Genomic DNA, 136150 nt, shown 5'->3' on the forward strand with positions numbered 1-136150 from the left:
TAAGCAAGCAAAGTGCTGGATTGGAAGTGGCACAGCTGGGACACGAACCGCTCAAATTACAGGAGATCTAGAACTCTCACTAGTCCTTTCCAATCACTTTACAACACTTGTTGCAAAATTTTGGTGTCAGAAATAATCCTCTTTGCCCGCAGCTTCTTGTTAGAATACCACCGGGTGTCACATGTTCCACAGATGATTAATTCAATGGCGTGAAACAGGTTTGGACAAGTACTTCCTATATTACAGCTTTCTGCCTCCATCAGGGATTTTCTGTACCTGAAATTGTGCAGCATCAAGGCTTCCCCACCACCACCACATACTTCCCTTGCCATCCCAGCATCAAGGCTTCCCCCCACCACCACCACATACTTCCCATGCCATCCCCTGCCGCTGGCCAAGGTTTGTTAGCAACGATATTCCTTAATAGCAGTCATGCTCTCTGTGCTCAGATCTTATTTGGACAAATACAGCAAGACCCCATGTCTGGTCCATGTAGGCAACTACTAAGGATCCATCCCAGGCAATCACTTTCCATAAGAAGTAGTGGATTTCTGCCTCCTCACAGCCTTCACAGTCCATGCGTACATGTGCCCAGGGAAGAGCTCAGAGAAGCTCCCAGCAGGCAAAAATTTACTAGTTTCAAAATATGTATATACAGAAACAGAGGTAATAGCCTTACAGGTTTAAAAAAAAAAAAAACTGTAAGGTTTTTATTTATTTTCTTTTCTTTTTTTTTTTTTTTTTTGACAGGCAGAGTGGACAGTGAGAGAGAGAGAGAGACACAGAGAGAAAGGTCTTCCTTTGCCGTTGGTTCACCCTCCAATGGCCGCCGCGGCCGGCGCGCTGCGGCCGGCGCACCACGCTGATCCGATGGCAGGAGCCAGGTGCTTCTCCTGGTCTCCCATGGGGTGCAGGGCCCAAGCACCTGGGCCATCCTCCACTGCACTCCCTGGCCACAGCAGAGAGCTGGCCTGGAAGAGGGGCAACCGGGACAGAATCCGGCGCCCTGACCGGGACTAGAACCCCGTGTGCTGGCGCCGCTAGGCGGAGGATTAGCCTAGTGAGCCGCGGCGCCGGCCCGAAAACAGTACTTCTAACAAGAGCTATGTAGAACCTGTAGAATTTCCTTCCAATCTTTCTCTAGGCATTTTGGTACATGCAAAAATGGTTTCAACACACCTAAAATCACAGGAACAGCCTCAATATTCATAAAAGAAACTTCACTCTCTCAGTTCTATCAATAGCTGTGAACACCTGGACACTTCAGCTTTAACTGACTCCGTTGCTCTCCCCCTTGTTCTTCTCACTTCTAATTATGAACTCCAAGTGGGAAAGATGAGTGGGCATCAGTCAGGGAAAATCATGTTTGGGGTGGAACCTGTAGGAGCCTTTCCAGCTCCCACTACGTCCATTCCAACCCTCGCACCTCCCCCCCCTTCTCCTTCCCTCCCTCCCTCCCACCCTTCCTTCCTTCCTTCCTTCTTTCTTAAAATTTTTTTTTAATATTTATTTACTTTTGGGGCCAGTGCAATATTGGGTAAAGCCGCCCCCTGCAGTGCTGGCATCCCATATTGGTGCCAGTTGGAGTCCCAGCTGCTCCACTTCTGATCCAGCTCCCTGCTAATGTGCCTGGAAAGGCAGCTGAAGATGGCCCAAATCCTTGGGCCTCTGAACCCACGTGGGAGACTTGGAAGAAAATCCTGGCTCCTGACCTATTTAGGGAGTGAACCAGTGGATGGAAGACCTCTCTCTCTCTCTTTCTTGCTTCTCTCTCTCTCTCTGTCACTCTGCCTTTCAAATAAATAAATAAATCTAAGGGCCAGCGCCATGGCGCAGTAGGTTAATCCTCCGCCTGCAATGCTGGCATCCCATATGGGCGCTGGTTCTAGTCCCGGCTGCTCCTCTTCCAATCCAGCTCTCTGCTGTGGCCTGGAAAAACAGTGGAAGATGGCCCAAGTCCTTGGACCCCTGCACCCGCATGGGAGACCAGGAAGAAGCTCATGGCTCCTGGCTTCAGATTGGCACAGCTCCAGCTGTTGCAGCCGCTTGGAAAGTAAACCAACAGATGAAGGACCTCTCTCTGCCTCTGCCTCTCACTGTCTGTAACTCTACCTGTCAAAATAAATAAATAAAAATCTTAAAATAAATAAATAAATAAATCTAAAAAAGAGAGCTTTATTTGCTCTTAAAAACATTGAAGTTTTTAAGAAAGATTTATTTATTTATTTGAAAGAGTTACAGAGAGGCAGAGAGAGAGAGAGAGAGAGAGAGAGAGAGGTCTTCCATCCCCTAGTTCACTCCCCAAGTGGCTGCAATGGATGGAGCTGAACTTATCTGAAGCCAGGAGCCAGGAGCTTCTTCCTAGTCTCCCACATGTGCAGGGGCCCAAGGACTTGAGCCACCTTCTACTGCTTTCCCAGGCCATAGCAGAGGGCTGGATCAGAAGTGGAGCAGCCGGGTCCTGAACTGGTGCCCATATAGGATGCCAACACCACAGGCAGTGGCTTTATCTGCTACACCACAGCACTGGCTCTTGCAGTTTTTTTTAATAATAGCAAGTGTACATATTTGTGGGGCACAGTGTGTTGCTTCTGTATGTGTAGACAACGTGCACTGAGCTAACCAGGGTGAACAGCATCCCTCCTCTTTATCACTACTTTGTGAGTGGAGCCCTGGTGCTCCTCTCTTGTATCTGCTCAGAAAACACATAATAGCTTATTGTGACCGACAGTCATCCTCTCTGCTGTGCAACACTTGGAAAATATTCCTTCTGTCCAACTCTCATTTGACACCTGTTATTCAACCCCCAGTGCCCCGACCCTGCTCTCAGACTCTTACAGAAAGATTTATTTTGTTTGTCTGAAAGGCAGATTGACAGAGAAGGAGAGCCAGAGAGAGAGAGAGAGAGAGAGAGAGAGAGAGAAACCTTCCATCCATTGGTTAGCTACCCAAATGCTGCAAATGTTGGGGCTGGGCCAGGCTAAAGCCAGGAGCTGGAAATTACATCCGGTTCTCCCACGTGGGTGGTAGGGAACCAGGTACTTGGCCCACTTTCCACTGCCTTCCCTGATACGTGTAAGGGCACCAGATCAGAAGCAGAGTGGCTGGGACTCACACCAGGGCTCCGATAGGGGATGCCAGTGTCACAGGTGGTGGCTTAACCCGCTGTGCCGCAATGTCGGTCCCTCGGCCTCTTTTATTTACTTACTTAAATATTTATTTATTTGAAAAGCAGAGTTATATAGAGCAGAGAGAAAAAGAGATCATCTCTCTCTCGGTTCACTCTCCAAATTGCCACAACTTCCAGGGCTGAGCCAGACCAAAGCCAGGAGCCAAGAACTCCATCCAGGTCCCCCATGTGGGTGGCAGGGGCCTTGGCTTGGGCCGTCTTCCACTGTCTTCTCAGGAGCATTAGCAGGGAGCTGGATCAGAAGCAGAGCAGCCAGGACTTGAGCCGGTTCTCTTAGGAGATGCCAGCGACTTAACCCACTGAGGCACAAGACTGGCCCTAGTGTCTTCTTTTAACTGACACGTGAAAATTGTATATTTGTGTATTTTATAAAAATTGCATGTTTATTATACTATGTGTTGTGTAGTGTTAGGTTACTAGAGCTTTATGCACCAATAAGGCCAAGAGGTCACTGGTTGAGGCAGGAGAGTTTTATGGAAAACAGGATAGCAGAGAAAAGAGGGGGATAAAAAGTTCAGCAGACAGTGAGCAGGGGTCTGAAAAGAAATTCATCCCCAGGGCCTATTTATGCAGTTTGTTGGGAGGAGGCCATGTAGACGTGCAGAGACCCATGTATCCACAATAAGGGGGATTTGAACGGGCAGAAGGCCCCTGATTCACAGAGACTGAGCTTGTCAATTGGTTATGTCCAGGGCAAGTGGGCAGCTCTAAGAGCCAAAGCCAGCAGAATCTTAGATGGTAAAATACCATCGTGACATCTTCAGGGTTGTTTTTAATTGGTGCCCAGTGTGCCAGGTATGAAGTTAACCCTGGGGCTGGTGCTATGGCGCAGTGGGTTCAAGCCCCAGCCTGCAGCACCAGCATCCCATATGGGCACCGGTTGAGTCTTGGCTGCTCCTCTTCCGATCCAGCTCTCTGCTATGGCCTGGGAAAGCAGCAGAAGATGGCCCAAGTCCTTGGGCCCCTGTACCCGTGTGGGAGACCTGGAAGAAGCTCCTGGTTTCTGGCTTTGGATCAGCTCAACTCTGGCCATTGCGGTCATTTGGAGAGTGAACCAGCGGAATGGAAGACCTCTCTTTCTTGGCTCTACTTCTCTCTGTAACTCCTCTGTCTTTCAAATAAATAAAATCCTTAAAAAAAAAAAAAAAAGTTAACCCTTTGTGTCCCATGGCCTAGCAAGTCCTACATGTAGATTCACACGCACCCTGGTAACGTACCTGAACCCTCTGGTGCACTCTGGGTCACGTGCCCCTTCAGTGCTGGCTGTACAGGATGGACAGTCTTCCCTTCCCGCTCCCTGCTGGGAGCTGCAGGGGCTCCACCTGTACTCAGCACTGGAGCAGTTCCTCTCCGGGTCTCAGTCCCGTCTCCCTCCTCTGGAGGCCCTGGTCCCTGAGAGCAGCTGTGAACGTGTCCAGGCCCACCTCGCCACACCTTGACAAGACTGCATCTGGTGACTGCAGCTGATGCGGCCGACGTCCCGCAGGCCCTCAGCCCAGGCTGAGACCCCCGCAGTTACAGCTGGCAGTGCCCAAGGTGCCAGTAGCATCCCACGCTCACTCCACGCCTATGTCTTCTCCCTCATTTCTCTCCCTGCTTCTCAAGCCTGAGTCTTCACCATTTTCAGGTTTTTGGAAAAGAGTCTTAGCATGTATGAGAGTCTATTGCTGTGCAGAGCAGCAACCCCCGGAAGGGGACGGAGGGCTGGTGCAGGTGGAAAGACATTGGGGTGAGATTCCTAATGTGGATAAGCTAAGGCAGCTAGGTAGATACTAGCCTGTGCGTGTAAGAGGGGCCAAAGCAAATGAGGATTATTTTTTTAAAGAAATAAAATTACGCACAGTGGGAGGAAGAAAGAAGCCCTGGAAGCAGAACCGAGCCCCTTGTCTGTTTCCATCTCCGTTAGCCCAAGGTGTCCTTGCCCTTCCTGTATCTAAGAATTCACCGACTTGAGGGAGTGATCCAGCTGACCTGATAGTTCTAATCACTGGACTAAAGCAATCATTTGCTTCTCTGATAGATAAGAACCTTGTTGGCCAACAGTGGCCAGAGAGATTTGTTTAGGGGAACTCCATTCCTAAAGTAATTGCCTTGCAACCGTGTTAGATGAGTCTCAGCCCCTCCCTGGGGCAGCTGAGGGCAGTCCCACCTGCCCTTCACCAAGGGGACTGTTGAGATGTCCTGGGAGGGGTTCCCTGCCCCAGAAAGCCCAGAGCCTGGGAAGGGTGTAGGGGGAACAGCAACAAAGATCCACACTCTGCGCCATGAAAACCTCAGTCCCAGTGCACACTGGGCTCTCGGTCTCCCCTGAGACGCCTACCTGCTCTATCAGGTGTAGGAGTTTGTCTCTTTACTGTTTCAATAAAACTTTGCCAAAGTTGCCTTCTGGTCTGCTTGGTCATCCACCTCATACTTTGTCACCCATGGGACAAGTTTTGGGTGCTAGTAGTAACGGATACTTCGTAAGTGTGTGTCCTCTGTATTTTAGGTATTGGGTCCAGGTTTCTACTCCTACGTTTGTACCTTGTGAGCATGTGACTCTGTGTGTGTTTAAATCAACTCTTTTCTGAATTTAAAAGATACACACCTATGGTTAAAAAAATAAGCATATCAAACACAGACCCTTAACCTCCTTCCCCAGAAGCAACAACCGTTGCCAAATTTCTGTTGTATTCTCCCACAAACATTCTAGGCATGCACGAACTTGACATCTAATGAAGATATCCCTGCTGACAAAGGAGGCGCCTTATCTATGTAATGTGTGTACCGGAGGTCACCACTCCACTCCACCTGCATCCCTTTAATAGGTGTGGCCTTGCTAGGAAATCCCAAAACACACACAGGCTCCCCCTTTTCAACAGCCAGTTTGGTTGTTTAACTCATCTACCGTCACAAAAATTCTGCCTTGAGCATACACACATGTCTGCACACATGCACAACTATACTTTTTTTTTTTTTAAGATTATTTATTTGAAAGACAGAGTTACAGAAAGGCAGAGGAGGGGGCAGAGAGAGAAAAAAAAAGAGATGTCTTCCATCTGCTGATTCACTCCTCAAATGACCACAACAGCTGGAGCTGGGCTGATCTGAAGCCAGGAGCCATGACCTTCTGCGTCTCCCACATGGTTGCAGGAGCCTAAGCAATTGGGCCATCCTCTACTGCTTTCCCAGGCCATAGCAGAGAGCTGGATCAGAAGTGGAGCAACTGGAAATGGAACCGGTGCCCATATGGGATGCCAGCACTGCAGGCAGCAACTTTACCCACTACACCACAGCACCGGCCCCACAACCAATACTTTCAATACAAGGTAGAATCAATGTTTTACAATTTGTTAATTGTAGATGCCAAATAATATTCTTTATTTTTATTTGCATTTCTTTCTCTTTTTTAAAAGATTTACTTATTTATTTGAAAATCAGAGTTACAGTGAGAGAGGGAGAGACAGAGAGAGCTCTTCCATCCCCTGGTTCACTCCCTAAATGGTTGCAATGGCTGGGGCTGAGCCAGGCCAAAGCCAGGAACTAGGAGCTTCTTCCAGGTCTCCCATGTTGATGCAAGGGCCCAAAGACGTGGGCCATCTTCTGCTGCTTTCCCAGGCACATTAGCAGGGAGCTGGATCAGAAGTAGAGCAGCTGGGACTTGGACTGGCCTCAATATGGGATACCAGTGCTGCAGATGGCAACTTGACCCACTACGCCACAGTGCCAGCCCCATGGTTTGCATTTCTTATGGGTGAAGTTGGAAGTTTTTGTGTTGATAGAACTATTTATATTTCTTTTTCACTGAACTGCCTGTTCCCATCTTTTGCCTATTTTTCTATCTTGGCAATGTATAAGGTAGAAGAAAATTCTTAGGTTTTTAAAAAATTGTTATGGTCGGGCCGGCGCCGCGGCTCACTAGGCTAATCCTCCGCCTAGCGGTGCCGGCACACCAGGTTCTAGTCCCGGTCGGGGCGCCGGATTCTGTCCCGGTTGCCCCTCTTCCAGGCCAGCCCTCTGCTGTGGCCAGGGAGTGCAGTGGAGGATGGCCCAGGTGCTTGGGCCCTGCACCCCATGGGAGACCAGGAAAAGCACCTGGCTCCTGGCTCCTGCCATCGGATCAGCGCGGTGCGCCGGCCGCAGCGCGCCGGCCGCGGCGGCCATTGGAGGGTGAACCAACGGCAAAGGAAGACCTTTCTCTCTGTCTCTCTCTCACTGTCCACTCTGCCTGTCAAAAAAAAAAAATTGTTATGGTCTCCAACGGGGATGGGAGGAACCTAAGTACTTGAGCCATGGCCTGATGCCTCCTAGAGGACTGCGTTAGCAGAAATACTAGAATTGGGAGCAGAGCTGGAAATCAAACCCAGCCACTCTGCATGGGATGGGTGTCTTAGCCACTATGCTAAACACCCATCTCAAAATTTCTCATGTTAAGAAACTGATTCTGGGCCAGCACCATGGCTCAATAGGCTAATCCTCTGCCTGAGGCGCCGGCAGCCCAGGTTCTAGTCCCGGTCGGGGCGCCGGATTCTGTCCCGGTTGCCCCTCTTCCAGGCCAGCTCTCTGCTGTGGCCAGGGAGTGCAGTGGAGGATGGCCCAGGTGCTTGGGCCCTGCACCCCATGGGAGACCAGGAGGAAGCACCTGGCTCCTGGCTATTTGGGGGGTGAACCAACGAAGGAAGACCTTTCTCTCTGTCTCTCTCTCTCTCACTGTCTAACTCTGCCTGTCAGAAAAGAAAAGAAAAGAAAAGAAAAGAAAAGAAAAGAAAAGAAAAGGAAACTGATTCTGGGGCTGGCACTGTGGCATAGTGGGTAAAGCCACCACTGGCATCCCATATGGGCTCTGGTTCATGTCCCGGCTGCTCCACTTCCGAGCAAACTCTCTGCTCTGGCCTGGGAAAGCAGCAGAGGATGGCCCAAATGCTTGGGCCCCTGCACCCATGTGGGAGACCTAAAAGAAGCTCCTGGCTCCTGGCTTCAGATCGGCTCAGCTCTAGCCACTGGGGCCACTTGGGGAGTAAACCAGCAGATGGAGGACCTTTCTCTCTGTCTCTCCGTCTCTCTGTCTGTAACTCTACCTCTCAAATAAATAAATCTTTTTTAAAAAATATTTATATTTTTTATTTTAAAGACAGAGTTACAGAGAGAGGGAGAGACAGAGAGAGAAGTCTTCCATCTGCTGGTTCACTCCCCAGATGGCCACAACGGCCAGAGCTGCGCCAATCCGAAGCCAGGAGCCAGGAGCTTCTTCCAGGTCTCCCACCTGGGTGCAGGGACCCAAAGACTTGGGCCATCTTTTACCACTAGCCCAGGCCATAGCAGAGAGCTGGATCGAAAGAGGAGCAGCCAGGACTTGAACTGGCACCCATATGGGGTGCCAGCACTTCAGGCCAGGGCATTAACCCGCTGCGCCACAGCGCTGGCCCCTCAAATAAATAAATCTTAAAAAAAAAAAAAAAAGAAAGAAACTGATTCTCTTCATGCCGAATTTGAAATTTTTAGACAATTTTATTTTCTTTCCAGGCTTTTCAATTTTGTGTCTTGTTTGAAAACCCTTTCTCCCTTCAAAATTATGTGAAATTATTTGTTAATTTTTCTAGTATCTTTTCAGGTTCATTTTACATTTAAGACGCTGTCTGGGGGAGTGGGCGTCTAGCCTAGCAGTTAAAATGCCAGCCTCCCTTATCAGAGTACCTGGGTTTGACTTCCAGCTCTGGCTCCTGACTCCAGCTTCCTGCTACTGCAGACTCTGGGAAGCAGAAGTAATGACTCAAATAATTGGGTTCCCGACACCCACATGGGAGACTTGGATTGCACTCCCAGCTCCTGACTCCGCCCCAACCCAGCCCTAGGTTGTGGGCATTTGGGGAATGAACCAGTGGCTGGGAGTTGCTTGCACACTCTCTCTCTCTCTCTGCCTTTCAAATAAATTTTAATGTAAAAAGACTCTATCTGAAAATTATTTTAGGTAGCAATCAGCGGTAATCTTTTCTTCTTTCCTAATTTTTTAAAAGATGTATTTATTTATTTGAAACGGAGAGCTACAGAGGGAGAGACTGAGATTTCCCATCCGCTGAATCCAGGAGCCAGGAGCCTCTTCCAGGTCTCCCACACAGGTAGCAGGGGCCCAAGCACTTGGGCCGTCTTCTGCTGCTTTCCCAGGCCATTAGCAGGGAGCTGGATCAGAAGTGGAGCAGTGGGGATGTGAACTGGCTCCTACACGGGATGCCAGCACTGCAGGTGGCATCTTTGCCTCCTACACCACAATGCCCGCTCTCTTTTCTAATCTTGGCTCTTTGATCAATGACCCAGCTTCCTAGAGGAGTTCCAGAACATTCCAGACTTCCTAGATCCTTGGGAACGTGACTGAGCCTGGCTTACTGACCCTTGGCTGGTTGTTACCTCCAATCCTTCAGTCCTCTCCTACTCCCTCACTCCTTGGTGCAGGCCCCAGGGGACCCTAAGCAGACTGCTCTCGGGGGGGCACGTGGGTTCCAGGAGGCCCCAGAGGCCTGGATGCTTATTTGACTCCGAGTCACGGCTGTGACACTTCCTCTGTAAATCTGGCCCTGGCTCCCTTCCACCCTTCCCTCCCATCCCATCCGTGCACAGCGCAGCCAGCTCTTCTGCAAGGAAATTTGCATGATGCAGGAGCAGGACAGCTTTTAGGGTCAGCTTCACTGAGCCATGGTCTGCCTGGCTGCCCCCCAGCTGCTCCTGGCTGTGACCCTGCCCCTGCTGGGGTCACCAGGTGCCACAGCGTCCCAGCCGGTAAGTCCAACAGTGGGGAGGGGCCCCCACGTTGCGAGAGAGCAAACTGTGGGGTGAAGGGCAGGTGGAGCTGGGAGGGCAGAAGGCAGAGGAGCCAGTGCAGGAGAGAGGCTGTCCTGTTGCCCCGCGGATTCAGGACGTCAGGGGATAGCTTTAGTTCCTCTGAGTCCCTGCGGGTCCCGGTGGTATGACCGCACTTCTGACAAAGGCCCTTCCAGTCAACTTGGCAATTTAAAAGGAAAACTCTCCAGACTTGTGAACCATTGGTGTGGCGGACAGAAGAGACTATAAAGCAAGGCCACAGAGTCTAGATGAGTACTTTTAAATTTATTTATTTATTCACGTATTTATTTATTTAGGGAGAGGGAGCGAGAGCACGCTCCTTTCCATTCAAATGCCCCAACAGGTAGGACTGGGCCAGGCCCACGTTGGGAGCCCAGAACTCCATCTGGGTCCTTCATGTGCATGGCAGGAACTCAGGTACCCGAGCCGCCATGAGCTTGCACATTAGCAGTAAGCTGGAGTCAGAAGCAGAGCCAGGACTCAAATCCGGGCACTCGGACACAGGACAGAGGTGTCGAGCAGGCCGAATGCCTGCCCCTAGATGACAGCCCTTCATGTTCTCCCAGGAGGACATCGATATCTTCATATCACTCTACCTCTAAATCTACATGTAACGTTAGCCAAAAGTATCTATTTAGCATTATTTAAATCTCTCTGTACCTTACCCATACCCATATCTAGCTCATGTCTAATTCTGGGTTTGGAAGATAGCCACATGCACACGCGATTTTGAGAGAGGAAGGAGTTGGTGCAGAAATCATCTACAGGAACAGAGACCACTCACCCTGTGTCAAATTCTCCCAAGAGAATTAAATCCCTAAGCTGCTGAGTCCCCACCGCTCTGCCCGACACCCCACCACCCCCACCCGCTCAAGTGCCAGACCCAGTCATCTCAATCAGCCTAGAGGCCCAGGGACAAGGAAATGTAGGAAGGAACTAAGCAAAGCATGTTGACTGCCCAGGGAGTGCCTGTGCCTGGGCGCTGTAGGGATTGTGGGCCCTAGCGGGATCCTGGGTTGCATCCCGAAACTCCCTGTCACCTGGCTTTCCTCTCCTTGTGTTCTCTTGATGCCCAGGAGAAGGCAGAGCGGCCAAGAGAGCCATTCACACTGGGGCGTCCAGGCTGGCCCTGCCCCAGGGGGACTCGGGACAGCCCCTTCTCAGAGGGCCCCCTCTGTGCTCTCTTCCAGGACCAGAGTCAGGCTGGAGGGGAGTCTGGGCAGCCCCTGAACCAAGAGCATGGAGCAGGGGGTGAGTGGACGGACAAGAGGCAGGGGCAGGAGGAGGTGGGGGTGGGAAAGGAGGCAGCAGGAAAGGACTAGGCGAGGGCTGGGGGCGGAGCAGTAGGGTGCAGAGAGGGCTGGCTCTGGCCTCCGCCACACACGACCGCGCCAGTGTTCCAGCTCCGAGGCCTCCAGAGACACCTTTGTCTTTGCAAGCCTCCTCCATGCTGTGGGAGTCGCCGTGAGGGTGACCTGAGACCGCGTGTCTGAACGTACCTGCCTGGGCGCGGGGCTGCTTGCTGTCTGTTCGCCCACCCAGACCACAGGTGCGGGCGGCGAAAGGGTTGAGGCCTTGCTGCACCCCCGTCTCCAGCTGTCCCCTCTGCTCCTGTGTAGAATCAGTCCCGGTCGCCATCTATGTCCAGCTGGACTCTCCGGATGAGACCTGGCTCCCAGTGCTCTCCGAGAGCCTGACTCTCCCCACTGCCTCGCCTTCCTCTTCCCCAAGAACCCTCACTGGCCTCAGCCTCACTACAGGTACCCCCTGCACGGGACCAGCTTCCCAGTCCTCCCCTAGCCCAGGCCCTGGGGTGCTGCGAGCGCCTCTCTGTTTCTGGGGGCGCTGCCTGCTCCCTTCTCCCTGGCCCGGCTTCCTCCTCACCTCCCCACTAGTCAGACCCGGCCCTTTCTGCCCATGCGTCTGTCGTCTAGCTTCTGCTGAGGGCCCCAGGGTGGACTGTGGAGCCCAGATGTGCTCACGCCCTGCCTGACGCTCTCGGCTGGTGCGACCTCCGGCTCTGAACCTTGACTTTGGAGGGAGCCCCAATTTGGGGGCGGGGTGGGGTGTGTGTATGTGACTGATCCAGACACGCAGCCTGCCGCCCGGCCCCAACCTCCTCAGCCAGCCCTCTCCTCAGCACCCTTCTGTCCTCTACCAGTGTGCAATGTCAGCCGCCAGGGGTACATCTCCTGTACTTGCCGCGCTGGGTACCAGTGGGACAGCAGCTCCTGCTCCCGTCACCGTCCCTGCTCCTGCTCCGACAGACACCTGCCCTGTAGCTGCCTTGTCTTCGAGCATTCTAAACCAGGCTATTGCCAGTTGCTGCCACCTGGTGAGGAGGGCTGGGAACTTGGAAACAGCAGCCTCCAGGGGAGAGACAAATGCTGTCCGTGTTTGTCCTTCTCTGAAGCTGTGTCTGCCAGCTGGCCCCGTCCCGCTGCTCCTCTGAGTGCACGAGAAAGCCAATCATCCTAGCGGACCCTGAACTTGGGACCTGAGTAGGAGACCAGAGGATGGGGCCCCAGGGCTGGCCGGCTGAGGGGAGACAGAGCCCAGGCGATTTGCTTGGTGGGGGAGTGGGGGAAGCGGGAGCAGGAAGCAGCGCCGACAGCCCCGAGTTACATGGGCAGGGGAAGTCATGGGCTAGTTTCCTTGTCTGATTCCCACTGATAGGAAGGGTCCAGGCTGGACCACAGCAGCCACACTCAGATGCCCCTCTAGGGCCAAAAACGAAAAGCTGGGCATGGAGGGGTAGGGGACAGGCCCGGGCAGACAGGGGAGCCACGCTGGGCATGGAGGGGTAGGGGACAGGCCCGGGCAGACAGGGGAGCCACGCTGGGCATGGAGGGGTAGGGGACAGGCCCGAGCAGACAGGGGAGCCACGCTGGGCATGGAGGGGTAGGGGACAGGCCTGGGCAGACAGGGGAGCCACGCTGGGCATGGAGGGGTAGGGGACAGGCCTGGGCAGACAGGGGAGCCACACTGGGCATGGAGGGGTAGGGGGATAGGCCTGAGCAGACAGGGGAGCCACGCTGGGCATGGAGGGGTAGGGGGACAGGCCTGGGCAGACAGGGGAGCCACGCTGGGCATGGAGAGGTAGGGGATAGGCCTGGGCAGACAGCTGGGCTTGGCTGTAGCGCTCAACTCAGGCTCCCCGTCTCTTACCTCCCTGCAGTTCCCGGGAACCTGAGCCTGAGCTCCGGCCTGCAGCCCCTCGGCAGCACGCTGAAGCTGACCCTCAGCTTTAGCCAGGAGATCTCCAACCTGACCTGGTTCCTGAAGAGGCCCGGAGAGTGCTGGAACATCCTGCAGCCAGGGGCACAGGTGTCTCTGAACTTCAGCCAGGACCAAGCTGTCCTCACGGTCACTGACATGTCCCAGGAGTGGGCAGGTAGCAGCCTGTCCTCTCCTGCCCCCTGTTTTTCTCTTTCCCTTTTCTTTCTCTCCATCCCTCCCCTACTCTTCCCTGTCCCCTCCCTCCCCTACTATTCCCCGCCCACCCACCCCCCCTTCTTTCTTTTCTTCTCATCTTTTCCTGGCCCTTTCCATCTTCCCATTGACTCATTCCAGGGAAACAAAGGCACGGAGGCCCATTACCATGTAGAAAATTCTAGAAAGAGCAAGCTATTTTCACTACAGTCTGGGGACTTCCGGGACCCTTCCAGGGGCTCACAAAGTCCTCACGATGGCGCTGACCCTGTCACTCCTCAGGGGTGGGCAGAGTGCCCTCCAGGACCGCAGTGCCGTGATGGAGATGGAAGAGGCAGACGGGGGGACCTGGCTGGCTCCCACTCGGCCAGACTCTTCCAAAGAGATTTGCAGAGCTCTAAAGCAGCATTACTCATCTATGTTCTCCTATGGAAAATATAATTATTTTTCAGGAAAGCACTTCTGTTACTTTTTTCCCCCGTAACGTGGAGAATGCTGAAGGCACAGTCTGGATTTGGCCAGGTGCTGACCCGGCTGTGGGCTCCCCGGAGGGGTCAGAAGCTCTTCTGCAGATCCCCTTTTCCTTCTGGAAATCCTCCCGGGGCAGGGAGTGTCTTCCCAAAAGGCCATCCTTGGACTGAGCTCCGGGTGGGAGGGGAGTGAGAAGGGGAGCCTGGGCTGTGGGTGGAGGCAGCAGAGCTGTGGCCACAGCAGCCGTGCGTCTGCAGGTGAGTACATGAGCTACTTCGAGGCCCAGGGCTTCCTGTGGGAGCTGCACCAGACGGTGAGTGTGCCCTTGGAGGCGTCAGACGTGGCTCAGCTTCTAGACCAGCCCTCCGTCACCTGCACCAGCTCCTCAGGCTTCCAGCTGAGCTGCTGCACCCCCAAGACACCGCTGACCTACACGGCTTCCTGGAGCCCCAGGGAGGACAGCCAAGGTAGGAGAGGGCCCAGCAGTAGGGGTCAGTATGGAAGAGGGCAGTAGGGCAGTTGGGGAAACAGAGGCTGCAGTGGAGGCTGGGAGTTGGGACTCCAAGGCCAGCACCATCTTGACCCGGTCAGAGGAGTCCCCGTTCTGTGGCTGTGGAGTCACCGTGTCTTTGGGTTTGCAGAATGCAGAATGCAGTCCCATTTCATGCTCAGTGAGCTTGGGGATGTTAGTGTTTGTCCCCATTTGACAAACAAGGGCTCACTAGGACCCCCAGGGTGCCCTTAAGCAAAACCCAAGTTCTGCCCGTGGGAGTTGAGGCCCACACACCCCTTGGCCCTTCTCCCCACCCCACCCCACCTCCACCTCTACCCCTACCTGCTTCTGGAAATGCTAGGACTGAAATGACATGTCTAGACCAGCTGGGTTCTAGGCCTGTCCCAGGCCTGGTGACCATCCCCTCCTCCCACCTCTGCCCTCTCAGCCTCCCTTCTGCACACGCCCAGCTCTCAGTGCCTGGTCCTGGCTGTCCCACGCTGCCCGGCCACTGACACCACGTACACGTGCGAGCTGCAGAGCCAGGGCTTGGCTCCTCTCAGGGTCCCCGTATTCGTCACCATCCTCCGTGGTACATGGGGTCTGGGGGTCTGGCTGGCCAAGCCCTCAGCTGCTTGCCCTGGGAGCGACAGCCTCCTATCCTGGCAACATAGCCCAGCCCCGGGGCCTGCGAGCAGGTGTCTACCCGAGGAGCACCGCAGGCTGGACTGCGGTTGCAGTCATCCTTATCATCGTCTTCAGACGGAGATGTCACCTGCCCCGAGGACTCCTTGGTGGTTGCCTGGAATGTCACCAAGGCTGGCCACGAGGCACAGGCCCCATGTCCTGTGGGCAAGAGGGGCGTGGTGAAGAGGCTGTGTGGGCCTGACGGGCTCTGGGGTGCCATTGACTACAGCTGCACAGACACGAGGCTCCTGAACTTGTTTGCCAAGGCTAAGGTAAAGTGGTCGCCCAGCTGCCTACAGGCTTCCCCAACCCCTGCCAGGGCCTGGCTTAGGATCCTGTCCCTCTGAGAGGCAGGCTCCTCACCTGTTCTCACCTGCATCCCCCCGCAGAGCCCCTGGGGCCTGCACTCTCCACGAGGGACCACAGGCCCATCCAGTGTTTGTGCCCCAACACGGGTGTCCATGCCTTCCTCATAGCCCCTGCACACCGCCCTTCGCTTCCTGCTCCCTCTAGGAAGGGGTGTGGGGGTGGTCGGGGGAGGCGAGGACCTGGACAAAGGAAGAGGCGGTCCTACTCTCCTGAGGACCCTCTCGCCACCCTCCTTCCTGCCCTCTGATCTGTTCCAGCTGCTGCTGGCAGGCCGGGGCAAGCCTGCTGAGAAGGTGCCGAAGATCCTGGCCTGGATGTCGCGGCTGGTGGAGGAGGCCAGCTCGCCCTCTGACTTAGTGTCACTGCTGGGCACCATAAAAGCCTTGGCCAAGGTGGTAGCCACAGCCAGTGTACAGCTTAACCGCAGTGCCCTGCAGGTGAGCTCTCTGAGTGCGGTTGGGTCAGCCGGGCAGGGAGGGTTGAGGTTCTGCAGCTCCGGGCACTCCCGTCCCTGGGGCAGCACCGCGGGCTGTCAGACAGCAGACCTTCCAGAGCCCAAGTGCCTGCTCCCTGTCTGTGTCTCCTCTTGGACACAGGCTGCAAGGCCGCGGAGCGTGGAGAAGGCCTGATGTGGGGAACACACAGGAAGCTGGAAGGCAGGCAGGGGAGTGGAGACTTGAGTGCAGAGGCATGCATGCACAAGCACACACACACACACACACACAGATATTCAACACACTTGGCTTTGTGGGACTCACTAAATCAGCTCCCAGTAGGCGTGTTATTGGTCACCCACAAGCTGCAGCCAAAAGGACCACAAAGGGCATTGCTACCACACACACCCTTCCAGTCTGGGAAGATAGAGCATGTGTGGGTGCACCCACCTGGAGGAGTTGAGGACTTGGAGACGAGCCCTCCTAGTGCCCAGGTCACCCCAAGGCAGGGTGGGGTGTGGGTCAGGAGACCACAGACTTGGAGATGCCCCTGGGGAGGAAGGGAGCCAAGCAGTGCTGTTCTTCCCCACTAGAAAGCCTCCTCTCACAGGCCTGTCCTCCTCTCTCCTCTTCTCTGCAACCCTGGGGCTCACACCAGGCCAGGAAGGGTGGGCTCTACAGAACCCAGTGCTCCTGCTCTGCGCTGTGGGCTCTTGCATAGCAGGCTCATCTCTGTTGGGTGCCACAGGATCTCCTGACAACCACAGACAAGGTGCTAGACATGAACATCAGCTCTCTGTGGACACCGGCCCAGGACAAGGAGCCCTCGGCGAGCTCAGACCTCCTCCTGGCTCTGGAGACCCTGGCGCGCAGCCTGTGCCCGCCGGATCAACCGTTCGCCTTCAACTTGACCAATGTGCAGTTGGACAGCCAGCTCTACACGCCCTCTCTCTCTCCTGACTACAGGGTCTCCTTGCCCCCCGTGCAAGTTCAGATCCCCCAGCACTCTCTGGCCCCACATGTCCCTAATGGAACCAATGTCAGGATCACCAGCTTGTTGCTACAAAAACTGGGCCAACTTCTGCCCCCAAATTATGGGCAGGAGCTGGGAGACGCCCTGTACGTCACTTCTGGCCAGATCCTCTCCATCTCCATCATGGCTGGTAGCCAGGCCATCAATCAGGTCAAGGTCATCATGAACTTCGGGGACATAAATGGTAGCGCCCACTGTGTCTTCTGGGACTACAGACTTTTCCAGGGCAACGGGGGCTGGTCAGAGGAAGGGTGCCAGGTGGCCAGCGCTCAACCCCCCCCTCGGTGCATCTGCCAGCACCTCACTGCCTTCTCCATCCTTATGTCCCAATGCTCTGTCCCACAGGCACCAGCCCTAGGCCTGCTGAGTCAGGTGGGCTTAGGGGCCTCCATAGCGGCACTGCTCGTGTGCCTGGCTGTGTACAGGCTGGTGTGGAGAGTCGTGGTGCGGAACAAAGTCGCCTACTTCCGCCACGCTAGCCTGGTCAACATGGCACTGTGCTTGCTGGCTGCAGACACCTGCTTCCTGGGATCCCTGCTGTTTCGTCCTGAAACCCACAGCCCGCTCTGCCTGGCCACGGCCTTCCTCTCTCACTTCCTCTACCTGGCTACCTTTTTCTGGATGCTGGCACAGGCCCTGGTGCTGGCTCATCAACTGCTTTTTGTCTTCCATCAGCTGTCCAAGCACCAAGTGCTCCCCATCATGGTGATCCTTGGCTACCTGTGCCCACTGGGGTTTGCAGGGCTCACCCTGGGCCTCTATCTACCTCGAGGGCAATACCTGAGGGAGGGAGAATGCTGGTTGGATGGGAAGGGAGGGGCGCTCTACACCTTCGTGGGGCCAGTGCTGGTCGTCGTCGGCGTGAACGGACTGGTCCTGGCCATGGCTGTGCTGAAGTTGCTGAGACCATCGCTGTCAGAGGGGCCCCCAGCGGAGAAGCGCCAGGCTCTTCTGGGGGTGGCCAAAGCCCTGCTCATCCTCACACCCATCTTTGGCCTCACCTGGGGGCTGGGCCTGGCCACTCTGCTAGAGGAAGTCTCCATAGTCCCTCATTACATCTTCACCATTCTCAATGCCTTCCAGGTAGGTGGTAAGGTGGTGACTGTGTGAGCTGCCCTTTCTCAAGGTGGATAGGTTCAGGATAGAACTGAAAGAGCAGGCCCAGGGACGATAGAAGGCTTAATAATGGATTCCTCGGGGCCGGTGCTGTGGCGTAGTGGGTAAAGCTGCTGGTTCGAGTCCCCGCTACTCCACTTCCGATCCAGCTCTCTGCTATGGCCTGGGAAAGCAGTAGAAGATGGCCCAAGTCCTTGGGCCCCTGCACCTGAGTGGGAGACCTGGAAGAAGCTCCTGTCTCCTGCTTCGGATCAGCACAGCTCTGGCCTCTGCGGCCAATTGGGGAGTGAACTAGTGGATGGAAGACCTCTCTGTCTCCTTCTCTCTGTGTAACTCTGACTTTCAAGTCAATAAATAAATCTTAAAAAAAAAAAAAAAAAAAAAAAAGAATGGATCCCAGTGGCTACACTGACCAACTGGATCACTCTGGACAGATTACATAGCCCCTCTGAGCTTTTCTCTCTCTCTCTCTCTCTCTCTCTCTCTCTCCCTCTTTTTTAAGACTCATTTATGTATTTGAAAGAGTTTTATAGAGAGAGAGACACACACAGAGCAAGATCTTGCATCCTCTGGCTCCCTCCCCAGGTGGTCTTAATGACCAGGGCTGGGCCAGGCTGAAGCCAGGAGCCAGGAGCTTCATCCGAGTCTCCCATGTGAATGGCAGGGACCCAAGTACTTGGGCCACCTTCTGCTGCTTTTCCCAGGCCATTAGCAGGGAGCTGGATCGGAAGTGGAGCAGCCAGGACTCAAACCGGCGCACTCATGGGATGCCGGCATTGTAGGCAGCAGCTTTACCAGCTACACCACAGCACCTGGCCCCTGAGCTTTGGGTTTCTTGTCTGTAAAATCCCATCTGGTTTTGCCAAAGAAATCAGGAAATTGCCAGTCCCCAATCCTTTAATACCCCGCTTTGGGACCATAGCAATAAGCGAAGCACCTGCGTGGATCCAGTGCGACAGTTGGGCTCATGTGCAGAGAGGTGGAGTCGGGAAGCCTCGGCACGTGGGTTACCAGGAGGACGGAGGCTGCGGGCAGACGAGGGGGAGCGAGGTGTCCGAGTCGGTCCCCTGCCGGTGACCAGCCTGCCCCACGTCCCTCTCTCAGGGTGTCTTCATCTTACTGTTTGGCTGCCTCATGGACAAAAAGGTGAGTCTGCCCACGTAGCCCCTGGCCTGCTTCCAAGTCCCACGTGGGGAGTTGGGCTGCCTACGTGGGCACTTCCCTCGCCTGCAGGTACGAGAGGCCTTGCGGAAACGCTTCTGCGGCACCCAAGCCCCCAGCTCCGCCATCTCCCTGGTGAGTCGCCGGCCTCCAGCCCTCAGCTGTCCCCCAGCAAGGCCACAGGGTGTCCCGCAGCTGCCCTCAGGGGCTGGGGAAGATCAGGGCTGACTTTGAGGAGCAGCTTTCAGGTTCAAGGTCTCCAACAGTGGAGGGAGCAGTCAGAATCAGCTTCCTGGGACTTGGACTCCTCCCGGCTCTCTGGTCGCTGATTTCCTATCTGAGAGGCCGTGTCTGGCTAGATGGGAAGGGAGAAGGGAGGACAGTGCTCCTGGGAGCTGCTGTCGCCGAGAACAAAGTCCCAGGATGACTGCAGCCCAGGCAGGAGGGCAGCAGGCCAGAGTGCAGAGTGGGCGCCCCTTTTCCGGGCGGAGTCGCCGGTGATGACCGCCCTGCAGCTGGGCCTCTCCACCTCTTCCCAGGCCACAAATGAAACCCAGGTCTTGGACCACAGCAGAGGAGGAAGTGAAGATAGCAGGTGAGACCCAGGGAGCAAGGCTGAGTGTAGCAAAGCCCCCAGCAAAGCTGTGACAGAGGCTTCTCTTTCTAGACCCGGCCCAGCCCAGAGAGTGGGGGCAGGCTTTTCTAGGGGAGCTGTTCCTGGTGGGTGGGGGCAGGTGCAGGCCTCAGAGAGCAAGGCACAGCCTCTTCTATCGTTCTCCCAGAAAGCTGGGGACTCTAACTACCAGCCTCCCCCGCCTCGGTTCACTCTGAAATTTTCCTATCATGCTATCAAATTTTTAACTCTTCTGAAACGCCTTGAAGCCTTGGTGGGCTTGGAGCCCTGGAACTGGGCTGGGGGCTGCCTGCAGAGGCTGGGCAACTTGTCCCCTCACCAGCACTGAGCTTAAGGGCAAGCTCTTTCCCAGAGAAGACGGACGCTTCAGAGTGAGCCACATACTGGCCCGTGTTCTGCGAGGGAGCTGGCGGGTGCTGGCACCTACTAGATGGGCTCTGACCCAACACCCTGAGCCCTCGGGAAAGGCAGGCTGATGTTTCCATCAGTCACACTCAATCCTCTTGCAGCCCAGCTGTCCCCACCTCAAAGTACCTAAGCAGGAGTAGCATGAAAAACTGACTCACGCTACCTAGGGGATAAACTTGCTTATGATATGAAACTCATCAACAGAAGCCAAAGTCCAAAATAATTGGAAGTAAAGCAGTCTCAACCAGGTTTTAACGAATAGCAGTACACGGTATATATTTGATACACATAGCTTCCACTGTCCAGTGAGTTCTGTTTTGATGATTTCTTGTTGCTAGTTATGAAGAAAAGACCACTTAATCAACAGGAACCTCTGATCTTCCAAGCTCCGGAGATGGAGGGCAGAATGTGGTATCTTTTAAAGGTCTAGGAAGAGATGTTCATTGGTTCCTCTTTATTTCACCTTTAAAAAGTATAAATATGAAATGCAAGTTGCAGAGACACTGATGGGGGCACATTAGTTAAAAATGCATTATGGGTAAGGCTATTGCCTGCAGTGCCGGCATCTCATATGGGTGCTGGTTCGAGTCCCGGCTGCTCCACTTCCGATCCGGCTCTCTGTTACAGCCTGGGAGAGCAGTAGAAGATGGCCCAAGTCTTTGGGCCCCTGCAACTGCATGGGAAAACCCGGAGGAAGCTCCTGGTTCCTGGCTTTGGATCGGCACAGCTCCAGCCATTGTGGCCATCTGAGGAGTGAACCAGCAGATGGAAGACCTCTCTCTCTCTCTCTCTCTCTGCCTCTTTGTAACTCTGCCTTTCAAATAAATAAACTTTTGGAAAAAATGCATTATAAAATTTTAAAGTAGTGGGGAAGACATCACTGACTGACGGGAACGAAAGAGAAAAGGTTGCAAACACTGGCGGTTAAGTGTCAGTCTTAGAGCTAAGACACTGAGGAATGACGTAAGGAAAGCTCTGAGGAGACATAGAATTAGCTACAGAATTCATGAGAGGAAGATGATGAGTTTCTGAAAACATTTAAAGGTAAATAAATAAAAAATCATATGCATCGGTCTTTTGAAATTACACAATTCAGGGATGTTTTTATAAAGTGGGGTGGGGACATTTTCTGTTTAAATAAAAATGGATTTGCTGGCACACGCTGTTGAGACATCTTTTCATGTAGTTATGTTGTGCCTTCACTTAATTACTTTCGTGACTATTTAAAAAATGTTTATTGTTTCTTTGAGGGAGACAGTTGCTCACTTTCCAAATGCCTGCAGCTGTGTCAGGGACAGCGTGCCCAGGGGCATGTAGTCTAGGCCTCTCCCACGGGCAGCAGGGGCTCACTCACAGGAAGCTGGAGGCTGGACGTGGAGCCGGGAGTTGAAGCCAGGCAGTCTGATATGGGCTGTCTGGAACGTTTTGTGTAGTTAAGAGTATAAGTATGGCCGGCGCCGCGGCTCACTAGGCTAATCCTCCGCCTGCGGCGCTGGCACCCGGGTTCTAGTCCTGGTTGGGGCGCCGGATTCTGTCCCAGTTGCTCCTCTTCCAGGCCAGCTCTCTGCTGTGGCCCGGGAGTGCAGTGGAGGATGGCCCAAGTGCTTGGGCCCTGCACCCCATGGGAGACCAGGAGGAGAAACCTGGCTCCTGGCTTCGGATCGGTGCGGCCAGCCGTAGCAGCCATTTGGGGGGTGAACCAACGGAAGAAATAAATAAAATAAATAAATAAAGAGTATAAGCATGACAAGCAGAGAAACAAACAAAACACTCCCCGGAAGTGATGATTCAAAAGCATCCCAGCCCCTAGCTGGAGCACTGCTTTGGGAATCAGTGTATTTGGTCGCGGAAAGCCCTGTAATTCCAGAGCGAGCAAGGGCTCCTGGTGGAGTCCTCGCAGCTCCCAACATTGCCTGCCTGGCTCCACCCTGCTCCCTTTCCGCACAGTAGCTCCACTCACGGATTTTGTCCCCCCATCCCGACATCCTCTTGTTTCCTCTCAACTTGTGATCACTCTTCGTGGAAAAAGCAGAATGGACCAGTGTGGGGTCTCCTGTATACCCCAGTGGACGTACACGGAGGACCTCAGAGCCAGCCACTGAAATCAGACAGAGCCTGGGTACCCTGCTTCTGTCTTCCAGGTCTCAAGAGAGACCAGAGGGGGCCGGCGCTGTGGCTCAGTAGGTTAATCCTCCATCTGCAGCCCCTGTATCCCATATGGGCGCCAGTTCCAATCCAGCTCTCTGATGTGGCCTGGGAAAGCAGTAGAAGATGGGCCAAGTCCTTGGGCCCTTGCACTCACATGGGAGACCTGGAAAGAAGCTCCTGTCTTCTGGCTTCGGATCGGCGCAGCTCTGGCCATTGTGGCCATTTGGGGAGTGAACCAGCAGACGGAAGACCTCTCTCTCTGTGTCTCCCTCCTCCCTCTCACTGTCTGTAACTGTACCTTTCAAATAAATAAATAAAATCTGAAAAAAAAAAAAAAAAAAGAGAGACCAGAATTAGAGGGCCCTGGGAGAAACAACAAAATGAAGGCAGGGTTGCAGAAGATAAGCTGAGAAGGGGACCTTTTTTTGTTTTTATTTTAAAGATTTATTTATATGAAAGAGAACAGAGCAGAGAGAGAGAGAGAGAGAGAGAGAGAGAGAGAGAATCTTCCCTTCTCTGGTTCATTCCCCAAACGCCCACAACAGCTGGGGCTGGGCCAGGCCAAAGCCAGGAGCCCAGTCTGGGTCTCCCACATGGGCTGTCGCCTGCTTCATCCCAGGGTCCACAATAGCAAAGAAGTTGGATGGAAAACTGAGGCAGGACGGAAGCCAGCAAACTCTGACGTGGGATGCGGGCATCTCAGGTGGCATCGGCACAAATGCTGGCCGCAGGGATTCTTTTCCCTGGAAAGATGGATGCAAGGAAGGCAGGGATTTTTGTGTTTTCTTGGCTGCAGCAGTGCCTGCTACACGGCCAGCACTGAATGTGTATCTGTGGGCGGAATGAACAGCGAGTGTTAGAGATCACCAGAAGCGAACAGCTTCCGAAGTCTTAATGGGGGGAAGAAAGCAAACACAGGGGCTCCAACCCCACGCGCTTGTTTGGTGGCACAGAGGGTCAGATCAAAGTTCTACATGAAAAGAGGCACTGAAGTGGGGACCTTTAAGAGTAAGGATCACTTTAAGATATCTAAGGACAAACATCAAGGGCCACAGTAGACAGAGGCCAGGTCGAGCCATGGATGACCTTGCACAGCAGTCACGCCAATGAGACAGCAAACGACTCATGGGAAGTTGGGTGAACCCACAGCCAAGAACTGGGACGCCAGCAACACCAGTGAAGCCAGCTGTGTCCCCGGCCCGGAGGACACCTCTATCCTGAATATGTCTTCCTCCCCTAGAACTCCTTAAAATTGCCCTTTAAACAAATATATTTTTATTTTCTTATATATTTTATTTGAAAGGCTCCCATTCACCGGTTCACTCCCCGAAATGCGCACAGCAGGGGCTGGGCCAGGCTGAAGCTGGGAACCAGGAACTCAGCCTGGGTCTCCCACATGAATGGCAGGGGCCCAAGTACTTGAGCCATCATCTGCTGTGTCCCAGGGTGTGTATTAGCAGGGAGCTGAACTTGGGCACTCCAATGTGGGGTATGGGTGTTCCAAGCTGCGCCAAAAGCCCACCCCCATTTTAACCATTTGTAGGTGTATAATTCAGCAGAGTACAATGATGTCGCTATTCAGCCAATCTCCAGATTTCCTCTTTCAAAACCAAAGCCCCGCATCCAGGACACAACTGCTCCCTAGTTTCCCTCCCTCCCAGCACCCGTGTCCCATCGCTGTGAACCAATTTTAGACACCTCACATTAAGCAGAAACATACAGGATTTGTCTCTTAATAACCAGATTATTTTGTTCCCAGAAGTCTGGTCCTTGTCGATGGTGCTGAATCAGAATAATGAAGACGAGGTCTGACAGTCAGGGAGAGAGCGTCCCCTTTAATCTACCGGGAGAAGGTGACGATCGCAGACGGGGTCTCAAGAACTTCTGTCCTGCTCAGTGAGGGTGGTCTGGGGTTCTTGAGGGGTGCAAAAGGGAGGTTGGGTGCCGAGTCAGGCTGTGGGTCTGATCACAGGGTATCTCAGACATCAACACAGCTTCTTGAGAAACTGGCTAGATGGCTCGACTTTATTGAGGAGGGAACAGCAGGAGATTCTGCACAACTAAGCAGCTACACAATGCTGTGAGGCTGAGACCTGAGAGAGGCCAAGTATTCTGTTAAGATTTCAGTGTTTAACAGGCTGGAGCCCGCTCAGCCTGGAGCCTGGAGCCTGGAGCCTGGAGCCCGTCTTCACTGCGCCTTAAGCTATTCATTCCCTCTTCATTCTGTTACAATAATTCAAACCTCTGGTCATGCTGACCCAGGAGGGCCGGATTACTGTGTAAGCGAGCATTAGTTATCTGTTTGAACACAGGCTTTAGTCCTAGGCTTGCAGTCATCAGAACAGGAAATGAGAAACAATGTGTCTGGTCCGGTTACACCTCCCTGAGCAGAGTGGCCTCAAGACCCATCCGTGGGCATGTCACGATTGCCCTCTCTTAAGACTGCCAGTACACACAGTGTGTAGAGGTCACGCCTTGCCTACTCGTCTTATTTGCTGATGGACATCAGGGCTATTGTGAATAATCCTGCTGTGAACGTGGGTATGCAAATATTTTTCCAAGACCCTGCCTGTGATGCCTTTGCATATCCAGCCGGAAGTGGAACTGCAGCTCTACGACTTTGCATCCCCACAAATACTGCCACATCCTCACGGACACCTGCTACCTCTGTTCCTCTGACAGCAGCCATCCTAGTGACACGAGGCAATCGCTCATCGCAGTTTCGATTTGCATCTACCCGGCCGTGAGCGCTGCTGGACGTCCTCTCACGTGCTTATCGGCTATCCGCATCCTTGGAGAAATGTCTACTCAAGTTGCTTGCCCGTTGGGTAACGGGTTGTTTCTTTGGTTCTAAATTACAGTTCTATTTTCTGGATATTAACACCTTACAGGATATAGGACTTGAATACATTTTCTCCCACTCCCTTGGTTGCCTCTTCACTCTGCCGACTGTGCTCTTTGATGAAGTGTAAGTTACCTCTTTTTTCTTTTGTTATAGCCAAGAAATGAGGCAAATTCCAGTGCCATTTACTTTCCCTAAGAAAATAATTTCTTTAAGAGTTCTGTACTTCTGGCTTTCATGTCTAGTTCTTTGATCTATTTTGAGTTAATTTTTGTGTATGGTATAAGGAACCAACTCTTTCGGATAGCCTGTTCATGGAATTGATTTTTTGGTTGCGATTATAGCTCTTTATATATATATATACATTTTTTATTTGAAAGGCAGAGTTACAGAGAGAGACAGAGGTCTTCCATCCGCTGGTTTACTCCCCAGATGGCTGCAATGGCTGGAGCTGTGCCAATCCAAAGCAAAAAGCTTCTGGGTCTCCCATGCGGGCGCAGGGGCCCAAGGACTTGGGCCATCTTCTACTGCTTTCCCAGGCCACAGCAGAGAGCTGGATCGGAAGTGGAACAACTGGGACTCGAACCAGCACCCATATGGGATACCAGCACTGCAGGCGGCAACTTTACCCATTATGCCAGAGCGCTGGCCCCAGCTCTTTATATATTTTCGATATTAACCCCTTATAAGCATTATGACGTCCTTTCCCCATTGAATGGTCTCAGCACCCTTGTTGAAAATCGTTGGTCATATATGCAAGGGTTTATTTCTCCATTTTCAAAAGTCCATGAACTAAATCTGAGTTTATTCGGATTTTACCAGTTTGTCCTTTAATGTCTTTTGTGTTTCAGAATCCAATCCAGGACAATGTGTTACATGTAGCTGGCAGGTCTCCATAGCCTCCTCTGGTCTGTGAGTTTCTTAGTATTTCCTTCATGTGATCTTGATGATTTTGAGTACTGGTATTTTGTATAATGTCTTTTAAGCTGGGTTTGCCTGATATATTTTGTGCTCAACTGGATTAAAGGTATTTGGAAAGAATAGCACAGAGGTGAAGTGCCATTGTGACCCCATCTCCTCAGGAGACGTGTGGCAGTCACATCACACACTGATTTCTGTCTCTTAACTCTTTCTACCTCATCTGAAGGCATCCTAGGAATTACTTACCTGTGCTTGTGTTTGAACCTTTCCTGTCAATGAATGCAAGTTATTTACGGTATTTTTCGAGGAAGAGCAAGGCTCTGTGAACAGTCGCGCCGGCTCCCTGGACTCCTGTGCGAGTTTCTTTGGGGAATCCTCAAGAGGGGGCAGTGGGGGCCCAGACCTTGCATCACCCCTGGATGTCCAAGGCAGCGCCACACTGTCCCCCCGGTGGCTGCGCCAGTTTACATCCTTAGCCAGTGCGCAAAGCTCCTACTGTCCCACGTGTTCACCAATCGCTATCCTCATCTTGTGAATTTGTGCCAGTCTGGGTATAACATTTCATTAGGACCTTAATTTTTCTTCTGATTACTATCAAGCATCTTTTCATGTTATTTCATGTTTTCATGGTGACATTTGTGGATTATTTCCTAAAAAATGTGTGTTAAGATCTTTTGTCCAGGGGCCGGCACTGTGGCATAGCGGGTAAAAGCCGCTGCCTGCAGTGCTGGCATCCTATATGGCTACTGGTTCAAGACCTGGCTGCTCCACTTCCGATCCAGCTCTCTGCTGTGACCTGAGAAAGCAGTAGAAGATGGCCCAAGTCCTTGGGCCCCTGCACCCACGTGGGAGACCCAGAAGAAGCTCCTGGCTCCTGATTGGCACAGCTCCAGCCATTGTGGCTAGTTGGGGAGTAAAATAGCGGATGAAAGATCTCTCTCTCTCTCTCTCTCTCTCTCTCTGCCATTCCTTCTCTCCCTGAGTAACTTGTTCAAATAAAATATCTTAAAAAAATTTTTTTTTTGTCTAGGGCCTGCGCAGCAGGTTAAGCTGCCATCTGCAGTGCTACCATCCCATATGGGCACCAGTTCAAGTCCCAGCTGCTCCATTGCCAATTCAGCTCCTTGCTAATGCACCTGGGAAAGCAGCAGAGGATGGCTGGCCTGAGTGCTTGGGCTCCTGCACCCACATGTGAGATGTGAAGGAAGCTCCTGGCTTCAGCCTGGCCCAGCCCAGTGCCGTTGTAGCCATGTGGGGAGAGAACCATCGGATGGAAGATCTCACTCTAATCTCTCCCTCTCTCTATAACTCTGGCTTCCAAATAAATAAAATAAACCTTTTATTTTATTTTTTAAAAAAGGCAAACAATTCTCCAGCACTTCTCCACTTTATTAAGGTTAAGTAGCATGGTATTTATGTATATAAACATTTAAGTCTTCAGTAATGTTTAGATTCTGAGTCATTCTCCATAATTAGGTTAACTTAGGCACATCGGTTTGTATTTTAGAGAAAACACTTATCTTGAGGACAAGGATAGGAGCAAGTAAAATCTGCAAATATTACGACAGCGATTCCAAGTCTCACTAACCTGCAAGCACTCTTAGTCTTTGTGACAAAAGAGACCCGAACTCAGTTCCTAAACTTATCTGCGTGGGAGCCTGGTGGCTTAGAAGTCCCTGAAGAGCAGTCAGCGGTGAGCTCCGAGAGGCTCAGAGCACTGGCAAAGCTTAATCGCAAAGCATTAACAGAAGCCCCACAGCTGTTTTCCCAGGAGGAGCTGGAACTGCGGGTGTCATCTGGGAATGCATTGGAATGGCACTGCCTAGTCCGAGAGCGGCACGGGGCTTCCGGTCGCCTCCTCTGCGTCCACTATTTCGGGTAGGCTTCCACGATCATAGCGTGGCCCTGAAACAGAAAGCGGGAAAACTGTGGCTGCGGAGCTGGACGCTGGCCCTGCCACTCACCCACGGGAGAGCCGGCAGCCGCTCGGAACCTCGATTCCCTCCGTACTCGGGGCTCGCAGTGCTACTTCATGGGCTCCCGTGAGCGTCAGGGTGGCAGACAGTGTATGTGAGGGGCTTCAGAGTTGGTGAAAGTGCCGTTAGAAGGCAAGTTTGTGTTGGTGGGAAAAATATTGAAATCTACACAGCTTTATCATAATATGCATGTTCATGAACTTTTTAAAAATTTATTTGAAGGGCACAGTTACAGAGAGACAGAGACAGAGAGAAAGAAGGAGAGAGTTAAGGAAGTGAACAGCTAGGACTCGAACTGGGCTCACAGGGGATGCAAGAGTCCCAGGTGGGGGCTTAACCCGCCACGCCACAATGCAGCCCTTCAAGGACTTTTGAAAGACCTCTCATATACTTGGATTTCAACATTTTCTTGCACCAACATAAACTTGCCTTTAATTCCATGTTCCATGTACGTTTTGGAGTACCTCGTGTTTACACACACACACACACGCACAGAGACGTATCTATTTACAGACGTGTACGTGCCCACATCAGGCTCTGCCTGGCACAGTCCGATTCTAGTGGATGCGCTACACATGGTCGCTCTTCAAATGAGAAGTCTCAGAGGCTTTAGTGGTACAGAAGTAAACACGTGAATGGCAGCAGATGTAACTTCTGCAGGAGAACGCTGAGGCTCTGAGAGGTTTGGGGCTCCCTCCAGTGACAGGGCGGGACTGGGAGGCGGACCCCGGCCTCCGCACTGCTCTGCACAGTGCTGTGTGCTGCATGACGCCGCACCCTGCCTCACTCACGTCCAACCCAGGGACTGCCTCCAAGGTTCACAGCTAGCTCATCTCCCTGCTTCTAGGCTCAACTTAATCCCCACAAACGTCTACGAGAAACTATTGCTTATAAGGCACCAAGCTGAGCACAGGGTGGGGTGAAAGACTTGCTACACACTCTGTCCCCAGTCGAGTACATTACAGTTCCAGACAGCTAAGTGTTTTGAAAGAACACAAGCCGAGCAAGAGTGAGAGCAGGGCCGGGCCGTGTGGCTGGCGCGGAGACTGCCCTGAGGGACCGTGACGGGCAGGACGCTCCTCTGCGGCTTCATTTCAGGTGCAACTTGCATGGCCCAGCGTGCATTGTACTGCTCTCGGCGCCCCCATGCTCCTCAGAGGACGCGGGGCCACGTCTGGAGCCACTTCCGGTCGTGTGACTGTGTCCATATGTCCTCAGGGAGAGGAGGGGAGAAGGTGTTTGCTCTCAGAGTCTCTCAGGGAGAGGCCCTGCTGGACACCCCACAGCACACAGCATGGGCCCCTGCCACTGTCAGTGGTGCCTGAGGGAGAAAGAAGCCCTGCCCAAGAGCCGTGGTGACCCGCGCCTCCTCTCACCACCTGACCACGCGGGTGCCGCCCGCCTGGCTGGCGAGAACAGTGCCAAGTTGAATGGAGTTCCTTCTCACCACACCGAGGAGCTCTCCCACACAGGTGCTGGGCGTTAGACTTTGCTCGCCCATAAAAGCATCTACTGTTGTGTAATTTCGAAGGGCCGCATGTCAGATGGAGGCCAGCCGGGTGAGGCCACACAGGGTGACCGCCCTCGAGCGAGCCTGGCCCGGGGGCCTGAGGGGAAGGCTCCAGCCCGCCCTCACTCCCCGTGGTTTGGGGGAGATGAAGCTACACGGGTTAAGAACGCTTCTGACTGTGAGGCTAAACCGTCCCTCCTGTAAGTGACCGGCCCCGTCTCTCCGGGGACAGCATCGCCCGCGGGCTTTTCCGTGGCGGGCGTTCGTGCTTCTGAACACCGTGGCTACTCATCCTCACCAGGAGCAAAGGATCTGCAGGAAATGAATCTCTGCACAGCAGGGCAAAGCAGAGGAGCGGACTCCCCTGGATTTGACTCCCGGAGGTAGCTCCGGGGCAGGTGCGGGGCTGGTCTGTAGTGCACACGAGGGAGGCAGGCGGAGAAAACTGTAGGATAACACGCGTTCCCCCGGCTGAGCAGCAGGGACAACCCAGAGGTCGATCCACCTAGCTAAGGTGTCAGTTTTCCAGAAAGACAGTTTACCTCTTGTACAGATAAAGGCGCACGGGGATTAGACCAAAGGAATGGAAGTGCACCGCTGAAGAAGTGACTTTCTGGAAGCTCCCGGAAGCAGCTGCCACATACCTGCCCTCCAGCGGCACAGGCGGCCACCAGGCTGTACTGGCCACCTTCTTTCCGCAATCTGTTGGCAGCTGCCATGACCAAGCGGCAGCCGGTGGCTCCGAACGGGTGTCCCAGGGACAGCGAGCCGCCCCAGTTATTAAACTTCTCCAAAGGCAGTGATCCGACCTGGCTCCCACGAAAATGAAACAAAACAAGACACACACGAAGATGAGTTAACTTACAAACCACGCCAGACTCTTAGCTTTAGGAAGTAAAGAGATGGAGGGATATGACGAACATGAGCCTCGTCACAAATAATTTCACTGCAAAAGGAAGTCTAGGTCAGAACTAAAAAGACAAAGGCCTATTTACTCTTCACTTAATGCCTGGGAAAAAAATCACAGAATTTAACTTTTATATATATAAATATATATATAAAAATATATATATAAATAAAATTTATATATATATATGTATATATATGTGTGTGTATATATATATATATGTATATATATATGTGTGTGTATATATATATATATATATATATATATATATATATATGGAGGGGGGAGCTCCCATCCACTGGTTGACTCCCCAAATGCCCTCAATGGTTGGGGCTGGGCGTGGGACCAGAACCTGGAAATCAATCCTGAAACTATGTTTGTAAGAAATACAAATTCTTTGTAAGAAGCAGCTTCCCCCTCATATACTATATGTATATGCATACAAGCGGTAATATATATCTATAAATTTGAGAGACAGAAAGAGCTCCACTTGCTGGTTCACCCCCCACATGACCACAACTGTCTGGCCAGGCTGGGCCAATCCAGACCCACCATGTGGGTGGCAGGAAGCAGTTCCTGGAGCCATCATGCTGCCTCCCAAGGCCCGACACAATCCATTACATGGGCTGACGTGGGACACAGGCACCTCCATCACTGGGCCAAGCAGCTGCCTGCTCCCCACCCCTGCACCCTGCCCCCAGTTCATATCCCCATTAGCAGGCTAACACCCCAAATAGGAAGGTGGTTTGGAAATGCAAGTACTCTTCATCAGAGCCTTACCTTGGTTTTTCTACCCATGTAGTTTTGTGCAAACCAATCAGAATCCATGGCTTTGAAATTAGCCAAAATCTGACCCTACAAGGGAAAATAATTCCATGAGGAGCTTGTCGTTAATGTCCCTCCAGGCTTTCTTTCAGGCACGGGTTTTCTGTGTAACTACAAGGTTGAGCCAATCTTTAAACCAGGTTTGAGTGAAACTCCTCGAGAAACAATGTGGTGCTTTAGAAGGTCTCCAGGGCACAGCTCCCAAAGGTGTTTCCAACCTCCCGTGTGCGACCTGTGGCTCCCTCCTCTTTCTTTTTTTTTTTTTTTTTTTTTTTTTGACAGGCAGAGTGGACAGTGAGAGAGAGAGACAGAGAGAAAGGTCTTCCTTTGCCGTTGGTTCACCCTCCAATGGCCACTGCGGCTGGCGCGCTGCGGCTGGCGCACCGCGCTGATCCAATGGCAGGAGCCAGGAGCCAGGTGCTTTTCCTGGTCTCCCATGGGGTGCAGGGCCCAAGCACCTGGGCCATCCTCCACTGCACTCCCTGGCCACAGCAGAGAGCTGGCCTGGAAGAGGGGCAACCGGGACAGAATCCGGCACCCTGACCGGGACTAGAACCCGGTGTGCCGGCGCCGCAAGGCGGAGGATTAGCCTAGTGAGCCACGGCGCCGGCCCCTCCTCTTTCACTCCTAATAAGCAATGCCAGGCTTTCTCCCACAAGCATGGGCTCTGTTTCCATGACTACATGTCCCTGGATGTGTCTGTCAAATGACTTACTGAGAAAGCTTCATGGAACTCAAAGACGTCAATATCGTTCATGGTTAATCCTGCCTTTTCTAGAACTTTTGGAGTAGCATACGTAGGTCTGGAGGAAAAAAAAAAAGTAGTGTCTTAAAGCTTTAACTTTTAACCCAGGAGTTCCTTCATATTGCCCAAAGTGAGTTCTCCGCAGGTATTACCATGTTCCTTGGTTCCACCGTGCAGATACCAAGCACTGGGGACACAACAGTGGACTGAATAGACGTGCCCTCTGCCATGACTCAGCTTATGCCATGGAGCACTGGGAACACGTAATAAGGAAGCAATGAGGGCAGGGACAAGCTAACAACAGGAAGAGTGCAAGAGGCGTGGGCGAAGGCGCAGCTCGTGTCAATGTCACAATGGAGGCTCGAAGGCGGGGCCCTGAAAGGGATGGGCCATGGTATACCCATCTGGAGGCTCTTACACAAGGTTCTAAGGAAAACTGGATAGCACGGTGCACAGTGATATGAAAAAGTGCTTAGGACATCTGAATGGGAAAAAGAATACACGATCGTATATATGTAATAATTACAAGTACAAATGCGTATAGAAAACAACCCCAAACTGTGCAAGGAAAACAGTAACATAAAGAATTATTATTGTTTTTAAAAACCTACCATACGAACCTATTCTGAACTCAGGGCATAATATACTTTAAGATCTCCATAATAAATGTGAGTAATCAAATGCTTTTGGTTATAGTCCAAGGATACACTCCGCTACCTACCCAAGTAGGAGTTGATCTTTCGGATCCTGAGACACATACACAAAATCCCTGGAGAAGAACAGAGGGGTCAGCTCCAGCAGTGGCACAATGACACAAGACAGTGCGCTCGAATGCTTTACCTTACCTCAAATACGCCTTCGGCTTATAACCCATAGCCAGAGCCTTTTCCTCCGCCATAATCAGCATTGCAGAAGCACCATCGGTCTGAAAAGTTACCCAGACAACAGCGCTCAATTCTTCAGCTTTACTCATCTTCTAAGTCCTGTTCCAGAATCTACAAACTCGCCACACTTAAACAGTGATTCTAGGGAACAACCCTGACTTCTCTGCTCCATCATTAAATCGCAATTCAAACACACACTGACCCACTTTTGGAGGATGGGGGAGGGGCCGGCTCAGACACTATCACAAGTGCCAAAATAGATAAAGAGAAGAGGTAACTTTAGAAATATGTGGGCTTATGGGGCCGGTGCAGTGGCACAGTAGGATAATCCTCTGCCTGCAGTGCCGGCATCCCATATGGGCGCCGGTTCTAGTCTCGGCTGCTCCACTTCCAGGCCAGCTCTCTGCTATGGCCTGGGAAAGCAGTAAAAGATGGCCCAAACTTGCATGGGAGACCAAGAAGAAGCTCCCATCTCCTGGCTTCAAATCAGTGCAGCTCCGGCCGTTGTGGCCATTTGGGGAGTGAACCAATGGAAGGAAGACCTTTCTCTCTGTCTCTCCCTCTCACTGTCTGTAACTCTACCTCTCAAATAAAATAAATAAAATCTTAAAAAAAAAAAAAAAGAAATATGTGGGCTTTTTGGGGGCCAGCGCTGTGGCGTAGCGGGTAAAGCCGCCACCTGAAGTGCCAGCATCCCATATGGGCACTGGTTCGAGTCTCATCTGCTCCACTTCTGATCCAGCTCTCTGCTAAGGCCTAGGAAAGCAGTGGAGGATGACCCAAGTGCTTGGGCACCTCTACCCACATGGGAGACCTGGAAGAAGCTCCTGGCTCCTGACAGGCCCAGCTTTGACTGTTGCAGCCATTTGGCGAGTGAACCAGCAGATGGAAAATCTCTCTCTCTCTCTCTGCCTCTTCCTCTCTGTAACTCTCTGCTTTTCTAATAAACAAATAAATCTTTACAAAAAAAAAAAAAAAAAAAAGAAATATACAGGTTTCTTTTTTTTTTTTTTCTTTTGGCACAGAATAGGAGGATTTTTAAAATTAAAATCATTTCTCATTTATTCAGTTATGTGTAAATACCTGGGTTATTTCTCAGCTGCTCAAGCCTGCTGATTTTAGGTGATTTTCTTCTGGTTCTAGACTTCACAGCAAGCATATCAAAACATCAGAATAAAGGCCTGCCTTCTAGGGACACACCCCATATGACTTTTCCCAGATGACAACTGAGAATTTGGGGGCCACAAAAGGAATACCACTGAGGGCAAAAAGCCTTTTACCATTATTTCAAAAACAAGAGCTGCCCCTAAAATCCAAAACTCCAAAGAAACTACTCTGTACAGTTTGCAAAATCAAAACTAGTTCTACCACACCCGACCACAGTTTGGTTAATTCGGCAACCCTGAAGAAACCACGGCCACCAACAGGAGGGACATAAAGACGGGACGCACAGGGCACTGCACAACAGAAGCGTGTGCTACTCCAGTAATAGTACGGTCACGGTGCCACTGTGTGAGTTACAATTATAATGAGTGCAGAGCACCACCCATTTCTAAAAGCCCATGTACCTGTGATCTGTGTCTCTGATGTTCGCTGAGTAAACCCCAGAAGTGGTCCAGGGGACTTAGCCCTGATGAGAAAAGCCCACGCCATGTGGCCCTGCCATCCAGTCAGCTCTGGGAATGACCAGCCCTTTACTGCTTGGCCTCACAGATGGCCTACCATGCTGTCAGAGCCAGTCCAGGGGCCTCCACCTAGCCCATCGACAACAGGCACTGGTCACTCACCGTGGGCAATTCTATCTCCAGACTTTATGGCTGGACAGGGGAGTTGTAGTGTAAGACAAGTGCTGACCAGTCGGAGAATAGACAAAGGCCACACCCAGGATGGCAGGAGACACACATCTGACGAGCACAGCAAAACTAGTATGGACGGTTCACTAAGGAGGCGGCAAGCAAGCAAGGAAGGCTATGAAGCACGCAGACAAGTGAGAAAAGGGAGATAGATTCATTTCATGGTACCTCCAGGAAATAATTTTGAGGTCAGTAGGAAACCTCAAAATTTGCTAGCTCTCAGGGTTGGAAGAAGTATCCTGTCACTCTTTCTGCCTACTTTTCCATATCCTCCATGACTCCCCAGTTCGGATCCCATGCTGTACCCAAGCTTTTCCCCGAACAGACCCTTGCCCTCAGATCTCCTGGGTTTGCATTTGCTGCCCCCCTGGCCTAGAAATGCCTGTGTTACGCTTCTGAAACTGGCTTTTCCCCTCCCTGGGAGAGCTGCTCGCTGCTCTCTGACCCCTGTTTGAGTCAGGGTCCTTTGTTTATTTTCTCCACTGGCCCACACAACCCCCACAGCACTTTCTCACTGCATCACAACCGTCTCTCACATTCCTAGTGTTTTGCGTGGGCAGTACAAGTTTTCTGAAAAGCACAGCTTTTGTATCGTAACAGCGTGGCTGCATCAGATGAAGTCTCAGGCCTTGAAACTACTGTGCATCCTGTTTAATGATTCTCTTGTCACCTTATCTCCAGCATGAATGACTTGATTGTTAAGCCTCTGCTCCTAACACCCACAAATAAATCTCCTTTAAGCTTTTCCATTGAGAGTGCAGAAACACAAATAGCAGCGGTAGCTACCAGGAAAGAGGAGTTCGCAGCTGTCACGGTGCCGTAGGGCTTGATGAAGGCAGGCTTCAGTTTGGCCATCTGCTCCAGGGAGGAAGGACGGATGCCATTGTCTTTGGTGACAGTATCTTTTCCTACAGAAACACAGACTTTTTAACTCTAAGGAACTATAGGCGCGTGTAAGCTGTCCAGAGAAACACGCTTTAAAAATTATGCCAGATGAAAATGTGAACATCAACTACTCACTAGAAAGCCTTTTACAGTGACCATGAGATGATCACATTTTAAACTAAACCCCTAAGACAAGCGAAAAGGCAACGGAGTGGTTTAATAAAAAGGGCGTCCTGTCTGACAGAATTCATTCCCACTGGCTATTCTGTACAGAAGCTGGAGGAATCTGGAATTTTAAAAGTGGGCATGCACCAAAGATCTCACATAGATCCCAATGTGCACCTGCCGTCACAAGCGCAACCAAGACTCGACTCTCTGTTTAGGAATAAAGGCTGAGGGTTTAAAACAGAACCAAAAGGCTTGCTGAAAAGTCACTTGGGGTTTTGTGAGTTCTGGGAGCGTTTGCGGCCACCTGGAAGTCCACGAGGCAGCTCGCTTTACCTGGTACTTTAAAGGGCACCACATCGGAAAGGAGCCCCTCGTCCTGCGCCTTCTTGGCCAGCGTGTGAGAGCGCAGTGCGTACTCGTCCTGCTCCAGCCGAGACACAGCAAAGGCAGCAGCCAGTCGGTCTGCGGAGTGGCCCATGGTCTCATTGGTGGAGAACTCGGCCACGGCGGGGAGCTGGGGATGGAGACGTGAGGACCAAGTACACAGTGAACAGGTGAGGGAGGACTCGCAGGACTGCGTGCTCCAGGGGAAAGCGGGTCTGCTGCTCCCCGGCTACCAGGCTCTGTGGGGCCTCTCTGCAGAGGGCTCAGCGCTCACATCCTCTAATACCTGGCCCCAGGCAACCACACCTCCCCCTGCTCTGTACCTACGAGGAGCAAGGCCAAACCCTGGGCTGTGGCACCTAATTCTAAACCTCTGCAGTGGGGTGCTCTGGAGACAAGTCTTTATCCACAGTAAGTTCACAAGTCGTACCTCAGGCGACAGGAAATTTAATCTGAATTTAGAGATCAGAGACAGTCGCTGGCCCAGAGTCTTGGCCTTATTGAGATCAAGCATCATCTTCCTCATTTTTCTTGAATGACGAATAGGGACATCAGACATTAATTCCACACCTCCTGCCACGATGACATCACACTGGCCGGAAGCAATCAAGCCAACACCTGCGGGCACGGTCGCACACACATGAACATCTTTTGCAGAAAAGAATTTACTACTGAATTTTAAGCTTTTTTAAAAAAAATATTTTTTTATAAGTCAGAATTATAGAGAGAGAGAGCAGAAGTGACAGACAGAGAGATCTTCCATCTGCTGGTTCACTCCCCACATGGCTGTAACTGGGCCAGGCCGAAGCCAGGACCTTCCTCCAGGTCTCCCATGTGGGTGCAGGGGCCCAAGAACTTGGACCATCCTCCACTGTTTCCCAGGCCACAGCAGGGAGCTGGATTGGAAGCGGAGCAGCTGGGACTCAAACAGACACCCGCATGGGATGCCAGCATTGCAGCTGACAGCTTAACCTGCTGTTGCCAAGCACCGGCTCTAAGTTTTTTAAAGAGAATTTCATTTGGTTAGTTTTAAATTTCTCATTATTTATTTATTGAAGAGGCAGAGACAGACAGCTGTCAACCACTGGTTCACTCCCCAAACTTTGCCTGCTATGGCAAGGGCTGGGTCAGACCACAGCCAGGATCTGGGAACTCAAACCAGGTCTTGCATGTGGATCTACAAAATGTCTTACAACTTTGCTTAAGTTTGTTAGGAGAAGTTGTGATGGTTTATAAGAATGCTAAAGATATAGGAAGAACGTGAAGGAAACAGTTGTAACATTTACTTCTTTATTTTTAATTATTTATCTTATTCATTTGAAAAGCAGAGTTACACAGAGAGAGACAGAGAGGTCTTCCATCTACTGGTTCACTCCCCAAATGGCCGCAACAGCCGGGGCTGGGTTGGAAGTGCAGCAGCTGGGACTCACCGGTGCCCACATGTGATGCCAGTGCCACAGGGGGCAGCTTTATCCGCTACACCACACGCTGGCCCCGAGCTGTAGCATTGAAACCAGTGGCTTCCAGCCGCAGCAGTGAAGGAGCACTGCCCTCTGTGGGCTGTTACCACGCTGAGTCCTCTGGGGCCCAATCCTTCGGGACCCAGGATTCCAGCCCCAGGTTCTGCGGCAGCCGCCTAAGCAGTGTCCTCCAGCTGACGACCCCTGCAGCGGCCACACCCGCCACGATGGAGGACCTGTGCTGACGACCGAGTCCCCCGGTACGCAGGGCGAGGAAGAAGTCGAGAACCACTGTCAAGAGCCGAGGCTTTTCAACGCCAGCTAGTCTTTTCATACAGATTCTTCTCATCACTTTTTATAACATCTTTCCTCAGGCCCCAGCCATGCGGGGGCCACACATGGTGTTAGCCCCTAAACAGGGTCACACTGAAAAATACAAATGTAGGGGACAGCACTGTGCAGTAGTGGGTTACACCATCGCCGGCATCCCGCATGAGCGCTGATTCATGTCCTGGCTGCTCCACTTCCAATCCAGCTCCCTGCTAATGTGCCCAAGGAAAAGCAGCAAAAGGTGGCCCAAGTACTTGGGTCCCTGCACCTAAAGAATGAGATCCTGATGAAGCTCCTGGCTCCTGGCTACGGCCTGGCCCAGCCCTGGCTGTCAAGGGCATTTGGGGAAAAGAACCAGTAGAAGGAAGATCTCTCTCTATTTCTCCCTCTCTTTCTGTAACTCTTTCAAACAAACAAGCAAGCGCACACAAATGTAGGCATCGATGCAAGACTATTTTCTATGATTACGTGAAAGACAAAGGAAGAGGGTTAGCACACACCTCCCGCTTCCAGTCACACGTACCTGTGGTCATGGCCTGGTTGGCAGAGATGCACGCCATGGTGACAGTGTGAGCAGGGGTCTTGTCAGAGAAGCCAGCTCCGAGGGCGGCCTTCAGGAGACACAGTGAACAGATGATCATCACAAAGGAAGGGCGGTGGGGACGACACTCTGCACACTGCTTCCTTATTCTCCAGAGCCACATTTAAAAGGCAATTTAGCCCATCACAGAAATGGCTTACTGACCTTTCAGCTGCCCCTCACTGACAGGCACCTGTGCAGCTCCCAGGAGCCCCGTTTCTCCTGCACCAAACAGGGCTGCCAGCTCTTCTAAACCACCTGTCACGCTTTGCTCAGAACCTTCGAGGGTATCAATATGCAATTTGACTTGAAGTTTTCAACTTTTCAAACACACTGAAAGCAGGTGTGATGAATACAATGCATAGAAGGATAAAAGGTGATGGGGTGGGGGTGGGGTCTCAGAACCTGTGTCCCTGTGAGTCGTCAGGTTTAGCAGCAAAGCTGAAGCCATGAGATATGACAATGATCACTGAACTGCCCACTCACCAACAGTGCCACTGAGCACTGCTTGCCATGCACTGCCCCTCACTGCCAGGCAGAGGCTCCCAGCACTGCAGACCCAGCACTGCATGCCCAGCACAAACCAGAGATGGCAAACTTGCCAAACACACGCGAGTGCACGTTGATGAAAGACACTTTGGAGAGCTGCCTGAGTTACAAGTCTCTGACGAATAAGCGTCAGACCAATTCAGCACTAGAAAACAGGAAACTGGCCAGGATAACGACACAACTGCAGATTCATAGAGAGAATCCTCTGCAATTTGAGGGGCACTGAGAGAAACTCAGACCCTCCATTACTCTTGCAAAACATGGCCTCCATAAAAGCCAACCAAGAAATGAGTACATCTATGATTTTTATTGCACTACTGAGGAAACTGCACTATTTACTGTTGCAAAAAAGAAAAGAAAAGAAAAGAAATAAATGCCTGATTTCATTTTTACTGATGTAAAGAATTAACACAAGGCACAGTGGTTAGGATGCTGTATGGTGGGGCCGGGATTGTGGTGCAGCAGGTTAAGCCGCTGCCTGCGACACTGGTATCCCATATTGGAGTACCAGTTGAGGCCCAGCTGCTGCACTTCTGATCCAGCTCCCTGCTAATGGTCTGAGAAAGCAGTGGATGATGGTCCAGGTGCTTGGGCCTCTGGCACCCATGTGGGAGACCTGGATAGAGTTCTAGGCTCCTGGATTCAGCCCAGGTTAGCCCTGATCATTTCGGCCATTTGGGGAATGAGCCAGCAGATGGAAGAGCTCTGCCCCCAACTTCCCTGTCTCTGTCACACTGTATTTCAAATAATTAAGGAAATAAACCTTAAAAACAAAAAACAGACACCACTCGGGTCACTCACACCCCATACTGGAGTACTGGGGTCCAATTCCACTTCCTATGAGTGTATCCTGGAAGGCAGCACAGGACCGCTTGGTGCCAAGTGAGAACTCAGTGCTTGAGTCCCTGTCACCCCACAGGAGATCCCAATGAAGCTCCTGGCTCCTGGCTTCCATCTGGCCTAGCCCTGACTGTTGTGGCCATTTGGGGAGTAAACCAGTGGAAGAAAGATTTTTCTCTGTCTCTCCCTCTCTAACTTTGGCTTTCATATTAATAAAAAAACTCAAAAAAAAAAAAAAAAAAAACCAACAACTATAGAATCAATGCATAGGTGTAATTACAAAATATTTACTTTTATAATGTTAAATTTTCATTCTCAAAAACAAAGCTCATGGGGCTGGGGCTGTGGCATAGTGGGTAAAGCCCCCACCTGCAGTGCCAGCACCCCATACAGGTGCCTGTTTGAGTCCGGCTGCTCCACTCTGAACCAGCTCTCCACTATGGTCTGGGAAAGCAGTGGACGATGGCCCAAGTGCTTGGGCCCCTGAACCTACACTGGAGACCCGGAAGAAGCTCCTGGCTCCTGGCTTTGGATCAGTGTAGCTTTGGCTGTTGTGGCCATTGGTGGAGTGAACCAGTGGATGGAAGACCTTGCTGTCTCTCTCTGTAACTCTGCTTTTCAAATAAATACATCTTTAAGAGAGAAAAAAAAAAAAAAAAACTCCCCAAACCTGTACCCCTGCTCACCCATTTACCATGAAATTCTGAACTCCATCACAGGGATTCATTTTCAGTGGGCTTTTTCTGAAACTCTTTCTCCCCAGAACACAAATTCCCCTGCAGTTTGATAAACTTGATAAACTACACGTTTTCAAAGTCTAGGTTAAAGAGGCTCCATGTTTCTTTACTGATTTTGCCTTTCATACTGTGTTACCTTTATACTGTTCACCACGATCTGCAGAAGTACAGTGTACTTGCAACACCCTCCCATTCTGGTCTTTCCAGGTTGGCCTGACACGAAATGCCCGATTGACTGGACTGACAGCTATCACCTGGCAACTGCACGTCAGCCTCGCCACATAACCCAACAGGGAAGGAAATGGAGGCCAGAGTTCAGGGTCAGGGCAGGGCACCACAACAGGGCAAGTGTAAAAGGCACTCGGGTTGCAATGGCCTGATCCTCACGAGGTCCTCGCTAGCACGCGTCACCCCTGGCTCCGGCTGCCCTTCAGGATTGAGGCAGCTTTAAATAGAAGTGGTGCTGGTGCCCTTGTCCTCAGGTTTCTATTTAAAGTCTGAACAGCTCTCGAGGCGCCAAGGGAAAAGGAAGATGATGATGCCTCTGGCTGAGCTGGAGAACAGCGTTTCCAGCAAAGTCAGGTTCACGAGACACCGGAAGCCTTTGAGGATTTCTCGTTGACATCATTACTGCGGACGACAGGCCCTAAAGAAATTCCTTAGCTGGAAACGTTAGCTTTTAAGTCGCAATACAACTCTGAAGTGACATTCTCGTAACATATCCACGCCCTCAACTCTACCTTCACTCCAGTTACCACAGGAATGACCTGCAGTCCCCAAAGTACCACCAGCCCTGCTGGTGTTGGGAGAGGGCACGGGAGGGGCCCTAGCTCGCTGCCAATCAGCTGAGATTCGCACATACATGTAAAATGTCCAGAGAAACACTTACAGAACATTATGACTTCCATTTTAAGAAAGAATAAGGATATAAATGAAACAGACTTAGTGTTTAGTTTTTAAATGCTCTATTAAAAGTCACTTATTTTCAGGATATAAAGGTTGAAAATGTATTATGAACCACCTCATGGCTGGATGCACTCATGAAACTGCTGCATCTGACATATTCAGCTACCTCTAGGTTCCGGGAAAAACAGATTCCGGAGGGAAACCAACTTCTATCCGTTCTTAACTCTTCCCTGTGCCCCAACAACAAACACCTGCTTTCTGTGGGCTTCTGCAGGGCAGGCCTTCAGCATTGCCCACAGGCAAAGGGAGCAGAACCCTTACGCTCAGTCTGCCACTCCGCCCTCTCCTCTCGGCCGTCACCCTCACGACTACCCTGAGCCCTACAGTGTGGCAGGCACAGACCCGAACCGAGCAAAGCGCTCGGCCACTGACACGGGCTTGAGATTGAACTTTACCCAAATAGACACTTTCAAAGTGAGAGCAAGCACCAAAGACACGCTGGAACTATTCACGGTGAGATGTCTCAGGACACGTGGCAGCTGTGCCCAGGCCCGTCTTAGTCCTGGTTGCCCCACACCTCCTGGAGCCATGCCAACTAGGGTAAGGGTGAACTCCTGTGAAACGGCTTACAAAACACCACCGTGTGTCATCTAGGCAGTGAGAACAGGAACGAGCAAGATTACCTCCACCCGACAAAAACTAAGCCTTAAAATGGCTTGGAAAATGCTGAAATTTTAAATTAATTAGAAGCCATGATATTTAACGTTACTAAAAGTAGTATCAGCCACACTGCGGCATAATCTCTATCTTCCTAACATGACAGACAGACATATGAACACTTCCTAAACCTGCCCAAATAACTTATTTATTTTAAAGTATGAATACATGTTAATATAGTTTGTATCATTTGATTCATAATATAATTCTTTTAAATACTATTATTCAAATTGTAAAATCACATATTAAGTCAAATGTAACTTTTACTCAGATTTTAAAGTCTTTAAAAAGTAAATTATAGCAGCCGGTGCTGTGGCGTAGCAGGTAAAGCTGCCGCCTGCAGTGCCGGCATCCCATATGGATGCTGGTTCAAGTCCAGGCTGCTCCACTTCCAATACCGCTCTCTGGTATGGCCTGGGAGAGCAGTGGAAGATGGCCCAAGTCCTTGGGCCCCTGCACCCACAAGGGAGACCCAGAAGAAGCTGCTGGCTTCTGGCTTCAGACTGGCACAGCTCTGGCCGTTGTGGCCAACTGGGGAGTGAAACAGTGGATGGAAGACCTCTCTCTCTGCCTCTCCTTCTCTCTCTGTGTAACTCTGACTTTCAAATAAATAAATAAATCTTAAAAAAAAAAAAAGTAAGTTATAGGGACCAGCACTGTGGCATAGTAGGCTAAGCCTCCACCTGTGGGGCTGGCATCCCATATGGGTGCCGGTTTGAGTCCCAGCTGCTCCTCTTCCGATCCAGATCTCTGCTATGGCCTGGGAAGGCAGTGGAAGATGGCCCAAGTGCTTGGGCCCCTGCACCCACATGGGAGACCCGGAAGAAGCTCCTGACTGTGGACTGGCTCAGCTCTAGCTATTATAGCCATTTGGGGAGTGAACCAGCAGATGGAAGACCTTTCTCTGTCTCTCCTTCTCTCTGTCTGTAATCTACCTCTCAAGTAAATAAATAAAATCTTAAAAAAAAAAAGTAAATTACATTAGTTGAAACTTAAATTGGTTCTCCTACCAATCCCTATCTCTTCTTTTTGTTCCCCAGAGAAGAGAGACAGCTCCCATCTGTCACTCCCTGGGTCACTCCCCACTGTCTGCAATAGCCTACTGGCTGGGGCTGGGGCCAGGAGCTAAGCACTCACTCTAGTTCTCCCACGTGGTTGGCAGGAATCAAATTACTTGAGCCATCACTGCTGCCTCCCCGGGTCTACACTGGCAGGAAGCTGAGTGGGGGCTGGGGATCAAACCCAAGTATCCTGATATGGGACATGTGCCATCTGAACCATTATCTTACCCACTACGTCAAACACCGGGCCCTATTTAAACAACATAAAGTTTGCTTTACTTACCTCTCTAGCAACATTGCTTGTTTTTACTTCCTGAACAACTGTGCCAAAGATGATGTAATCAACAACTTCCTTTGGGACATTGGTCCGATGCAACAAGCCCCTGAAAGCAGAGATCCAGAGCAAAGAAAAATTTCATACATCAAGGTACTGCCAGAGATCATCATGTAAAACACTGTACGTTTTTAGAGGGTAAGCACTGGATTTACAAGGGCAGAGACTACATCTTATTTTAAAATTATTATTTATCAGAGGCAGAGAAAGATAGACAGACAGAGTGCGCACATGCTGCTAACCACTGCTTTGTTCCCTAGTTGCCTCTGACAGCAGGGATTGGCTGGGCTGAAGCTAGGAGCCGGTCACTTAATCCAGGTCTCCCACGTGGTGGCAGAGACCTGACGAGTTGAGTCTGCACTAGCAGGGAGCTGACGTCAGGAGCTGAAGGAGGGCATCAAGCCCAGGTACTTCAATATGGAATACGGCTGTCGTAACTGGCATCTGAACCAGTAAGCCAAATGCCCACCCAGAGACTGTATCGCTTAATTTAACAAGCATTTAGCACCTTATCAAAGGAGAAATGAATCAGTGATTTAAAAAGTCAACATCTGATGCTCAATTGGTGATGAGAAATTACAGAGGAAAAAGAAATGATTTGGAATAGGATAAAAATGGGTAAGTAAATACATAAATGTTAGCAGGAACCAGTTTTCAGTAAAAAGAGGAAGACAGATACAAATACAAAATCAAAGAGAAGAAATAAAGTCCTGGTCATATTAAATTTAAATTTGAAATATCAACATAAACACATACTTGAAAAAATACACAAGAGTACTTCAAAAAGTGTATGGGAAAATGGAACTGAATGTTTATTTTGGTGCAAAAATATTGAAATTCATGGATTTTTTTCATAATATACATTTTCCATAAACTTGTATGTACTCCAGACTTCTTGTATATACTCTAGGATAGAAACTAGAAGTAGGCCGATACTGCAGCACAGCAGGTTAAGCTGCCTCTTGCAACACTGGCATCCTATATGAGCGCTGGTCTGAATCCCAGCTGTTCTGCCTCCAATCCAGCTTCCTGCTGATGTGCCTGGGAAGCTGCGGAAGATGGCCCAAGTGCTTGGACCCCTGGGATCCACATGGGAGACCCAAACGGAGTTCCAGGCTCCTGGCTTCAGCCTCAGCCTAAGCCCAACCTTGGCTTTTGCAGTCATTTGGGGAATGAACCAGTAGATGGAAGACATCTCTTCGTCTCTTTCTTTGCGGCTCTTTTAAATAAACACATAAATAAATCTTAAAACAAAACAAAACAAAAAACCTAGAGGTAGTAACACTCCAATAGGAATGAGTGTTCCTTAAACCTACACTTGGTTTGTAATGAAAACAACTGAAACAAGTCTGAAACCAATCTCATTCATCCTTTTTGTGCTGAAGATAAACAACACTCAAAGACAGATAGGACTGTATCACACACAGGAACACTGGAATACAAAGTTGTCAAAACTCAACAAATTATATACTTAAAATCTGTATATTTTACTGTATGCAAATTACACTAAAAATAACATTATACTAAAAAGCAAAAGAAACAGAAAGAGCCAACTTGCAGGAGCTTCCATGAAAAAATGTACAATAATCCAAATTTTGAAAAGAATAATGATTGAACTTGGCTATAGCTCAAAAAATAAAAATCCATAAATCCTCATCAATCAAAAATAAACAAATGAATAAATAAAGTGAAAGCTGTGCTTTAAAGAAAAATGCCCACCAGTTAATACAGGGGGAATAACAGAAAAATCACAAATTTGTGATCTCTAACGTTACAAGTGATTCAGCCCAAAAATTATCAATGGATGCTAAAAAATTATTCATTATTGGGGTGCTGCCATGGCGCAGGTTAATCCTCCGCCTGTGGTGCCGTCATCCCTTATGGACGCCAGTTCTAGTCCCAGCTGCTTGTCTTCCAATCCAGCTCTGTGTTATGGCCTGGGAAAGCAGTAGAAGATGGTCCAAGTGCTTGGGCCTCTGCACCCACATGAGAGACCCAGAAGAAGCTCCTGGCTCCTGGCTTTGGATTGGCACAGCTCCAGCTGGCCGTTGCGACTATCTGGGGAGTGAACCAACGGATGGAAGAACTTTCTCTCTGTCTCTTCCTCTCACTGTCTGTAATTTACCTCTCAAATAAATAAATAAAAATTAAAAAAAAACAGATTATTGAGGAATCAGATATTTGCATGGTGCTAAGATATCACTTTATAGATTACTTGTGAATTACAAAGGAAAGGGAGTACCTTGAAACCAAAAGATCTGGCAGTCTGACCACCATGACCAAGAGGCCAGGTTCAGCATTATACATAAGCCTCTTATTCTAAAAAAAAATAATAAAAATAAAATTTATTTATTTAATTGAAATTATTTAATTAATACAGAGGTGGGGGGAGAGAGAGAGAGAGAGAGAGAAAGAATCTTCCATCCACTGGTTCACTCCCCAGATGGTTGCAACAGCCGGGGCAGGGCCAGGCTGAAGCCAAGAGCTTGATCCAGATCTCTCCCGTGGGTAGCAGGGGTCCAAACACTTGGGCCATCTTCTGTTGCTTTTCCCAGGCCATTAGGAGGGAGCTGGACCAGAAGTGGAACAGGTAGGACATGAATTGGTGCCCATATGGGATGCTGGTGCTGCGGGTGGCAGCTTCACCTGCCATGCCACAGTGTTGGCCCAATCATGTACCTCTTAATATGATATGATGCACTGCCTTATCCACAAAGCGTTCTTTTCCAAAAATCTAAGCTAACTCTCAGTTTACAAGAAATTCAGAGAGAGCAAAGTTAAATCTCATCATGAAGAAACATCCAGAAAGCAGGAAATTCTATGGGACAGCTGGCCGAGACTTTGTACAAAGTCAATGTCAGGCAGGGAGGGAACAAAGAAAATGTTCTAAATCAAAAGCGATTCAAGAGACTCTTACACAGCAGGTAAAGCCACAGCCTGTGATGCTGGCATCCAACTGGGCACCAGTTAGTGTCCTGGCTGCTCTACTTCCTATGCAGTTCCCTGCTAATGTGTCTAGGAAAGCAGCAGAAGACGGTTAGGGTATGTGTGTGTGTGAGCCCTTGCACCCACATGGGAGACCCAGATGGAGTTCCTGGATCTTGGGTTTGGTCTCGCCCAGCCCTAGCCTTTGCAACCATTTGGGAATTCAATCAGCAGATGGAAGATTTCTTTGCCTATGTCTCTCCCTCTCTCTCTCTTTCTCTCTAACTCTGCCTTTCAAATAAACAAAAAAAAAATTTTTTTTAAAGAGAGGGGTTAAAGAGACACATTTGTAATATGAATCATGATTAAGTCCTGGTTTGAAATTTCTTTTTAAAAGGCATTCTTGAAATAATTTAAGATGATGTGAACATGAACTAGATACTGGAAGTTACCACGGAATTATTGTTATCTTCTTGGCTACGGTATTGTTATCTTCTTGGCTACGGTAAGCTATAGCTATAAGGGAAGGTCCTATTCTTTTTTTTTTTAAGATTTTATTTATTTATTTGAGAGGCAGAGTTAGAGGTCTTCCATCTGCTTGTTCATTCCTCAAATGGCTGCAACAGCCAGAGCTGGGCTGATTCAAAGCCAGGAGCCAGGAGCTTCTTCCGGGCTTCCACGTGGGTACAGGGGTCCAAACACGTGGGCCATCTTCTGTTTTCCCAGGCCATAAGCAGAGAGCTGAATAGTAAGAGGAGCAGCCGGGACACAAACTGGCACCCATAGAGGATGCCGGTGTCACAGGTGGAGGCTTAGCCTACTACACCACAGCGACGGCCCCAGAGGTCCTATTCTTAGAAGAAAAATGCTTGTGTGTTTAGGACTGAAGTGTGGTATCTGCAGCTGACTGGCAAATGGTTCAACTGAGATACAGCAAATGTGGCAGCATGGTAGCAATTAGAGACCCAGGTGTGGGGTATTTAGATGTTCATTGTATTGTCATTTCAATTTTACCTTATGTATCAGACATTTTCCAAAATAAAAAGTTGAAGAAAAATTTGCAAACTTCCAGCCTGGGATTAAAATAGCACCATGATGAGAAATGGGAAAAAAAGTCAGCTTTGGGGAAAAGTTAATTTTGGTTTTTATAAGCTGAACTTGAGATGTCTAAGAAAAGAGGTCATATTTAAAGATTTGGAGTCATATACATTTAAAAAATAAAGATTAAGTAGTTGAAATTCTTTAAGAAATTTTTAAAGTTTACTTTTGTTTACTTGAAAGGCAGAGAGTCAGAGATCTTCCATCTGCTGGTTCACTCTCCCAAGGCCCACAAAACCTGGGGCTGAGCCAGGGTTGGACCAGGCCTGGGCGAGGTTGAAGCCAGCAGCCAGAAACTCAATCCAGATCTCCCACTTGAGTGGCAGAGATCCAAATACTTGAGCCGTCATCTGCTGCTTCGAGTGCACATGAGCAGGAAGCTAGCATTGGATGCAGAGCTGGGACTCAGAGCCAGGCACACCAATATGGGATGCAGGCAGCCCGAGCAGCACCTTAACTGCTGCACCAGATGCCTGCCCCTAGCAGTTGAGATTTTAATGGGAAAGTACATACAGAGAAATGCAAATTCTAAGGACTCAAACTTGCAAAATACCCTTGAAAAAGATTAAGATTTCCTTTTTTTTTTTTCTTTCAGAGTCAGTCAGGAAACAGAAGGAAAACCATAGAGGTATAACACTAAGAAGTCAAAGGAAGACAGTTCTGAGGACTGACAGTGTCACATGTGACACAGTCCAGAGCCAGAGGTCTGCAAAAAGACTGGTGCACAGAGTGCCGGAGAAGCGTCCGCAGCACGGCTATTGGACACCAGTGCAGAGGAAAACCATTATCACAGGATCAGGCAGAGTGATGTGTGAGAAAGAAGAGCAATGCTTCACACAGCCTTGAAGTCTGAGAGGAAAAGAGAGAAAACCGGAGTTGAAAGTGGGAGAACGGTAAATGGAAGAATTCTTTTAAACTAAGACAAGCCTGGGGCTGGTGGAAGACACAGGTGTCATCGCTGGCAAATGAATGAGGTAATGCCTCCGGTGTTATGTCCACCCCAGAAACAGTCTTATATTATATGACTCAGACAAAATCATTTTATACCTTGATCTCATTTAAGCATATCCAAATATTTTTAAATTTCCTTGAGATACAGAGAAAGAGACAAAGATCCTATTCACTGGTTCACTCTCCAGACGCTCCCAACAGATGGGACTGGGCCAGGCTGAATCCATGAGAACTCGAGCCAAATCTTCAGGTGGGTGGCAGGGACCCAACTGCTCGAGTCAGCTCTGCTACTTCCCAGTTGACAGGCAGCTAGAACTGGGAGCAGAGTGGGGACTCAAAGTCAGGTATCCTGGTGTGGAACACAGGTGTCTTAATGGCTAGGCTAAATGCTCACTCCTTGTTTTATTTTTCCTTGGTTTGCACATGAATCATCAGGTTTCTTTCTAGATAAATATCTACTTAATTGGTTCAGTCACCCTTATATGGAAACTGAGTTCCTAGGACAATCATCAAAAATATGTAAAAGTTTAGGATGACCATCTCATCCTGGGGCAGGGTACTCATGGAGGAACACTGTCACGCGGAGATACTGCAGACTATTTCCAAGGTAATGACTACTGACACTTGCGAGGTACTCAAACTTCCAGAGTGCAAGTGGTTAAAATGAAGAACGAACTGATTCAATAAGAGCTAATCAGTAGTCAAAAACCCTATAAAAATCCATATGCTAGATATGAACATTCTATAGAATATGCTATTTCAAGTGTAAAAACTGGGAAAGTGCGTTTCAGGAAACAAGAACTAAAATGAAACTATGTACTTACGAAAGTGCTGCTCTAGCCAAATCGTGTGGCATCAGGTCTTTGTATCTGGGGAAAGAAAACAAATAATTTCAACCAAAAGCCTAGAACTCCAATAAAATTTTTCCTTTCTATTTGAAATACCCAAAGAGCATCTACCATATGCTGCTGCAAATGCATTTTACTATCCAAGGCATTATCATTTCAAACGAAGAAATAGTGTGACTTTGCTATTTGTCATCTTCAAAAGTCTAGCAAGCCCTACCTCCTACTGAGCTTGCTAAGAATCCAACAAAAATGTTACCCAACTCTTTAATGTTCAGCATGACTGTGTTAAAGTTTCTTTAAGACTAAACTCTACCTTTTAGATCTCCTTTAGTAAAAATTTTAATGTGCTTTGCTTTTCAAAATTTATTTTCATTTTTTATTATTTAACTGAAATGTGATCCCTGTTAAACATAAGAGTAGGAATAAGAGAGGGAAGAGATATATAATTTGGGACATGCTCAAGCTGACTTGCCCCAAATGGTAGAGTTAGAAACATACCAGGGGACTCCAATTTAATCCCATCAAGGTGGCATGTACCAATGCCATCTCACTAGTCCAAGTGATCAATTTCAGTTCGCAATTGATCATAATGAAAGGACTAAGAGTCAAAGGGAGCACATAAGCAAGTCTAGTACCTGCTAACACTAACCGATAGAATAAATAAAGGGGAGAGTGATCCAACATGGGAAGTGAGATACTCAGCAGACTCATAGAATGGCAGATGCCCTAAATAGCACTCTGGCCTCAGAATCAGCCCTAAAGGCATTCAGATCTGGCTGAAAAGCCCATGAGAGTATTTCAGGCATGGAAAGCCAAGACACTCTGGCAAAAGATCTCTGTGAGTGAGATCTCAGTGGAAAGAACAGGTCTTCAAAGAAGGAGGTACCTTTCTCTGAAGGGAGGAGAGAACCTCCACTTTGACTATGACCTTGTCTAAACAAGATAAGAGTCGGAGAACTCAGAGGGCTTCCATAGCCTTGGAAACTCATGACTGGAGCATAGGGAGATTACTGATGCCATAGACAGGAGTGTCAATTGGTAAAGTCAACAACAGGAGTCACTGTGCACTTACTCCTCATGTCCTCATGTAGGATCTCTGTCCTTAATGTGCTGTGCATTGAGATTTAATGCTATAACGAGTACTCAAATAATATATTTCACTTTGTGTTTCTATGGGGGTGCAAACTGTTGAAATCTTTACTTAATGCATACTAAACTGATCCTCTGTAAAAAAAAAAAAAAAAAAAAAAAAAAAGAAAAGAAAAGAAACTATCAACTCCCAACTTGACTCTCACTGGGATTAAACATGACAATAGGTCTGATCTGATTTCATCATCATTAAAAAAAAATCATCTATTATTTTTCACTTTATGTTTCTGTGTGGGAGCAAACTGTTGAAATCCTCACTTAATGTATACTAAGCTGATCTTCTGTATATTAAGATAATCGAAAATGAATCTTGATGTGAATGGAAGGGGAGAGGGAGTGGGAAAGGGGAGGGTTGTGGGTGGGAGGGACGGTATGGGGGGGAAGCCATAGTAATCCATTATTCGTACTTTGGAAATGTATATTCATTAAATAAAAGTTAAAAAAAAAAAAAAAAAGAAAAACAGAGAGAGATACAACTTTCCTCTGCTAGTTCACTATGCCAAATGCCTGCAACAGCCAGGACTGGGCCAGGCCAAAGCCAGCAGCCAAAAACTCCATCCTGGTCTCCCACGTGAGTCACCATCTGTTGCTTTCCCAGGATGCACTGGCAGGAAGCTGGATAGGAAGAAGAGGAGCCAGGACATGAAGCAGGCACTCCTATATGGGACGCAGGTATCCCAGCCAGCAGCTCCGCCTGCTGCCCCATATCTGCCCCTACATTTACATTTTTTAACAACTGCTGAAATGAGGAATCAAATACCTACAGTTACACACACACACACACACACACACACACACACATATAGTCTTCCTAGCAAAGATATTTCTTGATGGAACTTTCTTTTTCTATCTTGTTACTGCTAAGTACAAAGAGGAGCCCATCTCCTTCTAGTTACTACAGACTTCAGACTCTTAGTTTTGCTGTTACTGTCTGAGTACAGAGAAGAGATCAAAAACATTGTTAAACGGGTCACCTCATGGATAAAACAGGGTGAATGAAGAAACTGTGCCACCACTGATTTATAGCACTACTTCTATAAGGAAATACAAGTACCTTCTAGGTTCTAAACTATTTAAAAAATATATCCTTCTTGTTCTTTGGTGTGTGTACAGGTATGGGTCTTTCACAAATCACGTAGTATTATACACAGTACTCTGCACCTTGATTTCTACACTGAACATACACACCTCAGATCTTCCATATAGATAGGCCTCACTAGTTTTAAAAGGTCTCTAATACTCCCCAGCAAGTTTTTGAATGTGACTGCCTGTTTAAAATATGAACATTAAAACCACCTTGACCAAAGAGAACAAACAGTTTGAGCCTAGTTACCAAAGTCCACAATCAGCCAGTGGAAAGACTGAGCCTCACTTGCAGACAGAAAAGGCTACAGGGTTCGGCTATTGGTCCTGGGGGAGTCTGGGGTGGTCTGAAAGCATTCCTGTCCCATTCACTCAGGGTTCTGCTGTGCCAAGGGTTTGGACTACTCCAAATCTCATTTTCAGGAGGTCAAAGCACTGGATTGAGGCCCTAAAAAAATGCTCCTGGACCCACACCCTGAGCACTCAAAGTCCAAGGAGGCACAGAAACAGCACACCTGTCTCCAGCAAAGAGGAAAATGCCTACATAGGAAGTGAGCTACCTGGGCCGAGCTACACTAGGCTAGCAAAATATGGTTGATTCAGGCTAAAACAACACTAGGCTTGTTCATGAGAAGGGATAAAAAACAAACTTTGTCATATTATTTCAGCCCTCCCTTGACTCACTGTATAATAATTTCATGGAGATTCTATCCAGAATATAGATATCTATCCAGATATCACTCCACTAACAGGACTGCTTTTGACAGTTCCTGAACAGAAGGGAAAATACGCGACTGTTTCATACTTACGAAGTGCCAGACAGCAAAAACGGGATGCGGACCCCATCCACCACCACGATGTTCCTTATATTGGGTTTGGCTAAGGTCTTCTTTGATTTGGTCTGGACAGCTTTAGGAAAAAGTCCAAAGAACTATTAATTGAAATATATGAAGTCAGATGACTTTTTACATTTTTAAAGACAGACATCCTAAGAAGAATTATGTCATTCACTGCCAAGTTGTGTTTGCCACTTATTAAACCAATTCAAAATAAAATAAAAAGGCGGGATGTGCTACAAAATTGACTAGCATTTACTAGTTTCTAAATAATATTCAAGGTGAATAAAGATTATACCCAATGATGAGGGTTTTTATACCATTAGCAAAACTGTTCTTTTTAACCAAGTGTGACAACCTAGCACATTAGAAGTAACCAATTTTACATGTGAGTCTGCCCATAATATTAGAGGCTGCCATGGTTAATACTGTATTCCCTTTACATAGCTTGAGGTTCATGCCTTTCTATGTAGAAATAAAGGCCATGTAGCTCATGACTATTGCTATTTTGGAAAACCCAGAATGCAACCTTATTCTATTTGACTTAATTTACCTAAATTTTTACTACTTCCTTCCCAGAGGTAAATGCTATTAATTTGGTGCATGCTTTTTCAAATTTTTTTTTTTAAGATTTATTTATTTATTTGAAAGAGTTACAGAGAGAGATAGAGGTAGAGAGAGAGAGAGAGAGGTCTTCCATCTGCTGGTTCACTCCCCAAATGACTGCAATGGCCAGAGCTGAACTGATCTGCAGCCAGGAGCCAGGAGCTTCTTCCCGGTCTCCCACGCAGGTGCAGGGGCCCAAGGACTTGGGCCATCTCCTACTGCTTTCCCAGGCCATAGCAGAGAGCTGGATCAGAAGTGGAGTAGCCGGGAACAACCTCCTGTATGGGATGCCAACACTGCAGGCGGTAGCTCCACCCACTACACCACAGCACCAGCTCCCAAATCCTTTTTTCTTTTACTGCATGCACATGCATACACTCATGTATGATACACACTTTTTTTTAAAGATTTATTTATTTATATGAAAGTCAGAGTTACGCAGAGAGAGAAGGAGAGGCAGAGAGAGAGAGAGAGAGAGAGAGGTCTTCCATCCACTGATTCACTCTCCAACTGGCTACAATGGCTGGAGCTGTGCCGATCCAAAGCCAGGAGCCAGGAGCTTCTTCCGGGTCTCCCACACAGGTGCAGGGGACCAAGGACTTGGGCCATCTTCTACTGCTTTCCCAGGCCATAGCAGAGAGCTGGATTGGAAGTGGAGCAGCCAGGACTTGAACTGGTGCCCATATGGGATGCTGGGCACTGCAGGCGGCAGCTTTACCTGCTGCTATGCCACAGCGCCGGCCCCAGGACAGGTTTCATTATGACTCAGCTCTGACTACTGTTTCTTTCAAACTGGTGGTAGACATTTATTATGAATATCTAAACTGCTAATTTTGAAATGATGGAGGGACGTTCGAGTGGATATACCCATTGGAAGATATTTAGAGATGTGAAACTAAAGTTCTAAAGAGAAGGGAAGCGTAGCTATGAAATATTTGAAGCTCAGAATACAGAAGAAAAGCAGAGACATATTTTGCAGAGGCTGCTTTCCCATAGCCCCCTCCGAATGATCCTGCTTATAGCCTCTGCCAAAGGGGCAGCCATGCCCCTAAGCCCATGGCAAAAGCTTATTCACTTCAGGGTAGGTGAACAGACCCATAACCACCAATCCAGAGCAGTCAACTAGTAGCCTGTGTCCTCTACCTACAAGTGATAAGTTGTGCCAGCCAGATTCCCTCTCTTAGGCATCTAAGCAATGAAGCATGGCAAGAAATGCAGATTAGTGAATCAGAAAAATCTAGGATGTGAGGAAAAACCTAGGAAATGATAAACTGAAGTCATCTGTAGGCGGAGTTATGGGGCAGCGAAAGCCCAGGATGAAGAGTGAAGAAAGATCAGTAGAGGCAAAAAGGCCAGGAAAGGCACACACCAGGAGCAGCATGAGAGAAAAGCTGTCAGTCCCCAGAGCTGCCTGCTCGGTCCCTAACACTTTCCACTCGGAGCACACAGGCATCCTCTCATCTTGAACTTGAGGGTCCATCACTTACAATTAAAACACACCTAACTTTGAGATTCCCCTACACTGGGAGGGCACCAAGGATGTGAGAAGCTACTTGAGCCCTTCAACCCACATGGGAGATCAAGACAGAGTTCCTGGCTCCTGGGTTTGGCCTGGCCCAGCCCTGCCCATTGTGGCCATTTGGGGAGTGAATCAGCAGATGGACAATCCCCCTCTCTCTGTCTCTCCCTTGTTCTACCATTCTGCCTTTGAAATAAATAAATAAATCTTTAAAAAAAATTCATTCTTCATCATGTATTGAACGGTCACCCACAAGACTCTTATCCTGTTTTGTCCGCATCAGCTCCTGGCTTCAACAAAACTCTCCCAAAGGCTAAGAACACGGCACCTTTGTATATATTCCAGAATGCCATGGGTACAAAATAGCAATGAACTGTGAGGATCTGAAATGCAGTTTAAAAGATCTGGGTCAGGGATCAGCGTAGTGGCACAACGGGTTAAAGCTCCAATCTGCAGAACCAGCATCCCATACAGGTGCCAGTTCCACTACCTCCCTTGGGTCTGCATTATCAGGAATCTAGAGTCAGGAATCCCACCAATGGGGGACGCAAGTATCTTAACCAAAGCTAAATGCCTGCGCCCCATCAGGGGGTTTCAGCAGTAGCCAGTAAGGACACACTTACAGCAGGTGCTGCCAAAAGTTTATATATCACCCAGAGATACTAACTCACTAAATTTACCAGAGGTCTAAATGACCACATCAAAAGCAGCAAATTTCCTTATTCTTTTGCATCATATTGACTAAACCAACTTCTTTTCACTAACAGGTCTATTGTATTTGGGATAAGTATATATTAATACGGTTCACAGAAAATTGGAACTGAAAGGTAAGTTTATGTTGGTGCAAGAAATTTTGAAATTCACGCCTACTCATAGAGAAAGCCTATCACCAACTGCAAATGTTTCAAGCTAACTTTTGGCCCCCACAGGTCTCAGATTGTAAGCCAATCATCTCCAGGACTGACAGCCAGAGGAGAACCTACTGGCCAACATGGTTTATGGAGACTCCAGGGCTCCAGTCTTCCAGGACTATGGACTCCAAAGCCCAGAAAGCAGCCCCTGCCAACACCCAAGTTCATTCCTAAACAATGTAAGGTCATTATTCATTGGATGCACAGTTTTCTAAATTGAAGGCAACAGTCATGTTCAAGCTGCTCATACAAAGGAAAGAAGTGGAAAACTAGTTTTTATTTTTATTCAGAATTTGCAAATGCAGTATATAACATTTAAGTAAAAAAATTATTGATGACTATTTTATAAGTTACCGTACCTGGAGCAGCCCATAGCTGGGAGGAACAGCTCAGGGGCCGTAGAGCTGCAAGACAAAATAAACTGTTTACAAAAAGCAGTATCACTCAATGTCTGTGCAACAAGCTTATAAATCTAAATCTAATCTTAAAAAGAAAGAAAAACGTAAACTTACAAAATCGGAGAGCCCATTTTGACGTGCTGGGAAGACTTTTAAATGTATATGTCAAGATGGAAGTCATGCTGAAATCTAAAGAGAAAAACAAAAGTATACTCCAGGTTATTCGAACAATTTGTAGCTTATATTAGGATACTTCAAAAAGTTTGTGGAAAATACAATTTAAAAATCAGTTTATTCTGATACCAAAATAAAACCTGAAAGCCATGCACTGTTGTCTCAGAATATGAACTTTCTGAAGACTCCTTATTTTGTAGTCTTTGATCCGATAACCCTATCCATAGCTGATATGAAATATTATAAAATCTTATCTATTATCAACTGTCCTTCTTCTCATATTGACACTACTATAACAGCCACACTGACATAGCTTCTCACCATGACCTATGAAGAGGTCCATATTGTCCTTCTTCTCATATTGACACTACTATAACAGCCACACTGACATAGCTTCTCACCATGACCTATGGAGAGGGCATGGTTACTATACCCTCTCCACGAGACGGGAGAAACTGAGGCATGGAGGATGCAGTGACCTGCCCAGAGAGCCCAGGCAGCGCATGGCAGAGCAGGGAGCTGAACCCAGGCGGCAGGACTCCAGTGTTTGTGCGCCTCCCCTCTGCAGCTGAAGAAGCGGAGGCCGCTGCGCACGATCGTGGATCCGCTGCTGTCGCTCTCCTGCCTCTGGGAGCCCTAGCATGACGACGTAGGAGGCTCTGTGGAACCTTTGCACTTGAAGAGAATATTCAGGTATGGCGAAGCATCGCATCAGCAACTTACTCTCAACTGCTGCTTGGACAAAAAGTTTGTTGTACTGCACTTGCAACTTTTTTCAAAGCCTGATATTGCTTCAAAATCATAACAAATTTAAAAACTTACATATTAAAAAGTATTTAAGATATATTCACCACCACTCCTAATTCCTTCAAATCAGTAAATAAATAAATAAATAAATAAATCTGTAGATAAACGGTCACAGAATAAGAACAGACTGCTTACAAAGAAGGAAATAATAAACCTGCTCATAAATATATGAAAAGATGTTCAATGCCACTTTTAAGAGAAATTCAAATTAAAACCACACAGATATAATCGTCTGTCAAATTGGCCAGGGCTTGGAGGTCTGACAGGCATGTTGGGAGTTACAGAATGCACAGACAGCCTTACACAGCCCTGCCAAGGCTGTGCGGTGCTGTCACCCCTATAGAGAGCAGTTCAGCAGAGATCTGTCAAAACCACAACTGGTCTTAACTTCCGATCCGGCGATTCACTTCTGAGATTTCACTTCAGAGAAATTACTTGCACATCTGAAACCTGACCTTTGTTGTCACTAACAAAAGATTAGAACAACCAAAGACAGGAAAATTGGTCATGTAAACCCTAACACAGCAACCCAGTGGAATACATATTCTGCAGTTTTAACTGATAAGGAAATGATGGGCCTGGCGCTGTGGTGTGGTGCGCTAAGCCTCCACCTGCGGCACCAGCATCCCATATGGGTGCCGGTTTAGTCCCCACTGCTCCTCTTCACATCCAGTTCTCTGCTACGGCCTGGGAAAGGAGTGGAAGATGGTCCAAGTGCTTGGGCTCCTGCACCTGTGTGGGAGATCCAGAAGAAGCTCCTGGCTCCTGGCTTTGAATCAGCCCAGCTCCAGCGCTGCAGCCTTTTGGGGAGTGAACCAGCAGATGGAAGACCTCTCTCTCTCTCCCGGTTTCTGTCTGTTACTCTACCTCTCAAATAAATAAATAAAATCGTAAAAAAAAAAAAAAAAAAATAAGGAAATGAGTGGCCGGTGTTGAGGGGTAGCAGGCAAAGCCACCACCTGCATCCCATATGGGTGCTGGTTCAAGTCCCAGCTGTTCCACTTCCAATCCAGCTCCCTGCTAATGGCCTAGGAAAGGCAACAAAAGATGGCCCAAGTACTTGGGCCTCTGCCACCCACATGGGAGACCTGGAAGAAGCTTCTGGCTCCTGGTTTTGGCCTGGCCTAGCCTCTGCAGCAGTTACGGACATTTGGGGAGTGAACAAGAGAATGGAAGCTCTCCCTCTCTCTCTCTCCCTCCCTCTCTCTAACTCTTTCAAATAAATAAATAAGTCTTAAAAAAAAAAAAAAGATAAATGATTATGTACCAACATGGAACCATTTCCAAGCTCGATTAGTAAGAAAGTCAGGTGCAAAAGACCACAATTAGTATGCTGTCAGTCACGTTAAAAGAGGAAAAATAATATGTTCATTTCCTTGTATCAGTATAAAATACTCCTTGAAGCATAAAAACGCTAAAAATGATTACTGGCTGCAAGGAAGGGAGCTGAGTAAGGGGATGAGGTGGAAGATTTGTTGTTGCACATCTTTAATAATTCCTCAATTTTGAAACAAGTTCTAACTTAAAAAACTCAACAGAATTTGCCAGTGAAGGCTATGGTAGTGTCCAAGTTGGCCCCCCATAGTCTCTGCCTCTCAGGTTCACACCCTTGTCCAGGTGCCTCCACACTACAGCATGGTTGGTCTGTGTGAACAAAAGCCTGTGTCAGAAGGGATGGAATGTCACTTCTGAGATTGGGCTATAAAAGTTACTGAGATTCCGTCTTGGTCGGCCTCACATGCCTCACTCTGAGGGAAGCCAGCTGGCAGGTGAAGAGCAGCCTTTCGAAGGGGCTCATGTGATAAAAACTCGCATCTCCTGCCAAGGGCCATGGGCGTGATCTTGGATGCGGATCCTCTAGTGCGGGCAAGCTACCAGAGGACTCCAACCCTGGCCAGCGTTCCAGGAGCAACCTCAATCCCAGGCAACATTCCAACTGCAACCTCATGAGATGCTCTAAGTCAGAACAACCCAGATAGGAGGCTCAGATGTCAGACCATCATAAATGGTAGGAGATGAAAAATATTTGTTTTAACCTGATAAATTTGGGGATAATTTGATACACGGCAATAGATAACATAAAAGTCTTAAAGTTTAACTTCTCTTGGATCTTTGTACACTAAAAGAAAGATGCCTTATGGCTTTCAAAAAGAAAAAAAAAAACAAAACACATGTTGCAAACATGGATTGGAGAGAGATGAAGTCTAACTTCTAGGCACACCAGCCTAGGTCTATTCAAAGGACTCTGGCCAGGGCAGCACAAAGAGGCTCACGAGATGGGCGCCACCATTTCTAGACGCTACTATAATGTTACAAGGGGCTGCCCCACAAATTCGCTAAGTTCTTCTTGAAATAAAATTCATAAAAATTAGTCGAGAAACTTTTGATAACAAAAAGGGAGACCCTGCTCTAATAGAAAACTGAGTATATGATAACCGCAGCATCTCAAAGAAGTGGGAGGGGTGAAGTAGTCAGTAAGTTAGCTAGGAAAATGGCTAACCACATATACACACACACATATATATACACACACAAATTTTTTAAAATTTAATAGTTCTAGCAAAGAATATTTTTATAATCTTAGATGCAGAAGGGATTCCAACATGTGGCACAAGACTCAGAAACCACAATAGAAAAGAGTAACTGGCTGGCACGGCGGCTCACTTGGCTAATCCTCTGCCTGAGGCACCAGCACCCCGGGCTCTAGTCCCGGTTGGGGCGCCGGTTCTGTCCCGGTTGCTCCTCTTCCAGTCCAGCTCTCTGCTGTGGCCCGGGAGGGCAGTGGAGGATGGCCCAAGTGCTTGGGCCCTGCACCCGCATGGGAGACCAGGAGGAAGCACCTGGCTTCTGCCTTCGGATCGGCGCGGTGCGCCAGCCGTAGCGGCCATTTGGGGAGTGAACCAACGGAAGGAAGACCTTTCTCTCTGTCTCTCTCTCCCTCACTGTCTAACTCTACCTGTCAAAAAAAAAAAAAAAAAAAAAAAAAAAAAGAATAATTAATAGACCTGATTATATAAACATTTAAAATATACACATAGCAAAAGATACTAAAGTCAAGTTAGAAGACAAACAATTACAGAAAATACTTATAACATGTAAAACAGAACAAGGTTAAGGTCCATAATACATACAGATTTTGTGCAAAGTACAGGAAAAACAGCAACAATCTGTAATGGAATCTATGGGTTTTGCTCCACTATCTCTTTCATCCCATTACAGGGCTGCCACACATGATCTAGTCCAACACCAAGACTTATCTAATCAAGATAATCTCATTCTCACCACCAAAATCCTTGGTACAGGTAGCCAAGGCCTAGAGCAACCACGCACAAGACTGCCTTCACCACTGCTATTGATTTAGGGATTGTTCAGTCATTCTAACACTCAAGTCTTCTACCTGGAATTCTGAAACACCCATTTTTCCATCTGTGATCTGATGTGACTACAGCAATCTGCAAACATAAGCAAAGCTAGCCTAGGATACAAGTGACATCACAAGATGACAGAGCCAAGAATTTCAGGAAAAGAAATCAGTGCTCTGGTCGGCTCCCATCTGAAACCCATCCTCTTATTGTGCTATGAGCCAATAAATTCCCTTTAATAAGTAGATTTGGTTTGAATTTTCTGTCACTTGCAACTGAAAGGCTCCTTCCTGATACATGACCAAAAGCAAAAAGGAGCAAATGAGCAATTCACAGAAGAAATTAAAATGCCAAATAAACAACATAAGAATGTTTGACCTCACTAACAATGAAACTCTTCAAAAATTAAAGAAGGTAAGATTTGGGGTTATCAGATTGGCAAAAATTAAGAATATGGCTAATATAATTCCTTATTGATCTCTAACCTGTAGAAATATTCAAATTGTATGCACAGCATACTTAAGTCTTTAGCCTACAGAAATACCCAAGGCAGTCATAACAGAAAAGTGGGACTGATCTAAATGCACACTAATAGAAAACAAATTATAATACAAACATACAATGGTATGCCGTTCAGTATTTTGTAAAGAAAATATGATGTAATGATATACATATACATACTGATATGGATGGAGGCCCAAAATATTCATTAAATGAAAAAGCTAGCTGCAGACATTTGTGTAGGAAGATCCCATTTGTGACAGAAAGAAAGAAGAAAGTCAAGGTTTCAGTGCCTGTTCGAGTCCCAGTTGCTCTACTTCCTATCCAGCTCCCTGCTGTATAAATAAAAAATTACATGGCCTGGAAGATGCTCCTGGCTCCTGACTCAGGTCTGGCCTAGCCCAGGCTGTAGCGGCCATTTGAGGAGTGAACCAGCAGATGAAGCCCCCTCTCTTTGTAACTCTACTTTTCAAATAAATAAAGTCTTAAAAAAAAAAAAAGCCCATAAAGATATAAGTCTGGATATGAAAGAAATAAGAAGATGCTTTTATTTAATTTTGTTTTTTAGTTTTATTTGAAAGGCAATTAGAGAGAGAGAGAGAGAGGTCTTCCATCCATTGCTTCACTCCCCCAAATGGTCCCAATGAAGCCAGGAGCTTCTGGGTTTCCCACATGGGTGCAGGGGCCCAAGCAGTTGGGCTACCTTCCACTGCTTTCCCAGGCGCATTACCAGGGAGTTGTATAAGAAGTGGAGCAGCTGGACTCAAACCGGCACTGTAGGTGGTGGCTTAACCTGCTAAGCCACAATACTGGCCCCTCTTTAATTTTTTAACTCAGCATTTTGCTTTTGTGTACAGTATAATTCTAGTTTTATTTAACATTTTTTTTTTTTTGACAGGCAGAGTGGACAGTGAGAGAGAGAGACAGAAAGAAAGGTCTTCCTTTGCCGTTGGTTCACCCTCCAATGGCCACCGCGGCCGGCGTGCTGCAGCCGGCGCACCGTGCTGATCCGATGACAGGAGCCAGGTGCTTCTCCTGGTCTCCCATGGGGTGCAGGGCCCAAGCACTTGGGCCATCCTCCACTGCACTCCCTGGCCACAGCAGAGAGCTGGCCTGGAAGAGGGGCAACCGGGACAGAATCCAGCGCCCCAACCGGGACTAGAACCCGGTGTGCCGGCGCCACTAGGCAGAGGATTAGCCTAGTGAGCCACGGCACCGGCCCTATTTAACATTTCTACATATACTACTATCTTATATAAGTATAAAATATACAAATGCATGAAAACTATACAGAGGAACACAAGGAAGATGCTATCAATAGTGTCTGAGTGGTGGAATTACAGATGTATTGCTTTTCTTCAGACTTTCCTGTAGCTTCAGGAAAAAAATTTACATGACACAGATTCCTTTGATAATTAACACAAGGGGCTGTCACTGTGGTGCAGCATTTAGGCCTGGCCTGCAAGCGCTGGCATCCCATATGGGTGCTGGTTCTGAGTCCTGGCTGCTCCACTTCCGGTCCCGCTTTCTGCTATAGCCTGGGAAAGCAGTGGAGGATGGCCCAAGGCACCGGTGTGGGAGACCCGGAAGAAGCTCCTGGCTCCTGGCTTTGGATCAGCTCAGCTCTGGCTCTTGCGGCCATTTGGGGAGTGAACCAGTGGGTGGAAGACCTCTCTCTGGCTCGACTACTCTGTGTAATTTTGTCTTTCAAATAAATAAAATAACTCTTAAGAAAGAAAAGAATTAAAACAAAAGTAGAGATTTCAAAAGTCAGAGGAACAACACAAACTATCCTATGGGAGGACTGACCACGACCATCACTTGCAAAGCTGCAGAAAACAGAAATTCTGCCTCCAGAATATTCAAAGCTGGAGACCCCAGGGAAGGTCTGGGGGGGGAGGGGGTTGTAACTATGAAAGATACAGGAAGCTGCAGGCACCTGGAAGGAGCACAGGAAGGGGTGGGGGCGGCTAAGCAAGCAGCAGAAGCCAAGGCTCATTATTGCAACATCATCAAGACACAATGTAATAGCTACCAGCAACCCTCTCAAACCAGGCCAAGTCAAATCCTGGCTCCATCAGAACCGTGTGGCTTCACCTTCCTCTTGGAGCCTTTAGGTATGGATGGAGATAATCTTATTAACCACCTGGAAGGGCTGCTATGAGTGAATACGCAGCCACGTACAACTTGGCCTGACATGCTGCTACCCAGGTATTTGCTTCATCTTAGCAGTGGTTATTCAAATACACTTAGTATCCCTGGGAGACCAGGACACATTCTAACACTTCAGCCCTGAGGGAGTTTACAATTTTGCTGAGAGTTCAGGGCATAAAATGGTGAAGCCAAGAGGGTGATCTATGTCAGAGGCTGGCAAGCTACAACCCATGGGCCTCTAGCTAGCAAGTTGTACACACCTCCAGAGTTGTCAGCAAACAGTATCTTACACTGACAACCGTACCCTTGCAAAGTGCCAACTGCAATCTGGCCCTTTACATAAAAAACTGCTACTCTTGATCTATGTAATCAAGACAGCAGGCAACTGGATACAGAAGATACGTGGGCAGGAGGCAGGCTACAGAACCCCCAAAATCTCATGATGTCATCAAGAAACCTTCTTGGGGTCAGCGCTATGGTGCAGCAGGTTGAAGCCCTGGCCTGAAGCGACGGCAACCCATATGGGTGCTGGTTCTAGTCCTGGCTGCTCCTCTTTCGATCCAACTCTCTGCTATGGCCTGGGAAAGCAGTAGAAGATGGCCCAAGTGCCTGGGCCCCTGCACCCACATGGGAGACCCAGAAGAAGCTCCTGGCTCGTGGCTTCGGATTGGCTCAGCTCCAGCTGTTGTGGCCATTTGGGGAGTGAACCAGCGGATGGAAGACTTTCTCTGCTTCTGCCTCTCTGTAACTCTGCCTTTCAAATAAATAAATAAATCTTTTTTTTTTTTTTTGACAGGCAGAGTTAGACAGTGAGAGAGAGAGACAGAGAAAGGTCTTCCTTCCGTTGGTTCACCCCTCAAATGGCCGCTATGCCCGGCGCCGCACTGATCTGAAGCCAGGAGCCAGGTACTTCCTCCTGGTCTCCCATATGGGTGCAGAGCCCAAGCACTTGGGCCATCCTCCACTGCCTTCCCTGGCCACAGCACAGAGCTGGACTGGAAGAGGAGCAACCGGGACAGAATCCGGCGCCCCAACCAGGACTAGAACCCAGGGTGCCGGCACCGCAGGCGGAAGATTAGCCAAGTGAGCCGCGGCACTGGCCAAATAAAATAAATCTTAAAAAGAAAAAGACCCTTCTTACAATTTACTCAGAAGTGGTTATCCAATTTCTGTTTAAAAGGCTAGGCTCACAGAGCTGGAGAACTCATTTCAAATAAAGATTTATTTTATTTGAATAGCAGCATTACAGAGAGTGGGCGGGGGTGGGGGGGAGGAATGAATCTATCTTCCTTCTGGCTCACTCCCTAAATGGCCACTACACCCAGGCTGGGCCATGCCAAAGCCAGCAAAGCCAGGAGCCCCATCAGGGTCTCCCCGTGGGTGCAGGGGCCCAAGCACTTGAGCTACCTCCTGCTGCCTTCCCAGCCCCATTAGCAGGAAGGTGGAGAGCCAGGACTCAAACTCGAGCCCAAATGGGACCTCAGGCGGCACCTGCTGTGCCACAACGCCGGCCGAGGGCTCACGATCTGACTTCATCTTAAGTTCCCTGCCCTTTCCCACCGCAGAAGCCTCCTTTCGGCGGGGTTCAGCTTCATATCCGAATCCTGGCAATCTGAATCCCGGCTCTGCCAAGAACCAAAAAATTTACATTCTCTCTCCGCGCCTCCCAAACTTCGTTTAGAAAAATGCAAAGGATAACAATGATTTTGGGATCGTGAGAACTAAACAAAATGGTGTCAAGGTGCCCTACAGGAGGCCACTAGTGTCACCTGCTTTTGAGGCCCATTCCCTTTAGAACACGATTCCAAGTCTCCTTTCCAGCAACAAAATAGCTGTCCCGCGATGCAGAGCTCTCGGGAAGAAGTTAAGACTGGGGCCCTGGTCTCACTTCTACCACCTGTGGCCAGAGAGTCACTCTGATCCGCTGGATTCAGTTCCTTCACCGATAAAGTGAGGGAGAGAATGACCAGAGGATCGCCGGGCCCCTCCTGGGTTAGAAAACCCCCGGAGCAACGGATCACCACGCAGGACCAAGGGCTGAGTCAGTTCCTTCCACCCTCATCCCAGCCCTTCCCCGAAATCGGGTGAAGCTGGCGAGCAAGGCACGCACCCCAACACGGCCCGGGCTTGAGGTCCCCACACACGCAAACAGCTCGTCGACTTGCGGTGGTAAATGAAGACGCGGGTGACAGGCTCAGAGCCAACCCAGACCCCTGCCCGATCTGCAGCTGGTGCCGTCTTCCTCCCTCCTCCTCCGAGCTCCCTTCAGCTCGCTCGACCGCGACTCTCCCGGGGGCGAGAGGCGGGCGCGGGCCGGGAGCTCGCCTGCGGGAAACGCTCTAAGCATAGCCGAGCACACGCCGCCGCTCACCTCAGTCGGTGTCGACGCGGATTCTCGCTCCGGGCAAGGTTCGGATCCAAGTACCAAGACTGTGCAGGACCCCGGGGCGGGTCCTGCCTAGAAAGGCCCCCTCGTCCCCGCCCGCGGGTCCGGCAGGCCTCACAGGCTGCCCGCTGCCCGCCTGACTGGAAAAACTCGACCCTCCGCCCCCTCCTCCCTGGGCCCCTGTTCTCCCGCGGAGAAAGCGTTCTTCCGACCCCGTTACCCGGGAACGAAGCGTAGGGTTACGGGGCCGGCGGCAGCCCGGCCTCTGATTTTTAGTCAGGCAGTTCTTCGGCCGCCTTGGCGTCCCTGCCACGGGAAGAAAAGTCCTCTGCCGCTCCGCCCCGGCTAGAAGCGCTTTCCACTTTTCGTCCTCTTAGCTCAAGATGGTGGCCTCCCGGGCAATTGGCAGCCTGAGCCGCTTCTCTGGCCTCAGGATCCTCCGCTCCCGAGGTGAGCCCTCTTTGAGGGTGCCCCCGAACGCAGGGTGGAATTCCGGGGTCTGGGGCGGCCCCGTGCCGCGGCTGCCTGGTGTTCCTTCGGGCCCGCAGTCGCCGGGGGCCCAGCCTTCGTCGGGGGGGATACTGCCCTGGGACCCCGTTTGCTGTGTCCTTGCGGAGGGGCTGTCTCTCCTGCCTCCCGTGTCGGTCCTGCGGGCTTGTCAGGCTCTGCAGCCCCTGGGTTTCTGAGTCCTCTTCACCCGGCCCGGCGCCTTTTCCGCAGGGCTCGCGGGCTGCACTTGCGGGCTCACGCCCCTCTTGCTTGCGTTGGTGTTGGTCTTAGACCAGGTGCGACTAGACTGGGAGCTCCAGGAGCACCCGGACCCAGGCTGTGGCGTCTTTGTGCCCCCACGGGCAACTTGCTTCCTGCTTGGATGTCTTTAATACCAGCCTAGGAGATCGCGGCCGCTCCCCTAATCTTTACATCACAGCCATTTTTTAAAAAAAATTATTTCTACGTTTCAGTAGGGAGCATAACTCTTGCAGTTCTAGTACTTACAGTGTTGATAGAGAGTATGTTGAATTTGAGGCTCTGAACTTACTGGAAGGGACATTTTTAAGGTATGCAAATAGCTAGAGTTCTTAAGGAATAAAATGTTAAGTCGTGTAAAGAACTGGCTCTAGTCTTGTTTGTGACTGTTCCCGGCTAGCCTATATTAACAATATTGTCCTTTTCTCCTCGGGCTGGTATTAAAACGATTAAAGTGGGTGGTTGTCTAAAACCTAGCCTTTTCCTTCCACCCCAAGTCTGTAAGGTCAGGCGTAACTTTTTATTGCGTGTTGTATGTTATGTCAGTTACTCAATTAGACATTTTTACTTTTAGCTTAATTTGTAATATGAATTCCTTTCCTTACTCCTGAACCAAGGGGGAGCATGCTTTTATTATTATTATTTTCTTAAAGACAGGTAGCTGGAGTCTTCCCTTGCTGAAAGGGATTCGTCGAATGCGTGAATCTTGTTCTACTCATGTTTTTAGTCTCCGCAGGACTGTCATGTGTTATTCCAATCGTAGCATAAACCTATTGCAGAAAACTGAAACGCACTGAAGATCAGGGAGGGGTTGAGAACGTGGGATCTTCCAGCGTCTGTGCCTGCCTTAGCCTTAGGCTGTGTTTCCTTGCAGGTTTCCTACCCCGTTTTCCACATTCATGCTTCATGCTTTTGGAGGGGGGGTCGTGTCATTGACTGTGCCCCTGCGTTGGCTGTAAGGTGTTTCTATGGACTGGCAGCTTGTGAAATGCTGAAATGATAGGTCATGTGGGGTCTAGTCACTAAGAAGCCGTGTGACTTTGGACACGCACCCTGATGTAGACGGGATCTGTGCCCGTTTGCAGAATGAATAATTGAGACTAAATGTCTCTGGCATGAGAAGTAGCGTGACATAGCAATCAATGGCATTCGACTGGGAGTCTGACTTCTGGTTTTGAATCTAGTTCTGCCTTTCACCCTCTGGTGACCTTGGGCAGTTCATCTGTCTGTGTTGTCATCTTAAAATGGAGAATAGTGCCACCTCCTGAACTCTACCTGAGTTATTCTAATTCTGAAGCAATTTTCCATAGAATAAGTACTCAGTAAATATAAGCTATTATTAACTCCCGCCTCAGAGAACCATGATTATGTATATATGAGAGATTTTTGGAGCACATTTTTCCATTTTGAACGTGTAATAAAAAGCTATCAGCTTAATTTTTCTGTTTTCTGTATAAACACATATGCATGCACATAAATGGTGTTTTCCCCAGTTAAAAAATGTAGCTTGTTATTGGTAAGGCCTCTCTTAATAGCAATTAAAAATGTCTTGAAAATGAATTTAAAATTACCTGCACACCTGGATTCACATTTCGACACAACGGATTCATACTTTACCTTGTAGGTCTGTGTCATGACATTGCCCAACATTTAATAGATGTATGACATTTATTGGTGGGTGATTAAATTATCTGAAAATTGACTTGTGATTCTTGAAATTTTAAAGCGTTCCCACTGTACAAGTGTACTGTTCTAAATAAGACTATTGTGACTATCAAATGAAAATTTCGTCTTGACCAAGATACCTTATCGGATTCCCATCCCTACCCTAAAGCCAAACTCCTAATTATGTTAAGTGGTAAAATAGTTTCACAGGAAATGAATTAGAGGCAAATACCTTAGATACTTTAGTCGATGGTATCTCATTTTTAAATTTGGCTTTCACTAACTTAATCCCATCCCTTCTTGAATTTTGAGAAAAGCTGTTGATTGTGAATGACCAAAGTGACATTTTCAAATTTGAAATTGGTGTCAGCATAACCCAGCTCTGCACTGCCTGTAGTCTTAGGAGATCTTAGAGGATTTTTTTTTTTTTTTTTTTTTTTTTTTTTAGTTACATCACAGCAATGATTAAAAAGTAGGCCAAAGGTTTCTTTCTCCTTGGCTGGCCCAGTAGATGTAGGCCAGAGTTCACACAGCTGCTGTGGAGTCAGCTTTGCTGTTTGGTTGAAGGTTAAGTATAGATGGCCAAAGCCAAGCTTCCGTGTTATCTAATTGTGGTTTGGAGTTCTTTTCTGAACATGTTTGTGTATTTACTGAGTCTCTCCTCTCTCCCCTCCTCTTGTTTCTATTGATTTAGAAGAAGTTATATGTGGGGGTGTGTGCAGCAAGGGTATGTTAGGGGGAAAGAGTTAAAATGGCTTAAACTGTAGGCTGATGAGCACCAACCTGTTGTCTCAAATATGTGATCCTTACCTTGCAGCTCATGAGCATTCTGGTTTCTCTTCATGCTTAGGCGTTTATCTGTGCTTTCTTTTTTAAAGAGTCACAGAGAGAGGGGAGATACACAGAGAAAGCTTCTGTCTGCTAGTTCACTCCCCAGATGTCTGCAGTAGTCAGGGGTGGGCCAGGCCAGGCTGAAGCCAGGTCAAAGCCAGGAGCTGAGAACCTCATACCCTTCTACTATGTGGGTGGCAGGGACCCCAAATGTTTGGGCCATCTTCCACTGCTTTTCCCAAACCATTAGAGGGAGATGGTTCAGAAGTGGAACAGCTGGGACTCCGAGCCAGCGCCCATATGGGATGCCAGTTTGCAGGCAGTGGCTTTATCCACTGTACCAACAATGCCTGCCTCTCTAGCATGCTTGCTTTACATATTTATTTTTCTTGGTTTTTACCTGTCCACCTCAACACTTCCAACCTGCGTTCCCCGTTGGTCAGTTCCTGCTCTGATACACTTTACCTTGTTCCAGTGAGAGTTACCTGTCCTCTGCCTAGCTTCCCACTAGAATTTCAGCTTACAGGCAAATCCTTTTTTATGCCAGGTCTGTTTCCACTACTTCATTTCCACCTTCAGTTCACCTCATCTCCCCTGAGTAGGAGCTGATTCTTCCCACAGATTGTATCCTCTGCTGCTCAGGAATGTAAGCTCCATGAAGACACATTTTTGTCTTGTGTGTGTGTGTGTGTGTGTGTGCCTTCCAAGTGCACTCAAAAGCTTGGGTCTCAGTCACCCATGTGGGAGACCTGGATTGAATCCTGGGCTCCTAGCTTCAGCCTGGCTGTTGCAGGCTTTTAGGGAGTGAGCAAGCAAATGGAAAATCTTTCTCTGTCTCCATTTCTCTGCCTTTCAGATAAAAATGAAAATAAAGATTTTAAAAGAAAAAGTTTTTATGTTACTAGTTGAAAATTAGCCTACTTGGAAAAAGCTAGTGCTACTAGGAGATGCATGAAGGAAGAACTGCATAGTATTAAAGTATGAGTTCTTTATTATATTTGATGTTATTTTAAGATATATATATATGCCTTCTCCTGGGTACAAGTATTTCATTTGTACAGCTACCAAGCAATTAAAGGATGGTTTGGGCCGGTGCCACGGCTTACTAGGCTAATCCTCCGCCTTGCGGCGCCGGCACACCGGGTTCTAGTCCCGGTCGGGGCGCCGGATTCTGTCCCACTTGCCCCTCTTCCAGGCCAGCTCTCTGCTGTGGCCAGGGAGTGCAGTGGAGGATGGCCCAGGTGCTTGGACCCTGCACCCCATTGGAGACCAGGATAAGTACCTGGCTCCTGCCATCGGATCAGCGTGGTGCACCGTCCATGGCGGCCATTAGAGGGTGAACCAACAGCAAAGGAAGACCTTTCTCTCTGTCTCTCTCTCACTCTCCACTCTGCCTGTAAAAAAAAAAAAAAAAAAAAAAAGGATTGTTTGGTTTCATTTTTAGAACCATAGGTAGAAAATTTTCCCTAAGACAATTGGGCAATGGCACCTGCAGTGCGAGTATCTCATATGGGTGCTGGTTTAGTCCCGGCTGCTCCACTTCCTATCCCGCTCTCTGCTATGGCCTGAGAAAGCAGTAGAAGATGGCCCAAGTCCTTGGGCCCCTGCACCTGCATGGGAGACCTGGAGGAAGCTCCTGGCTCCTGGCTCCGGATCAGCCAACTGGGGAGTACACTAGCAGATGGAATACCTCTCCCTCTCCCTCTCCCTCTCCCTCTCCCTCTCCCTCTCCCTCTCTCCCTCTCTCTCTCTCTCTCTCTCTCTCTCTCCTTCTCTCTGTGTGTAACTTTGACTTTCAAATAAATAAATAATTTTTTTAAAAAAAGGAAATTTATTATCTCAGGGAGATCAGAAGTCTAACCCAGGGATATCACTGGGCTGAAATTAAAGGTGTTCGTAGGGCTGTGTTCATTCTGGATACTCTAGGGGAAGATCCATTACCTTACATTTTTGTCTAGCTTCTAGAAGCTGCCTGCATTTCTTGACTTTGTCCTTCTCCAGAGCTGGTAACATGCCCATGTCTTTCTTACACTGCCATACCTGTAGCTTTTTGTCTCCCCTTTGTGATACACTGAGTCCACCTGGATAATCCACAGTAATCTCCTTATATTAAGACCGGTTGATTAGCAGCCTGAATCCCTCTTTGCTATGTAACCTAAAATATTCACAGCGCTCAGGGACATGGACAACTTCTGCCTACCTTGTTTAGTATCTGAATAAGCATATGGCCTTGATAATGAAATGAAATAGAGAGGGTAGTAGTCACAAATAAAGGCCTAGAATACATTGATCTGTTTTTGGATTTTTGTTGAGTTATAAATCCCAGCTTTGTTATATGCACCAAGTGTCACAGAAATTATGTTCTGTAAAATAATTAATTTTGAAATACCCTTTTCTTACAGGTTATATTTGCCGTAACTTCACAGGGTCTTCCGCTTTGCTGAGTAAGTGTAATTGCTTGTTGACATACTTATGTTGCTTTTTAGATTTATTTTGGAATAAACATGATTGTGAATTAAATTTTCTTCTCTTTTTAGCCAGAACCCATGTTAACTATGGAGTCAAAGGGGACGTGGCCGTTATTAGAATTAATTCGCCCAATTCAAAGGTACCTTATTTAACTTGCTGCAATTTATTTCTACTAACTGCATTTGTAAATCCAGTCCTGAATGGGAAAGAAAGAAACCCTCCAGTGTGGTAGTGATTTTATCACATGGATCCGTAATTTCGATAATCAAATTAGTCAGCAATTGACACGTTGCCCAAAGAGAGCACTTTTCTGAAGCAGAATTCCTAGTGCAAGAATTCCTTCTTGTTGACCTTGGGTGTCAGATTACCATCAGGAGTTAGTAAAACTAGCTTTCTGCCTCAGAATGAGGAGGAGCACCATGATACAAACTATCTCTGAGAGTCAGAATTCACCTCCCCATCTTATCTACGAAGTTATCAAGCCCCTCCTCATTGGCCGCCTGGCGGATGTCATTCATGGTTCATTGCCTGGTTAAATGTTGACGGTGGCCCTCAGGCTTGCTGAGTGATCCAGATGACTCAGTACAATTCCCACACTGGAAATCAAAGAAGACCCTCAATATTATGCTTAGATAGAAGCAATTGATGACTCACACAGAGGAAGGAAAGCATAAACATTCCCTGGCACTAGAGTAAATCTTAGTGCCTATTAGCCAATGAGTGAAGCTTCAGATATTTCTAAAGAATTTTCTGAAGATGAGCATTTTTCTGGGGCCAGTGCTGTGGCATAGCAGGTAAAGCCACTGCCTGCAGTGCTGGCGTCCCATATGGGCACCAGTTTGAGTCCCAACTGCTCTACTTCTGATCCAGCTCCCTGCTAATGGCATGGGAAAAGCAACAGAAGGTGACCCAAGTCCTTGGGCCCCTGCGCCCACGTGGGTGACCCAGAAGAAGCTCCAGCTCCTGGATTTGGATCAGCCCAGCTTTGGCTGTTGTGGCTGTTTGGAGAGTAAACCAGCAAATGGAAGATATTCCCTGTCCCTCTCTCTAACTCTGCCTTTCAAATAAATAAATAAATAAATCTCTTTTTTTAAAGATAAGCATTTTTCCTAGACACAACAATATTACACACCTATGGTAAGAAATTTTAAAATGTAATAAATTATAAAGAATAAATATGGCCGGCACTGCAGCTCACTAGGCTAATCCTCCGCCTGCGGCGCCGGCACACCGGGTTCTAGTCCCAGTCGGGGTGCTGGATTCTGTCCTGGTTGCCCCTCTTCCAGGGCAGCTCTCTGCTATGGCTTGGGAGTGCAGTGGAGGATGGCCCAAGTCCTTGGGCCCTGCACCCGCATGGGAGACCAGGAGAAGCACCTGGCTCCTGGCTTCAGATCAGTGCAGTGCGCTGGCCACAGCGCGCCTGCCGCGGTGGCCATTGGAGGGTGAACCAACAGCAAAGGAAGACCTTTCTGTCTCTCTCACTATCCACTCTGCCTGTCAAAAAAAAAAAAAAATAAGAATAAATAATAATTTGTCATCCAAATCCACTCTAGTTTCTTTTCTTTTCTTTTCTTTTCTTTTTTTTTTTTACTTATTTGACAGGTAGAGTTAGTCAGAGAGAGAGACAGAGAGAAAGGTCTTCCTTCCGTTGGTCACCCCCCAAATGGCTGCTGTGGCCAGCGCGCTGCACCGATCTGAAGCCAGGAGCCAGGTGCTTCCTCCTGGTCTCCCATGAGGGTGCAGGGCCCAAGCACTTGGCCCATCCTCCACTGCCTTCCTGGGCCACAGCAGAGAGCTGGACTGGACGAGGAGCAACCGGGACTAGAACCTTGTGCCCATATGGGATGCCACAGGCGGAGGATTAGCCAAGTGAGCCACGGCGCTGGCCCAAAATCCACTCTAGTTTCAACAGATAGTACTTACAAAGCTAAAGTCATGCTGTAAATCTGATTTTTTTTTAACGTTATCCAAACATTGTCCATGCCAAAAAGTGTTTGTAGACCTGTTTATAGTTTGCATACAGTTAAAACTCTTAGAAATGTAACCTTGGCCGGCGCTGCGGCTCACTAGGCTAATCCTCCGCCTAGTGGTGCCGGCACACCGGGTTCTAGTCCCGGTCGGGGTGCCAGAATCTGTCCCGGTTGCTCCTCTTCCAGGCCAGCTCTCTGCTGTGGCCAGGGAGTGCAGTGGAGGATGGCCCAAGTGCTTGGGCCCTGCACCCGCATGGGAGACCAGGAGAAGTACCTGGCTCCTGGCTTCGGATCAGCGCGGTGCGCCGGCCGCAGTGGCCATTGGGGATGGAAATCAACGAAAAAGGAAGACCTTTCTCTCTGTCTCTCTCTCACTGTCCACTCTGCCTGTCCAAAAAAAAAAAAAAAAAAGAAAGGTAAGTTCCAAGTTCCTACTTTTTTTTTTTTTTTTTTTGGACAAGCAGAGTTAGACAGAGAGAAAGGTCTTCCTTCCATTGGTTTACCCCCCAAATGGCCACTATGGCCGGCACATTGCGCCGATCCGAAGCCAGGAGCCAGGTGCTTCCTCCTAGAGTAGACCTACTTTTTAAGGAAGAGATGGGAGATGGTTAGAGTTGGCCAAAGCTGCCTGATCAGAAAGCTAGTGAATTTGGGGTTTTAGTTTTTGGCTTCTTTTTCTAGCTTCTAGTATATTCATTTCCCATAATCAAAATAGTATTTGTTCATCATGCATACATCTTTTACTTCAAATTTAAATGCCTAGGTTTATCTATTTCTCTTTGCAGGTAAATACACTGAACAAAGAATTACAGTCAGAGTTCATAGAAGTAATGAATGAAATCTGGGCTAGTGATCAAATCAGAAGTGCCGTCCTTATCTCATCAAAGCCTGGCTGCTTTGTGGCAGGTGCTGATATCAAGTAAGTTTTAGTCAACTTGAAGTCACTTTTTATCTTAATTAATAGTATATGTCGAGACCCAGAAGAGGCTCCTGGCTCCTGGCTTTGGCCTGGCCCATCCCTGGCCATTGCAGCCATTTGAGAAGTAAACCAGAGAATGGAAGATCTCTATCTCCCTGTCTCTAACATTGACTTTCAAAGAAGTCTTAAATATATATATATTATATATATAAATTATGTATTTTTATATATTATATATTTATATATATATTTATGTATTTGAAATACAGTTACAGAGAGGCAAAGAGAGAGAGTGATCTTCCATCTACTGGTTCACTTCCCTGATGGCTACAACTGCTGGGGCTGGACCAGACCAAAACCAAGAACTCTATCCAGGTCTTCCACATGGGTGAGAGGCTCAAGTCCTTGACCATCTTCCACTGCCTTCCCAGGCACACCAGCAGGGAGCTGGATCAGAACTGGAACAGCCAGGATGCAACTGGTGCTGTGATTATGGGATGCCATCATAAGCGGCAGCTAACGTCTTGCACCACAATGCTGGCCCCTTTTTCCCTTTTTTTAATGATAGAATGTATGTTTACATAATTTGCTTATAATTTTAAAGTCATATTTCTGAAGAAAGTGATACTTCAGTATTACTAAATGTTAGCAGACAGGGCTGGTGTTGTGGTATAGAAGGTTAAGCAGCTACTTGCAACGCAGGCATCCCGTAGAGGCACTGGTTCATATCCTGGCTGCCCCGCTTCCAGTCCAGCTGCCTGCTAATGAGCCTGGGAAAGCAGCAGAGGATGACCATAAAGATCCTGACTCCTGGCTTCAGCTTGTCCTAGCCCCAGCCGTTGAGGCCATTTGGGAAATGAACTAGCATACGGAAGATCCTTCTCTCTATCTCCTCCTCCCCCATAATTCTGCCTTTCAAGTAAATAAAATCTTAAAAAAAATGTAACTGTTAATTCTGTTAAAATGTAGGTATTATGTTATTACTTGTATGATTACTTGATGATAGCCAGTGTTGTACTTAGGTATTTAAAGTATTTTTAAGCCTTGCTCCACATTGTGTATCCATTTTTGTTTATGTGTAGTAGTTAGACTTTGCAAATGTTTTGTTTATTTATATTTTTAGGGAAAAAAAAAGATCTTCTAGCTCAATTACTTGAGCCTGTTGAGGCACTGTGCAGACTGTAGCTACCAGTATCCACAGGAAAATACATACAGCTCCTGTGAGGACAGCTGAGCAACCCCAAATATATGAAATGATAAAAACTCTAGTCATCCTTCGTAAAAAGTTCAGAGTACACCACATCTTTGGTGTGTTCAGGAACAAGTTGGCAAATGAAATAAGCTGACATTAAAGTACATTGATTCCAGCAGTATTGTACCTGTTATTTTTTAGTCACTGGGGGATTTCAAGGATTTTTTTTTTTTTTTTGGCTGTCATTTTGATTGCTGTTTACCTGATAGCTACCTGTTAGTGAAATGTGTAATCCAATAGTGAAAACACTTACCAGAGGACCTAGCGCTGTGGTGTAGGGGCTACAGCCACTGTCTGCAGTGCCAGCATCCCATATGGGCACCAGTGCAAGCCCTGACTGCTCCACTTCCAATCCAGCTCTCTGCTAGGTCCTGGGAAAGCCGTAGAAGATGGCCCAAGTCCTTGGGCCCCTGCACCCATGTGGGAGATCCGGAGGAAGCTTCTGGCTCCTGGCTTTGGATTGGCCCAGCTCCAGCCATTGTAGCCATTTAGGCAGTGAACCAGCAGATGGAAGACCTGTCTCTCTGCTTCTCTCAGTAACTCTGCCTTTCAAATAAATAAATAAATCTTTAAAAAAAAAAAAAATCAGACGATGTCTCCATGTACAGAGCTTATAACCTAGTGATTTGTTATAGAAGAAAAACATCACATAACATTTTTGTCTTCTTTGAAGATGCATTACCAAATATTGACAGATGAGTGGGGATGATAAGGTGAGTATACAGGTACTGGAGAAAACAGGCTGCCGTTTCACCCTTGTTTTCTGTTGTCCACTTTCCTGGACCTTGCAGCATGTTAGCCGCTTGCAAAACCCCTCAAGAAGCAGCACAGGTGTCACAGGAAGGACAGAAGATGTTTGAGAAACTTGAGAAGTCCACAAAGCCCATCGTAGCTGCCATCAGTGGATCCTGCCTGGGAGGAGGACTCGAGGTACAGATCTATTCCTGTCATTGAAGCTGTCCAGTTCCATGGTGGGTTCAGCAGCAGTACACCTTCAGGTTACTATTTGTCTGAAAACAAGGAGCAAAAGAAAATAACATTTGCTGAGCATATATCACATGCTGGGCTCCATGCTAGACACTTTCACATGCCCTAAGGAGATCTGGCTGGTTCTAAGGATGGGCAGGAGTTGTAATCCAAGAATGGTGGAAAAAGCATTTCACATGTGGTGTGGTGTGAACAAGAGCAAGTCTGAGCAAACCCTTCTAGGGTACCACAGGTAGGCCTGCCTAACTGGGAAGTGTCTCCAGAGGGTACAGGCCTTCTTTACTTGGAGTCCAGATAAATTACCTGTGCGTTTTTATATTGAGAACAGCTGTAACTTTCAGCAGAGTTTTTGAGGATATCCTTAACCAAAAAAGAGGTTAATAAATCAGGAAAAAGTTATTAAAAAAAAAAAAACATGAAAAGGTAAATTGTGGAAGGCATCAAATGCCAGCCTGAGGAGTTCCTGGGTATTTGGGGGGTACATTCCTGCTTTATAAATAATCAAAGCATTTTCTGACATTTGAATTTTCTTTGATTTGTTTGAAGCTTGCCATTTCATGCCAATACAGAATAGCAATAAAAGATAGAAAAACAGTATTAGGAGTCCCTGAAGTCTTGCTGGGCATCTTGCCAGGAGCAGGAGGCACACAGAGGCTGCCCAAAATGGTAAGTTTGAGACCCTTCCCACTTTGTGAACTTTAGAATTTCAGCAACTGTTTGCCCCTTCACATCTATTTCCTCTTGTACAAAATGCATAATATTTCATTGTAGAATTTTGAAATCTCAAATAATATATGATTACATAGGATCAATGACAGATTTTTATTCCTGGTATAAGTTTTATCAATTCCACAAAAACTTTTTTTTTAATATTTATTTATTTGAAAGGCAAAATGACAAGGTGAGACAGAGAGAGAGAAATCTTCCATCCACAGGTTCACTCCCGAGATGGCTACAACAGCCAGGTCTAGGCCAGGCCAAAGCCAGGAGCCAGGAGCACCATCTTGGTCTCCCATGTTCCACTGCCTTCCCAGGACACTGGATCAGAATTAGGGTGGCCAGGATTTGAACTGGCACTCTGATATGGGATTCCGGTGTTGCAAGTGGCAGCTTAATCCTCTGTATGCCAGTCTCACCAGGAATTATTGATCAGAGTCCTTTTTTAGTCTCTGAAAGGGTGACAAATAAGAAATATGTCTTTTCTGAAACTTACAGTTTGTTCCTTGGTCCATATTTCATGGTAAATCTACGAGATAAAATCTGGTTCAGCATTTTTTTTAAAGAGAGATTTATTTATTTATTTGAAAGGCAGAGTTAGAGAAGGGGAGACAGAGAGTGAGGTCTTACATCCGCTGGTTCACTCCCCAAATGGAACAGCCAGGATCGAAGCAACAGCTGTATGGGATGCCGTCACTGCAGGCGGCCACTTTGCCCACTGTGCCGTCAGGGCTGGCCCCAAATTTCTTATTTTAACATTTATTCATTTGATTGCTAGTAAACTATAATCGTTACTCTGATTTTTTTTTTTTTTTCCTCTATAATGTGATCTTTGCTTGCCTGATAGGTAGGTGTGCCTGCTGCTTTTGACATGATGCTGACTGGTAGAAGCATTCGTGCAGACAGAGCAAAGAAGATGGGACTAGTTGATCAACTGGTAGAACCCTTGGGTGAGTGTTAGCCCATCTCATAGTCTGGCTTAGGAAGTTAATTACTTTTTTAAAGAGTTCATCTCTTGAGTATCAGAGTAAAGTCAAGCTTTTTAAGAAATGAGTAATCATTTTGAGTGACATATTCTAAACTAGTTAACACTAAAAATCATTTTCAATATTGACCTAGTTTCTTTTTTATAATTTGGACATCAGGAGTACAGTATTCAATTGAGTCATTTTTGGCTTTTAAATTGCCCATCTCATTATCCATTCATAATATTCTTTCTGTTTTTTGTGTCAGTTTTAATAGTATAATAAACATATGTGGAACAACCAATCTGGGAATTTTAACAATAATTGACATCTACTTATCTGCTATTTCCTCCCATACAATTTCTTTCCCTCCCTTTACCCAAGGAAACCACTATTCTGAATTGCATGTTCATCACCCTCTTGTATTTCTTAATAATCACAGGTACTTCAAAAAGTTCATGGAAAGTGGAATAAAAAATCAGTTTCTTTTGGTGCAAAAAAATTTTTGAAACCCATGCCATCTTTCTTAATTCACATTTCCTGTAAACCTTTTGAAGACTCCTCTTGGATTTCAGAATTCTTTTGCACCAAAATAAACTTACTCTTTTTTTTTTTTAAAGATTTATTTATTTATTTGAAAGAGTTACACAGAGAGAGGAGAGGTAGAGAGAGAGAGAGATAGAAAGGTCTTCCATCCGATGGTTCACTCCCCAATTGGCCGCAACGGCTGGAGCTGCGCCGATCTGAAGCCAGGAGCCAGGAGCTTCTTCCAGGTCTCCCACATGGGTCCTGGGGCCCAAGCACTTGGGCCATCTTCTACTGCTTTCCCAGTCCGTAGCAGAGAGCTGGATCGGAAGTGGAGCATCTGGGACTAGAACCGGTTCCCATATGAGATGTTGGCACTTCAGGCCAGGGTGTTAACCCACAGCACTACAGCGCCGGGCCCTAAACTTACTCTTTAATTTCATTTTTCTATGAACTTTTTGAAGTCCCCTATGATCATGTTGTTGTACAATCTGAGTTTTGACAAATGTGTACAACTGTGTGAATAGCAAGACAGTCAAAACGTAGAACGTTTCTGAATGTAGCCTTCTGTGTCTTCATTCAGCCTAACCCTTCTGAGATGCATCCGTATTGTTGCATATGTCAGCAGTGGTAGCTTAACCCACTGTGCAACAAAGCCAGCCCCAAGTTTATCTCTTATGGGTCATGATGCTGTTGGTATGGTATTTAAGAAATATTTTTCTAACTTCAAGATCACAATGATTTTCTCCTGTGCTTGCTTCAGGTTGTTTTCTATATATTTTAGCTTTTATATTTTGTTCTGTGACCCATTTCAAGTCTTTTGTATATAATGCTGAGGTAAGGATTGAAGGTCTTTTATTCTTTTTGCATGTGAAAATCCAAATGTTCCAGCACTATTTGTTAAGACTATTCTTTCTCAAGTGGAGTAATTTAACATTTTTGTAAACAGTTTGTTGACCTTATGTGTTTGAACCTATAATCTGGGTTCCTTATCCCAAGGTATCTTTCTATCTTACCCTAAACCAGTATCACATTGTCTTTATTATTATATTTTATAGTAAATCTTGAAATCAGGAAATACACATCCTCCTACTTCTTTCAAAGTCATTTCCTATGTCCTTTGCATTTGCAAATAAATTTCTTAACCATCTACAAAAATACCTGCTAGGATTTTGATTAGAATTACATGGGATCAATATATCAATTTGGAGAGAGTTGATATCTTTAGAATATTGAGTTATTTCATCTATGAACATAGTAGAGCTCTCTATTTATTGTATTTCCCAGTGAACAGCTCTTCCCCATATTTGGTTAAATTTTTAAAAAATATTTATTTATTTGAAAGGCAGAATTACATAGAGGCAGAAGCAGAGAGAGATCTTCCAATCGCTGGTTCACTCCCCAGATGGCCACAATGGCTGGAGCTGGGCCTGTCTGAAGCCAGGAGCCAAGAGTTTCTTCTGGGTCTCCCATGTGGGTACAGGAGCCCAAGCACTTGGGCCATATTCTGCTGCTTTCCCAGGCCACAGCAGAGAGCTGGATCGGAAACGGAGCAGCCAGGACTTGAACTGGAGCCCATATGGGATGTCCGCACTATAGACAGCGGCTTTACTCACTATGCCACAGCACCAGCCCTATATTTGGTTAAATTAATATTTGGAAATTTCATATTTTTAGGTCATTAAATTTTTTAAACCTTCAATTTCTTATTAATGTCCAGGATGTATAAACATAGTTGATTTTCAAATGTGGACCAGTGTGGGGAGCAACTCGGACTAGACTAAGTTACTGGAATTAAGACTTATTCTATGCATCTGCTCTCCCACAATATGGCGCTGAGAAGGGAGAAACAGCTTCTACACAGCTGCCTCCAGTTCAACCAATAAACTGTAGGACCTACTCCTGATTGGAGGAGAGCAGCGTACTCGGCGTGTGGGTAGCAGAGTTGAGATTGGTGGAAGAGGACTATAAAGGAGGAGAGAGACAACATGCACGAGGAACATCTAAGGGGAACATCTATCTGAAGGAACATCTGAGCAGCCCCCGAGAGAGCCGGCCGGCCGGCGGTGTGCCGCTCCCCCGCGGAAGTGGGGAATGTGGCAGGGGGAACCGCCCTTCCACGGAGGTGGAAGGGTCGGTAGCCAACCCAGGAAGAACCAGCAGCAAACCCGGGGAGGGCCGAGCAGATAAAAGAACAGCGCAGGGTTTAGTGTCGTTCCTCCGCGAAGAGGGGGAGCGACAGACCAGAATCCAGTGATTTTGCTAAACTCATTTATTTGTTTTTTGGTAGATTCCAAAGGATTTTCTATATAGGTAATCATGTTGTCTACAAATAAAGTTAGTTTACCTTCTTCAAATTCTTTCAAATCTGGATGCCATTTATTTGTTTTTCTTGACTTACTGCAGTGGCTAAAACAATATTGGATAGAAGCGATAAAAGCAGCTATTAACATGATTTCAATTTTAAAGGGAAAGTGCTCACCAGTAAGTATAATACAGCTGTGATGTTTTTCTTTATTTTTTTTAAGATTTTATTTATTTATATGAGAGGTAGAGTTACAGACAGTGAGAGGGAGAGACAGAGAGAAAGGTCTTCCTTCCATTGGTTCACTCCCCAGATGGCTGAAATGGTCGGAGCTGCACCGATCCGAAGCCAGGAGTCAGGTGCTTCTTTCTGGTCTCCCATGCGGGTGCAGTGGCCCAAGCACTTGGGCCATTTTCTACTGCTTCCCAGTCCATAGCAGAGAGCTGAATTGGAAGAGGGGCAACCATATGGGATGCTGGCACTGCAGGTGGAGGATTAACCTACTCTGCCACAGGGCCAGCCCCGCTGTGATGTTTTTCATATATGCCCCTTATGGGCTGAAGAGGTTCCCTTTTATTTATAGTTCACAGAGAATGACTGTTGAATAATGTCAGATACCTTTCCTGTATCTATTGAGATAATTGTGTATGTGTTTTTGTTTTCTTTTTCAGTCTATTAGTAGTATTGTCACTTAGAGCAATTTTTTTAAAGATTTTATTTATTTATTTGAGAGGCAGAGTTAACAGAGAGAGTCCATCCACTAGTTCACTCCCCAAATGACCACAGCGGCAGAAGCTGAGCCAATCCAAAACCAGGAGCGAGGAGCTTCCTTTGGGTCTCTCATGTGGGTCTAGGGGCCCAAGGACTTGGGCCATCTTCTCTGCTTTCCCAGGCCACAGCAAAGAGCTAGATTGGAAGAGGAGCAACCAGGACATGAACCAGCACCCATATGGGATGCAGCGCTGCAGGCAGAGGCTTAACCTACTAAGCCACAGCACTGGCCCACTTACAACAATTTTTTATCGTTGAAACAGCCTTTCATTCCTGAAATAAACTCCACGTGGTCATAATGTATTTATCCTTTTTATAAATTCCTAGCTGTATCAGCTAAGAATTTTTTTTTAAGATTTATTATTTATTTGAAATGCAGAGTTACAGAGAGGAGGAGCGAGGTCTTCCACCTGTTGGTTCACTCCCTGAATGGCTGCAACAGCCTGGGCTGGGCTGGACTGACTAAAGCCAAGAGCCAGGTCTCCCACGTGGGTAGTAGGGGCCAAAGCACTTAGACTATCTTCTGCTGCTTTTGCAGGCACATTAGCAGGAAGCTGAATAGCTGAGACTCTGACCGGCACCTATATGGGATGCTGGCATCGCAGGGAGTGGCTTAACCTACTGCACCACAACACCGACTCCCATATGTCTAGTTGGGAGGGGTAATGGTCTCAAGATTAATTATTTTGTGATATCTTTTGCCTGGTGTTGGTATTAAAGTAATGTAGCTTCATAAAATGACTTGGGGCTGGCACCGCAACTCACTAGGCTAATCCTCCACCTGGGGCTCCGGTTCTGTCCCAGTTGCTCCTCTTCCAGTCCAGCTCTCCGCTGTGGCCCGGGAAGGCAGTGGAGGATGGCCCAAGTGCTTGGGCCCTGCACCCGCATGGGAGACCAGGAGAAGCACCTGGCTCCTGGCTTCGGATCGGCACAGCGCCGGCTGTAGCGGCCATTTGGGGGTGAACCAACAGAAGGAAGACCTTTCTCTCTGTCTCTCTCTCTCTCTCACTGTCTAACTCTGCCTGTCAAAAAAGAAAAAGAGAAAGATTATTCATAATCCTTCCATGTTATTGTTTCAATGTGTTTGTACTCTATAATGACATCTCCTCTTTCTTTCATGGTATTGAGTGTTTGTTAACTGATCATGAACTTGTCACATTTATAAAATGCCTGCATAGCAACTTCTAGACTGGTGTGTATTGAGTAACTAGAGATTGTAGTCTATCTGACTACATTCTAAACTGACACATTGGAAAACTATCACTGGGCACCCCTTGTCAATTTGACAGCCACACATGTCTCCTACCCTACTTAATCTCAAAGATAGACAGTAACAAAGTCACCCTTCCAGCACACTTAAGGTAGCTGTCCTGCACGCTACCAAAACTACTTCCTTTCCCCTGAAGAAGATGCCAAGTAAGTCCTGGGGTGAACTTCACTCTCCTCTGAGGCCCTGTAGCACAGTGCTGTGATAAAGTTAACAGTTACCATCAACATCCCATGGGTGAGAAGAAGCTAAGAGAGAAGAGACACTTGCTTACTTAGGTATGAACCTGCAACAACAGAAAACAGCAACACTGTGGCTGTTGGAGTGCTCATTTCCATCAGGAGCTCGGTTGTTCTGGAGAGTGGCCTGCCCTGCCTGGGGCAGAGGAGCTGATTAAAACAACAGACCCAGCTGAGAGTGACCAGGAAGCCTTTACTCCCCGAAATTTTACCGAAAGGTTAAAGCCAGAGAGAGCACTGCGTCTCCCTGCGTGGTTTTCCCTGTGGAATGGTGCGCAGGCTGTGGGTTAGCACACAGCAGAGGTCAGCTCGCTATCAGGGAGCCCTGGACGAGACTCGTGCTTTACGGACCCCTGGCTGGGCGCTGGCTGGAGCAGGAGGAAAACGTCTTAAAGATGTTTCCTTTCCATCCTCAGTAGCGAGGTCTTGGCCGGAGGCCCCCTGTAGGAAGCGGATATGGAGAGGTCTGTACTGGGAGTAGGAATGTGTGTAAGAGGCCCGAGTCCTTTACTGCCACCCCCTCGGGGACTGCCATGCACTCACACACCGAGTCTGGTGTGGGCAGGACAGGAGTTCCACTACCCATCCTGTGTTTCCTTTGCTCTTTGGAGAACCTCAGCTGGTCATGACTCTGCCTGGTGGGGTAACCCTCATTGCTTAAAGGTCAAAGCCACGAACAGTCTGGTTTGAATTGGATTGTAGCTTTCCACTGCCCAATTGCATATCATGGAAGTACTGAGGGACCCCCATATTTGAAACATTGTCTTCCACCCAGATTCCCCTTGATAATCAGATGAATCAGCCCAGCCTGTACAGTAACCGTCTCCTCTGCCTGATGATTCAGAAACGTGAGAAGTGGCCAAATGGCAGGCAGTCGTAGCTCCCAGTTCAGTAGTACCGTTGTTTCCTGGTGGGAATATTCCTGTCTTTGGAATTAAATCCTCTGTACCAGCAGAACCTGAAGTCACAGAGACAGGAAGCAAAGATACTGCTGGTAGGTGAAGTCACTAGGGTTAATAGCAAAACCATTTCTCCTTGTTCGCCTTGATTCTTAGACTCATAAATCCTGGATAAGGGAGAAATTGCACCAAGTATTGCAGACTGATTTATAACATGCATACACGGCCTCCTGGAGGACACTGACCCAGTCCTGCCAAGTATGACCACTTGGCTGGCACTGTAGTTGAATTTTTTTTTATTAAAGACTTATTTATTTTATTTGAAGGGCAGAGTGACAGAGAGGGAAAGAGAGATCATCCATCCCGCTGGTTCACTCCCCAAATGGCTGCAGCGGCCGGAGCTGGGCCAGTCTGAAGCCAGAAGCCAAGAGCTGCTTCCAGGTCTCCCGTGTGGGTTTAGGGGCCCAAGCACTTGAGCCATCTTCACTGCTTTTTCCCAGGCCATTAGCAGGGAGCTGGATCGGAAGTAGAGCAGCTGGGGCTGGAACCTGCATCCATTTGGGATGCTGGCACACACAGCAGGTGGCAGCTGTACTTGTACACCCAGTGCTGGTCCCTTTAACTGAGTCTTCAGAACTCCTTCCACATTTCCAGCCAGCCAGCTGCTACATGATAGTGGGGATCGTGGTGAAACCAGTGTGTCTCATTAGCACGGCCCGTTGCTGCACTTCAGCTGTAAAGTGAGGGTCTTCATTAAAAGCAGTGCCTGGAGCCAGCACTGTGGTGTAGCAGGTAAAGCCGCCACCTGCAGTGCTAGCATCCCATGTGGGTGCCAGTTCGAGTCCCAGCTGCTCTACTTCTGATCCAACTCTGCTGTGGCCTGGGAAAGCAGCAGAGTATGGCCCAAATCCTTGGGCCCCTGCACCAGTGTGAGACCCAGATCAGCCCAGCTGTGGTTGTTGCAGTCATTTGGGTTGTGAACTGACAGATGGAAGACTTCTCTCTCTCTGCTTCTGCCTCTCTGTACCTCTGCCTTTCAAATAAATAAAATGGATCTTTTTTGAAAAAAAAAAAAAAAATTAAAAGGCAGTGTAGTATAGAACACCGTAGTGGTGAGTACAGCATTCTGAAAGTCCACAGCAGTAGTTTTTCAGAAGCTTGCATTGGAGACAAATTCAAATCCACAGTAAGTGTTTCTTGCAGTAAGAATCAGAGCAGTGCCCTTTCCCTGAAGGACAGTGCGGTGTGGTCAGCCTGCCTCCAGGTGGCTGCCTGCTCACTCTGGAGAGTCCTCATCTGAGGGATCTGGTGTTGGTCTCTACTGCTGGCTGATTGGGCAGCTGACGGTGGCTGTAGCCAGGCCCATGATGCATGAATAAGCTCCACACCTGCCATCACCTCCGCTGTACTCATGAGATAGTGACAGGAGGGCTTGGGGAAGGGGAGGAACTGGCAGCCACAGATCAGATCACCTGACCCCTGCATCATTGAAATCCTCTGCTGAGGTCATTGTTGGGTGAGCGTTAGCTTGGGTCACACCTATTTTCATGTTCTTTGCCTATTCAGAGAGGTCTTTCTGTAGACATGCCATGTGTACTTGTATACTTGCTAGGGCTGCCGTAAAAAAATCCCACAGAGTGGGTGGCATGATTCAACCACACATTGATTTTCTCACAGTTCTGGAAGCTGGAAGTCCAGATCAGGTGTGGAGGTTTGGTTCTTCTGAAACCTGTTGAGCTTGCAGATGGCTGCACTCTCCGTGTGTCTTCTCACATGGTCTTTGCTGTGTGTGCATATGTCCTTGCTGTCCCTTCTGTGTGTCTGAATTTCCTCTTATAAGGACGCCTGTCAGATAGAAATAGTGTTGTGGGACAATGAGGGCAACCCGGGTTCTTGTGTCAAATTGAGAATTTCCACGCAGTGAGCCAGTGAGGTGTGTTGAAGGCAGTATACCTGCTACAGCAGTCAGGAGGGGACTCCAGAGGGCGGATTGCCAGAGAAGCTCTCAAGTACTGCTCTTTTATATACAAAGTGGCCCCTTTTTAAAAAAGTCTGGATTTAACCAATCAGGCGAGGGGCAGGATGACAAGCAATCAGGAGGCAGGGACGTTATTTCACACACAGCTGAGATACTTAGAAGAGTACACTTTGATTTTTCCCTCTCCTTTGTGCTGTTTTGTTAAATATTTTCTGTTTTTAAAAGATTTGTGGCCGGCGCCACAGCTCACTAGGCTAATCCTCCGCCTAGCGGCGCCGGCACACCAGGTTCTAGTCCCGGTTGGGGTGCCAGATTCTGTCCCGGTTGCCCCTCTTCCAGGCCAGCTCTCTGCTGTGGCCAGGGAGTGCAGTGGAGGATGGCCCAAGTGCTTGGGCCCTGCACCCCATGGGAGACCAGGAGAAGCACCTGGCTCCTGGCTTCAGATCAGCGCGATGCGCCGGCCGCAGCGCACCGGCTGCAGCGGCCATTGGAGGGTGAACCAACGGCAAGAAGACCTTTCTCTCTGTCTCTCTCTCACTGTCCACTCTGCCTGTCAAAAAATTTTTAAAAATTTAAAAAAAGATTCGTTTGGGGCTGGTGCTGTGGTGTAGCGGGTAAAGCCACAGCCTGCAACACTGGCATCCTATATGGGTTCTTGTTCAAGGCCCAGCTGCTCCATTTCCAATCCAGCTCTCTGATGTGGCCTGGGAAAGCAGTGGGAGATGGCCCATACACCTGTGTGGGAGACCTGGAGGGAGCTCCTGGCTCCTGGCTTTGGATTGGCCCAGCTCCAGCCGTTGCGGCCAGTTGGAGAGTGAACCAGCGGATGGAGGACCTCTCTGTCTGCCTCTCCTTCTCTCTCTGTGTAATTCTGACTTTCAAATAAATAAATAAATAATCTTAAAAGATTAATTTATTTATTTATTTGAAAATCAGTATTATAACGAGAGAGGGAGAGAGACAGATTTTCTACCTGCTGGTTCCCTCCCCAAATGGCCACAACAACCAGGGCTGGCCAGGCCAAAGCCAGGAGCCAGGAGCTTCATCCAGGTCCCCCTTTTGGATACAGAGGCCCAAGAACTTGGGACATTTTCTGCAGTTTTCCCAGGCACATTAACAGGGAACTAGATTGGAAGTGGAGCAGCTGGGATTCGAACCACTACCCACATTGGATGCTGGTGCTGCAGACAGCAGCTTAACCTGCTGCAGTACAGCACCGGCCCCTATACATCTTATTTTTATATATGTTATAAATTCAACCTATTGGTTTTTCTGTTTTAAATAATTGTCTTATTTATTTATTTTATTTGAAAGAGCTACACAGAGAGAGAAGGAGAGGCAGAGAGAGAGAGCGGTCTTCCATCCACTGGTTCACTCCCCAGTTGGCTGCAACGGCCAGAACTGCACCGAACTGAAGCCAGGAACCAGGAGCTTCCTCCAGGTGTTCCCACGTGGGTGCAGGGGCCCAAGGACTTGGGCCATCTTCTGCTTTCCCAGGCCATAGCAGAGAGCTGAATCAGAAGTGGAGCAGCCAGGACTTGAACTAGTGCCCATAAGGGGTGTTGGCACTGGAGGCGGCAGCTTTACCCACCACGCCACAGTACTGGCCCCTAGATAATTAAAGAAATTAAAAATGGGGGAACAGCATTGTGGTACAGTGGGTTAAACAGCCACCTGCAACACCACATCCCATTACGACTGCTAGTTTGAGTTCCAGCTGTTCCACTTCCAGTGCAGCTGCCTACTGTTGCGCTTGGGAAACAACAATAGATGGCCTAAATGCCTGGGTCCCTGCCACTCCAGGTGGAGTTCCTGCCCCTGGCTTCGGCCTAGCCCATCCCCAGCTGTCGTGGCCATTTAGGAAATGAACCCGCAGATGGAAGATCAATATCTATCTCTCTCTCTCTCTCTCCCCCCTCCTCCCTTTCCCTCTCCCTCCTCCCTCCCTCCCTGTAACTCTGTCTTTCAAACAAATAAAGTAAACCTTTACAAAAGGCGCATTCTCCTATTTTAAAAAGTGCGTGTTTGTTACCATATGTGGCACTGTTTCTCCCTGTGTAGATCCAGAGTCCCATCTTGTTTGGCTTTCTCTCAACCTGGAGAACTCCTTCAGCACTGTTTGTAGCGTGCATCTGCTGGCAGTTTTAAATCTCTTGCCTTTTTCTTCTTGTCTGAATCAGTATTGCAACTTCATTTTTAAAGATATTTTTGTTTAGTGTAGAATTCCAGATAGCCAGTGTTTTCTTTTGGTGCCTTATAGATGCCTCCATCATGTTGTGACTTGCTGTCCTGGGATGAAAAGTACTGTTGCAGGGGTCTGTTCTTTCACGGATCATGTGTCATTTGTCCCTTCTGGCTGCTCTCAGATTTCCCCTTTAGGACTGGTTTTAGTAATTTGTTTATGATGTGCCATGATCTGTTGGTTTTTCTTTTGAGTGTTTGTTGTGTATAGGATTCATGGGACATCTTGCATAGGTGGGCTTATAGTCTTCATCAAAATTGGAAATGTCTGTGGCCATTATTTCTTCAAATATTTCTCCATGTCCCTCACCCCTTTTCAGAGATTGCAGTTTCACACATATTGGCTCAGTTGATGTCCCAAAGTGAAGCTCTGGGTTGTTTGTTTCAGTCTTTCTGTTTGTATTTTTGTAGTGCCGGTATTTTCTATTACTGTGTTTCAGGTTTCCTTATGTTTTGTTGATTGTATAATCTATTAATTCAATCCCATGCATTTTTCATTTGGGACATTGGTTTTCTCATCTCTAAAAGTAGATTTGATTCACTCTTTTTAAAGATTTATTTATTTATTTAAAAGGCAATGAGAGAGAGAGAGAGAGAGATTGTCTGTCTATTGGGTCATTCCCTAAATGGCCATGATGGCTGGAACTGAGCCAGGCTGAAGCCAGGAGCCTGGAGCTCCATCTGGGTCTCTTGTGTGGGTGACAGGGGCCCAAGTACTTGGGCCATCTTCCACTGCCTTTGCAGGCACGTTAGCAGAGAGCTGGCTCAGGAGTGGAACAGCCAGACGTGAACCAGCCCACGTATGTGATGTTGGCGTCGCAAGTGGCAGCTTAACCTTCTGTGTCACAATGCCATCTCCTTGATTTATTTCTACATCTTCAATTTCTCTTCATTGTTTTCCCATTTTCCTCAGCATAGGCATGAATTTAAATATCCATTTTAGTATCATATCAGCTAATTCGCCCCCACCCTCCTAGATTTGCCTTTCTCAGTTGATTTGTCTCCTGCCTAGGGCTCACTTTTCCCATGCTGCTCTTCACCTATTTTGGTGGTGCTTGTCCGGCCACAGGTAGTTTCCCGGGGTACATGCACAGAGCAGTACCCAGCCCCGGTGTGGGCAGCAGCAGCAGCTCTTCAGAATAACACTTCACAGGTGCCTGTGGCCCTGCCTCCCTGCAGGGTTATAACCATGTTGGGATTTTTGTGGACCCTTTGTATTTTTACTATTCAGAAGTTTTGGTTTGAGTTATTTTTCCTCCTTCCCTACACAGGTTCAAAACAGGGCACAGGTCTTATGAGAGAGATTTTTGCACCCTTGTTTCCCAAGTTTCACAAGCTTGCACGAGATTGCCTTTTTGACCCCAGCCACTTTGTGCAGCGTGACTCTCACAGACTTTTTTTTTTTTTTTTTTTTTTTTGACAGACAGAGTGGACAGAGAGAGAAACAGAGAGAAAGGTCTTCCTTTTGCTGTTGGTTCACTCTCCAATGGCCACCACGGCCGGCGCACCGCGCTGATCTGAAGGCAGGAGCCAGGTGCTTCTCCTGGTCTCCCATGGGGTGCAGGGCCCAAGCACTTGGGCCATCCTCCACTGCGCTCCCTGGCCACAGCAGAGAGCTGGCCTGGAAAGGGGCAACCGGGACAGAATCCGGCACCCCGACCGGGACTAGAACCCGGTGTGCCGGCGCCACTAGGCGGAGGATTAGCCTATTGAGCCGCGGCGCCAGCCCTCTCACAGACTTGATTGAGAGCCTGGCAGGTGTCTGTTCCCAGCCCTGTAATTCTGTCCTTGGGGCTGTTGGGAGCCCTGCTCGTTAATCTCCTGCCTTAACTAGGAACTCAGTTGCATGTTTATTGCAGCCCCTTCCTCCGCTTTGTGTACTAAGCATTGTGATGCCACCACGGGAGACAGCGCCCTGCCTTTCGGACGCAGCCCCTTCAGCCTTCTGCAGTGACTTAGAACGTCGCACATGTTCACAGGGAAAGCTGGCCGTGCACTTGCTTTCTTCTAGCTTCTCATCTGGAGCATATGACCACCAAACACTCAGATGGTTTCACGTTTCCCCAGTCGGAGCCCTCTGCTCAAGGCAACTCCAGCCGTTAGTCCAAGCCCCGACACACGTCGCATACACCAGAAAGAAATGGCCAGCAGTCACTGGCTGCTCTTCCTGCACAGGCGCTTCCTGTGCTGTAATTTTAGTTCACGTATTTGTGTCTCCACAGCTCTCCGATGTCTTTACAAATGGCTTCGCATCCTACCGTGTTTTGGTTTTCTTTTCCCCAGTGTTGCAGGGAGAGAACAGGCTGCACTACATCCTACTCAGAAGTAAAAGTCAGACTGGAATTCCTGAGTTCTTATCTGTGACCAGCTGGTACTCCTTTGCTCAGTGTATGTTCTTTCGTTGAGTCTGTAGTTCATAACTGCGACCAGCCTGTCTCCAGTCCAGAATGCAAAGCTGTGCTGGAGCCTTCACCTTGGCCGCCTGGCTGTTTCCCCGCCTGGGACTGGTCTCAGCCCGATTTGCATTTGAGTCTGCTACATTCGTTTTCACAGGACCAGGACTGAAGCCTCCAGAGGAACGGACAATCGAGTACCTGGAAGAAGTTGCAGTTTCTTTTGCCAAAGGATTAGCTGATAAGAAGATCTCTTCAAAGAGAAACAAGGGATTGATGGAAAGTGAGTGTCACTGTTCCAAACAAAGGCAAAGCTTCCTTCCTGGGAGTTTAGTTTTATTTGCTATAGATTGAAAATGAGCAAGAGGCAAATGTGTCATTTACTCAAAACATAAAGCCAACCCTAAGTGGTATAATAATTTGATTCTAGGATCAAATTCTCAGCCTTTTACGGGCCAGTTAAAACCAGTTTTGGAAACTTCATTTTGAAAAGTTTTAAATATTAATACAGAAATAGAATAGTGTGACAGTGTAATGAACACCCATCTACCCAGGCCAGCTTTAGCCTTTATCAGCTAATTACAGCATGTGTGGAGGAATGCTTAGGTCGGTGTTTAGATTGTATCAGAGTAAAGAGCAGTTCCTTCTGATAGCTGGACCTACTGCTTGTTGGTGCGGTTTGCAAGGCTAACAAGGAAGGGCAGGCCCTTTCCAGGAAGTGTCTGAAAGCATTTTACCTTACAGAATTGACATCGTACGCCATGACCATTCCATTTGTCAGGCAACAGATTTACAAAAAGGTGGAAGAACAAGTGCAAAAGCAGACGAAAGGCCTTTATCCTGCGCCTCTGAAAATCATTGATGTGAGTCTTACCCTGGGCCCCCACTTTCCTGCATTCCCTCCCTTTGTGAAGGGAAATGCTGTGTGTGTCAGACTGCAGTTCTTTCCTTTTTTTTTTTTTTTTAATTTTATTTATTTATTTGAGAAGTAGAGTTACAGACAAAAGGAGAGACAGAGAGAAAGGTCATCCATCTGCTGGTTCACTCCCCAAATGGCCGCAACGGCTGGAGCTGTGCCGATCCAAAGCCAGGAGCTTCTTCCGAGTCTCTCCTATGGGTGCAGGGGCCCAAGCACTTGGGCCATCTTCTACTGCTTTCCCAGGCCACAGCAGAGAGCTGGATCGGAAGAGGAGCAGCCGGGAATAGAACCAGCACAGGATTAACCTACTGCGCCACGGCGCCTGCCCCATGCAGTTCTTGTTCCTGCTACTACAGTTAGTGAGCTAAAAGGGCTCATAGAAAGTGATACATATGGGAGAGATCAGTGCTAAATATATTCACTGATTGATGGGTAAGAAAGTAGGAAAGGGACCTAAGTCATACCAGTGTAACGGGCAGGAAAACACTGGGCACTGATGAAGAAGTCATTGAAACAAGATTGGGGGGTGTATTCTGTCCTTAGTCAAACCTTGTCAGTACCTGAAATCTCTCAAGAACTTCCCCACTGCTGTAATTAGTAAAACGGTGTGATGGTGTAGAGAAGGTGTGAAAAGGATCAAGAACAATTAAAAATGCTTACAGGGTGGAGAAGCCTCTCCCTAATGGTGGACTTCAAACTGTAGAGCGCCTCAGTCTAGAAAGTCCAGGATTAAGAGAGCATATAATCCGAGACTTCTGATTGGAGTATGGGTTGGTTGACGAGTTATTTTGAGCAGAAGACGCTGGAGTACATAAACTATGCAATGTGACCCCTCTGTAGTCACCTCCCAGGCCAGGCTGGGGAGATTAGAAATGCCCATTCCACCATCAGGGCCGAGGGACATTGCCTAGTGCACAGAGGAGGAAGCACTCCTGTGAGCCACAGAGATTGGGACGAGCCTCAGGGGAGCTGATCCGAGCCCCGGAAAATGGGCAGAGGAGGGCAGGCAGAGGAAGGTAGTGCCATGGCCACTTGGGTGGGCAAGCTGAGCAAAGTTAAGGCAGCTGGAAAACTCGATGCTCTTCAAGGAGCATTTAGTGGGGCCGGTGTTGAAAGGGATTAGTGGGATGGCAGTCTCCGGAATCCTAGTAAAGCAGGAGTTCAGAAAGGTGGCAAAAGTGAATCGACACATTTGCCTTTGTCCTGTATTGCTATAAAGAGCCATTTTCATGGTGCAGTGAGTCAAAACAAATGAGGAGAGACAAAATAGAACCTGAATTAGCAAACTGTGTTGGTAATTTAGGCTTGAAGTTTGAACAAGACCCTGAGGTGTAAAAGTAAAAATAGGAAGATAGCAAGAAACCTCCCAAAGAGAGATTGTGAGTTAAGTTTAGCTGTATATTCAGTTTAGATGTTTCAGGGAATTCCAGCGACATGGTTCAGACAGAGAGGCTAAATTAGGATATAGATTTGCTTGGTATTTATTTATTTATTTATTTTTGACAGGCAGAGTTAGTAAGAGAGAGAGACAGAAAGGTCTTCCTTCCGTTGGTTCACCCCCCCCCCCCCCCAAATAGCCGCTACGGCCGGTGCTGTGCCGATCCGAAGCCAGGAGCCAGGAGCTTCCTCCTGGTCTCCCATGCGGGTGCAGGGCCTAAGCACTTGGGATTTGCTTGTTTTTTAATTTGTCATTCCCATAAATTATAGTGCTTGGGTACAGGGTTACTTCTTTGTCTTTTATACTTGCATTGTAGTTAGGATAGCACTTACCCTGATGGCAAGCTGCACTTTGGCGTTCATGACTGATGAGTTAAACTGGGTCGTGGATGTGAGAGGAGGAAAGCTCACAGAGAGGAAGAGGCAGAAAGAAAGTGGAAGATGAGCATCTGCCTGCACAAGAGTAGCAGGGAAGCGGGAAGAGGAACGTGAGCTTTCTCTTTCCTTCTGTTTCCGTTTTCTGCTTAAAATGTGGCCTTGGAGATGGAGAACTAAGTCTCAAGCGACCACTCAGTCCCGCTCCTTCTCAGCAAACCTCGACGTCTTCTCCACAGACTGGCCACACGGACAGTCTCCTTCAGCCTGTGGCACATGTCGCCACCTGTGCTAGCACTGAATAGTATTTTCAATGTTTTGTAGGTGGTCAAGACTGGAATTGAGCAGGGAAATGATGCTGGTTACCTCGCCGAATCTCAGGTAAAGTTGCTTCCTCCCAACTTTTTATTAGAAGTTACAGGAAAAGCAAAGATCCAGTGCTTGCTCTATTTAAAGCCAAATACAGAAAAAAAAATCTTAAGCCTAACAAAATTTTTTTTCTTCCAGTGCCTATGATTTCTTACGATTTTTCTCAGTGAGCAAGGAGATGAGGAGACTGTGGTGATCTGCAGATGGTTGAACTAACTCTCTCTCTAAGATTTATTTATTTGAAAGGTAGCATTACAGAGAGAGAGAGAGAGAGAGAGAGAGGGAGGGAGAATCTTCATCCATTGATTCACTCCTCAAATGACCACAACAGCCGGGGCTGGGCCAGGCCAAATCCAGGAGCCTAGAACCCTGTCCAGGTCTCCCACATGGATAACAGAGGCCCAAGCACTTGGTCCATCTTTCACTGCTTTCTCCAGCACACTAACAAGGAGCTGGCTCAGAAGCAGAGCAGGGGCCAGCGCTGTGGCGTAGCAGATAAAGTTGCCGCCTGCAGTGCAGCAAAGTCCCAACTGCTCCTCTTCCGATCTAGTTCCCTGCTATGGCCTGGGAAAGCTGTGGCAGATGGTCCAAGTGCTTGGGCCCCTGCACCGTGTGGGAGACCCAGAAGATGCTCCTGGCTTTGGATCAACGCAGCTCCAGCCGTTGTGGCCAATTGCGGAGTGAACCAGCAGATGGAAGACCTCTCTCTCTCTCACTCTCACTCTCACTCTGCACCTCTGCCTCTCCTCTCTCTGTGTAACTCTGACTTTCAAATAAATAAATAAATCTTAAAAACAAAAAAAAAAAATGTGGAGCAGCCTGGACTTGAACTTGTGCTCACGGGACGCAGGTGTTGCAGGTGATGGCTTAACCTGCTGCACCATGACACCAGCCCCTGAACTTGCTCTCTGTTTTGAGGCTGTAACGAAAAAGAACAGGAATGGTTATCATCATTTCAAAATGAATTACTTGGTTATTTTGTTTGTTTTAAAGATTTATTTATTTATTTGAAAGGCAGAGTTACAGAGAGGCAGAGGCAGAGAGAGAGAGGTCCTTCATCCCCTGGTTCACTCCCCAGATGGCCACAACAGCTGGAGCTGCGCCGATCCAAAACCAGGAGCCGGGAGCTTCTTCTGAGTCTCCCACGCTGGTGCAGGGGCCCAAGCACTTGGGGCCATCCTCCACTGCTTTCTGAGGCACATGAACAGGGAGCTGGATTGGAAATGGAGCAGCCCTTATGGGATGCCAGCATTGCAGGCCAAAGCTTTACCCGCTACGCCACAGTGCTGGGCCCAGCTTGTTTCAAAGCTTTAAACTATCTTTGGAAATTAAAAAATAGGATGAAAGGTATCAGGACAGATTGCATAAAACCATTTCTTTTTTTCTTTTTCTTTTTTTTTTTTTTAGATTTAATTTATTGATTTGAGAGGCAGAGTTACAGACACAGAGAGGCAGAGACAGAGAGGAAAGTCTTCCATCCGCTGGTTCACTCCCCAAATGGCTGTAAAGCTGGAGCTGGACCAGTTGGAAGCCAGGAGTCAGGAGCTTCTGCCAAGTCTCCCATGCAGGTGCAGGGGATCAAGGACTTGGGCCCTCTTCTACTGCTTTCTCCCGGCCATAGCAGAGAGCTGGATCGGAAAAGGAGCAGCCAGGGCATGAACTGGCACCCATATGGGATGCCGGTACTGCAGCTGGGGCTCTCACCTGTACCGCAGCACCGGCCCCGATGTGCCTCTCTCTTTCAAAAGCTTGTGTGCTACAGCACCAGCCCCAGAAAGCCGTTTCGTAGGCTAGATCATTTCTTGTGCATGTCTGGTTTTCCCAGCATCATAACCAGGCACACATATGCAGATGCACAGAGAACGTGAAAGCATAAGCACTAGTCCATAAGAGCCCTCCCTGGTGTGCTGGGTTCTGTGCTTTCAGGGCACGGTGGGACTTCTGTATCATCCTGGGGCCCTCATCCGCAGTCAGCCAACTCTGGAGGGAAAATCGGGTCTGCACTAGAAATGCAGACTTTCCTTTTTCTTGTCATTACTCCCTAACCACCGTAGTGAAATAACTATTTACACAGCATTTACCTTGTGTTAGATATTGTAAGTAATTAGAGATTAAGTATATGGAAGGATGTACATAGGTTATGTGCCACTGCTGTGCCATTTTATAAAAGGGACTTGAGCACACTCATGGAGGGAGGTGTCCTGGATCCAGTCCCCCATGGATCCAAGGTGACTGCTGCTTTTCAGAACGTACGTGATGCGTATCACAGCCTACTGGATTCATGACCACGAGGGGATGCATGCCCACAGTTTGGGAAGCAGTGGTTCATTGGATAGACTCTGCTCTGTCAAGATTAGTGAAGCATGGATTCTGTGGAAGATTACTCCGTGTTCTGTTGAGGCGTGAAAGCAACTGTATTGTGGCGATTCCTTCTTGGCAATGCTGTTTGTGACGTGTCCTCTCAGCAGTAACATGTAGCCAGCCTCAAGACCCAGTCATTTACTCTAGGCCCTCTCAGTCTCAGCAGTGACGCTGTAAAGTAAGTGTGACGTTTCCCATTGTAAGGATAAAGGAGGCTTCACAGTGGGGAGATGGCAGAGCCAGGAGTCAGACTCCGCTCCCAGCCTTATGCTTTTAACCACTAAGCTGAGGTTCATTCTCCGTAAATGTTCAGGCACTTTTATTTGGGGAGTGGGGGGTAGATTTCCCATCCACTGGTTCACTTCCCAGATGCCTGCAACAGCTGGAGCTGGGCTGGGGCTGAACCTGGGAAGCAGGAGGGCAGTCTGATTCTCTGTGTGGGTGGCGGGAACCCAGTTACTTAAGCCTTCATTGCTGTCTCCCAGGATATGCATCGGCAAGAAGCTGGAGTCAAAACCGGAGCTTGGGGCTGGCATTGTAGCGCTGCAGGTTAAACTGCTGCTTGAGGCACACACATCCCTTAGTAGGGTGCCAGTTTGAGTCCTGCTAATGCACCTGGGAGGCAGTGGATGATGGCTCAAGTGTTTGAGCCCCTGCCACCCACATGGGATACCTGACATTTGGGGAGTGAACCAGCAGATGGGAGATCTCTGCCTCTTTCTCTCCCTCTGTCTCTCTGTCTGTCTGTCTCTCTCTCTCTCTCTCTCCCTGTGCCACTCTGCCTTACAAATTTAAAGAAAAAAAAAGAGCTGGAACCATGACTCATTATTCTCAGCTACCCCGATGAGGGATGCATGCCGTCTTTCTTTTTTTTTTTTTTTTTTAATTTATTTATTTGCAAGGTAGGGTTATTCAGAGAGAAAAGGAGAGGCAGAGAGAGAGAGGTCTTCCATCCGCTGGTTCACTCCCCAGTTGGCTGCAACAGCTGGAGCTGCACTGATCCGAAGCCAAGAGCCAAGAGTTTCCTCCTAGTCTTCCCACGTGGGTGCAGGGGCCCAAGGACTTGAGCCATCTTCTTCTGCTTTCCCAGGCCATAGCAGAGAGCTGGATCAGAAGTGGAGCAGCTGGGACTAGAACCAGAAACCATATGGGATGCGGGCACTGCAGGCGGTGGCTTTACCCGCTGCGCCACAGCCCTGGCCCCGCATGCCATCTTAACCACTGGGCTAAATGCCCGCTCCTAAGGTATCTTTTAAGTGGCAGGTGTCATATTGGGCAGCCTGCAACAGTGAGAGAGCTGGAGCTAGGAGTCTTACTGCTGGATGCAAGTTCTGTTTCTGCCACTTAGGGTCAGTGTGGCTTTGAGCAGAGTCACTCTGAGCCTTTTTTCCCAGTCTGAAATGAGGAGTTGTTTGAGGTGACTGTGAAGGCCCGCTTCGGTGCTGACTAATTCTATGAAAAGGTTGCCACACCTCTGTTATAAAGAGTCAGGACAGGGGCTGGCGCTGTGGCGCAGCGGGTTAACGCCCTGGCCTGAAGTGCTGGCATCCCTTATGGGCGCCAGTTCAAGTCCCGGCTGCTCCTCTTCTGATCCAGCTCTCTGCTACAGCCTGGGATAGCAGTGGAAGATGGCCCAAGTCCTTGGGCCCCTGCACCCACATGGGAGACCTGGAAGAAGCTCCTGGCTCCTGGCTTCGGATCAGCACAGCTCCGGCCATTGCGACCATCTGGGAAGTGAACCAGCAGATGGAAGACTCCTCTCTCTGTCTCTACCTCTTTCTGTAACTCTGTCTTTCAAATAAATAAAATAAATCTTTAAAAAAAAAAAAAAAAGAGTCAAGGCATTCGGAAAGTGTTCCACATTGGAAGTGTGAGGCAAGGACACTTCTGTGGGAGACAGAGACGCCGCTGCAGCACAGACCCACCCCTCCCGAGAACCCCTGGGAAACAGCTCTGTGTGCCTCTGCTCTGCAGAGAAAACCAGCTGAGGAAGCCACCTCACCCAAACTGAAGTCCTGCCCTTCTCTCGTTCCCTTTTGCGTTTCAGAAATTTGGAGAACTTGCAATGACCAAAGAATCAAAGGCCTTGATGGGACTTTATCATGGTCAAGTCCTATGCAAGAAGAATAAATTTGGAGCTCCGCAGAAGGAAGTCAAGTAAGTTCGACACCTCAGAAGCGCTGTGGATTTGTGTGCACGGTCTTTGACGATTCCCAGAACTAGGCCCGCTTGGTAACTCAGTCTTGCCCTGCCCTGTCCCACGCACATCTGAGCACTTAATCCCACTGGTGTAGGCTTGGGGGCTGCTGGCTGGGCTGCAGGTTCTCCCTCCACACATGGAAGCATTCGAAGCTGGAGGCATAAAGCTGTACAGAGAGCAGGATTTCCGTGGAGCAAAACAAAAAAGTACAAGTTCAAGAACCAAGCCATGCACAAACAAAAATTCCCAAAGGCCTCAAGGAAAACCCCTTTCCTAGGAACAACTGCTGACAGTGAAAAAGCCCCATCAGCAAGGTTAGGCTTGGGGCAGGGGAGGTCGAGTCTGGGGTGGGGCTCTTTGGAATATTCAGAAGAGGACGGAGCTAGGAGCAGGGTATAAGCACCGCCCAGTTCTGTGTCCTTCTTGGGAAATAGCAGAAATACCGTGGCATTGGATGCATGAGAGGAGTGGTAACTTCATTATTATTTAATGTATTTATCCATTATCCATGGTCATTTTATTGTATTGACGGTTTAATGACCTGAAAGCCATGGGGGAGGAGGGACTCCTGCTGCAGCCATGTTGGACGTTTCCAGCTAGTGCTGGTTGTGGCTTGGCAGCATTGTGGATCTTGGCAGTTTCTGCACCCAGGAAGGAAAAGGAGCCTGGGTGGTGCACAGAAGGAGACCTGTCATACAGGCCAGGCCAGGCTGTCATATGGGCCAGCTGCCACTGTCCAATGGCTGATCAGCCACAACCATCAAAATGCAAATCTTGCGACGCCGGCACACCGGGTTCTAGTCCCGGTCGGGGCGCCGGATTCTGTCCCGGTTGCCCCTCTTCCAGGCCAGCTCTCTGCTGTGGCCAGGGAGTGCAGTGGAGGATGGCCCAAGTGCTTGGGCCCTGCACCCCATGGGAGACCAGGAGAAGCACCTGGCTCCTGGCTTTGGATCAGCGCGGTGCGCCGGCCACAGCGCACCAGCTGTTGTGGCCATTTGGGGGGTGAACCAATGGAAAAAGGAAGACCTTTCTCTCTATCTCTCTCTCTCTCACTGTCCACTCTGCCTGTCCAAAAAAAAAAAAAAAAAAAAAAAAAGGCAGATCTTCATCCTGGGGAAATGGGGTTCAGGTTTCTTGAAAGTCAGCCCTTGACACAGTGTTTGTAACAAAAAAAGAAAAGATAACAACATTAAGAAAACAAACAACAACAAAAACAAATTTCTAAATGCAGACCTGGAGCTGTGATCTCTGACCCCTGTGGGGCTGCCAGGAGCAGGAGCTGTTAACCCAGGTTGGCTGGGGCTGTCAGTTACCAGCCCCCGCTGGCACATGGTTCTGCTAGGAGCTGTCAGTCATCAACCTACGCTGGCCTCAGCTCCTCCCCTAGCCACCTACATTCCCCCAACTCGACCAAGAAGTGTCTTGGCTTTCAAAGTTCTGGGGTTTCTCCAAACCCCTCTAGGGAGTCCTACAGAGGCATTCTTGCCTCATAGTGATGGCTCCTACATACTTGGTTTTGGTCTCCCTTCCTACACAGATACACAGCTTTTGCAGTGTTCAGTGACCTTCTGTCCCCATGACTTGAAATGCTGTCTTGGAATCTGACAGCATAAAGCCTCACTGCGATTGGTAAAGGCTTGTCCTCCTCTCAGCCTGCAGCCTGAGCATCGGAGAGCCTGCTTGCTGATTTCATGTCTGATCTCATCAGAGGCCTTTCTCAGCAGAACACTGCCTGGTAGCTGTGCAGGGTCTGAGGTTTAGTGGTGCCCCAGGCTCACCACCGATCTCAGTGATTCAGCATGGATAATTTGACATTTGCCTCCGTGTGTGGATGTTTTTGGTTGTTACAAGTGGGAAGAGAGGAGTACTACTGGCATTTAGTAGTTAGAGTCACCAAACACTCTGTGTCACGTAGGGTGGCCTTCGGTGAAGACTTATCCAGGCCAAATGTCATAGCATCAGGTAGCTGAGTTACTGTGAAGGGTTTAAGAGAGTGCTTAGTAGGAGCTTCTCCATCTTCTCACCTGTAGTGAGATTACAACCCAAAGTAGACAATAACATGGATAAGAAGCCTGGGAGAGACAAGGTAAGATTCTGGACTAGAGGCCTGGTTTCCGTGTGGACTGGAGTCCAGCCATAATTAGTTCTCCAGCTTACTTCGTGGTTAGTGTTGGTCAGAGCCAGTTGCGGCTCTTCCGCCTAACACTGACTGGCGTTCCATAGGTGGGGTAAATGACTGCTGTGGTGCACTTAAATCTGTTTCTCATCGCCCATTCACAAAAACCAACCAGATTAATAAGGAAGACAAAGCCACCTCTTCACCATGCACTCCCTAAATGCTACTAACTTCTGATTATGTAAGAGGAGAATTTATTGTGATGGGAAAGAAAGTAAAAAACAAAAATATTAGAGACCGGCAGAGTCACAGAAGTCCAAACATACCAACCCCTACCCCACCACCGTACCTTTCCCTGTCCCCCACAGACACAACACTGTCAACTGAAGACACTGCACGTCACGGCAGAGAGCGCACCGGAATCTGAGAAGCCTGGTTAGCAGCTTCAGGGTGCTGCTTCCATCCGCGTGTGCCGCTCACTGCTGCAGGCAGATGAGATACGATACCAAAACAAAAAGGCAGCATCCTCATCAAGTAATATAAGAAGTATTTTTATAGAGGAAAATTATTTGAAATAACCCTCTGTGTCTGCTGTAGTTGGCTTATTGGATGATAATGGGTGCCACATCCCCTTTTACTGAAATCAGTCATTTATCAAGCTTTTATCCTTTCCTTTCAGGCAGCTCGCTATTCTTGGGGCAGGGCTGATGGGAGCCGGCATTGCTCAGGTCTCTGTGGACAAGGGATTGAACACCATCCTTAAAGATGCGACACTAGCCGGGCTGGGCCGAGGACAGCAACAAGTGTTCAAAGGGTAAGCCTGCTCTCTGGTTTTGCCAGGAGTAGAATGCTTTGAGGGTCTTGTCTGTTTGATTTGGTCTTCATTTTTATCATTGCAAATTCCTTTTCTTTTTTTTAAAGATTTATTTATTTATTTGAAAGGCAGAGTTAGAGTGTGAGGTCTTCCATCCACTGCCAAATGACCACAATGGCTGGAGCTGTACCAATCCGAAGCCAGGAGCCCGGAGCTTCTTTTGGGTCTCCCACGCGGTTACAAGGGCCCAAGGACTTGGGCCATCTTCCACTGCTTTCCCGGGCCATAGCAGAGAGCTGGATCAGAAGTGGAGCAGCCGGGACTCAAACTGACACCCCAGGTGGGATGCTGGCATTGTAGACGGCAGCTTTACTCACTATGCCACAGCGCCAGCCCCAACACAAATTTATTTTCTTGAACACACTGGCTCCTCCAGATTTAAGCCAAGTTTCTTTTGATTTTTAGAAATGCCAATTCCTTCTTTGACTTCATCCTGTTTTGTAGCCTTTTAACATGTTTGGCGTCTGTAGTCTTTGCAGAAAGGAAAACCTCATCTAATTTGGTCTTTATATTTTTTTATTTTAGTTTTTTAACTTATTTTTTAAGATTTCTTTATTAATTTGAGAGGCAGAGTTACAGAGAGAGGGAAAAACAGAGAGGAATTTTTTTTTAACTTTTTAAAAAGATTGATATATTTATTTCAAAGAGTTAGAGAAAGAGAAAGAGAGGGAGAGACAGGGAGAGATCTTCCATCGCTGGTTCACTCCCCAGATAGCCACAGTGGCCAGCACTAAGCCTGGTCGGAGCCAGGCGCTTTCTCCCACATGGGTGCCAGGGCCCTCACACTTGGGGCATCTTCCTCTGCTTTTCCCAAGCCTTTACATGGAGCAGCTGAAACTAGAACCACCGCCCATATGGGATGCCAGCGACACAGGCAGAGGCTTTACCTGCTGGGCCGCAGCACCGGCCCCTGGATGGTCTTTTTTAATGCCATATATGTTACAGTTTAGTATGAGACTAGTTTCTCAGATCGGAGGTTTTGGCATTGGCATGTCCTTGCTGTGTTGCTGTGGATTACTGAAACAGCAAGGCCCCTGTGTGTGAGGAGCGCTGAGGTTAGGGGATGAGGACATGTGCGGGACTGAGGGAGAAGACAGGGCCAGGATCTAAACTCCTGAGCCTTGTTCTTCCTGACAGACGATAGAGCGTGAGGCCCTTAACTGCTTAGTCCACTCATCCGAGTTCCCACCTTACCTCTGGATTAGCAAAGGGGGACTGTTTTATGCCTTCTTCCCTGCTTAGCCCCTCACTTATACACACACACACACACACACACACACACACACACACTATGCAGACAGGAAGGAGGAAACGGCACCTTGGCCGCACTGGGGGTTGGCTTCAGCACAGTTTTCTGCTCAAGTATAATGGACAAGCTGTCTGCACTTCAGACGTCCTGCATGTGACTTTTAGCTGAGTGAGCTTTTCCTGTTTCTTAAGTGGTCGTAGCTTAAGCATTGTGTAATCTGTGTGCGCACAGAGGCTCATGCAGTGCTTCCATGATGCCCACACGGACCTGGCAGGTGTAATAATGTTAGCACCTTAGAATGAGACACTAAGGAGTCACAGGAAGAGTCTGACCCAAAAAATACCCGTGCTTCCAGAGCGTTGCCCTGGACCGGCGTCAAGCATCCCGAAGCAGCGTTTCTTACAGTCACCAAAATTAATTATTGCTCTAGAGAAGCTTCCTCCCTCCATGTCTTTTGGATACAACTGCTTTGGTGTCGCTTTTAGTCTTAGAAATGTCAGGACTGGCATTGTGGCATAGAAGGGTGAACTGCCACGTGTAATGCAGGCACCCCATAGGAGTGCCAGTTCAAGTCCCAGGTGCTCTGCTTTCAATCCGTCTCCCTGCTAATGCACATGGGAAAGAAGTAGAAGATAGGGCTGGCACTGTGGCGTAGCATGTAAAACTGACACCTGTGGTGCCAGCATCACATATGGGCGCTGGTTTGAGTCCCGGCTGCTCTTCTTCCCATCCAGCTCTCTGCTGTGGCCTGGGAAAGCAGTAGAAGATGGCTCAAGTCCTTGGGCCCCTGCACCTGTGTGGGAGACCCAGAAGCTCCCGGCTTCTGGCTTCAGATTGGCACAGCTCCAGCCATTGCAGCCATCTGGGCAGTGGACTAGCAGATGGAAGACCTCTTGCTCTCTTTGCTTCTGCCTCTCTGTAACTCGGCTTCTCTCTCTCTGCCTCTGCCACTCTGGAGCTCTGCCTTTCAAATAAATAAATAAATCTTTAAAAAAAAAAAAAAAGAAGAAGGCGTGAGTACTTCAGTCCCTGCCACCCATTGTGGGAGACCAAGATGGAATTCCAGGCTCCTGACTTAGCCTGGCCTAGACCCTGCCGTTGCAGCTGTTTGGGGAGTGAAGCAGCGAATGGAGGATCTCTCTGTCTCTCCCTCTCTGTCTCTGTCTTTCAAGTAAATAAAATAAATTAAAAAAAAAAAAAAAAAGTTAGCAAGTGCTGCTCACATGCTCACAATGCTGCTGACGTGGCCCTGATGTTTCTGTCATCTCAGGAACAGGCGTCCAAGTTAGAGCAGGTAAGATGTTTGGAACTCTGACTGACAGATAACGTTCTTTGCTGACTGTTGTCAGAAGCCAAGAGGGTTGAACTCATGCCTTTTTTTTTTAGGATTTATTTTATTTATTTGAAGAGAGGTGGGGAGAGAGGTCTTCATCTGCCTCAAAGCATGGATTTAAGTCCTCAATTGAGTACTTGCTTGAATTTGTCTTTGGACGTATTTTTCTTTTGGTTAAGGAAATTACTGATTGGGGTTTAGCTTCACTCTTCATTCAGAGGAAAACTGCATCATTAATTCTGAAAGTGCGGTCAGATTGAACCTAGAAGAGCCTGTCTTCTTTGGCAATAAAAAAAATGGCTGTCTGAGTAGCAGGAGTCCTTCTTAGCTCCAGTGGAAAAGAGAAACCTTGAGTTAATATTTGATGTAATCAGTGCAGTGTGTTGTAAGGTGCTGAGTGGGAACTGATTGAGAATAAGAGAAATGATGTGTGCTTCTGTCCTCTGGAAGGTCACAGCTACAGAACCACACGGGGCACGACACGCTCACGCCGCTTCTCCTGTTTGGGGTGGGAGGGGGAGTTACCAGAGCTGTTTCTTTATTTTGCCGTGGTTACTCCTCATGGCATGTGTTTCTGCTCTGTGAGTGATAGTGTTCGCCCTGTGCGTGCCGGTACGCTCCCTTCACTAGCAGCTCAGCTCACGCACAGTGGGAGTGAACAGTGTCTGTGAGTTGGTGAAAACCACACCCAGCCAGGTCTGCCCCGGACACTCAGTGAATGTCAGTTCCTTCGTCTCCTCTGATAGGGCTGTGTTTTTCTAGATTGAACGATAAAGTGAAGAAGAAAGCTCTGACGTCATTCGAGAGGGACTCCATCTTCAGCAACCTGACGGGCCAGCTAGATTACCAGAATTTTGAGAAGGCTGACATGGTGATAGAAGCTGTGTTTGAGGACCTCAGTCTTAAGCACAAGGTGCTCAAGGAGGTGGAAGCGGTGAGTGAGGCACCTGCAGTGCTGGAGTCTGGGTGTTGGGGGTGGGGGGGCGGGGCCAAGCGGATCTGTCAAAGAATTACAGGAGGCTCTCAGTTCTCCTTGTAGAACGTTCATCTCCAAACACAGTTTCTGTGTGAGCTCACTAGGCAGTTATCAAAGTCAAATCTTAATCCTACAGGGAAAATTCAGGCTTCAGCAGCCTCATTCCTGTGGGAATTCAGACACACAAACATGCAGAGAACCTGACGGGGTCTGGCCAGATGTTTTTTTTTTTTTTTTTTTCCAGATTTATTTATTTTTATTTGAAAGTCAGAGTTATACAGAGAAGAAGAGGCAGAGAGAAGGAGAGAGAGAGGTCTTCCATCCGCTGGTTCACTCCCCAGTTGGCCACAACAGCCAGAGCTGCGCCAATCCAAAGCCAGGAGCCAGGAGCTGCTTTCAGGTCTCCCACGTGGGTGCAGGGGCCCAAGGACTTGGGCTGTTGTCTACTGCTTTCCCAGGCCACAGCAGAGAGCTGGGTCAGAAGTGGAGCAGCCAGGACTCGAACCAGCGCCCGTATGGGATGCTGGCACTGCAGGTGGCAGCTTTTACTTGCTATGCCACAACACCGGCCCTTGGCCAGTTGTCTTGAGATTGGCTGGCTGCCTGCAAGCCTTCACCAGGCTCCTTCAGGTCAAGGCAGCAAAGGACGCAGCGAGAAAACAGTTTGGGCAGGAGTCAGACGCTTGTCCTGGGGAAATGCTGCTCTGGTCCTGCTCCCGAATGCCCTATATAGCCAGTTCTTGAGTTGGGGTCACGTGAATAAAATGGGTGCTTGATGCAGGCATTATAAAGAAGGAGCCCTTGGGGTCAGCGCTGTGGCTGAACGGGTAAAGCCGCCTCCTGCAGCGCTGGCATCCCATATGGGCACCGGTTCATGTCCCAGCTGCTCCACTTCTGATCCAGCTCTCTGCTGTAGCCTGGGAAAGCAGTGGAAGATGGCCCAAGTCCATGGGCCCCTGTACCTGTGTGGGAGACCCAGAGGAAGCTCCTGGCTCCTGGCTTCGGGTCGGCACAGCTCCGGCCATTGCGGCCAATTGGGGAGTGAACCAGCAGATGGAAGACCTCTCTCTTTCTCTCTCTGCCTCTCCTTCTCTCTCTGTGTAACTCTGACTCTCAGATAAAATAAATCTTTAAAAAAAAAAAAAAAAAAAAGAAGAAGGAGCCCTTGGGTGGACACCTGCATCCCATATTGGAGTCTCTGAGTCAAGTCCCAGCCGCTCTACAGTTTAATCCAGCTTCCTGCTAATGAGCCCAGGAGGCAGCAGATGATGGCCCAAGTCTCTGCCACCCACGTGAGAGACTTGGGTGGAGTTCTGGTTCCTGGCTTCAGCCTGGGCCAGTCCCGGCCTTTGCAGGTGGAAGATCTCTCTCTCTCTTCTCCCTTTCACCCACTCCCCCAACGATTGTCATTCTGCCTTTCGAAAACATATATAAATCTTCTAAAAAACAAAAAAGGGAAGGAGGAAGGAAAAGAAACAAAGGAAGAGGCCAGGAAAGAAGAAATGGCAGTAATTGAGGCACGCAGTAGGGGCAAGGCCTAGACTGGCCGCGGCTGGATACGGGGAGCAGGGAATGGTGGTGGCTCGGCGGCCCATGCAGCGTCTGCATGCGTGGACTGTGATGATTCCCCTGCCCGTGGGCATCAGCCCTGCCCCACTGAAGCTCAGGAGAAACCAAAGGCAGGTGCTGAGGGCAAACTCCACTTGCGAAGCACATATTCCAGAATCTGCCCTTTAGCACAGTGAACTCAGCTGAGGCAGAAACTCTGGAGAGCTGGGAAGATTGTGTCCCATCTGTGTTAGGTGACACTTCCAGCCTAGAGCCTTAAGTGGTAGTCCCAGGGCTGTGGGATCACCGCTGGGCCAGTGGAGGTAGGTTCTAGAAGCGTCAGAAGCAGTCAGGGCAGGGTGGGGAGAAGTGCCCTTACTGACGGGGATGTGGCCTTGCCACTGTGCGCCCTGGGAGGCAACATGCATCCCATATCAGAGTGCTGGTTTGAGTCCCAGCTACTCGCAGTCCAGCTTCCAGTGCACCCCGGGAGCCAGCGGATGATGGCTCGAGCGCTCGGGCCCCTGCCACCCAAGTGGGAGGAGCAGATTGAGTTCTAGGCCCTGGCGTCAGCCTGACCCAGCCTTGCCTGTCGCAGACATTTAGAGGGTGAGCAGGCACATCACAGACAGGAGCTAGCTTGTTCATAGACTTGAGGATCCCATGATTTTGGTTACTCCAGAGTGGGATGTGAGGGCCAGCATTCCAGCATATGGGGTCAAGCTGCTGCCTGTGATGCTGGCATCTCGTATGGGTGCTGGTTTGATTCCAGGCTGCTCCACTTCGGATCCAGTCCCTGCCAATGGCTTAAGGAAAGCAAATGGCCCAGGTGTTTGGGCCCCTGCCACCTTTGTGGGAGATCTGGAAGAAGCTCCTGGCTCCTGGCTTTGGCCCTCTCCCCCTTGCTCTGTTATTTTTGTGAATAAATAAATTTAAAAAAAGAGGGATGTGAACAGGTATTACAGCAAGGCTGTAGGAAAGCTAACATAGCCTGAGTTCTATCAGCAGGGGCCTGGTGTCTAATGCTTAGAGTACAGTCCTCTAGGAAGAGCAAACCGAGGGCTCCAAAGATGGCCGGAAACGTGACTGCTCCTTGGACCTGCACGTGTCGTCCCCCACAGAGAGGAGTCTGTTCCCCCTCTCCTGGGACCTGGGCTGTCTGTGGGACTTGTTTCTACCACTGGAAGCCAGCAGCCATGCTTTCCGGTGCTGGTGAGATGGAGGCCAGGCCGCAGGTGACGCCAGGCTGGGGAGGTCATAGCTTTCAAACTCCAGCGCAGATCCAAACAAGGAGAGGGGTGGGCCCGTGCTTGCTTGATTCAGGGCCATCTTCTCAGTGTTCGTCAAGGGCATTTTACCTACTCAGCTGCTGAGGTGGGGTCTCCAGGTGGGCATCAGGTGGGCTTATGACAGCCCATAGCCCGGGTGCTCCGTCATTGTCTGAGTGTGCAAGGGGGCGGGCCCAGGGGTCACTCACAGCTGTGCTGTGCTCTGCCCTCATCTCCCAGGCCGACATGACCCACTCTGACATGCTCTTCCTGCAGGTCATTCCAGATCACTGTGTCTTTGCCAGTAACACATCTGCTCTCCCCATCAATGAAATTGCTGCTGTCAGCAAAAGACCAGAGAAGGTAAACTGAACAGAGGAAAACCCAGCGATGCTGTACTGCTCCAGGCTCATGATGCGGGCAGGAGCGTGGACAGAGGGCCGGCTGTGGGTCGTGAGGCCGTCACCTGCCCGAGATGCGGGAGTCAGTGCAGTACAATAAGGTGTACTGTCACGGGGCACTGCATCCCTCCTGGGTATTAGTTTTCAAGTTGAGACGACAAAGCCCACTGTTATCCTGCAATTAGACGCTGAAGGTTAAGCCCTGAAACAGGGGACGCGGCAGAACTTGGATTCACTGCGGAGCATCGGTGACTGCGGAGGGTGGGTTTGGTTCTGCCTCCAGCTCTGGGAATGGAGGGTCAGAAGTTGTGGCAGCTGCGTCCACTCTGCTGAGATGTAAAGGCTGAGTAATCCAGGGGAGGAGAGAGCATTCAAGCAAAGAGAAGGCGGCTCACGTCCCCGGAGCGCACCAGGTACCCTAGCTAACCAGACCAGCCAAGGGAGGCAGGAAACAGAAAAGCCCTTGAAGTAGCTAAAGTTGTTCATACACAGTGTGCTAGAAGCACAACAGCCTGTTCTTCGCCTCTTCCAGCTTGCTGACGCAGGGTGACAGCGCGGGGCAGAGGCAATGTGGCGCTGGCAGGGGCAGGCCAGTGACGGCAGAGGAGCAGTTGGTAGCCGCCCTGCAGCACCTGACAGCACTAAAGGAGCGTCCGTGCTGCTCCGGTCCTCCTGTGGGCGCAGCAGGCGTCACACTGGCGGGGCCTTGGCTAGCTTGCCTCACCTGCTGGCCAGAGGGGCTGGAGGAGGGTGACCAGCTGTGCTGGTTCGCCCCTGACAGGGCTTTCTCAAGACACAAGACCATCAGTGCTTCAGTCAGGATCAAAGATGGGCTGACACCCTTGGCACAACCCTCTGAGTGACGTAAATGTGTTTTGCTCAAGGTAGTGATTACAAGAGGGTGTATACAATCGTCAGAACACTCTGAACACTTTAAGATCTGTATGCTTTATTATGTAAATATTACGTATGTCAGAAAAGGCTAATTCCTTTTACACAGGAATACTCAGTCTAAATCAGGTCCAGGGTACTTTAGACCAAAGTGCAAGGACAGCTTGGGGGTTGGAAGCACTGGGTCGATGGTTCCACACGCTGCTCACCGAGCCGTGTGCAGCTGGCCCTGTACAGCCACAGGGTCACATCCGCGGATTCCGCCACTGCAGAGCCACACCCTCGAGGGAGCGCCCCTCTACCGATCACGTTCACTGTTTTTTCTTGTCGTCATCCCTACACAGCACAGCATACCATGTTCTCTTAGCATCTGCGCTGTGTCACCTATGAGACGTCATCTGTGTCGCTCCCCCTCTTCGTGGAGGAGCAACACAGGACCCTGCGCTGTTCTTTCGTCTGCTCGGCCCTCCCCGGGTTTGCTGCTGGTTCTTCCCGGGTTGGCTACTATCCCTTCCACCTCCGTGGAAGGGCAGTTCCCCCTGGCCGCATTCCCCACTTCCGCAGGGGAGCGGCACACCGCCGGCCGGCTCTTTCGGGGGCTGCACGGGTTCCCTTAGATGTTCCCCATAGATGTTCCTGGTGCATGCCGTCTCTCTCCTCCTTTATAGTCCTTCTCTGCCAATCCCAACTCGGCTGCCCACACGCCGAGTACGCTGCTCTCCTCCAATCAGGAGCAAGTCCTACAGTTTATCAGTTGAACTGGAGGCAGCTGTGCGGAAGCTGTTTACTTCTCTCCCAACGCCATATTGTGGGAGAGCAGATGCATAGAATAAGTCTTAATTCGAGTAACAGTCTAGTCCGGATTGCTCCCCACAAATCCCCCTTTCTTTTTATTTTTTAGCGTTGATACGCGCCTGTCTTCGGTGTCCCGCGGCACACACTCTGCTCTACTTGCTAGAGTTGCCACAGGCTCTTACAAGTCCTATCAATCAGGAAAACCGAATCCGGGTCCTCTCTTCGCCATTGTGAGGAGGTTTTTAGGCGCTGATGCGTGCCTGTGTTCGGTGCCCTGCAGCGCATACTCTGCTCTGCTAGAACTGCCTGCAGGTGTTTACAAAACCTATCAGGCAAACCGAATCCAAGCCTTCTCATTGCCGTATTGTGGGGGAGACTTATTAGTGTTAGTTTGTGCCTATCTTCGGTGACCTGCAGCTCGTACTCTGGTCGAGCTTTGCTGGCGCTTACCGCCTTAAATCAGGCAGACCGAATCCAAGCCTCCTAATTATTGCATTGTGGGGAAGCTTTACTGATGTTAATTCGTGCCTGTCTTCGGTGACCTGCGGCTAGCCGCCCAGGTGCTCATCGCCTCACTAATCGGGCAGACCGAATCCAAGCCTTCTAATTGGCATGTTGAGGGGAGGCCTTATTTTTCTCTATTTCTCTATCTCCGGGCATTCCTACCTCTCCCATTTCACTTCTATCTTCCAGCATTCCCATTTCTCTTTTACTTCACTTCCAAACTTCTGTTTCTCTTATCCCCGCAGCTTCCCGGCACCTCGCCCCGCCGGCGGGTTCCCGGCTCTGCGCCGCTTCAGCCCGCGCGCCTCTCTCATCTGCGCAGCTTCCCGGCTTTGCGCGGCTCGGCTTTGCGCGCTCCGCGGTCTCCACGCTTAACCCTTTCGCGTCTGAACCACGGCCTACGCCAGCGTTCCCTATCTATTCACGCCCCGTGCTCTCTCTGCACGCGGCGGCTTCCGCGAGTAACACAGCGTAGCTTGCGTGTCCGCCACTAGCATTCAATCTAAGTTCCCCGGGCTAGCCTGGCGAATTCAACCCAGCGTACGTCTCCGCCCCACGGTTTGGCTTCCCGTCCTTTGCTCCCCGGGCTAATCAGACGGATCCCAACCTGGCTCACGTTTCAGCTTCTGGTTTCAACTTTTCGCCCCCCATTCCCGGGCTAACTTGAGAACCCCAAAGTGGCTTCCGTTTCCGCCTTGGCCTGCCCCCTGCGGCTTCAATTTCCCTAACATTTTTCTCTACCCGGTATGTTTCCCCAAGCTTTCCTCCAACAATACTCCTCCCTCATTTCTCCTGGCCTCTCCCCACAGTCCGCGTCCGAGTCTGTTTGTTCTAGCTTTCACTTTCGCTTTCGACCTTAGAGATTTCTCCCAGCTTCCCCCCGTAGTCCGTATCCGAATCTATGCCTAGGCTTTCAATAGCTTCTTCCGGCTCCTTTTTCGTCCGGCTTTTCCCTAGGCTGTTTGCTAGTCTCTCCGATATTTTCCCTAGACTGTTTGCTAGTTTCTCTCTCCGATATTTTCCCTAGTTCTTCCCGTTTCTTCCCGTTTCTTCCCTCCTAAGTTTCATATCCGTCCTAAGTTTCCTATCCGTGCTAGGTTTCCTATCCGAGTCAGGTTTCCTATCCGAGTCACGGCACCATTATGTCGCTCCCCCTCTTCGTGGAGGAGCAACACAGGACCCTGCGCTGTTCTTTCGTCTGCTCGGCCCTCCCCGGGTTTGCTGCTGGTTCTTCCCGGGTTGGCTACTATCCCTTCCACCTCCGTGGAAGGGCAGTTCCCCCTGGCCGCATTCCCCACTTCCGCAGGGGAGCGGCACACCGCCGGCCGGCTCTTTCGGGGGCTGCACGGGTTCCCTTAGATGTTCCCCATAGATGTTCCTGGTGCATGCCGTCTCTCTCCTCCTTTATAGTCCTTCTCCGCCAATCCCAACTCGGCTGCCCACACGCCGAGTACGCTGCTCTCCTCCAATCAGGAGCAAGTCCTACAGTTTATCAGTTGAACTGGAGGCAGCTGTGCGGAAGCTGTTTACTTCTCTCCCAACGCCATATTGTGGGAGAGCAGATGCATAGAATAAGTCTTAATTCGAGTAACAGTCTAGTCCGGATTGCTCCCCACAATCTGGAGATGACCTAAAGTATGCAGGAGGCCCAGCGAGGATTATGTGAAATACTGCACCGTTTTATAGGAGGGACTTGAATGGGGATTTTGGTACCCATGGGTCCCGGAACCAGTGAGCCTCAGGCAGATACTAAGGGACAAATGTGTCGTGTTATGTAGTAGTCAGTGGTCGGGCTTCGGACACAGACCTGGGATGGAGTCCCTGCTGCCCCTGAACAACAGACCGTGAGCTGCTGATTTTAACCTTGATAGACTGACTGGTTCAGGGTTACAATGGAGTAGGGAAAGGAATGTGGCACAAATGACTAAGGAGCAGGTGGATGGTCCCAGCTGCGCCCTGTAGCTGAGGTGCGGGAGAAAGCACAGTGCCAGGTGAATGGCCTAGACGGCTCTGGCCGTTCTGCTTACTGAGGAGCTTCTCAAACCTCAGCCTGCATCCAGTTCACCAGAAGGGCCTACTGGAGGCAAAGTCCGACCTACTCCTTCCGCTTGTCCTCCCTGCAAACGTGGACCTGTCACCTGAACCAGCAGGCGGTTACGCAGTGGGGCCTTCGCTCGCTCATCCCCGACAGACCTTGTTTGGCCTGGGCTGTGGTTTTGGCACTGACTGTGGGTAGAGGGACCAAATGTCCCGGAAGTAATTAAGAGGGGGGGATCCCCATACACTCTCTGTAAGCACATGAGGCCAAGCCACTTGACTGCCTGTTCTGGATGCACCCACCTTTCTCGGTGTCCCCCAGCGGGAGGGGCCGTAGGAGGGGACTGCTCAGCGCTCAGTCTGCCGGCCTCGTCCCGTCCCCCCAGGTGATCGGCATGCACTACTTCTCCCCCGTGGACAAGATGCAGCTGCTGGAGATCATCACCACCCAGAAGACCTCCAAGGACACCACTGCTTCCGCGGTGGCAGTGGGCCTCAAGCAGGGCAAGGTCATCGTGGTGGTCAAGGTGAGGGGCTGTGTGTCTGGCAGGCACCTCCAGGCCTGGCTGTGCTCATTCTGGGGCAAACACCCCCGCTCTCCTGGGTGCTTTCCCTCGGCTGTGTCCAGGATGGACAGTGCAATTGACTGCACCCCTGAGAGGAGGCAGGGGTGGGCAGTGTCAGGTGTGCGGAGCCTTGAAGATGACCAAGGAATGACAGGGTGCAGCAGGCCACCCCTGGGAGGGCCTCCCCGCTGTTTGGGGTTTGGGTTTTTGGTTTTTGAGATTTAAAAGGCAGAGTTAGAACTTCCATCTCCTAGTTCACTCTCCAAATGGCTGCAGCAGGAGGGGCTGTGCCAGGCCAGAGCCAGGCGCCAGGAGCTTCATCCGGGTCTCCCACATGGGTGCAGGGGCCCAAGCACTTGGGCCGTCTTCCGCCACTTTCCCAGGTGCTGGATTGGGAATGGAGCGTCAGGAACTCAAACCACTCCCACACGGGATGCTGGTGTCGCAGACCGCAGCCTAACCCCCTGCACCACAACACTGGCCTCCTCGGTTTAGTTTTAAGACTTCAGATTGAGATTTCTAAATCACCTTAAATTTTGAGATGACACCTGGGGCAGTGAGGCTGGTTTTGGATTCGGGAGCAGGGAGCGGGGAGGAGGAGCGGCGATGGGCAGTAGCTCCCGTCCTCTCCCTTGCAGGATGGACCTGGCTTCTACACCACCAGGTGTCTCGCCCCCATGATGTCCGAAGTCATACGAATCCTCCAGGTAGGAGCGCCCTGCCGTGTGGGGGGATGAGGAACGCGCGTCCCTCTCACGCACCAGCCCCTGCCACTTCCTCGCCGCGTGGCAGTGGGAAGCCGGGGCTCACCCCACACTCAGCTTCCTCACTGCTCCACGAGCCAGAGGCCTCCCGCCACCCTCTGCCGGCTTCGCGGCTGGGCGTGGACCTTCCACAGCAGAGCCTGTGGGTCCACCGTGCTGCCTGTGCTGCTGCTGCGTGCCGCGTCTCCCGTGGCCGTCCAGGGCGTGCCCCGGCAGGACAGGGGGCGTCGCCCCGGCAGGCACTTACGCACACGCAGGTCCCGGGGCTCTGCCCATCTGCCGTGGGACCTCCCTACTGACATTAGACGTGTAGACAAAAAGGCAGTGCGTCATTTGGTCTGCTCTACCAATCTCTAAAGTGTGACAGATTCCAGGTTCAGACTTCCCACCCACGGCCCCAGACCTCTTTGTGCTGTCCGGGACGGGGCCAGTGTTGACCTGGCCGCGCGGCACCCAGAAGGGAAGTGGGTTTCGCAAAGGTTGTGTCAGGATCTGCCCTGAGGGACTTGGTGGGGGCTCTGGGATGACCTTCCCCTGAGATCCCGCCTTCACTTCCTGTGCAGGAAGGAGTTGGCCCCAAGAAGCTGGATTCCTTGACCACAAGCTTCGGCTTTCCCGTGGGTGCTGCCACGCTGGCAGATGAAGTCGGCGTGGATGTGGCGAAACACGTGGCCGAAGACCTAGGCAAGGCCTTTGGGGAGCGGTTTGGAGGCGGGAGCCTGGAGCTGCTGCAGCAGATGGTGGCCAAGGGCTTCCTGGGTGAGTGAGCTCGGGGGACCTTCCAAGAGGTCTCCCGCCCCCCAGAGTCAGGGGGCGCATGGGGAGTCTGGCCATGGGGAATTTCACGTGAGTTCACAAGAACTATCTGGGTGGGGGACGGGTTATGCCCGAGGACGGATCTCACCGTGCTGTCTGGCCTCCTATGGGGAGACAGTGAAACCTCGTGGTGCCGTGCACACGGTGGAGGCACACAGACACGTGGCTTTCTCTGGGCAGAACAGCAACACCAGCGCTAGGCCCTGGCCCTCCTGGCTTGTCTGTGTGAACGTTAAAACTTGTCCAGTGGTCCTTCCTCCAGACACACGGGTCCCCACGCTCCATCCCTGCTCGCTCTTCTGACGGAGCCTGAATCGCTGCTGGAGTGAGCGACACACCCACGCCAGCTTCAGACCGGAGGCCGGCGCTGCATGGCCAAGCAGCAGAGACGAGAATTCTTGGACCAGGGCTCTGAGAAAATGGAGCAGTAACGCCGTCATTTCTTGTTTTTCAGGTCGCAAGTCTGGGAAAGGTTTTTACATCTATCAGGAGGGTTCAAAAGACAAGAATTTGAACTCTGACATGGACAGTATTCTGGCAGGTCTGAAGCTGCCCGCCAGGCCTGAGGTGTAAGTCCTGTTGAGTGGCTCGTGGCACGGAAGCAGCCACTTCTGGAGGTCCGGAGCGGCGCTGTCCCTGTCCCTGTCCCGGACTTTCACACCCCTGAAGGGAGTGTTCCCAGGCTGGCCCAGGGCTCTGCAAGCTGGGAGCCTCCCGTGGGCCCCCTGGCTCCAGCCTTCCCCCTGGGGGGTCCCCAGAGCAGTGGCAGGGCCCCTTCCCCGTGGAGACCTGTATTCTCACTTGTAAGCACTTGACATTGCTGAGGTCAAGAGAAAACTGATCTAGGGACTCCGTTCCATGTGAATCAGGGCAAGCGACGCTCCCCTTTGCCCAGCGGACAGGCGGGGCCCCCGGCCTGCACCTCTGTGCAGCACCCAGCACCCCCCTCACTTCCCACTGTGCACTGGCTCCTGCTTGCCCCCTCTCCCTCTCGCTCATCCGTCTTCCGGTTCACAGCTCCTCCGACGAGGACATCCAGTACCGCCTGGTGACGAGGTTTGTGAACGAGGCAGTCATGTGCCTGCAGGAAGGGATCCTGGCCACCCCCGCAGAGGGGGACATTGGTGCCGTCTTCGGGCTGGGCTTCCCACCTTGTCTTGGAGGTTGGTCCTGCGGGCTGGGAGGGGCTTGTGTCATCCTGGAGCCCGTGTTGTCTTCACCTTCAACTGGGTCGCCTTTCTCCATCCAGGGCCCTTCCGCTTTGTGGACCTGTACGGAGCTCAGAAGGTAGTAGACCGGCTGCGCAAGTACGAGGCTGCCTACGGCAAGCAGTTCACCCCGTGCCAGCTGCTCATCGACCATGCCAACAGCCCCGGCAAGAAGTTCTACCCATGAGCGGGCCCGCTGCCGGCAGGCTGCTTCCCCACGAGCACTGTAGCGTTAGCCCAGGACCAGGAGGACGCGCTGCGACGTGGGCTTGCTCTTATCAAAGTGCCTTCAGCTGTGACCACATCTCCTTCCTGCTGAAGTCTGACTGTGACGGAGTTTGTACTTCACGCTGGAAGGTGGGACCCACTGTGCCCCATTTGTAAGCCCCAGGGCCCGAAGTGGCTGCTGAGAGCCGTCTGGAGCCGTCTTTGCCGCCCATTCTCCCAGGAGGCCCATGGTAGCCAAGATGGCGGGGGCAGTTCTGCACCCAGCCAGACACGGGCTAACAATAAAGCCTGACAACCTAAGCCTGTCTGCTTGTTCCTTTTCCTTGTCGCTGCCCTCTGGTCCGAGCCCCTCCTTCTGGAAGCAAGCTGGAGGGAAGCCCTGTGCTGGGAGGGTTCTAGGCAGCTGTCATGCGAGAAGGGGACCTGCTGTGCCTGATTCAACACTGAAACCTGATCTTCACATCAGCTGGGCCAGCGTAGCCTGGGGAGGCGGCCCGGGGTAGCCAGAGCGCAGAAGTGGAAGCGGCTGGCGCACCAGGATGCTGAACGAGTACCCACTGTGTTCCTCGGGGTGCTGTTTGCACTGCCCCGGAGGTGGAAGGTGGACGATGCCCTCGCAGGGAGGGAGGCAGCGCGGGCAGTGACGCAGTCCACGCCACCTGCGCTCTGCTGTGGCCTCCCCCCACCCGTGTGGAAAGTTCCTGCTCGTGTTCTGGCAGAACAGTGCGCCGGCTGGGTAAACAGCACTGGAGCTCCCGGCCGGGCCTGGCAGAGGGACCCACACTGAGTACTGGGTGTGTGCGGAATCCTAATTCAGCGCCCTTCACGGTTAGCACAGTTCTTCGTGTTGCCCTGGGCCCAGCAGACAGGGAGCTTAGTGTGGGCTCCACCGAGCACTGCCGGTGACTAGGAAGCCAGTCATTGCCGAGTTGAGGTTTTTGGATGAGTAAAAGGCAGAGAACTGATCTTCAACACCAAGGCCATTAACAGGCTTCTACCTCCGAGGGTCTGGCCCTGGTGGGTGGCACTGAACTTTGACATCTGGGTCTTTGCATTCAGTGATACCAGGTAGGTGGGACTCACTGTGACACATCAGTGGGAGTTGGAAGGTTCCTCCAGGGCAGAGGGAATGAAGTCTGCTTCCCGCTGCCTCCAGGAACGTGAATGAGCCCTGTGCCCACCCACGTGACTCCCAAGTCCTCGGCTTCAGAACACATATGCAGTGCCCATTGAGCCCCACGGCCCTCAGCAAGCAAGCAGCTGACCCCCAGAACGGCACCTGCACCCTCCGTCAGCAGGCTGGCATTTATTTGACTAGTCCTTGAGGATTCATTGAACAGTCTGCAAGAAAACCAGCTCCCATGCCCCATCTCCCTTCACCACCGCCTGCATGGGGCATGGGCACCTGCGTGGCTTAAAACTGAAGGAAATAAATATCTAGGAAGACTAGGGAGGCCCGAGGAGGAGGCAGGGAGCTCTGGGCCCTGGCGCTCGGCACGAGCAGCAGCTGGTGTGTGCACGGTGTGGGGCTTGTGCACAGGGAGCAGCGCTGGGTGCCAAGCAGGTCACCATGCCTGCGATTCAAGGGCACAATGACCCGCCCCAATGCGTGCGACCCAGTACAGGACTGAGCTCCAGAGGAGGAGGGGAGAGGCAGGGTTCACCCAAGCCACCGAACTTCCTCTCCCAACCATACCCTGCTGTGCCAGTGCCAGAAAACCAGGGGAGTCAAACAACAGCGGGCAGGAGACCAGTACGAGTGGGGGCGACTGGCCACCTGTCAGTTCTAGACTTGAAATGGACCTGCTCTTGCTGGGGCAGTCTCTGGAGACAGGGATGGGCGGAGGGGTGCAGTGAGGTCTGTGCAGAATCCGGGGAGCTACAGAGGTCTCCCTGGCTAGACAGGCCTGCGCCAGAGCTGTGCTCTTCCAGAGCTGTCCCATCGCAGAGCCAGAACCAGAGGTGGAGGCTCCCGGCACCATGGCACAGGCTTGGACTTAAGTCACCTGCACTCAGGCCCAGGCACTTAAATCGAGGCAGGGCTGCAGGGCATGGGGAGGGTCCCAGAGAGACAGAAATCAGCAGCCCTGACTCGGGGGCACTTTTAGACCAGATGCCGTCAGAGCACAAGGGAGAGAGGGCACTTGGGGGATTTGTGCTTAACCTAATGCACGGTCCTCCTCCCTGTCTAACCCGAACCTATGGTGCTAGAGAAGTGCAAGGCCGCGGAGGAGGCCTGTGTGGGCGTGGGAAGGGGAGCCCCTGTGGGCATCAGAGCCAATGCCCAGCGCTTCCCGTCCCCTGCCCACGTATTCTGCACACTCGAGGCAGGGAGGCCCCTGGGTCACGCAGTCTTGGCACAGGCGCGCCCAGGCTGTGCGGCCACGGCGGCCGGTTCAGATCTTGGGCCGCCAGCCCTTGATGAACTGCATGACCTTCTTGACCTGCAGCTTGGTGAGGTGGAAGTCGTCCGCCAGGATGTCCTCGCTGAGCTGCACAAAGATGCTCCCATCAATGCGCTCCCGGGCGAAGAAGCTCACCACGTCCTCCGAGAGCCCGATGAACCGCAGGCTGCGAGACACCTCCTCCAGGGAGAGCGCGGACAGGTCGGCGGGGGGCTGCCACGAGGAGGCGTCCCGGCTTCCCAAGGCCACGGCTCCATCCCGGGGACTGCCCGGGCGCCCTTGGCCGAGAAAGAGCCGGGCTCCCCCTGCCTCGGGCCCCGGCAGAGTAGTGGCAGGTGACAGCGGGGTGGGGGCCTGCCGCAGCACCAACCCTTCAGGCTCGAAGGCCTTGAGGGCGCCGAGTGGTGAGAGGCAGGGTCCAGGCCCGGGAGCCCCCGCTGCCCGGGGCTCCGCACAGCGCAGCAGCTCGGGCTCTGGAGAACTGCCCTGCCCCAGCTCAAAGGGATCCACAGGCTCCAGGGGGGGCTCCTGCCACTCAGAGGAGGAGGAGGAGGTGGGGCAGGAGGGGGGCGGAGCAGCTGCATAGGCCTGGCCTGGGGAGACTGGGCCTGGAGAATAGGCAGTGCTGGAGGTAGCCAGGGGGCCCAAGGAGGTGGTGGGCGGCCCGGAAGAGGCGGCCGCTGAAGGGCCCGAGGGGTAGGGAGGACCCGAGAATGGGTTGAGAGCTCCAAACGGAGCAAAGCGTTTCTGGGGATGAGCGGGCTTGAAGAGAGGCGGGCAGCCATGGAAGCTCTTGCCGGTGGCATCCGCCCCCAAGAGGGAGGCAGCTCGGCTGCTCAGCGGCTCCGCTGGGGTCCGGGAGGCCTGGCTGGGCTGTGTGGTGGAGGGCAGGGGCCCTGGGGGCGGGCGGCTGGAGGTCTCGCCCACCTTGCAGTCTCCCCAGGTGCACGGGTAGCAATACAGGGAGTAGGCGTCCGGCGACGGAGAGCCACTGCCACTGCGGGAACCCGCCCTGTGGGCACAGACAGGCCCACACAGGCCTGTGTCAGTCCCAGGGGCGCTCACCCACCCACCCCCCGTTCCTTCCTGCCAGCTTCCCCAACCCAGGTCAAAAAAAAAACAGAGAAAACTAAATGTTTGCAAACAGCAAGGGACAGGCTCTCCACAGCAGACTCCCAGCCTGGAGGGAACCAGGGCAGCACTCCCTGCGTCCCATTTAAGAAAGCAAGCGGCTGAGGTGGGACAGTGCGGAGTGGCCCTGGGCTGCACTGCCCTCGGACCCTCCCAGGCCCGAAGCCCAGCTCGTCCTGAGCCCTGGCCCCACCCCACCGCATCCTGCCGTGCCTCGGTCCCCCTCGGGAGAACCAGGGTGGAGAGAGGAAGGGACTCACCCATCCTGGACGCCAGCAGAGTAGAAGGAGAGGCTGGAGCTGGGTGAATGGCTGGGCTGCAGCTTGGGGAAGCGAGGGGGCACCGGGGGGCTGCCCGAGAGGTGGCCGCTGCCGCTGCCACCGCGGGGAGGCACAGGTGGGGCATTGAGCAGGCGGCACTCCTCCTTCACCTGCAAGCAGAGGGCCGTGACCTTGGCCCGGTCCCAAGCAGCTGGGCACAGCAGGTGTCGGGGGCTGACTCTGTGCCCCACTTTGCCAAGAGCTGCTTTGCCCTTCCCCAAATGCCCTAGCCTCTTGGGCCTATTTCCCCCACAACACACAGGGCCTCCTGTTGCCTTGGAAACCCATCCCACACCGGGAGAAATGTGGAAGCAATCAGGGGCAGTGGGAAGTGCCCCCCCCAGAACTGGGAATAAAAGGGGAGTGGGAGGGAGGCCTGTGAAGTCCCCCTAGGCGAGCACCCCGGTGTGGCCGCTGGGAGCGGGACAGGCGACCCCTGCACTCCGCGGGCAGATGTGTTCGGGAGAGTCTGGTTAGCCAGGTTTCCTTAGTGTAGAACTTGCACAGCTCCGTGCTCTGGGACTCCCAAGGGAGGGAGAGTCTGGCACGTGTCATGGCCAAGGACTCCTGCTCCGTAAAACCTCTGCGTCACAGGTTCTAGGCTCATCCTGCCTCCTGCAGGGCCAAGGACCCAGCGGCACCTTTGCGCCCACACCGCCCCAGGCCACCACGTGGGGGTCGCCGCACTTTCACCCTCTCCTCCCCTGGCTGGAAACTCACCGCCTCGGACTTGGGAGGCACAGGCGGCGGCGTCTCGAGCTCCCGACGCGGCTGCCCGGAGGCTCCGAAGGAGATGAGGTCGGGCCCGGGCGGCGCCTGGTGCGCCCACAGCTCCTCGTAGGGGATCTCGGCGGGCGCCGCGGTGGGCTCGGGCGCAGGCGCGGGCGCGCCAGCCCAGTCCGGGCTCACGTACTCCTGGTCCCCATCGCCGGCGGGCGCGGGCGGACCGGGGACGCGAGCGGGCAGAGACGTGCGCGGGGGCGCGGGCAGGCAGAGGCGCGCGCGGCGCGGGCTGGCGCAGTCGTCGGCGAGCTCGGCGGGCGCCTCGCGCACGGCCGTGGAGTACTCGTCCGGGTCGAAGCGCTCGCGGCAGTAGGAGGCGCTGTCGCGCACCAGGCGCTCGACGCGCGGGTCCCCCGCCAGCAGGCCCTGCGGCAGCGCGAAGCGCGGCGTGTCGGTCAGCAGCAGGAAGTGCAGCGGCGCCGGGCCTTCGCGGCGCAGCGCCAGCCCCAGCACCACGGTCTTGGAGATGATGCTGACCAGCTTGTAGCAGTGGCCCTCGCGCACCGGGTGAAGGTCGTAGGGGTTGCGCGGCGGCCGGCTGGGCACCAGCACGTTCACCGGCAGCCGCACGCGCTCGATAATGGCGCGCACCGTGTGCTCGCCCTCCTGCATCTGCAGCTCCAGGGGGCTGCGCGTGCTGAAACGGCCCTGGCACTGGAAGGGCAGGCTCAGGCTCTCGTTGGTGCGATGGTTCATGCAGATGAGGCAGGGCATCTTGCCTTTGATGGGCCGTGTCCCCGCGCCACCACCACCGCTGCTGCCCACGCCCGCCAGCGCCCCGGCCCGGCCCAGCCTGCGCAGGAGCGTGGTGAAGCGCGAGCGCTCCTTGGTGCTCTTGGCGCACAGAATCTCCGCCTGGCCCATGAGGGTGAGCTCGTCGCCCGCGTGCAGCGTGAAGTTGTACACCTCGCTGTCCTCGCTGAACTCGCCAGACACCACCTGGGACCCCGGAGACAGGGCGGGGCCTCAGCCGAAGCCACGCGGCCAGCCCTGCGGGGCCATCTGCATGGAACGGGGCAGCAGCCGCGCTCCGTGGCCCTCCCAGGCTGAGACCACACCCCGAACACGTCGCTGCAGCCTAGGACACCCACGTGGCCTCCTGGGGCTGCCCCCGGCAGCTAATTGCGTGAGCTTTACCCTGTGGCCGGTGATGCTGCTCACCCCCCTAACAAGGCGACTCCAGAGCGGAGGAACTAACGGGAAAGAGGCGTTTGTAAACGGGGGCAGCCACTGGGGCAGCAGCTAGGGTGCCCTTGAAAGGCCCCCAGGTTGGGGAGTGACCCCTGGGCTCAGCACACCCCCCTGCTGCTCTGCCTTTCACCGGAAGTCCTGGGCCCTGAGCCCCCTGCGCCGGATTTTCAGGAGGTGGTTGATGGTCCCCGGAAGCCAGGTCATAGCCCTCCCCCTCCTGGTCCCTTGCCCCTTAGGGAAGGGGCAGTGTGGGGTCACAGTGCCGGGCATGGGAAAAGCTGACCTTGACGCTGAAGGTGATGGCTTCCATCACAAAGATGCGGTCCGGGAAGACGCTGGCCACCTCCTCCACGCTGCTGAAGTACCTCACTGGCTCACGCACATCCCGGGCCTGCTCCAGGAGCTTGAACTTGCCTGCCCGGGAAGGGGGAGCAGCACAGGCTGCTGGGAGCCACGCCTGCATCCTCACACCCTCACGGTCCCTCCTGCTCGCTGCTCTGATGTCAGCAGACCCCTCGGGAACTCAGGGCACAGGAGGCAGCTTTGCACAGCACGGGCACCCCAGCCTCAGTGAGGAGGTGAGCACAGATCCCCGGCGGCGAGCGCCCAGCCTGCACCCAGGGAGAGCTAGTGGCGTGCTGAGGCCAACAGAGGCCTGCCCAAAGAAACCCTGCGCCAACTGGCCCCACACTCCCGGGCGCAGAGCTGGCCTCTGCCCAGCCATCCACGGGGCCCGACGGCCTGGCTCCCGGCTTGTCCCCAGCCTGTCCTCTGCCTCTCTGGGTCCTTAAGGGCCAGAGGTCCTTGGTCCCTGCCTGGTTCTGGCATCCTGGGCATCTGCTCTGGGCTGCTGGTCCATGGCGACTCAACGGGCAGGCAGAACAGAGGCCCCGGGAAAGCTGCCCTGAGCCCAGAGCTCTACCCTGGTCCAACATCCCATCCACTGTCCCAGAGTGAGGCCACTTCCCGCAGAGGAGGGAGGCCTGCCCAAGCAGCAGACGTGGACTTCAATGAAGTGGTCCCAGTGCATGCTGGGACACCCCCGTCTGCATGAAACTGGCTCCCCTCGTGGCTGTACCTTTTGTGTGCCCACCTACAAGCGCACCAAGAGGCTGGGACCGCCCAGGCATCAGAGGGACAGCCTCTGCACCGGCCTGCCCCATGTAGGAGGCAGAGAGGGAGGTGGAGCAGACAGCAAGGGGCTGCAAAAGGGCGGGGCATGCTGTACCAAGGCGCAGGACTTCACGCCTTTGGAAGGGGCGTTTCCAGCGAGGAAATCCCATGATCCAGGCTGAACTCTAGGAGGGTAACAGAGGCCAGCGGACAAATCATCCAACCCCAGGTCCCAGGGAGGAGCCTAACAGGAGCAGACCGCCAGGTACTTGGAGTCAGGGAGACGCCTCAGACCCGGGGGACTGAGTGAGGGCAGGTGTGAAGGGAGGAAAGAGGGGGCTGTCCTTCGGCCCCCAGCCTCGTCCCACGTGGCGATGCAGAGCCGTCAGGCAAAGATCCAAACCCAAAAAGAGCACGTTGTGGGGCCGGGAAAACCTGCAACCCTGCAACCCTGCGGTGGCCGGGGGAGGGGGACAGGCTCCAAGGTGCTCCTGGGGCAGGAAGAGGAAGAGCAGAGGCTGTTAACCCTTCTGCTCCCTGAGACACACACACACACACACACACACACACACACACACAGGTGTCTGGAGCCCTGCAGTGCAGCCAGAGAGCCAGATGGAGATGCCCTCATGCAGCTGTGAAGAGCAGAGAGCCAAGGGCAGAGCCTGAGGCACCAACATCTAGGAGTGGGACCAGAAAGGACAAACCAAGACAGACCAGGGAAGAACAGGCGCCGGTCCTGCCGTCACCAGCCTGGGACCCTCCTGGGATGAGGCCACGGTCCTAGCAGGCGGCAGGGGTAAAACCGGAGGGATCCAGGCAAGGAGCAGGGGTCTGGGAGTGAAGAAGCAGGCCCCGCAGGTCTGCCGCCATCTGACCGGGAGTAGCCCTCCCCCCGCCCCGCCGGGGTCCACACACAGCACTCCGGCTGTAAGCAGCCAGGCAGTGCGAAGTGGCCGCTGCCCCCCACCCCCGCCCCTGTGGGGAGATTTGGAGCCAAGTCAGGGCTGGAGCCGGGGGGAGGATGTGGCAGGCAGGATCGATGTAACCATGGCACCCAGCACCACCCCCTCAGCCACAGCCCGGAGCCCAGCAGTGGCCATTACTGCTGGGAGGAAGGAAGGGAGACCTCCCGGGACAGACGCTCCGGCCACGGCCAGCCGCTTCCTCCCCCTACGGCTTCCTCTCCTGCCTCCCGCTAGGTGGGACCCCTGGGCTGTCCCCTGTGTCTCCAGGGACCTACCCTACCCTGGCCAGCCCCTTCTCCCAGTCCTCGCCCCCTCCCCCAGGACACAGTCATGTTCCCCTGGTCCCCCTTCCAGCCTGAAGCACTTTGCCTGCTGGAGCAAGGTCTGGTGTCCCCCCCCCCACCTGGTGTCTGTCCCGCAGCTGGGGTGACAGCACAGGCTTTGGAGTCCAACAGCTGGTTAGCTGTGTGACCTCAGGCAAATTACTGGCTGTCTGGGAGAAGCAGGTGTCCCTGACTCCTGGAGAGATGGGCCTAGGCCGGAGTCACCAGGCAGCGCCCCCAGCCCCTCCCCTCCCCCCCTTGCTCTCTCCTCAGTCCACAGCCGGCTCCCCTGCCGGCCCAGGGCCATTATTAATTCATTAAGAGGAATCGTTACACTCAGAGACTCCCCTTAACCCACCAGCCCCTTCCCCACCCAGGGCTCTACCTTCCCGCCCCCCCACCAGGAGGAGAAAGTTAAGGCCTGGGCCGTGACACCCCACAGGCCTGCAGTCACCCCACTGCTGCAACTCGACACAGACAGTGATGAGGAAAGCAGCTGGTTAGGGGTCCCTGGGGCGGGGTCCCCCAGAGATTCTGTGCCTTGGTTTCCCAGTTTTAATGACACAGTGGAGGTGGATGCCTGCGGTCACATTTCCACGGGGGCTTTTGCCAACGTGTGCTTCTTTTTTTTTTGTTTGTTTGTTTTTGGTTTTTTTGTTTTTGTTTTTGACAGGCAGAGTGGACAGTGAGAGAGTGAGAGAGTGAGAGAGTGAGAGAGAGAGAGAAAGGTCTTCCTTTTGCCGTTGGTTCACCCTCCAATGACCGCCGCGGCCGGCGCGCTGCGGCCAACACATCGGGCTGATCCGAAGCCAGGAGCCAGGTACTTCTCCTGGTCTCCCATGGGGTGCAGGGCCCAAGCACTTGGGCCATCCTCCACTGCACCCCCGGGCCACAGCAGAGAGCTGGCCTGGAAGAGGGGCATCCGGGACAGAATCCGGCGCCCCGATCAGGACTAGAACCCAGTTTGCCGGCGCCGCAAGGTGGAGGATTAGCCTAGTGAGCCGCGGCGCCGGCCCAACGTGTGCTTTTCTTAGCCCCAGGAAGACGGTCGGGGGTGCCTCCCTGAGCACGCTCCTCTGGCCGGGCCACTCCTAGTCTAAGCAGCCCCCAAGGGCTGCAGGACCACCACAGACCCAGGGACACTGGAGAGCTGCCCCCTCTCTGATGGTGCATAGGACTGTAGGGGTGCCCACTTCCTGGGGCCATGGTAAAGAGCAGAGGTTTGGTGGGGGGCCCAGCCTGTCCCACTGGCTCGGGGAGACCTGGGGAGACCAAGAGCCACAAGGGGCCCAGTCCTCGCTAGGGGCACAGGCAGTGCGCCACCTGGTGGCCGACCCAGAACTGGAGCTCCCAGAGCCTGTTTTCCTGTGAGCTACAAGGATTTGACTTCTCCCAGGGCTGCTTTGAGGACGACCAGACGCGAAGGCTCAGCCCAGTGTCTGAACCCAGTCGCTGTGGGGTCCTGGGCTTACATAGGGGCGCTCTGCCATGGCTGCCTCGCAGGGTCAACAGCCTTGCAGTTCCGGCATGGTGCAGCAGGGGGCATACCTTCGCTCTTGGGGAGCAGGAGCCTTCACACCTACACCATATATACAACAGGCCAGCAGACTCTTTCAAAGTCTAAGATTTTAACGTTCACTTATCAAGTCACCCAATGAAAACAGTGAGCTTGACACAAAAATTGTGGGGGCCAGGAATCGAGCCCCTGTGCCGTGAGCACCCCTGCTTCCGTGGGCTCCAGTGGTACCACCCTGCTGGACACTCTATGAAACTCTATGCAAAAAAGGACGCGGATGAGGCCGCGCCAGGCGCGCGCTGAAGGTCTCTAACGAGGGGTGAGGTCTGACTGCTGGCGACTGGAGGGTGTGGATATTTTCTCATCCTTACTGTCAAATCTTTTCTGAGACAAACTGTGAATCAAACGTTTGTAAAACCGTGAGCCACCCCAGGGCTCCAGTGAGCAGCATGGGAATTGCTGGCCTCCTACCCAAAACCACCAGCCCCACCAACCATGCCCACGCTGCCCCCGCAGCTCCAGGGAAAGGGGGTCACCAGCCCCCCCCCCCCCGCCACGGCTCCCACCTCCCACCTGGGTACTGCAGAGGGATGTCAATCTTGGGCCCGATGACATAGTGGCCCTCCTCCAGCGTGTGGGCTGTCACCGTGGTCCACTGGCGACAGGAGTGGATGAGCAGGACATCTCGCTCGCTGACGCCCTCCGCGTACTCCCCTGGGGGAGGAGGACAGGGAGAGGGAGGGTCAGGAGGGGCCTCCCCTCCACGACCCCTGGCCAGATCAGCAGTGCTCCAGGGACAGGCGGCTGCCAGCTGCGGCCTCGGGGCTGGCTCCTGGCGCCATCCCCACAGTCCCTCCCCTGTTCCCCCCCCCCCCGCCCGCCAGACCCGGGCCCCTGGGGAGCAGGGTGTAGAGGGCTGGGGGGGCGGGGAAGGACTACGGAGCAGGGTGACAGAGGAGACCCTGGAGTGAGCTCAGGACGACAGCAGAATCCTCAGCTGTGGGTCACCGGGGCCAGGAGAGCGCAGGGCTCACAGGAGAAGCCCCTGACGCCCAACCCCACCCCGGGGACGTGCCTCTCCCTCTCCCTCCAGCTGCTCTTCATCCTCCAGGTCACAGGGCCCACGGCTGCAGGGGGAGCCGGGTCTGGGGGGAGCTGCACTGGGACTGAGGTGTTGGGAGGGGCCCGGGCTCCGGGGCTCCAAGCCCAGCTACGGTTTCCAGGAGAGCAGGAGGAACGGCGATTCCAGGAGGCCGAGGGGCGTCTCCTGGCTGCAGCGGTGGACGGCGGCGAGCAGTGACTCTTCCCAGACAGAACTTATCAAATTCCTGCCACCCAAGCAACTGGGAAATGGTTTCCTGCCCTGCCTGGGGGCTCCATGTCCTGTTTCTTCGTGGGGTGCAGGGAGGGGGGAGGGTTTGGCTCCCACTGTGTAGGGGGTGCAGGGTATGGCCAGAGCCTGCCCCTCACCTCCTTCTGTCTCGCTCTCTTCTGTCTCGCAACCCCTGCTACAGCCCTCCGCAGGGACAGGCTGCAGCCACACAGACACATGCATTAGCCATGGGTCCTGAGCAGCAACCCCCCAACCACAACAGCCGCCGACAGGGGCTGTCACCCAGGCCACAGGCGCCGAGTCCCCCCAATGCGGGGGTGCACGCGGTTCCCACGCGGCACTCATGTTCCCATGGTGGCGACGGCCACAGCCTCGTCCTGCCACCCACAGACGGCTGGGCACAGGCATTCATTCAATCAGGAGTTTTTGTCCGGCAAGGATGCCCTCCCCCCACAGTAGCAGGCACAGCAGGGGTGCTCCCAGGTGCCCAGGGAGCCCCTGCGGAGGCTGCTGGGCACAAAGACCCCCCCCCCCTCCAGGAGGTGGAGAGGCCAGGCCCAGGCGTGGGAAGTGGCTCATCCCACTCACAGGCAGGCAGGTTCAGGCTCACTCGCCGACCATGCTGCAGGACCCCCGCAGGATGACCAGACAGTCTGCGCCCACCGGCCCTGCGCCCGCATCCGCGCCCACCCTTGCTGCAGGGCTGGAGGAGGGGCTACGGGCCCCGGCGAGAGGCGAGGAGCCTGCGGCCCGCGGGCCCCATTAGCATTCAGGGAAGCGAGTGTGCCAACGCGGGCCAAACCCCTATTCTTCTCGCACACAAAACCCCCGGCCTGGCTGCCAGCCCCGTCTCCCTCCCCTCCCCCCAGCCAGCAGCCCCCCTCCCCCCAAACGGTTCCTTCGATCCCTGCGGCCTCCGGGCGTCCCCTCTCGGGCCCCACGCACGGTCCCATCTGCAGAGCGGTCCCTTGGAGAAGTGGGACGAGACGTAAGAGGGCCAGGGTCCCGGGGGGCGCGCCCGGCCGCCGCACCCGCTAGCTCCGGCCGCTCCGAAGGTGGCCTGCGCGCCTCCGGGCCCCGAGGGTGCTCCCTGGGACGCGAAGGCTGAGTGAGAGGAGGGTCCCGAAGTGGCCGAGTGTGGGGGGGCGGCAGAGCCCGAGGCCCCGAGGGGTGCGGGAGGATGGAGGTGAGAGGCGGAGACAAAGGGATGGAGGGGGCGCGGCCGAGGCGGGGGGCCCCAGCGCGGCGGGGAAGGGGTGCACCGACGGGGCGGGCGCGGGGCCCGGCTGCGCTGCGGGCTCCAGCTGCGCCGGGAACTCTGTTGCGAGCCCCGTCCGCGGTTTCTGACCCTGCGCTGGTCCGCTGGGCCCAGGAGGCGGACCCTGCGCTCCTGGGCCCCGGGTCTCCCCCCGGCGGCGCGCAGCGCCCGCGCGGGGAGCGGAGAGACAGCGACCGCCCGCTCCTCCCGGCTCCGCCTCAGCTGCCCCGGGATCCTCGGCTTCCCGGGGACCCAGGCCCTCCCTGCGCCCCGGTACCTGGCCCGAGGCAGGCAAGCGTGGGCAGGCGGCAGCGGCTGACGATGAGGTCCAGCGGGAAGGCGCCCATGCTCCAGCGCAGGCCGGCCAGCCCGGCCGCCAGCTTCTCCATGGCATGGGCGCGCCCGGGGCCGCCGTCCCGGGGCCCCGACGGCCAGTCCCGCGCGGCCGGGCTCCCGTGCCCGCCACCTCCCGGGGCCGCCGCGGCGCTCCCCCGAAGCCCGGCCGGGCGCGGCGTCACGTGCTCGGCCTCCCGCGGGCCCGGCGCCCGCCCCTCGCCCCACCCCCGCGGCGCCCGCCCGCGGCCGCGCCAGTCCCGCCCTGCCGGCCCGCGGCGCTAGCGAGCGCCCAGGTGACAGCCGGCGGCGCGGGTCCTGGGGCGCGGGCCTGCCGGGGCGGAGGGGCCCGGCCCGCTGTCCTCGTCGCGCCCGGGCGGGCCCCGGTGCAGCGGCCGCCTCTGGGACATTCACGATCCCATTCCGCCGAGGCCATGAAGCAATCAGGACTCGAACCGGGACCCACCAGGAATTCCCGGCCCGGTGGAGCTCTGCCAGGCCCCCGCGTCCCCGGCCGCCCCACGCGGCGCGCGGATGGGGAAAGTGAGGCTGGACGCGCCGCGGGTGCGGGGTCCTCTGGCTCGGGGCGCTCCGGGATCCCCGCCCTCCTCGGAACTCGCGCCTCCTTTCCCGCGCTGCCTCCCCTCGGGGATCCCTTCCGGAAGCCGCGGTCCCGCGGCGCGTGTGCGGCGCCCTCTGCGGGTAGCCCGGGCTGTCCTTGCGCGGTCCCGTGACCCGCACCCAGCAACGCACACCGCACCCCCTCTTCCAGGGGGAGTGGCGTCTGCCCTGATCCCCAGGGGAAGGGCTGGCGGGAGGCGCACCCCGCGCGGGCGGCAGGAGGTCGTGGGGCCGCGGGTCAAAGTGGGGCGCCGAAAGGAATCAGAGCTGTGGCCCGCGGGCCGCCTGCCGCACCCAGCCCTTCATCCCTGACCCGGCTCGAGCGCTCGGGGCTTGTACGGGCGGTGTCGGAATGAGGTCTTTCCCAGGGCAGTGGGAAGGAGAAGCTGCAGGACGGGAAAAGAGGGGGTGATTGTTAAGCAGCCACAGGGGTGCGCACTGCCCATCACAGAGTGCCGGGTTCGAATCCTGCCTCTGCTTCCTGCTTTTGTGCGCCCTGGGTGGTGACAGGGATGCTCCTGTCCTTGGGCCGCTGCGCCTGCGTGGGAGACCCACACTGAGTTCCCCGGCATGTCTGGAGTGAGCCAGCTGACAGAAGCTCTCTGTCGCTTTGCCTTTTGGGTGAATTTAAAAAGTAAAGCTTTGGGGCCGGTGCTATGGCATAGCGGGTAAAGCCACCACCTGCCATGCTGGCGTCCCATATGGGCAACGGTTGGAGTCCTGGCTGTTCCACTTCCCATCCAGCTCTCTGCTATGGCCTGGGAAAGCAGTGGAAGATGGCCCAAGTCCTTGGGCCCCTGCACCCGCGTGGGAGACCCGGAAGAAGCTCCTGGTTTCGGATCAGCTCAGCTCCTGGCTTCGGATCAACACAGCTCCAGCCATTGCGGCCAATTGGGGAGTGAACCAACGGATGGAAGACCTCTCTCTCTCTCTCTCTCTCTCTCTCTCTCTCTGCCTCTCATTCTCTCTCTGTGTAACTCTGACTTTCAAATAGATAGATAGATCTTGGGGGGGGGGCTTTTTATAAAAAAAGTAAGGAGGGACTGGCATTCCATATTAGAGTGCTGGTTGGAGTCCTGGCTGCCCCACCTGCGTCGAGCTCTCTGCTGATGGCCTGGGAAGGCAGCAGAAGATGACCCAAGTGCTTGTCCCCTGCACCCATGTGGGAGACCCGGAACGGGTGGCCCCTGGCTTCCCCTGTTGCAGACATTTGGGGGGGAAGCAGCAGATGGGAGATCTCTCCCCCTCTCTCCGTGCCACCGAACCTGTCAGACTAATAAAGCAGAGACAGAGAACGATGAGGAGCAGGAGGCCAAGCAAGGGTTGGGGCTCGAGGCTGAAGGAGGCAAAGAAGAGGGCCCTGCCTCAGCCCCCTCTCCACCCTGCAGGGTCTCTCCTGAGTGAGACCCACCCCAACCGAGCCAGGGGGCGGGGCTACACCTGCAGTGGACTGCTGCCCACCTGCTGCCAGCTGTGCCCCTCCTGCCCCACCAGAGCACCCCAGGGACCTTCCCTTCTAACAGTCACACCTGAGCCTCGGCCACTTTCATCTGTCCCAGCGAGGGACATCGCCCCGTCCCGACCCGTATCGTTCTAACACCCAGTCCTGGCAACGCTGCCTCTATCCTGTCCCATGGTTGGAGCAGGATCTGGCTTCTGAACTCACGCAGACTTTAAATCTGGAGTCATCAGTGAATGGTTCCTACAGGGGGTGGGGGAGCTGGATAGGTTCACGGTGATCACAGGTGGGGCCCCTCAGGGCAGCGGGGGTGTGCCTTGGAGAGAAGTCGTTCTCGCGAGAGTGATGGTTATAAAAGGTGAGTTGGGTGTAGCTGCTCTGTCTATCTTCTGACTCCCCTGTGTGCTCTGCCATCCTCGCTGGAAGCCAAGCAAGGGGACCACCCGATCCTGGACTTGAACCCCCAAACCGTGAGCTAACTAAACCTTCTAAGTCAGCTATTGCGTTAATGAAAGCCGGCGGCCCCAGTTCCCCCTCCCTGTTTCCTTCTAACACCTGGTGACCCCGGCCTTGGGCTAAGTTCGGGATCAACACAGGTGTGAGGCATCAGGCAGCTCCTCCTAACTGGGCCAGCTGATGTAGAATGTTCCAGACCTCTCCAAGGCTGCTTGATGATTACAGACCCTGCCCCCCCACATCACCCCCAGGAAGATACCCAGACACACAGGTGCTTTGATCTGCTTGAGGCTCAGGAGCCCTGGGAGTTGAAACTCAGCCTCACTTAGAATCAGAAATACTGGGGTGTCTCTTGCAATGATTGCTGGAGGAGGAGGGTGTCCAGCCCAGAGGCCAGGCCAGACAGCCGTGCACAGCAGCCTGCGAGCTGGGCAGAGGAGGTCGTGCCTACCCTTGACCCTCCCGGATGGTCTGTGAGCACATAGAGGGCTGGGGGCAGGGGAAGCTTTGGGGTCTACTGTGAGCTCCCTCACACAGGGTTGGCCCCAAACCAGGGTAGTCCCTTGCTGGTTGGTGGGGGGGGGGGTGGGGGGTGTCACAGCCCTGTGGGAGATGTTGGCTATGCTGCTGGCAGGTGCTCCCAGCTGGAGCCTGGAACTCCATCCAGGTCTCCCATGTGGACGGCGGGAGTCCAAGCACTTGGGCCAGCTTCTGCTGGCTTCCCAGGCGCATTCGCGGGGAGCCGGGTCAGAAGCAGATCAAGCAGGATTCAAACCAGCCCTCCGGCCCCTGTGTGTAATTTTCTATTGCAGAAAATTCTAAATGGAAATAGAAGTCGAGCTGTTATGTAATCAGGCCCTGGCTGCCCGCCGCTGGACAGCCAACGCGCAGGAGGTGAGAATTGCTAAGAGGAAGGAGTTAGTTTCAAGAAGCCCACGGCCTTGCGGAAAGAATGACCTCTGGATCCGACATGTCCTCTTTGCCTCCCAACAAGCCAGCAGGACGGGGTGGCCGCAGGTGGAGGCTGGGATGGTGCGTCCCATCAATTGATCACCAGGCCGGTTTTCGGGTTCCTGCCGCCAGTGGTCCCGGTGGAAGCAGCTTGACAATGGAGCGCAGCTGTGCGTGGTTGGCGGCTGCGCACTTCCCTCTCTGCTGGCTCCAGGTTGGCCTCTCCTTTCAGTAGGTGCCCAGGATTCCCATGCAAACGCTGTACCAACAGGCACGCTGGCAGCCAGAAAGGTGGGAAGCGAAGAACTGGTAGCACTGTGGTCCCCACATGCAGTCTCACAGCTTCAGCAACGCGCCGACCTGTGGCTGGCCCGGTTGCTGTGCACCTGCTGACGCCCCTGCCTCAGACCTGTGTAGCAGTTGGAGATTTTATTCCCATGCTGTGCAGTTGTATGAGTCTGTGTTGCTGGTATGTTCAGCGTGTCAGACATCCATCGCCATTGGTTTCCATGCGTGTTCCTCCCTGTGAGGAAAACTCAGATCCATGAACAGCCCTGAGCAAACACTCCTCTAATTCCTGTCTCAATGAATTTGCTGATTCTCATACAAGTAGTAAAATACGTGTTCTTGTGTAGGTGACTTCTTTGAGTTCATGCAAGTATCAGAAATTCACTTCTCATTGCCAGATGGCGTCCTGTAATATAGATACACTTAACTTATTCCTGTGTTCATCAGTTGGTGGATATTTGGATTGATGCCACGTTTTCGGCTACCTGTGTGAATTTTGGGGTGACCGTATTTTCATTACCTACAGATGGAATTGCTAGGTCAAACGTTTAACCCTTTGAAGGACTCCCCAGCTGTTTTCCAAAGTCTTTATTCCATGTAACACTCTACCAGCAGTATTTCATGGCTTCAAAATTTTTTAAACAATTTATTTTGAGGCCCACACTGTGGCATAGTGGATAAAGCCACCGCCTGCGGTGCCCCCATCCCACATGGGCACCAGTTCGAGTCCTGGCTGCACTGCTTCCAGTCCAGCTCCCTGCTAGTGTACCTGAGAGGGCAGTGGAGGATGGCTCAGGTGCTTGGGCCCCTGCACTGATGTGGGAGACCAGGATGAAGCTCCTGGCTTTGGCCTGGCCCAGCTGTTGTAGCCATTTGGGGACCAGATCCTCCCTTTCTCTCTCCCTCCCCCTGACTCTGCCTTTCAAATAAAATAAATCTTTTAAAATTATTTATTTATTTTTGACAGGTAGAATTAGACAGTGAGAGACAGAGAGAAAGGTCTTCCTTTTCCATTGGTTGACCCCCCAAGTGGCCGCTACAGCTGGCGCGTTGTGCCGATCCAAAGCCAGGAGCCAGGTGCTTCCTCCTGGTCTCCCATGCGGGTACAGGGCTCAAGGACCTGGGCCATCCTCTGTGGGGAGCAACTGGGAGCAACTCGGACTAGACTAAGTTACTGGAATTAAGACTTATTCTATGCATCTGCTCTCCCACAATATGGCACTGGGAGAGGAGCAAACAGCTTCTACCCAGCTGCCTCTCACCAACTTGACAAGCTGCAGGAGCTGCTCCTGATTGGAGCAGAGCAGCGTACTCGGCATGTGGGTAGCAGAGTTGGGATTGGTGGAAGAGGACTATAAAGGAGGAGAGAGACAACATGCACCAGGAACATCTATCTGAAGGAACACCTGTGCAGCCCCCGAGAGAGCCGGCCGGCGGTGTGCCACTCCCCCGCGGAAGTGGGGACAGTGGCCAGGGGGAACCGCCCTTCCACGGAGGTGGAAGGGACGGTAGCCAACCCGGGAAGAACCAGCAGCAAACCCGGGGAGGGCCGAGCAGACAAAAGAACAGCGCAGGGTCCTGTGTCGTTCCTCCACGAAGAGGGGGAGCGACAATCCTCCACTGCCCTCCCGGGCCACAGCAGAGAGCTGGACTGGAAGAGGAGCGACCGGGACAGAATCCAGCGCCCCAACCAGGACTAGAACCCAGGCCGCCAGCACTGCAGGTGGAGGATTAGCCTAGTGAGTTGCGGCGCCAGCGAAAGGCATTCTTTTGCATGTGGCTATCCAGTTGTACAGCACTATTTGTGGAAAAGGCATTCTATTCTCTTTAACATGTATTTGAAAGAGTTAAGGAAGCATATTTTTCTGTTTCTTTAGGATATAACCTTTTTTAAATAAAAGATTTATTGGAAAGGCAGAGTTAGAGAAGGGGGGGTTGATTTTTTTTTTTTTTCCCATCTGCTGGTTCACTCCCCAGATGGCTGCAACAGCCAGGGCTGGGCCAGACAAAAGCCAGGAGCTTCTTCCAGGTCTCCTACATGGGTGCAGGGGCCCCGCTGCTTTTCCAGGCCGTAAGCAGGGAGCTGGATGAGAAACAGAGCAGCTGGGACTCAGACCGAAGCCCGAACACGGGATGCTGGCGTCGCAAGTGCAGCTTCACCTGCTGTGCCCCGGGCGTGGCCCCGGTCCTAACAGCGGAATACAGTCGGTGCTCATGTTTCCCCGGTCGTCTTCTACACTGTGTGCTTATTGAATTAAAGTCCCAGTGCACTCATGCATTTTTCATCTATTACAGCAATGAACTTGTAGAAGAAACTAGATCATCTGTCCTGTAGTGTTTCCCACAGTCCCTTGGGGCAGTCGAACCTGTTGCTCTGTCGTCTGATCTCTCAACTGGGAGTGGAAGGTGGTGACTCAGATTCAGGCCGCTGGAGTTTTGTCTGGGGCATGTCCCTCCACTGGGAGTGGGGGGCATGTCGGGGGGGCCTCGCCTTGCAGCGTCTGCATAACCTGGCTGTCACCCTTTTGAAACAAATCCCCGTTGCGTACAGACCCGGCTCTCCCTAGTGTGCCCGCCTCCCCCTGCCGCAGCTGCCGAGTCACGTGACGTCCTTAACTCTGCTCGTGTTTGGGTCTCCGCTGGGACTCAGAGCCTGGGAGGACGACATCCTAAGTCAGTGGCTGTGCGAGTGACTTGGCCTTTTCTTAGTGGTGGCAGAGCCCCTGCGCACAGTTCTGGGGACTTTGCAAGTGGATTATTAAACTGAACCATTGTTGAAAACGAATAGAATTAACTTGTAACTTTATAATTCCAACAACCATAATACTTGTTTAAGTGAGATTTAAGAAAAAAGATTTATGTATTTGAAAGGGAGTTACAGACAGAGACAGATCTTCCATCCACTGGTTTACTCCCCAAATGGCCTCAACAGCCGGAGCGGAATCAATCTGAAGCCAGGAGCCTGGCGATTTTTCTGGGCCTCCCACGTGGATTCAGAGACCCTAGCACTTGGGCTATCCTCCACAGCTTTTCCCAGTCCATATCAGAGAGCTGGATTGGAAGTGGAGCAGCCGGGATTTGAACCGGCACCATATGCACTGCAGGCGGTGACCTCACCTGCCACGCCACAGCCCGGACCATGATATTCAAATACATTGCTTGATTATTACACTGGACCGTTTCCTGGGTTCTTGAGATTATTCACCCTCATATCTGAATGGCAGATAAACTGTATGGTGCTGTGCTACTGTGTGTCCCTTCCTAAGTTCACAGTTATGTTGACAGCTTGAAATTGACCATGGCAGGAATAATCCCAGCACCGAAGTTGAAAGTGCTGAGTCAGGGCCTTTTTTTGTTACTTTTCTAGCCAGCGGCTGCAAACTGACAGCTCATTGTAAAATGGGGATAAAAATAGGGACTCAGTGTGGGCTGTGCACAGAGCACTTAGCACAGTGCCTGCTACACACTTTAATGAACACTAACTATAAATAGTGCTACTTGTGTCTACTTATCTGGGGGCTGGGCAGCTAAGAGCATCCGCACTGCCATTAGACGTGTCCAAGCAAATATACCGTGGAATACATTTCTAATCATTAGACGTGACAGATATAAAAAAAATTGTAATGATGCGGGGAAACTCATATAGTGTTATGTCAAGGATATGGGGTGGGCCTTGTGGTACAGTGGGTTAAGCCAGTGGCGGGAACACCTGTGTCCCATATCAGAATGCTCGTTCGAGACCCAACCACTCGACTTCCAATCCAGCTTCCTGCTAATGCACCCTGGGAGAGAGCAGATGATGCTTCAAGTGCTTG

General features: G+C 51.0%; 4 protein-coding genes across 6 annotated transcripts; 2 read left to right on the forward strand and 2 right to left on the reverse strand.

Annotated features, from left to right (window-relative positions):
- Positions 1-9437: 9437 nt before the first annotated feature.
- Positions 9438-19798, forward strand: ADGRF3 (adhesion G protein-coupled receptor F3). Its single transcript, XM_008254656.4, has 13 exons — positions 9438-9940; positions 11194-11254; positions 11623-11763; positions 12165-12338; positions 13182-13397; positions 14164-14373; positions 14848-14991; positions 15162-15358; positions 15713-15892; positions 16638-18005; positions 19143-19184; positions 19272-19334; positions 19739-19798. The coding sequence occupies exons 1-13, from the start codon at positions 9857-9859 to the stop codon at positions 19796-19798; spliced, it is 2940 nt and encodes a 979-aa protein (XP_008252878.2). The 5' UTR covers positions 9438-9856.
- Positions 19799-27520: 7722 nt separating this feature from the next.
- HADHB (hydroxyacyl-CoA dehydrogenase trifunctional multienzyme complex subunit beta) lies at positions 27521-65733 on the reverse strand. 3 transcript variants are annotated; one of them, XM_002709975.5, is made up of 16 exons: positions 65497-65733; positions 56242-56316; positions 56089-56133; positions 52667-52766; positions 49602-49646; positions 43753-43852; positions 38603-38690; positions 36720-36907; positions 36239-36419; positions 35639-35760; positions 32961-33040; positions 32837-32884; positions 32086-32173; positions 31326-31400; positions 30283-30447; positions 27521-28057 (listed from the first exon to the last, which is right to left on the reverse strand). In XM_002709975.5, the coding sequence occupies exons 2-16, from the start codon at positions 56306-56308 to the stop codon at positions 28022-28024; spliced, it is 1428 nt and encodes a 475-aa protein (XP_002710021.3). In that variant the 5' UTR covers positions 56309-56316; positions 65497-65733; the 3' UTR covers positions 27521-28021. The 3 variants fall into 3 exon arrangements, with proteins under 3 accessions (XP_002710021.3, XP_008252879.3, XP_069925445.1); XM_008254657.4 differs by having other exon boundaries at positions 65236-65609; XM_070069344.1 differs by lacking the exon at positions 65497-65733 and adding an exon at positions 56673-58026 and having other exon boundaries at positions 56242-56591.
- An 89-nt stretch (positions 65734-65822) lies between these two features.
- HADHA (hydroxyacyl-CoA dehydrogenase trifunctional multienzyme complex subunit alpha) lies at positions 65823-116186 on the forward strand. The gene is made up of 20 exons (XM_002709814.5): positions 65823-65961; positions 71157-71198; positions 71292-71362; positions 73979-74112; positions 76156-76294; positions 76898-77017; positions 77916-78018; positions 90812-90934; positions 91396-91514; positions 93707-93763; positions 98160-98269; positions 101108-101242; positions 104647-104818; positions 107953-108039; positions 112691-112831; positions 113509-113577; positions 114198-114393; positions 114905-115019; positions 115468-115613; positions 115700-116186. Exons 1-20 carry the CDS (start codon positions 65895-65897, stop codon positions 115843-115845), a joined length of 2292 nt encoding a protein of 763 aa, XP_002709860.1. The 5' UTR covers positions 65823-65894; the 3' UTR covers positions 115846-116186.
- Positions 116187-118144: 1958 nt separating this feature from the next.
- Positions 118145-128751, reverse strand: GAREM2 (GRB2 associated regulator of MAPK1 subtype 2). The gene is made up of 6 exons (XM_070069343.1): positions 128505-128751; positions 126210-126350; positions 122000-122130; positions 120463-121464; positions 119683-119852; positions 118145-119303 (listed from the first exon to the last, which is right to left on the reverse strand). Exons 1-6 carry the CDS (start codon positions 128614-128616, stop codon positions 118283-118285), a joined length of 2577 nt encoding a protein of 858 aa, XP_069925444.1. The 5' UTR covers positions 128617-128751; the 3' UTR covers positions 118145-118282.
- Positions 128752-136150: the final 7399 nt, after the last annotated feature.

This window comes from Oryctolagus cuniculus, chromosome 2 (genome assembly GCF_964237555.1).
Source record: "Oryctolagus cuniculus chromosome 2, mOryCun1.1, whole genome shotgun sequence".
NCBI lineage: Eukaryota > Metazoa > Chordata > Mammalia > Lagomorpha > Leporidae > Oryctolagus > Oryctolagus cuniculus.

What these genes read in the sequence shown, in the direction of transcription:
- ADGRF3 (XM_008254656.4), top strand. Translation starts at nt 9,857, where the DNA reads ATGGTCTGCCTGGCTGCCCCCCAGCTGCTCCTGGCTGTGACCCTGCCC. An exon ending in TGGCCTCAGCCTCACTACAG is followed by an intron (nt 11,764 to 12,164) that starts GTACCCCCTGCA and finishes GTCCTCTACCAG; the next exon opens with TGTGCAATGTCAGCCGCCAG. An exon ending in TTGCCAGTTGCTGCCACCTG is followed by an intron (nt 12,339 to 13,181) that starts GTGAGGAGGGCT and finishes ACCTCCCTGCAG; the next exon opens with TTCCCGGGAACCTGAGCCTG.
- GAREM2 (XM_070069343.1), bottom strand. Translation starts at nt 128,616, where the DNA reads ATGGAGAAGCTGGCGGCCGGGCTGGCCGGCCTGCGCTGGAGCATGGGC. An exon ending in GCTTGCCTGCCTCGGGCCAG is followed by an intron (nt 126,351 to 128,504) that starts GTACCGGGGCGC and finishes CTCCTCCCCCAG; the next exon opens with GGGAGTACGCGGAGGGCGTC. An exon ending in CCATCACCTTCAGCGTCAAG is followed by an intron (nt 121,465 to 121,999) that starts GTCAGCTTTTCC and finishes CCGGGGTCCCAG; the next exon opens with GTGGTGTCTGGCGAGTTCAG.
- HADHB (XM_002709975.5), bottom strand. Translation starts at nt 56,308, where the DNA reads ATGACTTCCATCTTGACATATACATTTAAAAGTCTTCCCAGCACGTCA. An exon ending in AAAATGGGCTCTCCGATTTT is followed by an intron (nt 56,134 to 56,241) that starts GTAAGTTTACGT and finishes TTTGTCTTGCAG; the next exon opens with CTCTACGGCCCCTGAGCTGT. An exon ending in CAAGCAATGTTGCTAGAGAG is followed by an intron (nt 38,691 to 43,752) that starts GTAAGTAAAGCA and finishes TGTCTCCTGAAG; the next exon opens with GCCGCCCTCGGAGCTGGCTT.
- HADHA (XM_002709814.5), top strand. Translation starts at nt 65,895, where the DNA reads ATGGTGGCCTCCCGGGCAATTGGCAGCCTGAGCCGCTTCTCTGGCCTC. An exon ending in AAACAAGGGATTGATGGAAA is followed by an intron (nt 90,935 to 91,395) that starts GTGAGTGTCACT and finishes TTTACCTTACAG; the next exon opens with AATTGACATCGTACGCCATG. An exon ending in CAGCAACAAGTGTTCAAAGG is followed by an intron (nt 101,243 to 104,646) that starts GTAAGCCTGCTC and finishes GTGTTTTTCTAG; the next exon opens with ATTGAACGATAAAGTGAAGA.